This window comes from Mustela nivalis (assembly GCF_964662115.1).
Source record: "Mustela nivalis genome assembly, chromosome: 7".
Classification (NCBI taxonomy): domain Eukaryota; kingdom Metazoa; phylum Chordata; class Mammalia; order Carnivora; family Mustelidae; genus Mustela; species Mustela nivalis.
Window position 1 is genome coordinate 85551080 of NC_139026.1, and position 128251 is coordinate 85679330.

Below are 128251 nucleotides of genomic sequence, written 5' to 3' on the forward strand. Positions count from 1 at the left end.
ATTCGTACGACTCCAATTCAACGTTTTACTATTGTTTTAATATAGTGAATCAATGGGCACCTGGGTGGCTCAGTGGGTTAAGCCGCTGCCTTCGGCTCGGGTCATGATCTCAGGGTCCTGGGATCGAGTCCCACATTGGGCTCTCTGCTCAGCAGGGAGCCTGCTTCCTCCTCTCTCTCTCTGCCTGCCTCTCTGCCTACTTGTGATCTCTCTCTGTCAAATAAATAAATAAATAAAATATTTTAAAAAAATATATAGTGAATCAATGAACACATTACATCATGGATTTCACAATGCACGACTATATTATATATGCCCGCTCATGGGAGAGGGAGGTAAAAGATTTCACATCCCAGTCCAAAACAAAAAGCACACTGCCATCCTCTGGATCAAAGTTAATAATGCAGCTCTTTTAAAAATGAGCATAATATATAGCTCTAGCTAAGTAAGCATATCTACAAAAAGTAATTATACATGAAAATGAGACTCTGCTTTCCTTCTAACAAACATTATGGGCAATGTCATTAAAATCAGTATTGATTAGGCGCCTGTGTGGCTCAGTCAGTTAGGCACCTGCCTTTGGCTCAGGTCAGAATCCCAGGGTCCTGGGATCGAGTCCTCGTCTGGTTCCCTACTCAGTGGGGAATCTGCTTCTCCCACTTCCTCTGCCTCTTCCCCTGGCTTCCGCTCTCTCTCTCAAATAAATAAAATCTTTCTTAAAATATCAATACTGAGGGGCACCTGGGTGGCTCAGTTGGTTAGGTGTCTGCCTTCTGCTCAGGTCATGGTCTTGGGTCCTGGGATTGAGTCCATGTTGGGCTCCCTGCTCAGTGGAGAGTCTGCTTTTCTCTCTCCCCCGGCCCCTCCACCCTGCTTGTGCTCTCTCTCACTCTCTCTCAAATAAGTAAATAAAATCTTTTTTTAAAAAAATCATTAATTGATCACTATAGTAATGAGATCTTAGTGCTGAATTCAGATCATTTACAGCTAGTTAAGTTGACCTGTTAACCTGATCTTCCAAGTTCATTTAAGAGCCTCACTCCCTTATATCATTTATTCTTTTCCTTAATTTCTACCAGGTCTGGATTCAAAACGCTCTTGTGGTTGATGATGCCGTGTGTTCACTAAGTACCCTATGTAAGATACAAAACTAAAAAAAATTAAAAAATAAAGACAACAGCCAACATCTGGGGGGAAATACAAGCAGTCTCTGAATCCTGTGTATACTGGATATCCCTCCCCCCCGCCCCGCCCTTTGGGAAGGTTCTCCTACTGCTCTGAGAAAGACAGCTGGTGTTTTGGTCAAGCAGATCTAAGGTTAGGTGCCTGCGCACTTCTCCTGGGAAGTCCTGAAAGCAGGCATGGTCCAAGTGCAGGGGCAGAGGCTGCAGACTGAGAGGCTGAGCCTGCAAATGGAAAAGCCACCTCTGAGAAGGGAACCTGTGCAGAGACTATTAGAAGAGGGTACCTGTTCTTGGCTTCATCTGGCTTAGGCCAGCTGAGAGAGAATTCTGGCTGGAGGAAGGGTACTGTGCAAGGAAGCAGTGGTCTCCAGGAGCAGGGATGCCTGCTTTCATGTTCTCTCTCCTGTATGGCTCTGATGACATCCCCAAGTGTTCAGTGAAGTCTTGTTTAACTTTGCCCTCTAGTACCATCTAAATGTTTGGGAGGCTAACATCTCTGTGCCCACACTTGGGGTTGAACAGGCTTTGGGAGGAACAGAAGCCAGAAGAAGCTGCAAAGGCCACGGCAGGAAATCCTGCAGCAGCTGTCCACTAAAGAACCAAGGAAGAGAGGACAGGATGGGTTTGTGCATGTGTGTACCCTCCCTGGGGTGGGGGCTGCTGGGAACCACTGGAAGATGGTGTCTTCTAGGGGCACAAGTAGGAGGCTCAGGCTATGTTTAGGGGAAATCAAAGAAATGGATGACCCACTAGAGCTGGAACCCTTGGAGATATCATGATGACAGGTACCCAAGTCTATTTGAATCCATTCTCAGTGTGAGGGCTTCAGATGGCCTTGTTCTTTGGTTTACAATAGGGCTGAAGGCAGATGGGGGCCACTTACAGTACCCCACTGAACCTTACCTTCCACTAACCTCAATCTAGTTATTACTGGGGTAACAGAGTACTTAATATTCAACCGACTCAGGAGAATGCTCACCCTGGAGACCCATTATACTTACATCAAGGTTGGGAGCCCAGGACCCCAGCGTCCCAAGGCCCCAGGGAAAACTGTGAGCCTAGGGGAGGTGGACAGCAAGCATGTGCCTTCCTCTTTTTCCCTAGTTAGGTCACTCTTCACTTCCAGATTACTCGGAACTCCACCTGAACTTTGGCATCCCAAGCCTCACTTTGGATTCCTTCATCCTCTCCAAGGCCTGAGAGTAGTATGGATTTTACCAGATTAAATCATCTCTGCTAAGGGACCAATTAGCTCTTTCAAATGACAATGCTTGGGACAAGGTAAAACTGTTTCCATGACGTCCAGAATAGGTTTCTCAGGCACCACAGCAAGCCACTGTGGGGATGTATTTGGCAAAAGGGGCCCTTTGGTGCCTGTTGGTAGCCGTCTAATCCAGGCCCAGGACTGAGGACATGATCAAGCCTATACCCAAGCAAAGTTTATACCACTGTTAGACTCTAGGGAGAATAATGCCCTGGGTCCCAAGTCAGAGGCTCTTGGGGCTAAAATCGGGTCAGTAGCAACTTCAGCTAGAGAAACAGACTGGCACATCACTTTGGTGCTAGGCAATAAATGGATGAGTCCTTCCCTTTGGTCCTCTTGCCATCCTAATAAGCTAATTCCTGCCCAATGAGCAGTGACTAATCACAAAGAATTCAAGGATGTTCAGCACTCGGAAAAGGCTTGATACAAAGTGTAGAAAAGAGGGCTGTACATGGTAGTCTTCAGGATATTGAACCAAGCACCACAGAACTACGACAACTTCTCAACTTGGCTTTCTCCTATGGCAAATGCACCACTTTACCATAACGCAGGATCGGCCTTGACTTAGTAGTGATCACAGCTTTTGCTTGATGTTTTAGAACACACATATACCAGTGACAAATTATCCAGTGAGAAATACTCAAATCACCATATATTATTTACTCAAATGGACTCCTTAAAGCAAAAATCAAAACAATTTATTGATGATGGAAAATGGGAGGCAAGGAAATTAGAAGAGAAACAGACCCGAGTATCCTACAAAGTCCTTTAGCCATATCCCAAATGTACACACACACACACACACACACATACACACACACAGGAACACACATGCATGCACACATACACACCTCCCCCTTCACTGCCTCAGGGAAGAACAGACATATCTACACATTCCCTTCTGATTGCATTTTGTGACATCTCTTCCCTTCAAAGTCTAGTCTGTTCTATTTTTTAGTTCCAGTTCCTATGCACTCGAGTTCTGAAGGGAAGAATACCTGCCCCCACCCCTTCCCAGTCAACAGAAAGACTTTGTGACACTAGAAAAAGGGACTCTGCTTGGTATAGGAAGATTGGAGCTTCTGATGTGGCCAGAGCTGGACACTGACTATGATGGATGCTCCCTGGCTCAACATTTGCCTAGGGACTTCACAGAACTCCTTGCATGACCACACCCAGAGATGCCAGACATATGGCCAGGACAGTGAGTCCAATGGCTTATAATGGGGGCTAAGTAAACACTAACATCCTTTCCTGTGTGCTAACTACCCAAGCCAACCACCATGGTGCCCAGCACAGAGGAGGTCTGGTCTGCAGGACCTATGTGTTAGTCAAGAGAATTAACTGAAGAACACATGCAAGACCAGACTCAACAAACTGTTGGCCACACTCCATTCTTTCACCCTATCCTCCTCTCAGGTTCCAGTACTGGGCAAAACCATCAAAGCTTAGACCTTCACTTTTGCTAGAAGTACGAGGAGACTTCTACAGACACTAAAGAGTCAATGTCTTGCTAAGAAATCAAAATTCACTCTCATTCGGATTCCTATCAGCATACTATGTCAAGTTTATGCTATTTAAAGGTACAGTGGGTGGCAGTGATACCAAAGAAAGGCCAGCTGCCAGCCTGCTTCTCCAGCCACCCTACTTTTGTGTTATCATCAAGGTTCCTTGGCCATGATTGAAGTGTACAAGTGTCTCAGTCAGACTAACCTCCATGTGACTCCCAGCTTTGCAGAACCACCTCTTTCCAAGCCTGTTTCTAGGACTGAGATAATACGTGCAAAGCCCCCGGTACAGTGCCTAGCACACAGGAGTGCATATAAATGGCAGGTAATATCACCAGTAAGCCTGTTGGAACTGTGATGAATAAGAGAGTTCCCCATGAGAAACAAAATTCCTATTCCCTTTCCACACTCATTTAGAATTCAAAGAACATGGGGGTGGGGTGGAGCTCTCTGAACATAATCCTATGAAATAGAATTAAAATAATCCCCACTGATGATGAAAAGGTCTTTAATGTTCCAGCAATACTTTGAGCCAAAGTTAAAAGGCTATTCACTGGGGGTGCCTGGGTGGCTCAGTGGGTTAAGCCGCTGCCTTCGGCTCAGGTCATGATCCTCAGGGTCCTGGGATCGAGTCCCACATTGGGCTCTCTGCTCGGCAGGGAGCCTGCTTCCTCCTCTCTCTCTGCCTGCCTCTCTGCCTACTTGTGATCTCTGTCAAATAAATAAATAAAATCTTAAAAAAAAAAAAAAAAGGGCTATTCACCTGGCTACTTCATCTCATTCCACAGTGCTTCAATTCATTCATTCATTTACTCAGCAGATACTTATTAACCTCATATAATGTGCCAAGTAATGTGCTATGAAAACACATTGCATGTCTATAATCCCACTGATATGCAGACTGAATCTAGTTCTCAGAGTCCACACTCAATGGTTTATAGTGCTAAAAGTTGAGTCATAATATCACTACTGGATTCCATGAGAGGGGACTTGATAGAAATTTCTAGAACCACCACAAAGTTTTGAGTTATGTTGCTATTCTCATGACTTTGGGCAAGTAATTTAACCTAAGAGCTCCCCTATGTATAGTTTCAAGCGTCACAGAGGATAACTGAATGTCAAGAAGACTATGCTGCACCAGAACCCGTTGTGATTAAAAAAACAAAAACCTCTTACCTTCTACCATGGCCCTGATCCTTTGGGACAGAGATCCAGATGTATTCTAAATGGTGTTACAAATTCCATTCTGGTACATGGTCAGCAGAATGACTGTGAGTCATCTACCCTTGTGTGTTTCCCCCACTCTGGCCATCTAAGGATTGCCGTCTTAAAAATTCTCCTCTTGTAAGATCAAATTAATTTGGATTCACTTCTGCCAGCTGTTGATAGACAAGATAAGCAACAACTGTCTGGAGCTTTGCTCACCTCTCATTCAGTGGATGGTCACTGAGTGCCTACTCTGTGCTCTGCTCCATGCAAACCAGTTTTCTTCCTGAGGGAGGAAGCAGGCTCGTGTAGTCAGAGACTTGTTACTAAGAGAGCCAGACCAGGTCAGAAAAGCATTTGATATACTTCAGGAACTTCAGCTGAGAAATCGTTGATCATTGTGGACATTTTTATATGTTTTTCACTACTTCTTACTGTCTCTACCCAACCTTTATTAATCTTCTCATTCTACCCTGTTCGCCCATCCCACAATATCCCCAAAGGATGCCCCCATTTTATAAAACTACTTTTCCCCCACCAGCAACCTCAAGGTCATCACCAATGTCAGTCAGTAAGGCAAGCAGTAGGAGTAGATTAAAACAGAACTCAGACACTTCTTCCTCATTTATGCTATTCCCTGAAGAGATAATAAACCAAAAGGAGGATTCTAATGAGGCCTAAATGTATAGTTTTATCCATGTCGATTGCATGACTGTCTGCTTCCTTTGATTTTTCTCTTTGACCCCTCAGGCTGGTACTTCAAAAGTGTGAAGTTTAAATGCTACAGCATCATCAGAGAAAATACAGGAACTTCCAGAAGACACACCCGCTGACAACTCTATTACTTACTGTTCTCCCCAAGCCACCTCTGGAGGGACAGGACTGGGCCTTGCTGTGCCACTGGCGATATGTCATTCCCCAGAACTTCCATTCTGCTACTTTGCTGTCCACCTCACCCCCTTTCACCTAACCAGACACTCCGTGCCCTGCCCAGCCGCTCAGACCAGCCCCTCTACCCAGTCTTTCCTGCCTACCCCCGTACCTCCAGAATCATCAGTCCAGTCCCTCCACTGCGTCTTTCATCACACCCAGCCCTGCTTGCTCTGCCCCCAGCAACGTGGCAGCGGTCCCTGCAAGAGCACAGTCCTGAGTCCATGAGCCTCAGAGGATCCACTGTCCCTCCCCTCCATTTGACTGGCTGGTTGCATTCAGAGAGGTCACAAAAACTGAAGTGTCTTCTTAGATATGCCACCCACAGCCCTGTGTCCTGGGAGACACACAGAGACCAAGCCCTGCGCCCCGCGCCCCACAATCCCCTGCAGGGCTGCATCCAGTGATGTAGTCTCCCAGGGCATGGCTGTGCACACACACAGGCTTTACCATGTTATCGGCAGGGTGTGGGCATGTATCTTTTTGTCTGTTATTAAATATGGATATTCTAAGAGAAATACAGACTAATAACACTGATTGAATAAAATCATCCAGAGGTCTTTTTCAAACTGCACAGAAAGCATCAGCCACTGAAGGTTTCCAGATACTTGAGGTGCTCCTACTTTAGAAGCAGCTATTTTCAGAAGAGGGATGGCGAATTCGGACCCCTCACGAGCAGGTTAGAATCAGGAGTGCACATGGCCTGCTAGATAAACGTAAAAGAAGTGATCCATCTTGTTAAGTCTGGCTAGACAGCCTGCCGTTAGGGCAAATTCAAAGCGAGGCTTTCCATCCTCGTGCCTCAGGGGGAAATAAGTGAATTTTTAAACTTACATAAAATTCAAAACAATCATGTTAAAAAGGATTGCTAATCAAGTTCTTTTGTTGCCCCAAATTATTATTTGACAAAATATAATCAAACTGATTTGGGAATAACCTGTACCATGGATAGCTTCATTTTTCTTTTCAAGTGATTACTCTGAAAAGATTGCAAATAGTGTCATTCACCAAGAAATTAGAAATTTTGCTCTATTTTTTTAATGTCCCCTGCTTTATAACTCACTTCAGGAGAACAACGGAATCTCTCACATCTTTTTCAAAAGGCAAAAGCTCCTGAAAGCCAACTTTCCACACCATTTCAGATGTTTAAAAGCATGAAAAGTTCTATTTAACTACCTCCGTAAAGATTAGCTGTTACAAAGTACCTGCTGGCCAAGCCACATCAGTAGCAGCCCCAGAAGAAAGGAGGAGACGGTATACAATAAACTAGACCCAGAGTTTCTTCATGGAGTTGTTTCAGTGTCACTGAATCTTACTAAGAAGAAACCCACTACTTAGCAAATGGTGTGACACATCTGTAGCTCCCCAGGACCAGGACTGTGCGACTTGAGCGTCCTGCATTAAACAATCACAGTGAGAGAAGAACACACCAATAACAGTAATAATGCAGATCCATCACCAATAAACATTAACTCAGCCTCTGTCTTAAGGCCAATGCTAGCAACAACAATATACAAGACAATATCGGGACCTTTACATAGCTTAAAATCTACTATGAAGTCAGGATATGCTTGTATGAAAAATGAGTAAAAAATGGAAGGAAAATGTAGGCAATCAACTCAGACTCTCCCTGACTTGCCACCTCCCCTGATGTATGGAACTCCCAGGGCAACCCCAGGCAAATCAAGATGCTCAGGACTTGGGGCGCCTGGGTGGCTCAGTGGGTTAAGCCGCTGCTTTCGGCTCAGGTCATGATCTCAGGGTCCTGGGATCGAGTCCCGCGTCGGGCTCTCTGCTCAGCAGGGAGCCTGCTTCCTCCCCTCTCTCTGCCTGCCTCTCTGCCTACTTGTGATCTCTGTCAAATAAATAAATAAAAATCTTAAAAAAAAAAAAAAAAAGATGCTCAGGACCATGTCATAGGAGTCTTCAGCTATGCTGATCCTTCTGCCTGGACACTTTCCCTCCCTTTTGTGCACCTGGACCATAGCGCTCTTCTCTCAGGTCTCCTATCACCCTCTGCCTCCTCCTGCCCCGTCCCATCCCATCTGATTCAGAGCTGCCCTCCCGTGCCCCCTCAGGGTTTTCTTCAAGCCTTTCCCAGGGCACCAGAAACACTGCACTGTAGCTACTGCTTAATGACTCCCTAGCTAAGCTGGGAGTTACCTGAGGGTAGAAGCTCTGTCTAGTCTTCCCCAGTGCTTAGTCCCCTGTGTCACCCTCTGTGGTCTCTATTTCAGTGAATGAAACCACCACCCTTTGGGGGAAAAATCTGGGAAAGTGCTTTCCCAGATTTTATTTATTTGGCAGAAAGAGACACACAGAGAGAGGGAACACAAGCAGGGGGAGTGGGAGAGTGGGAGAGGGAGAAGTACGCTTCCTGCTGAGCAGGGAGCCCAATGTGGGGCTCGATCCCAGGACTGAGACCACCACCCGACCCAAAGACAGACGCTTAGCGACTGAGCCACCCAGGTGCCCCTCTAGGCATGGTCTTCAATACTTCCTCCTGCTTCTCAACTTGTCTCTCATCCGAATACCCAGCCCACACAGGATCAAGAGGTTACACAAATCAGGAAGCATTCACATGGTCTCCAGAGGGGCCATTCCCTAGACAGCGTGAACAGGTGCTCTTCAGCATTAAGCCCTGAATATGGTGGCCCTGACTCCACTGCCAAGTCTCACCTATTCTACTTCCTAAATATTTCTCCATTCTTATTACTTCTCTCCCTCCCTATGGCTAGTTCAGACTACTCTCATTCAGAATACCATAATCGTTTGCTTTAATTACCTAAAAAGTCTTCCAACAAGTGTCCCTGACTGCAGTGTCCCCATGCAACTGTTCTTCCAACAGCAGCCAAAGTAAACTAGTCACAAAATACAAACCTGACGGTAACTGCTCTCTATCGATCATCACTAGCTCCCCAGCTACCTCGTGATAAATGCCCAATGTCTCCTATGATCTTGGCCCTGCTTTCTTCTCTAGCTTCATTTCTTACCATTATCTGGCTCCCACTCCATCCTCCAAATTCATTTGCCAAACACGTCTTACATTTCGCATCTACTATTTCCCATGACCCCCGGTATTACCTGTCATGGTATTTATCATACTGTTTATTTGTACGTATCCTCCATGCCACTTTTCAGCTTTGTAGAGGCAAAATCCATTTTTAGTGCTTGGCATTATATGCACACTCAATAAATACTTGTTAAATTAATAAATGAATGAATGAATCAAACCAATGTTTCATTAGCATTAAATTTTTTTAACTTTAAACAGAATTCTCTGATAAAGGTCAAATATTAAGAAATTGTAAAAAGGTAATCTGAGGTTTGGTACTGTGTTCAGACATGCCTTCTGTTAACACAGATAACAGATTTATAGGTCAGGAGTAAAATCTTTCTCAAATGAATAAGCACAAATTACTGAAATAGGATTTGTGTAACTCTACTCATTCGCTGAAATTAGTGCAAATAAAAAAGACTGGGAGAAGCCAACAAATGGTAGGCATGGTATTTCTATCAATAATCCTAGACTATGATTTAATTGATGCTATCAAGTAAGAAGATACTATTAACAGTGAAGAAATACATTTTTAGAAAGAAATCACTTGGGAAACTTCTTTTTTTTTTTTTTAACTTTTTATTTTTTATAAACATATATTTTTATCCCCAGGGGTACAGGTCTGTGAATCACCAGGTTTACACACTTCACAGCACTCACGAAAGCACATACCCTCCCCAATGTCCATAATCCCACCCCCTTCTCCCAAACCCCCTCCCCCCAGCAACCCTCAGTTTGTTTTGTGAGATTAAGAGTCACTTATGGTTTGTCTCCCTCCCAATCCCATCTTGTTTCATTTATTCTTCTCCTACCCACTAAAGACCCCATGTTGCATCACCACTTCCTCATATCAGGGAGATTATATGATAGTTGTCTTTCTCTGCTTTACTTATTTCGCTAAGCATGATACGCTCTAGTTCCATCCATGTTGTCGCAAATGGCAAGATTTCATTTCTTTTGATGGCTGCATAGTATTCCATTGTGTATATATACCACATCTTCTTGATCCATTCATCTGTTGATGGACATCTAGGTTCTTTCCATAGTTTGGCTATTGTGGACATTGCTGCTATAAACATTCGGGTGCATGTGCCCCTTTGGATCACTACATTTGTATCTTTAGGGTAAATACCCAATAGTGCAATTGCTGGGTCATAGGGCAGTTCTATTTTCAACATTCTGAGGAACCTCCATGCTGTTTTCCAGAGTGGCTGCACCAGCTTGCATTCCCACCAACAGTGTAGGAGGGTTCCCCTTTCTCCACATCCTCGCCAGCATCTGTCATTTCCTGACTTGTTGATTTTAGCCATTCTGACTGGTGTGAGGTGATATCTCATTGTGGTTTTGATTTGTATTTCCCTGATGCCGAGTGATATGGAGCACTTTTTCATGTGTCTGTTGGCCATCTGGATGTCTTCTTTGCAGAAATGTCTGTTCATGTCCTCTGCCCATTTCTTGATTAGATTATTTGTTCTTTGGGTGTTGAGTTTGCTAAGTTCTTTATAGATTCTGGACACTAGTCCTTTATCTGATATGTCGTTTGCAAATATCTTCTCCCATTCTGTCAGTTGTCTTTTGATTTTGTTAACTGTTTCCTTTGCTGTGCAAAAGCTTTTGATCTTGATGAAATCCCAATAGTTCATTTTTTCCCTTGCTTCCCTTGCCTTTTACGTTGTTCCTAGGAAGATGTTGCTGCGGCAGAGGTCGAAGAGGTTGCTGCCTGTGTTCTCCTCAAGGATTTTGATGGATTCCTTTCGCACATTGAGGTCCTTCATCCATTTTGAGTCTATTTTTGTGTGTGGAGTAAGGAAATGGTCCAATTTCATTTTTCTGCATGTGGCTGTCCAATTTTCCCAGCACCATTTATTGAAGAGGCTGTCTTTTTTCCATTGGACATTCTTTCCTGCTTTGTCGAAGATGAGTTGACCATAGATTTGAGGGTCTATTTCTGGGCTCTCTATTCTGTTCCATTGATCTATGTGTCTGTTTTTGTGCCAGTACCATGCTGTCTTGATGATGACAGCTTTGTAATAGAGCTTGAAGTCCGGAATTGTGATGCCACCAACGTTGGCTTTCTTTTTCAATATCTCCTTGGCTATTCGAGGTCTTTTCTGGTTCCATATAAATTTTAGCATTATTTGTTCCATTTCTTTGAAAAAGATGGATGGTACTTTGATAGGAATTGCATTAAATGTGTAGATTGCTTTAGGTAGCATAGACATTTTCACAATATTTATTCTTCCAATCCAGGAGCATGGAACATTTTTCCATTTCTTTGTGTCTTCCTCAATTTCTTTCATGAGTACTTTATAGTTTTCTGAGTATAGATTCTGTGTCTCTTTGGTTAGGTTTATTCCTAGGTATCTTATGGTTTTGGATGCAATTGTAAATGGGATTGACTCCTTAATATCTCTTTCTTCTGTCTTGCTGTTGGTGTAGAGAAATGCAACTGATTTCTGTGCATTGATTTTATATCCTGACACTTTACTGAATTCCTGTATAAGTTCTAGCAGTTTTGGAGTGGAGTCTTTTGGGTTTTCCACATATAGTATCATATCATCTGCGAAGAGTGATAATTTGACTTCTTCTTTGCCGATTTGGATGCCTTTAATTTCCTTTTGTTGTCTGATTGCTGAGGCTAGGACCTCTAGTACTATGTTGAATAGCAGTGGTGATAATGGACATCCCTGCCGTGTTCCTGACCTTAGTGGAAAAGCTTTCAGTTTTTCTCCATTGAGAATGATATTTGCGGTGGGTTTTTCATAGATGGCTTTGATGATATTGAGGTATGTGCCCTCTATCCCTACACTTTGAAGAGTTTTGATCAGGAAGGGATGCTGTACTTTGTCAAATGCTTTTTCAGCATCTATTGAGAGTATCATATGGTTCTTGTTCTTTCTTTTATTGATGTGTTGTATCACATTGACTGATTTGCGGATGTTGAACCAACCTTGCAGCCCTGGAATAAATCCCACTTGGTCGTGGTGAATAATCTTTTTAATGTACTGTTGAATCCTATTGGCTAGTATTTTGTTGAGTATTTTCGCATCTGTGTTCATCAAGGATATCAATCTATAGCTCTCTTTTTTGGTGGGATCCTTGTCTGGTTTTGGGATCAAGGTGATGCTGGCCTCATAAAATGAGTTTGGAAGTTTTCCTTCCATTTCTATTTTTTGGAACAGTTTCAGGAGAATAGGAATTAGTTCTTCTTTAAATGTTTGGTAGAATTCCCCCGGGAAGCCGTCTGGCCCTGGGCTTTTGTTTGTTTGGAGATTTTTAATGACTGTTTCAATCTCCTTACTGGTTATGGGTCTGTTCAGGCTTTCTATTTCTTTCTGGTTCAGTTGTGGTAGTTTATATGTTTCTAGGAATGCATCCATTTCTTCCAGATTGTCAAATTTATTGCCGTAGAGTTGCTCATAGTATGTTCTTATAATAGTTTGTATTTCTTTGGTGTTAGTTGTGATCTCTCCTCTTTCATTCATGATTTTATTTATTTGGGTCCTTTCTCTTTTCTTTTTGATAAGTCGGGCCAGGGGTTTATCAATTTTATTAATTCTTTCAAAGAACCAGCTCCTACTTTCGTTGATTTGTTCTATTGTTTTTTTGGTTTCTATTTCATTGATTTCTGCTCTGATCTTTATGATTTCTCTTCTCCTGCTGGGCTTAGGGTTTCTTTCTTGTTCTTTCTCCAGCTCCTTTAGGTGTAGGGTTAGGTTGTGTACCTGAGACCTTTCTTGTTTCTTGAGAAAGGCTTGTACCGCTATATATTTTCCTCTCAGGACTGCCTTTATTGTGTCCCACAGATTTTGAACCGTTGTATTTTCATTATCATTTGTTTCCATGATTTTTTTCAATTCTTCTTTAATTTCCCGGTTGACCCATTCATTCTTTAGAAGGATACTGTTTAGTCTCCATGTATTTGGGTTCTTTCCAAACTTCCTTTTGGGGTTGAGTTCTAGCTTTAGAGCATTGTGGTCTGAAAATATGCAGGGAATGATCCCAATCTTTTGATACCGGTTGAGTCCTGATTTAGGACCGAGGATGTGATCTATTCTGGAGAATGTTCCATGTGCACTAGAGAAGAATGTGTATTCTGTTGCTTTGGGATGAAATGTTCTGAATATATCTATGATGTCCATCTGGTCCAGTGTGTCGTTTAAGGCCTTTATTTCCTTGCTGATCTTTTGCTTGGATGACCTGTCCATTTCAGTGAGGGGAGTGTTAAAGTCCCCTACTATTATTGTATTGTTGTTGATGTGTTTCTTTGATTTTGTTATTAATTGGTTTATATAGTTGGCTGCTCCCACGTTGGGGGCATAGATATTTAAAATTGTTAAATCTTCTTGTTGGACAGACCCTTTGAGTATGATATAGTGTCCTTCCTCATCTCTTATTATAGTCTTTGGCTTAAAATCTAATTGATCTGATATAAGGATTGCCACTCCTGCTTTCTTCTGATGTCCATTAGCATGGTAAATTCTTTTCCACCCCCTCACTTTAAATCTGGAGGTGTCTTCGGGCTTAAAATGAGTTTCTTGGAGGCAACATATAGATGGGTTTTGTTTTTTTATCCATTCTGATACCCTGTGTCTTTTGACAGGGGCATTTAGCCCATTCACATTCAGGGTAACTATTGAGAGATATGAATTTAGTGCCATTGTATTGCCTGTAAGGTGACTGTTATTGTATATGGTCTCTGTTCCTTTCTGATCTACCACTTGTAGGCTCTCTCTTTGCTTAGAGGACCCCTTTCAATATTTCCTGTAGAGCTGGTTTGGTATTTGCAAATTCTTTCAGTTGTTGTTTGTCCTGGAAGCTTTTAATCTCTCCTTCTATTTTCAATGATAGCCTAGCTGGATATAGTATTCTGGGCTGCATGTTTTTCTCGTTTAGTGCTCTAAAAATATCATGCCAGCTCTTTCTGGCCTGCCAGGTCTCTGTGGATAAGTCAGCTGCCAATCTAATATTTTTACCATTGTATGTTACAGACTTCTTTTCCCGGGCTGCTTTCAGGATTTTCTCTTTGTCACTGAGACTTGTAAATTTTACTATTAGGTGACGGGGTGTGGGCCTATTCTTATTGATTTTGAGGGGCGTTCTCTGAACCTCCTGAATTTTGATGCTCGTTCCCTTTGCCATATTGGGGAAATTTTCCCCAATAATTCTCTCCAGTATACCTTCTGCTCCCCTCTCTCTTTCTTCTTCTTCTGGAATCCCAATTATTCTAATGTTGTTTCGTCTTATGGTGTCACTTAATTCTCGAATTCTCCCCTCGTGGTCCAGTAGCTGTTTGTCCCTCTTTTGCTCAGCTTCTTTATTCTCTGTCATTTGGTCTTCTATATCACTAATTCTTTCTTCTGCCTCATTTATCCTAGCAGTGAGAGCCTCCATTTTTTATTGCACCTCATTAATAGCTTTTTTGATTTCAACTTGGTTAGATTTTAGTTCTTTTATTTCTCCAGAAAGGGCTTTTATATCTCTCGAGAGGGTTTCTCTAATATCTTCCATGCCTTTTTCGAGCCCAGCTAGAACCTTGAGAATTGTCATTCTGAACTCTAGATCTGACATATTACCGATGTCTGTATTGATTAGGTCCCTAGCCTTCGGTACTGCCTCTTGTTCTTTTTTTTGCGTTGAATTTTTACGTCTTGTCATTTTGGCCAGATAAGAGTAAATGAACGGGCAAGTAAAATACTAAAAGGGTGGCAACAACCCCAGGAAAATATGCTTTAACTAAATTAGAAGAAATCCAAAATCGTGAGTGGGGAGAAAGGGGATAAAAAGAGGTTCAAAAAGAAAGAAAGAAAAAAAAAAAAAGAAAAAAAAATTTTTTTAAAAAAAGAAAACACCTGAGAAAAATGTAAAAAAGAAAATATATATATATTAGATAAACTAGTAAAAAATCATTAAAAAAGAAAAAGGTAACAGTTAAAAAAAAAAAATTTTACCCGAAGGCGAGAAGAAAAAGAAAAAAAAAAATGAAAAAGAAAAAATTAAATTAACTGCAAGACTAAAAAAAAAAATCACAGGAAAAAAGCCATGAGTTCCGTGCTTGGCTTTCTCCTCCTCTGGAATTCTGCTGCTCTCCTTGGTATTGAAACCGCACTCCTTGGTAGGTGAACTTGGTCTCGGCTGGATTTCTTGTTGATCTTCTGGGGGAGGGGCCTGTTGTAGTGATTCTCAAGTGTCTTTGCCCCAGGCGGAATTACACCTCCCTTACCCGGGGCCGGGGTGAGTAATCCGCTCAGGTTTGCTTTCAGGAGCTTTTGTTCCCTGAGCGCTTTCCGTAGAGTTCCGGAGGACGGGAACACAAATGGCGGCCTCCTGGTCTCCGGCCCGGAGGAGCCGAGAGCCCAGGGCCCCACTCCTCAGTGCGCCCTCAGAGAACAGTGCCCAGTTACTCCCGTCTGCCTGACCTCCGGCCGCGCTCCGAGCTCACCGAGCCTGCGACTGGTTCAAGGTCACCCCGAGCTGCGAGCTTACTGTCGGCTCTGTCTCTGTAGCCGGCTTTCCCGTTCCAATACCCGCAAGCTCTGCGACACTCAGACACCCCCGATCCTTCTGTGACCCTGCGGGACCTGAGGCCACGCTGACCCCGCGTGGGCTTCGCCCCGGTTTAGCCTCTGGAGCGATGTCCCTCAGCGGAACAGACTTTTAAAAGTCCTGATTTTGTGCGCGGTTGCTCCGCCGCTTGCCGGGAGCCGGCCCCTCCCCCCGGGGTCTATCTTCCCGTCGCTTTGGATTCACTTCTCCGCCGGTCCTACCTTTCAGAAAGTGGTTGTTTTTCTGTTTCCAGAATTGCTGTTCTTCTTCTCTTCGATCTGCCGATGGATTTTTAGGTGTTCGCAATCTTTAGATAAGCTATCTAGCTGATCTCCGGCTAGCTGAAGCAGTCTCAGCTTGCTACTTCTCCGCCATCTTGACTCCCGTCTGTCCACTTGGGAAACTTCTGCTTTTGTGTCTTTATGTCAATTAATGATATTACTATTATTAACAAAAATAATTCAGCACTACATGGCAGGCACTGTATTAAATGCTTATATGTATTAGCACATTTGATAATGTCCAAGAATGTTTGAAGTAGGCACTTATTATTTTTCTAATTTTATGTAATAGGAAACTGAGCTTAAGGAGGTTCAGCAATGAGTTGAAAGTCACAAGCTAGTTAAGTGCAACCAGGATGTCCACTCAGGTCATGTGACTATACAAAATGCCTCTATTTACCACCATGCTATTTTGCAGTAAGGTGACAATTTGACATTCCCTAAAGACTATACTTTATTCCAACAGCTTTTAGGACAGGAGGGTAATTCCAGTAATAATAACACCAGTAACTCAGTAACACCAGATACTCAGTGTATCTGGGCACTGCTGCAAACACAAACGTGTCCATTCCTTTAATCCTAGCAATTGCCCAATGAGGTAGAAACTATCAGGATGCCCACCCACCGCTTAGGAAACCAAAGCACAGAAAAGTGACTGGTCCAAGGCCCAAAAGCCAGATGAAGCCAGAATTCAAATATGAGAAGTCTGATTCCAAAGCCTTTTTGTCTTAACCACTATGTGAAATGGTCTCTGGGGAAAAAACAGGTTAAAATTAAATAATAATAATTAATGCAAATTCTAAAGTAAATTTTAGGATCTATACCTCTTCAACCCAGTCTCTACAGAAGTAATGCAACATAAATACTGCAGCAGGGAGTAGTTTAAGAGCTGTAGATTATAAGCAGAAGACAGCAGATTCTGAACCTGTTCTGCTATTTTTTAACCTCTGTAATCATGAAACCATTATACTCTCTGAATCTCCTACTCTTATGTTAAAAGGGCAATCAGGGGCACATGGGTGATTCAGGTCATGATTCCAGGGTACTGGATTGAGAACCACATCAGGGTCCTTGCTCAGCAGGAAGCCTACTTCTCCCTCTCCCACTCCCCCCGTCTCTCTCGTTGTGTCAAATAAATAAGAAAAATCTTTAATAAAAAAAAAAGAGAGAGAGAGAGAGAAAGAAAGAAAAGGCAATCAACCAGCAACAGATGAACAGATAACAAAGAAGTGGTATATGTATACAATGGAATATTACTCAGCCATCAAAAAGAATGAAATCTTGCCATTTGCAATGACATGGATGGAGCAAGAGAGCATTGTGCTAATAAGCAAGGAAGTCAGAGAAAGACATATGTCCTATGATCTCATTCATGTGTGGAATTTAAGAAACTAAATAAATAAGCAAAGGCAAAAAGAGAGAGAGACAAACCAAGAATTAACTATAGAGAACAAACTGATGGTTACCAGAGGGGAGGAGGATTGGAGGATGGGTGAAGGGGATTAAGAGTACACCTATCATGATGAGCACTGAGTAATATATGGAAGAGCTGAATTACTACATTGTACACTTGAAACTAATATAATGCTGTACGTTGACCATACTGGAATTAAAATAAAAAACTTTTTAAAAAATGGCAATCATACTACATGCCCTGATTACTTTGTAAGTTTCTTCTAAGGATCACATAAGAAAATATATGAAAGAACATTTTTGCCTTTGGTAGGTTTTTCTGTATATCAAAATCAACTTATTTAATGTCTTGAGAAAAATTCAAGTCATTCAAAATTCAATACTTATAGCTTATGTAAAAGCTATACATAAAAGGCTCAATTTCATTACCTTTCCATATGCCACATTACAATACATCTAGCAATGTATAACACTAACAAACTCTATCCTAAGTGTACTATAAAATACTGAGGCTATACAAGTTATGAGCATTTCAGTAATTTATACCGTGAACTGGGGAAATTATCTCTGTAAACAGATTATGATTATTACTCAATTTTAAGCATATGTATGATACAACAGAAATAACAGTATGAAAGTCTTAAATTGGTCAGTCTTACTGATGCTGATAACAGCTAGAGGATAGTGACTTAATATTTTAACAACCTGGTAGCCTCTAAAATTCACTTGGTTTTAACAATGTTTACAGCACACCCACATTTTGCTAGGGTGCTATTTTAGACATTTGCTAAAGTTGGTCCCTATGGTTAAAATTCAACTAAGCTGTATAAACATCAGCTGAGCATTCTAACTATGTGCAAAGGACTGTGCCAGGTACTATGCAAAACCATGAAGAATACCAGCCCTGCTTTCAAAACATACAGATACCACACTCATACACAACACATATACACAAGATACATGCTAATTACTACTTTAGACATTCCTAGTTTTTTAAATTTTTACACTTTGCTTTAGCTTATCATCTGCCTTTAGATGGTATATAATGTGGATATCATGAGGGAAAAAAACTGCAGCATGAAAATTTAAGGATGTTGTAACTCTTCAAGTAACCTACTTAAAGAATCTAGTTAGAGTCTCCTTTCACTGTAAATACTAAAAATACACATCCTGTAAATAAGTATTTTTGTTAGTGAACTGGCACAATATTAAAACTATAAAGAAACAATCTATTTATCTACTTAACACCCTCTATACAACCATAACTTTATTTGTATGCTAATGAAGCAACCTTAGCACGTGGCTATACAAAAACTTATGAAAATGTAATGCTAAAATTATGGGGCACTGAAGAATGCATCTAGACTTAGAATTTCAAATGACATAAAATACCAATCTTTACAAGTGTACATCATTATATTTTTATTTTTGGAAAATGTCTTATAAATAGCTCACCTGAATACATTCTCATTCCTTAAGTCACAATTCACTATATAGTCAATTAACTTATGTCTAAAGATAATCTGTTCTTGTATGATTTCATTTTCTTAAAAAGCAAAATACTTTATTTTCAATAAAAAAATTTACATATGAAAGTCAAAGACAGTAATTTCAGTAAAAATGAAAATCAACCACCATATCTTTTCTTGAGTTCTTCAACAGACTTATCCTTCAATCCTGATTTGTCTATGTGATTGAACAATACATGTGCAACTGAAAAAAGAAAAAAAAATCATTTTAATCTCCATTTTTTAAAAACTAAGTGAGACAAAATTACAGAGAGTAATCTGATTTATCAAATAAAACTTCTCATATTTTAAAGCAATAACCATTATATTTGTAAATTCTAATCCAGATATTTAAAAAGCTAATCTGAGAAAGTTATACAGGAATCTAATAATGTTTCTTACCAGAATATTTTGTAAAAAATATTAAACTTAACTCATTCTGTCCTACTTTAAACATTTTGCCCCCTGTAACGAGCACAATTTATTTACTTAATATTTCAATTAACTTTTTCAAAGTGAAACTATTTTAAAAGAAAATTTTGTATCCACTACTGTAAATTGAAACTTAGCAGTAACATCTAAAAAATGTTGGCCATACCTTTTTATAATATGCAATAAAATATGTAACTATTAAAAATTAAAACAAAACTTGCCTATAAATCATATAAAATCATCTTTTATACCACTGAATGGTCCACACTCAACACTTTGGAAAACTCTGTATAATGCAACATTAACACTGGCTACTGGTTCTTACTGATAAAAAAAAAAGGTAACACCAGCTAATACTGATCAAATGCTTATTAGGTACACTCTAGGAACCTTTCCAGGAGCTCCCCGTGTTTAGCTTAGCTGACAATGGTGACTCAACCAAGACAGTACTATTGGTAGGCCAGTGTAAAGAACCAACTCACATTCTTTGAGTACACTTCTACTTATCACATTACAGTATCAAGAAATTCACTTCCTCAATGCATTTATACAGACAGGCTGCTACGCTCTAAGCACTGTTCTATGCCCCAAGGCCTAGAGAACAAGGTATACACAGTTCCTGCTGTCGTGGAGCTTTCACTCTATTAGGAAAGAGACATCATAAACAAATACATGAAATATTTTCAGCTAGTTACATATTATGAAGAAAAATAAAGGAGGGTAAGAAGCCAGAGGATGATAAAGGGAGACAGGCAGTTACTTTGAGTAGGTCTGCTGAGGAAAGGGGTCTCTGAAGTAGTAACTCTGGTGGAAAATGAATGAAGTGAAGAAGCTGGCAAGGGGGAGATATTCTGGGCTGCGGAAATGGCCAACTGCGAAGAGTCCAAGGCCAAAATACGTTTACCAGCCTGGTATACCAAAAAATATAAAGTTAGTATGGTGGAGCAGAGTAATCAAAAAAAGTAGTGGAAGAGGTTATAACAGTCAGTAGTAAGAGAAGTTAGTATTTTTCAGGGAACTTTAGGGGCTGTTTTTGAGTAAAGATAAAAGAAATGGGGGTGCCTGGGTGGCTCAGCAGGTTAAAGCCTCTGCCTTCGGCTCAGGTCATCCCAGGGTCCTGGGATCGAGCCCTGCATCGGGCTCTCTGCTCAGCAAGGAGCCTGCTTCCTCCTCCCTCTCTCTCTGCCTGCCTCTCTGCCTACTTGTGATCTCTATCGGTCAAATAAAATAAATAAAATCTTAAAAAAAAAAAAAAAAGAAATCTTTTAGCTTAAACCCTATTTAAAAATCATACGTAAAATGATATGTCCACTTCTTTAAGTACAATACAAAGAGTATTTTTCTTAGTGATTCAGACTCATTCAGTGTTGCTGCTAGAAACATAAAGAAACAAGAAAAGGAGCCCAAGGTATATTTAATCCAGAAGATATATGAAAAAAAAACTGTGGAAAGAACTAAGATGCCCTTCAACGGACGAATGGATAAGAAGATGTGGTCCATATACACTATGGAGTATTATGCCTCCATCAGAAAGGATGAATACCCAACTTTTGTAGCAACATGGACGGGACTGGAAGAGATTATGCTGAGTGAATAAGTCAAGCAGAGAGAGTCAATTATCATATGGTTTCACTTATTTGTGGAGCATAACAAATAGCATGGAAGACATGGGGAGTTAGAGAGGAGAAGGGAGTTGGGGGAAATGGGAAGGGGAGGTGAACCATGAGAGACTAAGAACTCTGAAAAACAATCTGAGGGTTTTGAAGGGGTGGGGAGTGGGAGTTCGGGGTACAGGTGGTGGGTATTATAGAGGGCACGGATTGCATGGAGCACTGGGTATGGTGCAAAAATAATGAATACTGTTATGCTGAAAATAAATAAAAAATAAAATTTTAAAAAATGGTACATAGAGTTTCTGTTATTTTTAAAACTAAAAACCTGATACTGCTGCATTCTAATAATTTTTCTTTTTCTGAAAACTTGAGGAAAGCCCAAAACTCTTACCTAACTGAAGTTCCTGCACAGTCTGATTTTACTTAAGGTTTCCCTAAACTGACACTTCATGGGAAGAACACAGATGTAAAAATAAATAAGGAATAGAATTCTACAGGTTCATCACCTGCCAACTGTCCCCCGACTCTACAGTCTGCATTGTACTTCTTTTAATTTTGTGAAGACAATTTGCTCTTTCCTGCCTCAGAACTTCCACATACATCATTCTCTGGGTCTAACACGCTTCCCCAGCCCTTTCATCTAATTGACTCCCGCACGTCTTTGAGGATTCAGGTTCCAACAAACAAACACAAAGAAACTGGCTCTCACAGAAGGGACTGGACCTCCCTTGCACCCACGCCCGGTGACATGCATCTGTGGTAGGAACCCTTAACGAGTCCCACCAAAGCAAGCTCTCAACCATTACGCTTTACTGAGTTTTCAAGTAGAAGAGTCCAGACATAAAGTCAGACTGCCTAACTTTAAATCCTGGGTCTGAAAAAAAAATAAAATAAAAATCAATGAATAAAAATCAATCAATCCTAGGTCCAGCTTCCTACCTAGATGACCTTGGTCAGGTGCCTTACCTCTCTATGCCTCAGTTTCTATTTCTGTAAAAAGGAATTAATAATCACACTTAAAGTTCACAATGCTGTTTTTTGGGGGTTAAAAGATTTTATTCTACTTAACTGTAATTCAATTTAACTTGTGATTAATTTAAATTTAACTATATGTATCTTAGAGTAAGTATTTAACAAATGTCCAATATATTTGTTGAATAAATGAAGGAACATGTCAGAATAAAGATCTGGAAAAGCTTTCCTCATAGACTTACTTTTTTTCTCAGGTTCTGACATAAACATCACTGCCATATCAAACCTTTTTAGTTCAGAAAGTTTTTGCAAGATTTCAAAGATGAGTGATGGCTCTTCTTTCCTGAAACAATCCAAATATAAAACAAATGATTAATTAAAAGTAGCTCATGTAATTCTGTTTTTCTAACACAGTATTTCTAATTATACATAAATAAGGTCTCCATTTATCTTTTTTCCCTGGATGTGGTCTACATTTTAAGTGCCCAAATGAAGAGATTTATCAAGTAACTGAAGAAATTATAATTTTCTTAAATGTGAGGCTTAGCACAGACTTTTTAAAAATTTATTTTTTTATTTAAATTCAGTTAATTAACATAGTATATTAACAGTTTCAGGGGTAGAGTTCAGTGATTCATCAGTTGCATGTAACACCTAGTGCTCATAACATCTCATAGCACAGACTTTATTAATTTGCTATCACATTTATCACTTCCACACCTCCCCTTCTTTAAAAAAAAGTTTTAAAGTCCATTTTCCTCCTACCTAAACATTTCCCATATTATTGCTTGCACTTGTCATCCCTTCACAACTTCTGCAATGGTGAAATTTACCAGAGAGCTAATTTTGCTATACAGAAGGCAGTAAGTAATATGACATCAAGGAGAATGACTTTCCCAAACCACTACAAATAGCCTAACATTACAATATGTAGGTATAATGAAAATAAATTCCACTTACTCAATATAAAAGTCATGCAGAATTTTAATGATCTGGTTGAATACATCAGGATCCAGATTTTTCTGAAACAACTTAGGATACATGGATGGTTCAATTTGCTTGGAAAAAATATAAAGAGAAAATTATATCACAGTAACATTTATATATCACAAATTATGTATATAACAACTGCTTAGGTGAATATAGGGAAGAATACTGTTTACGCACTAGTGCTGACTGAGTAATAATGGGGTCACAGCGCAATGTAACTATGAGTGAAGAACAAAAGTCGGAGGAAATGTTAGATAAATCACTTTGTTCGAGGCAAAGAAAAATCTATGAACAGAGAGATGTTCCCAAAGACAGGAAACTTGGAAGACAGCTCTCAAGGAGCAATAAAAATGATTAGTTTAAAAAACAGAATTACATCAGATAATGCATTTAGAAGCAACTGTATACCAGAAAACTGTAAGGGATTATTACTATAACCACACTTGTAAAGACAATGCTAAAATCCATTATTTGGTGAACATCCTAAGATCTGATGATCCTTTTTCTTGGAGCAAATAAGAGCTCACTTAAGAAAATGATTGTCTAAATATTGCAAGCAGTGCTTGGGGCACATGGAAGGCACTCAATGTGTTTTATCTTCTTTCCCCATCTTGAAGAATGAAGAATTAAATTTAAGTTAGGATTTCTGAAATAAGATCAAGCTATTTTAAACCACAGAACTTAACACAGAACCTATTTCCAAAGGTTTCCCAGTCGCAAACATTTAAAACAGTCTGGCTGAGGTAATACGCGCAGGCAAAGAAGGATTCTACAAACATATTCTACAAAAAGCAGATACAGTACTATTGTACAGTACTAGCGACAAAATAAGTCCTATGACCTTCTACTTAAACTACAACTACTAGCTTCCTTTCTTACCTTCAAATAGCGATACAACATATCCGGAGAATTTTTTAGTTGTCTGAAATCAGATTCAAGCTGGAATGAGTTTGCAGGAACTGGAGGAAGAACGGTTGTGACAAACTGTGCAGGTGTCTTATCTATCTCTACAGAAATCTTTTCACTGAAAGACTGACATACATCCTGTTTCAAGTTGACTGAAGGCCTGAAATATTTCAGAGGCATCAAACAATTAGAAAAGAACCACAAATAGTTACAGCTTATACAAGGAAATGTCAATGGAGATTTTCAATTCCTGACTTTATTAATATAGTATTGTAACTATTTATATTCCACACGTAGTGAACTCTTCCAGCTAATAAAAATACACCTATATTTTTGGCAAGGCAGATAATGCTTTTGCCAATTTTTTAAAATATTTATTTATTTATGTTCCGTTAGCCACTGTGTAGTACATAATTAGTCCCTGATGCAGTGTTCAATGATTCATTAGTTAAGTATAATACTCAGTGCTCATCACAGCACATGCCCTCCTCAATACCCAACACCCTGTTATCCCCCCACCCCCTTTCCTTTGCCAATTTTCACATGCTAGCTATGTAATGACTATTCTCATCTGTTGCGCTAATCTAGCCTGGCCACTTTTTGAAGCACACCGTTTCTATATACTGCATCACTACATCACATATACTCGCAACTGTGCCTTTCAGAAAATCCAAATTATGACAGTTTCAGGAAAGATAGTCCCAGACACCAAGAAATGCTTCCTCCTTTTAAAAAAATCTGTCTGGGGCTGCCTGGGTGGCTCAGTCAGTGGGTTAAAACCTCTGCCTTTGGCTTGGGTCATGATCCTAGGATCCTGGGATCGAGCCCGCATCGGGCTCTCTGCTCAGCAGGGAGCCTGCCTCTCCCTCTCTTTCTGCCCGCCTCTCTGCTTACTTGTGATCTCTGTCAAATAAATAAATAAAATCTTAAAAAAAAAAAAATCTGTCTGTTCAATGTTTTCCCCAAATCACTAAATAATCACTGTCACTTTAAATAAAACCACTAAAATTCAACATTTAAAAAAAAAAAAACTTGGGGCGCCTGGGTGGCTCAGTGGGTTAAGCTGCTGCCTTCGGCTCAGGTCATGATTTCAGGGTCCTGGGATCGAGTCCCGCATCGGGCTCTCTGCTCAGCAGGGAGCCTGCTTCCTCCTCTCTCTCTCTGCCTGCCTCTCTGCCTACTTGTGATCTCTCTCTGTCAAATAAATAAATAAAATCTTAAAAAAAAAAACAAAAAACTTCTTTTTTTTTTTAAAGATTTTATTTATTTGACACACAGAGATCACAAGCAGGCAGAGAGGCAGGCAGAGAGAGAGAGGAAGGGAAGCAGACTTCCTGTTGAGCAGAGAGCCCGATGCGGGGCTCGATCCCAGGACCCTGGGATCATGACCTGAGCCGAAGGCAGAGGCTTAACCCACTGTGCCACTCAGGCGCCCCCCTAAAAAATAAAAACTTTTAATAGGATTGCTGAGTGGCAATACAAGAATGTATGAATAAAGTTTCAATATCCCCTGGAGTGACTGGGTGGGTCAGTCTTTAAATGTCTGCCTTCAGCTCAGGTCATGGTCCCAGGGTCCTGGGATCGAGCCCCATAACAAGGCTCCCCGCTTAGCGAGAAGCCTGCTTCTCCCTCTCTCACTTCCCCTGCTTATATTCCCTCTCTTACTGTATCTCTTTCTGTCAAATAAATTAAAAATCTTAAAAAAAAAAAAAAGTTTCAACATCCCCAAATAAACCTAATTAATCTAGATCTTTTATATTCTCACCATTAAGCAAATGCATGACTATTTTTTTAAATTCCACTTTCTTTCTTTCTTTCTTTCTTTCTTTTTTTATTTATTTTAAAGATTTTATTTATTTATTTGACAGAGAGAGATCAACTAGGCAGAGAGGCAGGCAGAGAGAGAGGAGGAAGCAGGCTCCCTGCTGAGCAGAGAGCCCGACGCAGAACTCGATCCCAGGACCCTGAGATCAAGACCCGAGATCAAGACCCGAGCCGAAGGCAGCGGCTTAACCCACTGAGCCACCCAGGCGCCCCTCCACTCATAATTTAAAAAGCTCACAAATAATCTTAGATATTAATGGCTAGAATAATGATGACTAATTTCTACATTTTTTATGAAGCTTCCTTTTAAAAATTTTTTTGACAGACAGAGATCACCAGTAGGCAGAGAGGCAGGGAGAGAGGGAGGGGGAAGCAGGCTCCCCACTGAGCAGAGAGCCCGGGGCTCAATTCCAGGACCCTGGGATCATGACCTGAGCTGAAGGCAGAGGCTTTAACCCACTGAGCCACCCAGGCGCCCCTGAAGCTTCCTTTTAAAACCATTTTTGCTGAATTACAAAGTGAAATACAAATACTAAAGTCCTAGAATAAAAATGCAGAGAATCAATTTGTTAAGATACTTTCTTACCTCTGAATTTCCCACTATGGTACAGGAATAGTGATCACACCTTAAGCAAAACCTCTCTTACGATTTAAGTACAAATAAAAATCTAGAATGTAAAGTTGGGCAGTTCAAAGCACTATGGTGGTAAGCACACACCAGAAGTCTCATCAGTAATACCAATTTTCTAGCGCATTATTACCACTCTAGATGAGTATCAAGTAAGAGTATTTCTTCTGGGAAGCCTGGGTGGTGCCGTCAGTTAAGCATCCAACTCTCATTTCAGCTCAGGTCATGATCTCAGGGTCATGAGACCAAGCTCCACGTGAGGCTTATCCTCTGTGCAGAGTCTACATAAGACTCCCTCTCTCCCCCCTCGCTCTCACTTCCTCTCCCTCTCTCAAAATAATTTTTTTTTTAAAGAGTATTTCTTCTACTCACGGCAGGACCGAAGTATCACTGATTTCTTCTATTTTCAATACTTTTGCTTTCGGAATATCACTGGTGGGCAAAAGGTCATCTTGGCTTGAATTCTTTTTACTCGCAGCGCCTGCACTTGCTATTCTGTCTGCCAGGTGACTAGGGTTGTTCTGTGGAGCAGCAGTACTGCTACCCGGCACGTCAATGGTCTGGATCAAATTACCGGTCTCTTCAATAGGAACTTTCTTGAGTGGTTTCTACAACGATTAAAATCAATTCTTTAAATCAACATTAAAGGTTTCCTACTTCAGGGTCACCAATTAAAAGGCTGCAGTGTTCTTATAACTAGTATCGGCTCCCTATTTAGAGAACGTACTTAGATTTTAAGTTCACAGACTAACAGTGTTAAGTCAGTTCACTCTGATGGCAAGACAGACAGGGGTCATACTCTGAGAATACAAAGAATAAAAAAAGATGCACAGCACCTAGAAGTATGTAAGTCTGAATGGGAGAAAGAAGAGCTGTACTTCTACATAATTCCAAGGCAATAGGACGCATGCTGTGAAAGGGGAAAGCACCACATGCTAAGAGAACACAGGGAAGGAAGACAAACAGTGGCACCAGGGGAGTCATCACAGAAAAGTACACATGAATGGCAATGTGGAAGGGCACAGCATGGTCAGTGGAAAGATGAGAAGTCCATAAGGGCTAGAGCAAGGGGAGGAGTTGGGGGGAACAAAGCCTGAAAGGCTGTTTAAAGACAGCTTATAAAGGAATTGTGTGCCATGTCCAGGAGTTTGGACTTGACTCGAGAGGCAACAAAGCCAAGAAAAAGTATGGCCAAATCTACAGTGAACTAAGTGAAGGCAAGCAGAACAAGGTCAGACAACAACCAGCACTCTGTATGAAACAGACTAACATTAAAATCTAAGTAGATTTTAAAAATAAATAAGTAAAAAATAAAAAGCACCTAAGTAGATTTTCTAAACATGCAGCCGCTGGATAAAACCAGCCCAGGATTAAAGATCTGCCAAATATGTTCACAAAGTTGGTAAGACTTGACCATAATTAGTTTCTAATGTAACAAAATAAGTAGGATTCACTGTTTATTTCAATCATTACAAATGTTAAACATGTTCAATTTCTTCTTAAGTTTACATATAATACTCTGTTATTTTTAATTTTAAAAACCCTCAATTTATTCTAAGTGTTCATTTCAACTGTATGGGTGAATTTTAAATCAGTAAGTTTTAAATATAAAAACTGTAGACACACATATTAAACTTAGTATTAAACCCAGACATTCTATTAACATAGCCAAGATAAGAAGACCTAACAGTTACAACTGAGTGTTCCTGGATGAACAAACATAAATTTTAAAAGCGATTAGCAAAACTGTTAACAGAATCCCAGTAGCCGTTCTATTTAAAGTACGATCATGTTAAGCTGAAGTCTGCCTTGCTGAGAACTCTGAACAGCAATAGTTTTCTCTGAAGATACTAACCAAGAATGGGCACGTGTCAGTGCTGCACAAGGGACTATGATTTCTGACAGGTAATAAATCACTGGACTAAACCAATACAGTCCCATTTAAAACAAAATCCTTTCAAAACTAACAACAGATGTGTAAACATGATCCTAATTTTAAAATTCCTTAATCAGTAGTCTCTGTGAAGTGTAGACCTATGAGTGGGTACTAGGAGCTACTAGTGCTGAGGGCTACTGATGGTTGGGAGCAATAGGGGGGATGACAGTATGCTGATTAACAGGAGTGAAACACAAAAGATATCACTACAGAAAGATTTAAGAAAATACGAAAGGTTCAACTAACACTTTCTCAAAACGAAGATTTAGATGCATTTTATTTAGCTCTATGCTATGGCCATTTCAAGAAAAGGAAGAGAAAAATAAAAATAAAGAGAAAGGGAGAAAGAGAAGGGGAAGGGCCAAGTAGAAAGATGAAATTTTGCTATAGAAAAATGAAAATAAAACAAAATAAAGTATTTCAGCACAGACTATGAGATCAGGAGACCCTTCATTTACTACCACCTACCCTGGGTCCCGGGAAGAACTACATCACTGCTCTCCTAGATGCTCTCTGGAGATGATTCGCCAAAAGTACCGTGAAACGCAGACTTCCCTGGCCTAGGCTCTCATTTGACTCAAGTAATGCTAGGACTCTTCCTCCAATTCCTGGACCTTCCTCTCTTCCCTGACCTTTTTCCCAGTGGTATGGTTCTCTCATAAATTTGTGACTGAGAAGGAAATTAATATTCATTTCACCTAAAACTGCCTTAGCATTAATGGATATTATTTCCTTCGATCGAAACTAACTTGTGATTTAGCCTCAAGGGGAAAAAGTAAGGATCACACAGGGATTAGGTAACTTGCCCAAGGGGGCTCAAATCAACTCTTGAAAACAGTATACCAAATGGCATCTTCTATCTTTTAGATAATGCCCACATTTTTATTATGAAGACCAACTACAAAAATAAACACAATTTTTCCCCTTCCTGCTAAGATACTGGTTTATTTTGTTTGGGAACATTTACAGAATAGTCCACCCCAGATCTTTCATTTCACAGAGGTGTTTTAAGATCTTGCCACAAAAGACTTAAATGCATGTTGCATTTTCAAACTATTAACATAAACTGGTTTTTAAAGTGAGGGAGAAGAGAACCCCACAAATGTATAAAAGTCCTTATATACTGGCCATGGGACATTTGATCTACCACACGCCTTTGTTTTTATAATTATGGACAACAAAGTCTGACAAATGGTTTTTTAAACCTTATCAATTTTTTGTGAAAATGTCTTATAAAGATGTAAAAGTTTAAAACACTTTTTTAAAACTTTTCATTAAACATTTGATCACCTTAATTGAAAAGAATAACAGCACATTAACATAATGTATGAAAATGAATACAATGTATAGAAGCAACTAGATTTATGCCTGTCCCGAAACAAGTATTGTCTCAGAACAAAGTCACAATAAGAACACTGGGAGTGGGGTGGGAGTGCACCTGGCTGGCTCTCAGCAGAGCACACGACTCCAGATAACAGGGTCACAAGGTGGAATGCCTACACTGGGTGTGGAGCCTACTTAATTAAAAAAAAAGAAAAAGAAAAAGAAAGAAAAGGGGGAAAAAAAAAAAAGAACACTTGAAAAGCATTTAACTGAAATTCACTGTTACTAACCTGAAATATGACCTTGACAATACAAACTTTCTTTGCTTCATTTTCTTCCTTTGTAAAAGGAAAATAAAAATACCTGCTCTGACTTCCTTATAAAATTAAGGCTCTCAAAGCATCCACCATGCAGAAGAGTTACTTCCAGGAGGCAGCAAAAGGATCATGGCCAGTGAAGGGGGGCACACAGGGGAATTCTGGAGGCTGACACCTTTCAACTTCTGACTTAGTTGGTGATTTCATGGGTGTTCACTTTATAATTATTTTTAAAATCTTAGTCTTGTGGACTCTTCTGCATGTATTAGGTAAATGTTAGAAATTGTCATAGTCATTATATATATATATATATATATATATATATATATATATATATATATATATATATATAACTTACAGATAATAACCAAAGATTCAGCACAAAATAAATTGCTAAATTCATGCCAGCTACTCTTTCTGTTATAATACTACAGAGGAAAAAAAACTGGCTTTGTTGGACTTAATGAAAAATAGTACGGTATACCAAAAACAATGTGCAATATATATATTTTTAAAGACAATTTGCTTATACTAGAGCTCTGCCTTAGGTAAATTTTTTTTTTTTTAAAGATGTAGCCAAGGTACTGAGGGTCTTGCAATGTAAGGGTAAACCTGGCTGAGGACACTGTACCCATCTTCAGGTTTCTCAGGATACCCCTATGATGGCTATGTCACTTCCGCCCACTGAGCTGGAGAGCAGGGGTCTCTAGCAGAGAAAAAATGAGGCTGTTTAAACAAAGGCAGACATACACCACTTCTGAGGATGTGCACTGTACCAAGATCCCATGCTGGGTTCTCTGAGCCATGAAGCATACCTCTTTCTTTCCAGCTGATCTGAGCCCCAAGCTGTCCACAATTATTTCATGAGTTATGAAAATACCTGAACCAGGCAGGGCCCTGTCGTGTACAGGTACAGGGTACAGGGTACAGGGCTCCCCCTTATCCTTGGGGATCACCTAAGCATGTGGGAAATCCTCTGCCAATCAGGGACCAGAGAGTAGGGAAGAGTTCAAGGTGGTGGAGAAATGAGTGGAGGGTTTGTTTTAATTCTGCACAGTCTATGCATATCAAAATAAACCTCCCTTCCTCCCAGAGCTTTCATGAGATCCAGAAGCTGGTGCCGCTCCCCCTGAGAAACAGCAGCTCTGATCTACCAAGGACACAAAGAAGGGCAAGGTAAATGCTGTGGCCATTTTCAGCAGTACCTCTTTTGGGAAGCCTTTTTATACAGCACTCTCCCTGGCCTTACCTCTGTTTTATGTGTGGTACGAGATATCTGCTGTGTTACTTATTTTCAAAGTGCAAACTCTCAACCCAAGAGCCTATAGGCTTCTCTATTTTCACTGTGTCATCTTGGCTGTGCCTCCAGAAGCCAAAGTACTTAAAGGCTGAGGACCCTTAGGGCTGTGACTGTATATTTCTGGGAATAACATGGAGAGGATGACACCACACCCCACGCTGAAGCCTCTTGGCCTGGCTGACTCCTTCCAGAACACCTCTAGGTGGAATCATTGTTGTTTCCTCCTTTCCTGTTTCCATTTAGGCAACTAACCTATTCATAATGTCTACAATAATCCTCTCAACTGGAAAATGTGAAATGCCATCCCTCCAACTTTGCATTGTGTGCTTTGTGCAATTTTGAATGGTCTTAGGAGAAGGTCAACTTCCTAACTCATCACTGCTCCATCTCTGTTGATAAATATGCTATATGCAGAGTCCCTCCAGTTGTACCCTGGGTAAAAATATTCTGAATTATCGGAGGTGACAGATTTGTAGTAGAAAATGTACACTAGCAGTGAAATCATGAAGAGAGAAAAATCAGTTCTACTGCAGAGCCAGTTCCACACAAAGTCCTTCTGCTGTGTTCTTACGAGCGGGTTCTGCTGTGTCCTGAGTCACTGTTAGAACTGATCCTGAGGGGCGCCTGTGTGGCTCAGTGGTTGGGCCGCTGCCTTCGGCTCAGGTCATGATCTCAGGGTCCTGGGATCAGGTCCCGCATCGGGCTCTCTGCTCAGCGGGGAGCTTGCTTCCCTCTCTCTCTCTCTCTGGCTGCCTCTCTGTCTACTTGTGATTTCTCTCTGTCAAATAAATAAATCTTTAAAAAAAAAAAAAAGAACTGATCCTGCCTCTCATGATACATCATGGGAATTCTATAGCACACATCCAAACACATTCGTGTTCATTATTATTTACAATTTTTGCCTTTTTCCATACAACATAATTACTATGTGTCTCACAGTGTACTTATATCAGAACTACCTATGAATTGATAAGATAAACAGAGCTGAGCTTAGTTAATGTTTATAAGTAATAAGTTCCTCCCAGAAAACACCCTCTAAGTTCCTCTCCAAGACTCCAGAGGTCCCCACCTCCAAGAGGTCCCTGAGGCCACTGACAGAACTTCCAGAGAGAAGACCCCTTTTGTCAGGGAGGGAAGCAAAGGAAGAAGGTTGTGCACTGGCAAGCAGAATTTTTCCACAGGAGTGGCTATGATTCCGTGTGTGGAATGGGCTTTTTAATCTCACTCATTCTCTCTGTTCTCAGTGCACAAAAAACCATCACCTGTAGCCACAGAGGAGGGACGCAGGGTTACCCTGGACACAGATGCCTGCCCGATTAGAGTACATGACTTGTTAGTTTGAAATTACTTCTGGTAATCCTCTAGGATGGAACCCCAGCTGTTCCACACTGGCAGACATGGGCAGTGACATGTGGTGACAGTAATTTAACCTCCTGGCCTCTTTTCCCCCAAGCTGCAGGCAGCACCCAGTGGGGGGACAGAGTTTTCTGGCACTGATGCTGCTCTCTGGGAACCTGGCAGTAGGAGAGATGGCAGGTGCAGACGCCTATTTTTCTGGGGTTCAGCTGTTGTTGATATTGGCTCTTTTGTCTGTCATATCAACACAGCTTTCACTTCTGCTCTGCAAGTCAGTATGGTGACCAGAGGACCCCCCCTTTACCAGGACCATCCTGCACGTGCTACTCCATGGGCCCCCCCCCTTCATCACCATCCATGGGCTCTGAACCACCTCCACCCCCTGCACCTCAGTGGCCCTGGGAACCACCCACACCACCCCACTCGCACCACCTGATAAATGATCTGAGCAGTGTGAGTGGACTTAAAAAGCACGTTCATCTTACTTTTGTTGTTGAGCTTAAGTGCTAACTTTAGATCTAACCCTCCAGAAGATGCAAGGTTATTATTATAATAATATCACAGGGGGGCCTGGGTAGCTCAGTGGGTTAAAACCTCTGCCTTCAGCTCAGGTCATGATCTTGGAGTCTGGGATTGAGCCCCACATCGGGCTCTCTGCTCAGTGGGGAGCCTGCTTTCCCCCCCTCTCTCTGCCTACTTGTGATCTCTGTCAAATAAATAAATATCTTTAAAAAATTTTAAAAAAGAAAATATGTAGAAATATTTAAATTTGTAGTGTTAAGTCAACGAAAAAGTTATCCCACAATTCTAAACAGCTGAATTTTCCCCATTTTTATTGATATCAATAATCCTGAGTGCTTTTTAAAGATTCTAAAGAGTTTATTTATTCAACACTTTGTCTCCAACTCTTATTATTATAACACTGATATTTAAAAAGGAAGGAAAAAATGAAAGAAAAGTGTTTCACTTACATTTGACCCAAGATGAGATGGATTATCAATAGGTTTTATCACATTTTGCCTTTGTGTAGAATCAAGAAAAACATCATCCCAATGTCCTTTCTCAATTAAGTCCTTGAAAATAAATTTGTAAGCATGACTACCAAAATATATATTCTCAAGTTAGTTATATAATAGTAATGTGTTTCTGTTTGAGAAAACTAGACCATATTTTGGTGAAAAGAATATATTACCTTTTTAATTTTGGAAAGTTCAGTAACTGCTTGCTTATTCCCAGGTTCCAAAAGCAAAACAGTTTCAAAATCTAAAGTGAATTTTCAAGAAACAGAATAAATTAGTGAAAATATTTACAGAGTTCAAGACATGATACATTTAGTTAGTAACCCAGGCTTCTCTCTAGAAGTTTTACTTAGTGTGCAAGGAAACAGGCTGAGCAATAATAAGAGCTAAACATTGACCAGGTGCTCTTCTAGTTACTTTGTGTGAATTCTTGTGTGACCCCCATAACAACCCCACTTTTCAGATGATACAACTGAGGTCTAGAGATCATCTAACTTATCAAAGCTCACATTATTAAAAAATGACAGGGTTACTCACTAAATATTAAGACAGAATCTAAGAGAATTCCATATAATGGAATATTATTTGGCCTTAAACCTTGGAAGACATTAGCTAAGTTAAAGAAGCCAGACACAAAGGGACAAATACTGCATGATTCTACTTATATGGGGTACCTAGAACAATCAAATTCATAGAGACAGAAAGTAAAATGATAGCTACCAGGGGCTAATGGAGGAAGGAATGGGGATGTCTGATGGTGATGGTGATGGCTGCTCAACAGTGTGAATGTACTTAATGCCACTGAATTGTACACTTAAAAATAATTAAGATGGTAAATTTTATGTTATGTATATTTTACTACCATTTTTTAAATGCATGACCTACAGCTGAAGCCAGGTTTAAAGAGAAACTCTCAGATTTAAATGCACATATCAGGGATGCCTGGGTGGCTCAGTTGGTTAAGCAGCTGCCTTCGGCTCAGATCATGATCCCAGCGTCCTTGGATCGAGTCCCACATCGGGCTCCTTGCTCGGCGGGGAGCCTGCTTCTCCCTCTGCCTCTGCCTGCCATTCTGTCTGCCTGTGCTCGCTCTCTCCCCCTCTCTCTGATAAATAAATTTTAATAAATAAATAAATAAATAAATAAATAAATGCACATATCAGAAAAGAAGGCAGGTTGAAAATCAATAAGTATTGATGTCAAGATATTAGAAAAACAGCAAATGAAACCTAAACAAAATAGGGGCACCTGGGTGGCTCAGTCTGTTAAGTGTCTGCCTTCAGCTCAGGTCATGATCCTGGGATCCCTGGATCCCAGGACCCTGGGATCAAGCCTGCATCAGGCTCCCTGAGCAGCAGGGGGCCTGCTTCTCCCTCTCCTTCTGTCCTTTCCCCACTCAAGCAAGCCCGCCCTCTCTCAAGTAAATAAAATCTTTAAAATAAAATAACATAAGCCTAAACAAAACTGAAGGAAAGAATGAGCAGAAATATGTGAAACAGAAAACATATGCTATAAAACCAAGTAAGTTCTTCAAGAAGGCTAATAGACTGAATACTTAAAAGATCCTTGAAAAACAAAATAACTAGTACCAAGAATAAAAAGGAGCATCACTGCAGATCTCACATTATCCTCTAACCTTTAACAGCTGATTATCTTTCTTTTTGCCTTTTCCTTCTCACCTATAATTCAAATTATTAATTAACTGTGATTGGCAATTAGCCAGATCAGACTGGACACTATTAAAGATAATCTGGCCCACTATGAAAGCTTCATCCCTTCAAATCTGCAAACTATTCACGATCTGAACTGTGAAAGAAAATTTACTTCTGTAAGTTCTGTACCCTTGAACAATGGAAAAGTTACACAAATCTCTGCTTCTATAACATGGGAGTCTCAAAAGAATGAGTGAGTGATAGTTGTTAGAAAGATAGTCGTACCTTGTTTTGCCTCATTTAACTTTCCCAAAAATGTTCTTGCTGTTCCTCTTCTGGCAAAAGCTTTAGAGTATGAGCCATCTAATAAAATAGCTTGTGTGCAGTCTTTTTCGGCTTCTTCATATCTATTTAATATGACAAAATTACCAACTGGAAAATGCAGCTTATAGGTAAAACTTAACATAAACTGACTTTCTAATGTAAATAAAACTTCCAAATCTGTCTTTGAGAGGAAAGACTATTTTTTTTTTAAATTGTTCACTCTCACCGAATCTTGGAAACATCTAGGAAGGAGGGAAAAGGTACAAGGTTAAAGGAAAGTCAGGATAGAAAGTGCCAGAAGAATGTAAAAAAATGCTGGTAAAATACAAGCCAAGCAGACAAAAGAATACCACTGGCTGGAATCCACCCTGCACCTCGCCAACACTCAATACACACGGGTACTACACTGACAATTAAAACTGGCATTCATTTTCTAATAAAACTTAGTATTTACCCACCTAAGGATCACCTAAGTTACACACCACCTAAGGAAAACCAATCTACGCAAAACTCAGGACCTGTTACATGTGTGATGGCTTATCATCTAACACCTTTCCTAAATTCTACTCAACCATGCAACTGGCCATCAATTCAGTCAGACTGGATAGTGCTCTAAAAAACAAAAAGTTAAGGAGAGCTAAAAACAAAACAAAACAAAAAAGAACAGAAAAACTGAAGACTTCGTATATATCAAAATGACATTAATGAATTACTGTGAATTTATTTGGCATGATAATGGCATTGCAATTATGTACAAAAGATCCTTTAGGGATAAGACGTCATAATGTTTTATAATAATTCAGAGGGGAAAAAAGCTACTAAATATAATGACGAACATATGGCTTGTTAACCCTAGATGATTTGGTACATGGGGTTTATTATATTACTTACATGAAAGCTATAAAAGTTTCATAATAAAAAATTCCAAAAAAAGAAAATCTCCTGCAATGACATTCTCCCCAAAGCCTAAAATGAATACCATCCTACCCTTGAAACAAAACCTCAAAAGAACAAAATCAAAATTTTGAATGAACTTAAACATCTTCTAGTTCTTTACTTCACTTTTCAATGGAAGAAAGACTATGTCTGTGTCTATGCAAGTGCATGTGCCCACGGCCCACTAATATATTCTGTACTTTGCTGATTGTATCATTCTCTCATTCAGACACATGCATGCCCCCCTGTTCCCCCTACCCCAGTTTTCAGGTAAGGTACTTTAAAGAGCAAAGTCAAAGGCCTGCCTGACTCTCCAGCTATGTTAACAGCCATAATATGGACCACTTGCCCTTTCTGGAAGTTACATTAACTTTTTCACTCTCATGCCTTTAAACCTGTACTGGGGGGCACCTGGGTGGCTCAGTGGGTTAAAGCCTCTGCCTTCGGCTCAGGTCGTGATCCCAGGGTTCTGGGATCGAGCCCCGCATCAGGCTATCTGCTCAGCAGTAAGCCTGCTTCCCCCCTCTCTCCTTCTGTCTGCCTCTCTGCCTACTCGTGATCTCTGTCAAATAAATAAATAAAATCTTTAATTAAAAAAAAAAACAAAAAACCTGTACTGGGACACTCAACCTGTTTTTCACCTTACTTACTCTAACCAAAATAATGTATCTCTAATTGTGTCTATTGGTTTAAATGACAATAAATATACAAACAAAATTTACTTCTATGACAGGAATTTCCTAACCTGAGGTCCTTTGAGAGATGTGAAAAGTGGGATGGGAAAAATATTTTTCCCATCTTTATTTTCACTAACTTTTATATGGGATTTGGCTTTTCTTTCAATTATGACTATAAACAAGAAACCATAATAGCAAAAGCAGTAGCTGTAACTTTGCCCCAATAAATATCATAGATACTTTCATATCACATTACAACTATTACAGATATCTCAAAGTATTACTTATGTTCACCACTATTTCAGAATTGTAATAGTAATTAAACCTATTTGTATGTGACCACAGCATCCTGGTCTATAAATGCTCCTAGGATCTAAGTGGCCAACTAATAGGCAACTAAGAACTCTGCCCTTAGTAGTCATCAGATACCAAAGAGCAAAGTCTCATGTTACCACACTGGTAACATAGTCATTTGTGTTACTTTTTTATTTCCTATTCACACTTATTAGTTCATCAGTATGTGGAAGAAGATGTCACAGATCAGCCCAAACTTAAATTTTCATATTATGTCTTCAAAACAAATTTTTGCTTTATATCTGCCTGTATTTTTAATATAGTTTCTTATTTCGTTGTGTCAATAAAAAAGTATATATACCAACTATGTAAAAAATCGCAATATTTTAAAAACTATATTTCAATATAATTGGTTGCCTTTGTAGCCTCAAATGTATAATTATGCATTCAAAAATATTCTAAGAAAGGTTCCCCATGCAGCCAAATGGGTCCACGGTACCAAAAAAACCTTCAGAATCCCTATTTTAAGTACTCACAGGTTTTTTCTTAAATTCTGTCACTAAAGTATAAAAGGTGATTACAACAGATATAAAGAATTATGAGAAACAGTTTCTACCAGCAGATATTATCCTCCTGATTGTTCAACTTGGAACACCTGAGTGCATCCAGAAATAACTGTTAGTATCACAAGACCAAGTTTTTGCCATATATATAATCAATCAGATGATCTCAATGGCAACAATTCTCTTATGTATAAAACACTGCCAGATAAGAACTTGCCCAAAAGGTTCTGAGGTTAAAAATAATTTTTAAATCACTAATTCAGAATAACATGCATAAAACATGCATAAAACAAATATGCATAAAACAAATATGCATAAAACAGAATAACATGCATTTTAACATGCAAAGGTTAAATTGTGTAATGCCACACTATTACAAGCGGGAAAATAATAAGAGCAAACATTTACTGAATATGTACTGATACATATTGTACATATTGAATATGTACTGATACACTCAATCTCTCTCATTTAAATTTAAAGCTCAAGAACAAATAAATTTTATTTTATTACTATTTATCTAATGTGCCAATTTATGGTAAACTTATTTCTCATCCTGAAAAGTATTAAGTATAACCAATCCTTACTTCTGAATCTTCAGAAAGGCCATTGCTCTGTTAGCTGGAAGAAGGGCATTAGTGCCATCTGCTGCTATTCCCCGAGTATAGCATTCAATTGCTCTTTCATATTTTCCTTCTTTGAAAAATCCATTCCCCTATCATTTTGGAGAGAAGTATAAAGAAGAATTAAAAAAAAAAAAAGCAAAATATGCAAAAAGAATAAAAATTTAGCTGAATTCAAATCTTAAGTAAACACTATGAGAATACTCATCAATACTCTATCAGTTATTAAAGTGTATGTTAATGTTAAATATCCAATCCATGATACATGTTCTAGAATCAGTTAGTTTAGGTTATGTTTTGTAGTGGCATTATTCTCTTTTCAGTACTAAAAAGAAAAAAAGTGTACTACTATACTACTTTACACCATTAACCATTATTCTACTAGTTAAATATTACACAAAACTTAAATCTGAAAAAACACTTTAATAAATATAGACCCAAATATTATACTCCTCAGTATTAGAAGCTGTACAATAGAATTTCATTAACTCAAATAATTTTTGTGAAAGAACAGAGTACCAGAATTGTATACCCCATTCTTTGGTAACACTAACATGTCTAAACATAGGATAAATTTTGTCTAAACATAGGATAAATTAAACCATACTGGAATGTATATACCAGACTTCACTATAAGCACACTTATTTATAATCAGTCAGGTTTCTCACAGTATCATTCCATATGTATTTATCATTCCATAAGTATTTTTCCAAGAAAAGCTACAAATATGTTAAACTAATCTCAGCTCAAGATTCTAAAGGAATTTTGATCAGAAACAGTCCAGTATGAATAAATGAAAAAAAATTCTATCTAAGAATGAATTGTAACTTATTTCTATGTTAAATTTATAACCACCTATACGTAAGTATGTCAAAATCCTCAAAAGTAGTTTGCTCCCTAAACTATGTTATATTTTTAATTATGTACTAAGTCATCAATTACTCAAATTCTGAATTAGTAAGCTCCAGGGGTTTTTTTAGTATAATTTTCAGCTCTTATTGAAGAATTTTAACATTAGAGAAGACAGAAACAAATACACAAGAAACGAAGAGTAAACTCAGCAAAACATATGTATGTTAAAATCCCTCTGGATTACCAGATCTTTCTCTGAAATGGCCTGCTGCTTATTCTGTTGCTCTTCAATTTGTTTCTTCTCTCCTTCAGATGATTTAATCATTGTATCAGCTCCCTTTGGATGTGAATTTTCTTTGGATGTTAAAGCCTAGGAGACACAGTAGTCAGCTAAAATAAAACAAGTAACGCAAGATACATATCTATTTGACTTTAAAATAGTAAATCACTCAAATGTATTAGAATTTTTGACACATTTCAAATTAATATTGAAATAATAGTTTTTACTCTAATCCAAAGTCTAATTCAAATTAAAAAACAAAATAGTGAATTTAATATACATCTTATTCCAATGAAAATAAGCCATATCCACTAATAGTAGTTGTTCATTTATTTATTCAAGAAATATTTACTGAATTTCTACACAGGCCAGGCACCATTCTAGGAACTATTTTCAAAAATAAAATAGATAATTAAGACCACACATCCAAATTTCTCAAATTTAATATTCAGTCATTAACCTCAGACAAAATACAAAAATATATAACATAATTCACAATTATAAGCAAGTTGATATATTTATCAGCAGATTATGAGCAATAAGTAATAGCAGTATTTAAAAGCAGATCTTTGGGGCGCCTGGGTGGCTCAGTCGTTAAGCATCTGCCTTTGGCTCAGGTCGTTTTCCGGGGTCCTGGGATCAAGCCCTATATCAGGCTCCCTGCTTGGCAGTAAGCCTGCTTCTCCTTCTCCCACTCCCCCTACTTGTGTTCCCCCTCTTGCTGTGTCTCACTCTGTCAAATAAATAAAATCTTTAAAAATAAATTAAAAATAAAAAATAAATAAAAGCAGATTTTCCCCATTGTCACTTTTTCCTCCAAGTTTTAACAGATGGCACAATAACTATAACTGACTGAACAGCAAAATGAAAGGAATACATAACTATACAGTATCATTTGACAGCAAAATTTTTAGCTAAGTAATAACTATTTTCTCACTGTTAAAAAACTAGTATTGTTTTTGCTAAAATATAAGCGACAAGGACGGAGCCTGTATCAAAAAAATATGCAGAAGTTTAATACAGAAGTCAAAGCTCAAGCCAATAAAGAAAAATTAGTGGGATAAGGAGAAGTAATTCTATCGTCTGGGAAAGAAAAAAGCAGCGGTGGTTCACAGACATCAGGTAACTTTTTTTTTTAAGATTTTAAGTAATCGCCACACCCAATATGGGGCTCAAACTCACAACCCCGAGATCAAGAGTCACGTGCTCTACTGACTAAGCCAGCCAGGTGCCCCTCAGACAGCTTTTTAAGATGATGACTCCTACGGATCTTTAAATATCATTCATTCTACTTCCTCTAGCTTACAAATCTGTTTAGTAAAACTATACAGTACAAAGAACTAAAATCAGAAAGTTTATATTAGGTAATCTACAGTACAAAGACTTTGCCAAAACCTTTACACTTCATCAAATAAAGGTAAGTAATGCACTTAATTTAAGTAACTAGGATTTACCTGATTAATTTTCCTGAGTTCATTCGTTGCTTCAAAGTTATTTGGTTCCAGTTCTAATACTTTCTCATAATCTAGGTAAATTAGAAGATTAATATTTCAAAGATAGAATATTTTAAAAATTCTACAAAACAATAATCATTTGCTACATGTGACAAACAGGCAAGTGTTCTGCAGCAAAATTAAGAGGAGTAAGAAATATTAACAACAGCAGGCTAACTAGACTCTCTCCATTCTCCCTCCCCCAAGACAAAACCCTGACAGAATCCCGTAACAAATCACCTTCTTCCACCAGCCCCAGAAAGGATACTTGCTATCATTAAGTTGTATATCATAAAACCAAGGAGCAGCAGAATTATCAGATTATCAACTTTATTCAGATTTTGTTATTTATAGTACATAAACCTATTTTATGGACTAATACAAGCCCTAGAATTTACAAATAAAGAAAAATGTGTTAAGAATTTTATATGCAGTGCCTCTGCCTCAAATTATCCAACAAGATGTTTTAATCCTTACTTTACAAATAAACTGATAATCACAGGAAATCCATCCATAACCTTCCCTTTTGTCACACACCTAATCGCATCAGTGTTTCATTCCACATTAGTGGAATGAGAATTTGAACCAAAGACTAATTGGAGGCAAATAATGCATTCTTTCCCAAGTATCAGGATTCTTTTAAAAAGCAAAAATGAGCTTTATTCAAATACAGAATGCTCTCCAAAAGTAAGAACTGTGACTGTCTAGTATTCTTTGTACAGCATCTGTTCAATTAAATCATTAAAGAATTTTTTAGATATTAAGGAACTGAAATACATTAATACCTTTTTTGGCATCCTCTAATTTTTGCAAAGCAACTCGAGCAGCACCTCGCCTTGCATAAGCCTTTGTATAACTTCTATTCAAGGCAATTGCTAAATTACAATCAGACTCAGCAACAGCAAATCTGCAATTAAAAAAAATTAAGGTTAATAAAATTCATTTGTTAACCCAAACTTCAAAATTTGTTTCTGAAATCCCCAAGAAGGGGATTTAGTTCACAATTAAAGGTGTGTTTCCGGGACGCCTGGGTGGCTCAGTTGGTTAAGCAGCTGCCTTCGGCTCAGGTCATGATCCCAGCATCCTGGGATCGAGTCCCACATCGGGCTCCTTGCTCCGCGGGGAGCCTGCTTCTCCTTCTGACTCTGCCTTCCACTCTGTCTGCCTGTGCTCGCTCTCACTCTCTCTTACAAATAAATAAATAAAATCTTTAAAAAAAAAAAAAAAAAGGTGTGTTTCCCACCTTCTTTTATTTACTTAACGCTACTGAAAAGCATTAATTCGTGATGGTGAGATGTAATGTTCCCTTTAAAGCAAGGAACAAGAATGCCCACTATCACCACTTTTTGTCATTATTGTACTAGAGGTCCTAACTAACACAGTTTCATAAGGAAGAAAAATAGATAAAAAGACTGGAAAATAAACGAATAAAACTGACATTCTCACATGATATGATGGTCTACCTAAATCACTCAAAACAAACTAGAGACACTGTTAGAAATAATCAAAGTTTGCAAGGTGCCTACTTTACTATAGATAAGCAACAAAAAACAGAAATAAATCTAACAAAAGATATTTAAAGACCCATATGCAGAAAATTTGAAGACTGTCTTGAAAAACATTAAAGAAGAATTAAGTAGAGATATAGCACACTCATGATCTATAATAAGTCACAAACACATGGCAATATAATTCTCTCCAAACTGAGCTCTAAATCCAAAGCAATTATAATCAAAACCCCAACATAATTTTTCAAGGAATTTGACAAGATGATTCTAATACTCAAACTGGTAAGCGAAAGTCCAAGAATACCCGACATTCCTCAAAAATAAGGTAAGAAAACACGCCCAATGCCATATACCAACACTTATAATACTACAGCAATTAAAGATGGTATGGAATGGGGAGAAGGATAAGCAGCAGATCAACTGGAAAATACAGTGACATAAAAGAGATCAGTACAAACTTAACACAGAATAATGGTGGCATTGCAGATCCATAGGAAAAGCATGGATAGTCAATAAATAAGACTAAATGATTGAAATATTCATATGAAAAGATATGAAATTGGAATTCTACCTTCAGCATATATTAAGACTTAAACGTGAAAAGCAGAACATAAAACCTTTTGAAAGAAAATACAGAAAACTGTATGAGCTCAGGGAAGGAAACTACTTTTTTTTTAACAAATAATATTTTTAGAAGTGCTAACCTTTAAAAAAAAGTCAAACTGAAATATACTAAAATTAAGAATTTCTGTTCACTGAGACTTCATAGAGAAAGAAAAAAAGCAAATTGGGAGAAAATTTAAAAAGCAAATTAGGAGAAAATAGTTATAAAAAAACACTGAAGGATTAGTATCCAAAATAAAGAATTTTTAAAAATCAATAGAAAAACAGCCTAACAGAAAAGTGGCCAAAAGACAAAACAGGCATTTCACAGGGGGAAAAAAAAATACAAGTGGTAAATAAATATGTAAGACAATGTTCCACGTTACTAGCAACTGTGGAAATGCAAATTAAGACCACAGTGAATTATCATTTTACATCCACTAGATTGAAAACAATTAAGAGGCCCGATTCTACCAGTGCTGGTAAAGATAATGGACCAAGCATTTTTACATGCTCCTAACGGGAATACAAATTCATACAACCATCTTTGTACTACTTATACAATTGGTCATCACCATATAAAGTTGAACATATATACATCCTGTGACCCAGCCCCAAGAAACACTGCATGCATGTGGGTTTATGTAAAATTATTTTCCATAACTTACACATACTAAATTATAATTATAAAATGTAAATATTATAATTTGACAGGCTATAACAAGTTTCAGAGATCTAAGTATGCCATTTAAGCTATTAAAAAACTCAGATACCCATATAATTTATATTTCCAAATAATTATTTAACAGTTAAAATTTTTAATATTCAAGAAATATCTTGATGGTATTTGTCTTCTTTTAAATTCTTACAGTAAGTCCATTCTCTGCTTATGATAAAACTCTAATACATTCATGTTCTTCAACATAAATATGTATTTTTAAAGGGTCAGTATGACTTAAAGATTAGAACATATTTTAAGTTTTCCATAATGAAAGGTCTCTAGGTTAAAGAGTAAATAAATAATTTTTCAAAATAAGGGTATTAATTTCTATACAATATTTACCCAGCTAATTTTCTTTTGTGAATTGGGTAAAGATGTCATTACTCAAATTTTTATTGGAGGAACACCTTGGTAAGGTGAACTACAGAAGCATGGTCTGAACATCTGAAACCATTTAAACCATTTAAAATGGTTTGAATAAAATAACTCAATAAAATGAAGCGAGCCATAAGAATTTACAGCTGAAAAGAAATGTAGTATGGGCTTCATCTCTTCACAGACACTTTATCACGAAAGTTTTTTTATTCTAATTTTTTTTATTAAGACAAATTTTCTAGAGCAGTTTTAGGCTCACAGCGGTACCGAGGGGAAGGTACAGACACTTCTCATCTGTATACTCCCTGCCTCCACACGTGCAGGGTCATCATTATCAGTATCCCACATCAGAGTGGTACATCTGGACAAGGGATGAACCCACACTGGCACACCAAGGTCCACAGTTTACATTATAGTTATTCTCAGTGCTGAACATTCTATGGTTTTGAAAAAATATAAAATGGCATGTATCTATCACTACATTATTACAGAGTATTTTCACTGCCCTAAAAATCTCCTGTGCGCTGCCAATTCATTCCTCCACCCCTGATAACCACTTACATTTTTATGGTCTCTATCGTTTTGCCTTTTCCAGAATGTCACAGAGTTGAAAAGTATGAAATCATACAGCATATAGATTTTTCAGATTAGTTTCTTTCACACAGAAATATGCATCTTAAAGGGGAGCTAAGATGGTGGTGTAGCAGGAAGACTGTAGGCTTGCCTCATTCCTCCAACTCAGCTAGATAAATATCAAGTATCAAATCATTCTAAATAGCCAAGTACTTGACCTGAGGACTGACAAAACAAACTGTACAACTCGAGGGAGAGGAGACGAGGAGACCCTATCAAGGAAGGTAGAGAGTGCAGAAATGTGGTTTGGGAGAGAAATGGATCTCAGGTGCTGTGGAGTGGAGGGAGCCCTGATCCTGATCGAGGAGAACGGTGATAGAGTAGAGTGCTCAGGGACAGGCACAGAGACAGCAAGTCCCCAAAGTCACTGGCTTGGAAAATGAGAGCAGCTGATTTTCAGGAGTTCTTCCAGCCAGGAGGGCTTGACAACTGGTTTTAGAGGTCGAGCTTGGCTGGAATAGAGCCCTGAGGCCGCTGCCCTGCTCCTGGGGAGAAGGCAGGCAAGCTACCTGGGGGCAGAAGTGATCTGAGGTTCGTCTATGGCACACGGGAAGACTGTTGACTCTTCTTGGAGCACTCTTCTTGGAGAGGTGGCATCCACAAAGACACCTCTTGAGTGACAAAAAAGCCAGAGGGTGCCATTTCCCTCCCCTGCCCCCCAGCAGAGATGCCAGAGATGCAGAAACACCTGCTAAGGGCAGCTAACCCAGCTAGTCCAGATATACTGGCTGTTTAGCTGACTTTGCTGCAAATCCCACACGCCTGCACAGCAAGAGCGTCCCCCAGAAGACCAGCTCAGGTCCTTGCCCCAGCATGCCTCTAAAGTTTTGAGTTTTAGAAGTCAGCAGGCTTGGCTGGGACAGAATGCAAAGTACACTGCACTGTTTCCAGCAGGAAAACAACCGGGAGACACACAGACTGGAAACAGCAACCCGAACACCTGGGAAACTGCTCTTCTGGGAGTAACTCCCTCAGAGCAGCAAGTGGAGACCCCTCTCCGGGTACAAAGAAACCATCCTTCCAACCCCCTTAGCATAAACCAACTTCAGTTTGTTAACTGAAGCACAGCACCAATACTGGCTGCCTAACGTGCTTATTAGACCAAGTCCCAGCCTCCTGCGCCCCACTGGTATGGCTTTTCTCAGGCAAGTGTGCCTAAGTCCCAGCGCAGCAGGCCCTTTCCCCAGACCACCAGCAGAAACCCCCACACGCACCACATCTACTGACCAGAGAGTTTTCTGCAAGGTTTCAGTTCTAATGGTAGTAGCAACAGCAGGTCTCATTTAACAAGCAGACCAGAGCACACCTAGTTAAAGCTTGCCATACTCTGGCCAAGGTTCAAACACTGCCCACAGGAGAACCTCTCCTGATGGAGAACCTCTGCTGATGCCTGACCTGAGGGACAGAACAGCCAAACACGGCAGCATACACCGGACACTCCCGGAGCACCATGCCCTGGACATTATATGACCTCCTCTCCATAAAGCTAGGAAACGTCACAGGCTTTTCTAAAATACAGAAGACAGACAGAGACTCAGACAAAATGCCAACACAAAGGAATTCATCCCAAAAGAGAATGAGAAAAGGTCATGGCCAGAGATCTCATCGAAACAGGTAAGTAATATGCCTGACGGAGAATATAAAGCAACAATCAAGGATACTCACTGGGCTTGAGAAAAGTATAGAAGACATCAGGGAGACCCTTGCCACAGAGATAAGAGTTAAAAAACAATCAGAATAAAAAACGTAGTAACTAAGATTTGAAACAGACTGGAGGTAATGACCCCAGAGAAGGAAGATGCAGAGGAACAAGTAAGTGATAGAGAAGATAGAATAATGGAAAATAAAGAAGCTGAACAAAAAAAAAGAATTATGGATCACAAGAATAGACTTAGGGAACTCAGTGACTCCATCACACATAACATTCATACCATAGGAGTCCCAGATGAAGAAAAGAGAGAAAAGGAGGCAGATTTACTTGAGTAAATAATCACTGAAAACTTTCCTAATCTGGGGAAGGAAACAGACATCAGAACCCAGAAGGCACAAAGAACTCCCACAAAAATCAAATGAAATAGGCCAACACCAAGACATATTGCAGTTAAATGTGCAAAATCTAGAGAGAAAGAAAAAATCCTAAAAGCAGGCAAAACAAAAGAAGCACCTAACTTACACAGGAGACCCATAAGGTTAAGTGGAGATCTCACCACAAAAACCTGGCAAGCCAAAAGGGAATGGAATGATAGATACATTCAACATGCTGAACGGGAAAAATACGCAACCAAGAATATTCTATACAGCAAGGCCATCATTCAGAATTGAAGGAGAGATTAAAAAGAGTTCCCCACACAAACAAAAACTAAAGGAGCTCATGACCACTAGACCAGCCTTGCAGGAGATAGTAAGTGGACCTCTGAGTGGGGAAAAAAGACCAAAAGTGACAAAGACTAAAAAGTAACAGAGAAAATCTCCAGAAACAACAACAGAAGTAATAAAATGACACTAAATTCATATCTATCTGTAAGTACTCTGAATGTAAATGGACTAAATGCTCCAATCAAAAGACACAGGGTATCAGAATACATTTAAAAAAAAAAAAAAGACCCATCTATATGCGGCTTACAAGATTCATTTTAGACCTAAAGACGCCTGCAGATTGGAAGTGAGGGGATAGACAACCATCTATCACGCAAACAGAAGTCAAAAGAAAGCTGGAATAGCAACACTTATATCAGACAAACTACATTTTATACCAAAGACTGCAAAAAGAGATGAAGAAGGGCACTGTATCATAATAAAGTGAACTGTCCAAAAAGGAGATCTAACAACTATTAAATATTTATGGCCCCAATGTGGGAGCACCCAAAAATATAAAATAATTAATAACATAAAGGAACTCAATAATAATACAATAATAGTAGGGGACTTTAACACAGCACTTACAGCAATGGACAGATCACCTAAGCAGAAAATCAACAAGGAAACAATGGCTTTGAAAGACACACAGAACCAGATGGACTTAATAGATACATGCAGAACATTTCATCCTAAAGCAGCAGAATACACGTTCTTTACAAGGGCACAGGGGACGTTCTCCAGAACAGATCACATACTACGTCACAAATCAGGCCTCAGCAAGTACAAAAAGACTGAGATCATATCATACATATTTTCTGACCACAACACTATTAACCTTGAAGTCAACCACAAGAAAACATTTGGAAGGAGCACAAATACATGGATGTTATAAACAAACACCCTAGTAAAGAATGAATGGATCAACCAGGATATCACTGAAGAAATAAGAGAATACAAGGAAACAAATGAAAATGAAAACATGATTCAAAAGCTTTGGGATACAGCAAAAGCAATCCTAAAAGGGAATTATTCAGCTGTGCAGGCCTACCTTAAAAAGCAAGAAAAATCTCAACTACACAACCTAACCTTACACCTAGAAAGGAGCTAGAAAAAGAACAACAAACAAAGCTTAAAGCCAGCAGAAGAAGAGAAATAATAAAGATCAGAGAAGGAATAAATGATACAGAAACAACAACAAAAACAGCAGAACAGATCAATGAAACCAGGACCTGGTTCTTTGAAAGAATTAATAAAATCAATAAACCCCTGGCCAGACTTATCAAAAAAGAAAAGAGAAAGGACCCAAATAAATAAAATCACAAAACAACAAGGAGACATCAACAACCAAGACCACAGAAATACAAGTATAAGAGAACATTATGAAAACTTACATGCCAACAAACTGGACAACCGGGAAGAAATGGGTAAATTTCACAGAAACATATAAACTACCAAAACTGAAACAGGAAGAAACAAAAAACTTGAACAGACTGATAACCAGCAAAGAAATAGAATCAATTATAAAAAATCTCCCAACAAAAATCCAGGACCAGATAGCTTTCCAGGGGAATTCTACCAAACATATAAAGAAGAGTTAATACCTACTCTTCTCAAACTCTTCCAAAAAATAGCAATAGAAGGAAAACTTCCAAACTCATTCTACAAACCCAGCATTACCCTGATTCCAAAACCAAACAGTCCAATAAAAAAGAGAACTATAGGCCAATAACCCTGAAGAATATGGATGCAAAAATTCTCAACAAAATACTAGCAAATCAAATATAACAGTACATTAAAAGAGTCACTCACCACAACCAAATGGATTTATTCCTAGGCTGCAAATGTTTCCATATTTGCAAATCAATCAACATGATATACCACATTAATAAAAGAATTAATAGAAGAAAGGATAAGAAAGATATGATCCTCTCAATAGATGCAGAAAAACATTTGACAAAGCACAACATCCATTCATGATAAAATCCCTCAACAAAGTGGGAATAGAAGAAACATACCTCAATATCACAAAGGCCATCTATGAAAAACATCCTCCATGGGAAAACACTGAGAGCTTTTCCTCTAAAGTCAGGAAGAAGTCAGGGATGTTCACGCTCACCAGTTATGTAACATAGTACTAGAAATCCTGGCCTCAACAATCAAGATTACAAAAAGAAATAAACAGGATCCAAATCAGCAAGGAAGGAGTCAAACATTCCTTACGCATATGACATGATATACTATATAGAAAACCTAAACAACTCTACCAAAAAATTGCTAGAACTGACACTCAAATTCAGTAATGTTACAGGATACAAAATCAATGTACAGAATACTGTTGGATTTCTATACATCAATAATGAAGCAGCAGAAAGAGAGAGAAATCAAGGAATTAATCGCATTTACAATTGCACCAAAAACCATAAGATACCTGGGAATAAACCTAACCAAAGAGGTGAAAGATCTGTACTCTGAAAACTGCTGAACACTTAAGAAAGAAACTGAAGAGTACACAAAGAAGGGAAAAACATTCTACACTCATGGATTGGAAAAACAAATATTGTTAAAATGTCTACACCACCCAAAGCAAGTCACACATTTAACACAATCCCTATCAAAATACCAACAGCATTTTTCACAGAGCTAAAACAAACAATCCTAAAATCTGTGTGGAATCACAGAAGACCCCAAACAGCCAAGGAAATCAAGAACAATAAGGCTGGAGGCATCAGAATTCCAGACTTCAAGCTATATTTCAAAGCTATAGTCTTCCAGACTGTATGACACTGGCATAAAAACAGTCATAGAGATCAATGTAATAGAATAGAAAACCCAGAAATGGATCCACAACTCTATGGTCAATTAATCTCTGACAAACCAGGAAAGAATATCCAATGGAAAAAGATAAGTCTCTTCAACAAATGGTGTTGGGAAAACTGGACAGTAACATGAAAAAAAAAAAAAGAAGAAGAAAAGAAACTGGACCACTTTCTTACATCATACACAAAAATAAAGTCAAAATGGACAAAAGAATTAAATGTGAGACAGGAAACCATCAAATTCCTAGAAGAGAACACACGCAGTAACCTGACACTGGCTGTAGCAACTTCTCACTAGAAATGTCTCCAGAGGCAAGCAAAACAAAAGCAAAACTAAACTACAGGGACTTCATCAAAATAAAAAGCTTCTGCACAGCAAAGGAGGCCATCAACAAAACTAAAAGGCAACTAAAAGAATGGGAGAAGATATTTGCAAATGACACATCTGATAAAGGACTGGTATCCAAAAATCTATAAAGAACTTATAAAACTCATAAAGCACATAATCCAGTTAAGAAATGGGCAGAAGATGAGTAGACATTTCTCCAAAGAAGACATACAAATGACCAATAGACACATGACAAGATGCTCAACATCACTCATCATCACACATTAAAACTACAATGAGATATCACCTCACACCTGTCAGAATGGCTAAAATTAACAACACAGGAAATAACAGGTATTGGTTGAGGATGGGCAGAAAAGGGAACCCTCTTACTCTGATGGTGGGAATGCAAACTGGTGCAGCTACTCTGGAAAAAACCGTATGGAGGGTCCTCAAAAAGTTAAAAACAGAACTACCCTACATTCCAGCAACTGCAGTATTAGCTAGTTACCTAAAGGTTACAAAAATACTGATTCAAAGGGCACATGCACCCCGATGCTTACAGCATACCAACAATAGCCAAATTATGTTAAGAGTCCAAAAGTCCACCGTAAAATGGGTAAAGAAGATGTCGTATATACACAACAGAATATTACTCAGCCATCAAGAATGAAACCTTGCCATTTGCAATGATGCGAATGGAGCTAGAGTGTATTATGCTAAACAAAATCAGTCAGAGAAAGACAAATACCACAGGATTTCACTCATGTGGAATTCAAGAAACCATACAAATGAACATGGGCCGGGGGGCGGGGGGGAACATACCAAGAAGCAGACTCTTAACTATAGACACAAACTGAGGTTTACTGGAGAGGAGGTAGGCGAAGGAATGGGTTAAGTGATGGGTATTAAGGAGGGCACTTGTGATAAGCACTGAGTCTTGCATGTAAGCAATGAATCACTAAATTTTATACCTGAAAACTAATATTACACCGTGTGTTAACTGGAATTTAAATAACAATTTGGAGGGGGAAAAAATGAAGATTCTACCTCCATTTTCAAGGAAAGAAGAAATAATCTTTTTATGATTTATGATTCCCAAATGCTAGTCTGCAGGCAAGTTCCAGAATTTGGGACAAGTTTTTACTACATTATGATGAAAACTGGGAAAAGACAGGCCATACAGTAAATTCTTAAAATGTCAAATGATTTCATTAAAAGACCTTTCCAGGGGCGCCTGGATGGCTCAGTCATTAAACATTTGCCTTCAGCTTAGGTCATGATCCCAGGGTCCTGGGATCGAGCCCCACATTGGGCTGCCTGCGTGGCGGGAAGCCTGCTTCTTCCTCTTCCACTCTCCCTGCTATTGTTCCCTCTCTCGCTGTATCTCTCTCTGTCAAATAAATAAATAAAATCTTTTTAAAAAATAAAAATAAAAAATAATACTGCCAAATAGCCTTTTGTTCAAGAAATTATAATGACAGCAAATGACCATATGTTTGTTTTACTAGGCTTAGTTATGAGAATAAAAAGTAACACTAAAAAAAGAGAAGAAATATGCATCTAAGGTTCCTTCATTACTGTTCACAGCTTAGTAACTCAGGCCTTTTTATCGCTTGGTATTACGTCTAAAAGATTTTTTTTTTTTAGAAAATCAGCCTCCATACACAGTTAAAATAGTCACACATTATGGGAATCCCTTACTTTTTCAACCTAAAGTATGCTGACGCTCTGTTTGTTGGCAACACAGGATTATACGGATCAGCATCCATGCCTTTGGTGTAGCATTCAATTGCTTCATCGTATTTTCCTTGCTTGAAGTATTTATTGCCCTGAAAAAGCATATGGGATCAGATATATACCGGCAGAGAATTGCAGAACCATTTTCTTTCAATATTATGCATCTCTTTCTAACTCATTAGCTCTGTGTTCAAGGTTAATAGGAAAGAAGAGAAAATTAAGCAGAATGGTCTTTCAACAAATGTTGAAATTCACTAGTCACTGTATAAGCAGAAGCCAAAAAGGTCGTGGCAGAAAAATGAGTAACATACCTAGCATTATGCACTTTTGATTTGACAATAACCCACAGAAATGTAACAAAAGAAAGACATCAAGATGAAGTTTAATCTGTAAAGAATTCTACCTTCTTGAAAAGCAATATAGTTTTATAATGAGGCTTTCTAAAGAGGGATGTTTAACATTTCTAAAAAGTAACCAAAGATGACCTGTGATATGGAGGAGTGGAATTTAATATTCATGTCAGATTCACACTCTGATTTTAAGTTACTTTAGTCTACTACCAAAAAAAAAAACCTAAAAGGACTCTGTACAGTCCATGCAATTTACATATAAAAATTGATTTAACATTCATAACAATCCATTGAAGTTTAGTATTGCTATTAATCTTATTTTTATAGTAAAGAAAACTGAAGTACAGGTAATTAAAGAACTTGTCACAGGATCTGAACCCATACAATCTGGTTTCAGAGCATATACTCATAACCAACAAGTTATACTGCCTCTTGATATGGATACAGCCAGTAACAAGTTTGAACTCCCCCTAAACTACATTGAAGAGATATTGAGATCCACATAATTTTCTACATATCCTGCTTACACGAAGGAAACTAATGCTAGCCTAAAGAATACCTTTTCTTTTAGAGCAAGAGCCTTTTGTGAATCTACGTGAATCCCATCTTCTTCTGACTCTGATTCTTGAGACACAGAATCATGGGTATTTTCTTCTTTATCAAGCTCATCAAGGATACTGTCCTGAAATTATAAGTAGAACAGTGCTCATAATTATATGACCATTAATAAAAGAAAAAGTACACTCAACAGAACTTAGTTGTAATAATCTAAGGACCTGAAGGCCTACAGTAGCTTTCAATCCAAGTAGCCTCTAATTGTTAGGATTATCTCCAGAGAAAAATGTACCCTTGTTTAGAAAACCAAGATCCAAACCACCTGAAGAATCTAGCTGAAGTAATATCTAAGTCAACAGAGTCTATACCACCCCTAAATTACAAACTACTGGTAGTGAGGTATTTATGGCTTGACATACACAAAGTTTGGAAATAAACCCAAACTAATGTAATAAAGAACCAATAGGCAAGAAATGGTTTTTACTAAAAACCTTTTTTCTTCCTTATTCTCAAAACGTGAAACACTGCCTGTAAAGTACATTAACTCCTAATCGTCACAAAAACCTACGAGATAAGTATAATTCCCCATGTTTTTTTTTACTGAAAGGAACCGAGACACAGAGAGGTTTGTTAACTCAAGAACACTCGGCTAATGAGAGGCCAAGTCAGGATTTGAATCGAGGCAAATCTGCATCCTCTGAAGAGCTCTCAGTGACTGTGTTATATTGTCTCTCAATGAATTCCAAAATTCCAGCTGACTCTATCAAAGAAAATACATAATATACTAATCCAACAATTCCCAATCTCTTTTGGATCACATATTCTTCTCATGGTAATAAATCATCTCATAAACCCCATCAGGATCTTTAAATCATGTTTATCATATATGATAAAAGAATGGTTTTTAGTAAGAGACTTTAAAACCAGTAAGTGTTAAAAAGTTCATTAAAACTCATTTAAACAAAAACCTTGATTATATAAACAAAACTTCTTGCATTTAATACCATACTATTTCATGTCAAAAAACCCCAAATCATTGGTAAACTGAAAAATAAAATAAAATCTATGCTCAGTTTCACTGAATGAACATTAAGAGACTGAAACTCAGCTAAGTGTTTTAGCATGAAGATTCTACAAATCCCACCAGCCTCCCGACATTAAAGAGCCAAGGTTATCCAACGCTGCTGTGCTTGCATGTGTAGACCACTAGCAGCAGCAGCACACTAAAACAGCTGCTCAGATCTCAACTCGAGTGGAAAGGTAAGTAAACATCTACATCTTGTACAGATAAACGAAAATAACGTCAAGCAATGCAGTACATCATGGCGGTACTGGCCACACAAAGGAGTTCAATCGATATCTGTTGAATGAGTAAATGACTGTGTAGAAAGCACCTCTCTAAGAAAAGATCTAAGGACGATGGTTCTCAGGAAAAAGCACTATAGGAAGATACCACCTTAAGAAAAGGAAAAAGCTATATAATGAGGGATAAGGTCACAAAAAAATAAAGGTAGACTACATAATACTCAGCAGAAAAAATATGTTCAGAAAGTATCATTTCCCACAGCAATAAATCCAAGACTAAAATCACAATTTTCTTACATCGCAACAATACTGAAGCAGATGGTTAGTAATCCCAGCTCTAACTTAAGTCAATTAGCCTTAGCTTCATTAAGAAAAATACAACTCATCTGGAAAACTTTGAGCAGTGTCTTCTAAAACTAAATGTATATATAAACTATGACCAGGCAAATTCCCTCCCAGGTGCTTATATCCATCAAAAGACAAAGAATGTTCATAGCAAGTTTATTCATAATAGCCCCAAACTGGAAACAACCCAAATGTATGTTAATAGGAGAATGAATACACAAATTGTGATATATTCACACAATGGAATTCTGATCAGCAAGGAAAAAAAACAAATTATTGCTACTTAATAATATGGATCAATCTCAGACAATGCTAGCAAACAAAACCAAACACAAAAGAGTGCATACTGTACAATACATTTATATGAAATTCCAAAACTGACAAAACTGATCTATAATATGAGAGATCACAATAGTGGCTACCTTTGGGAGGTAATCAAATGAAAAGAAAGGCTTCTGGGATGCTGGAAATGTCTTCTATCTTGATGCGGATGGTGGATTCTCAGGTATATACAGGAGAAAAAAATTGAGGAAGCTATACACTTAAGATTTTTGCACTTTACTGTATGTGTTTAAGAACCTCAAATAAAAATTTTAAAACAGAAAAGTCCAAATAAACATAAAAATCAAAAGAGTGGTTAGCTATGGGAGTAGAAGGAAGAAAAGATGGGATGGGGATGCAGTATTTTTGAACTCTGTATGCAATGGTGGTTGCCCAAATCTACATATTAAAAAATGGCATCGAACTCTACATATACTGTACCATTACCAATTTCCTGGTTTTGACACTATACTATAATTAAGGAAGATATAACCACTGGGGTAAACTGGGCGGGGAGTATGCTGGACCTCCACGTACTATTTTTGCAAAAACAAAAAAGAAAGAAAAAATCGGAAAAAAAAAAAAAAAAAAAAGGAATCCTGGCTGTTTTAGCCAACTCATTGTAAAAGGGCTTCAGGAGAAAAAATAATCTAGTTAACTGAAAAGCATTGTAATTAAATTTGGATTCATATAAAATAATCTTTAAGTGAAAGACACAAAGGTAAGAACTTTTTCATTTAACCCATCACTCTTAGCTAACTCAAAGACAATTTTATTCAAATACTAAGAAGCACATAAGGCGATTAACTCACCACATCAAGTTTTGCCCATGCCTCATAATCATAAGATTTTATCCTGTTTTTTGTGTTTTCATCTTTGGTTTTTTTAGAAGACTCTTTTGGCTTGCCTTTCTTCTTTTTCCTAAAATTCCCATTTCGAATAGGAGGTAAATTCTAGGGATGGGGAAAAAAAATAAACACACAATGTTTGAGCACTGCTTTACTATTACTTTTCTGTATAACAACCAATGTTTAAAATTCTCACTAAATTATATTTTCAAGAAGTACTTTTATTTTTTACGGGCTTAAATATACCAATTTACCATCTTTACTTAATTCATGCTTGAAAAGTTTAATTCATTCTTTGACAAATATTGAATATTGTTTAGTCACAAGGAAAGTATTATCTAGAAATTTTAATTATACATTTAATTTGCAAACCTAAATTCACACTTCCAAAATTGCCTGATTTTCAGCCTTGCTACAAGGAACTAGCAGCAGTGCAACAGCAAATTGAACTGCTTATACATCATCAGTATGAAAAAATTATCCATATTTAAATGCAGTCTTAAGAAAAACGTTTGGTTGAAAATATGTAAGTAATCTACATGTTATGCTAATACTGTATGTTAAGATATCATTAAATATATAACTATACATGATCTGTATAATATACATATACTTAAATATCAAATTAAGAATTATCACATAGACTTCCTTTCTCTAAATATTGGCTAAGCCTTAAAATGTCTTAATAGAGTTAATACAATTATTACAAACACTTAAGAGGCAGAATTTTTCAAAATGTTGAGAGCTGGCAAATCACTTCAGTTTCAGTATTTTCAGAACATTTTAAAAGGTTGGGCTTTATTTTAAATTGAATAGTTTTGCTGGATTCTGAAGTAGGACTTGATTAAGAAACTTACCTCTTCAGGAACACCATTCTGTCTTCTTAGTTCCATATCCTTCTGTTTAATATCTTTTTCCCAGTTTTCTAAATCCCTCATAAAGTCCTGTAATTCTTCTGCATTTTGTTTCACTTGTAGCTGTAATTCAATTGCTTTATTTGTCGAAGTCATTGTGGCCTGCAGAGTTTTGGCCAACCAATCTCTGACATGAATGAAAAGAATTATTTGTTTTTGAAGCATAGCTAATTAATGAGTTTTTAACCACTTCATAAATGGCAAAAACACATGCATGGGGGGGGAGCCTAAAGTGATGATGAAGAAAGAAAACATCAGTTTATTATTTAAATGAGTCAATGTTTGCTAAATGAACAAATGAAAAATAGACAAGTCTGGGCATCACGGCAATGCAGTCTCAATGAAAGGCAATGAGGGGGAAATCCCTGAAATTTGCAAGTAGCCTATGGTAGCAGACTCTGCTCATCTCCAGTTTATGAATTAATCCGAATTATCTCCTTTACTCCTTTTCAAAATTTACTGAACTTCTGCTATGTGACAGGCCACGTAAAAGCAAGTAAGAGGGGGAGACAACCATAAGAGACTCTCAATCTGGGGGTGGCTGGAGGGGTGGGGGTGAGAGGGAAGGGGTGGCTGGGTGATGGACAATAGGGAGGGTATGTGCTATGGTGAGTGCTGTGAACTGTGTAGGACTGATGAAACAAATAATACTTATATGTTTAAAACACACACACACACACACACACACACACACAAGTAAGACAAGGTCCCAGGTCTAGTGGAGAAGGAAACAAAATAATCAAGTACTGAGCCACAAAATATTATGCTAGACAGGGTTTTTCAGCCTTTGGGCTATTGACATTTTGGGCCAGATTAATTCTTTGTGGTAGAGGGTCTGTCCTATGCACTGTAAGACAGTTGGCAACACCCCTGGCGTGTTCCAACTACGTGGTAGTATTCTTCCTCCCCTCCAGACTGCGACCATCAAAAATGTCTCCAGACATTGTCAAATGTGACCTAGAAGGCATATTAACTCCTGGTTGAGAACAAATGTGCTAGAGGCACATACAGATGCTGTGGGGCTGACCACAAATGACAGGCATAAATCAGATGGTGCAAAGGGTGGTGGATTCCAGGAAAAAGTCTCCCGAGGTGCTCTAACTAGCCAAGTTTCAAAGTGGCCAGCCAAAGTGATTAACCATGGAGGAGTGGGCAGGCAGACCAAAGGACTAAGAAAGAGATGATGGAAGAGATGGCTGAGGTGGCTATGGCACAGATCTCAAGATGCCAGGCCATGAAAAGTATTCTGGAGGTAAAATAAAAAGTACCTGATGACTGATTCAGTTGAGGAGCGGGGGACCAGAGAAGGACCTAACCAGTCTTAGATGCCCACCTTGGAAGCCTGGAGAAATTAGTAGTACTATCTGAGTCAGGATCACAATTTTAAGAAGAAAAGAGGGGAGCACCTGGCCAGCTCAGTCAGTCAGGTGAAAGTGCTACTCTTAATCTGGGGTTATGAGTTCAAGCCCCAGATTAAGCGTAGAAATTACTTTAAAAAAATTTTTTTTTTATTTTATTATTATTATTTTTTTTTTTGAAAAGGAAAGAAAAAGAGGTTTCAGAATTGGAGGACAAGAAGAAAGACAAATATTGCAGTTTGGGATATGCTGAACTGGGTACTTAGGGGACATGAGGATGACATATCCAGTAGGTAGTTACACAGGATAGAGATATAAATTTATAAATTTGGGTGTCAGCAGCATAAAGATGGAAGTTACAATCAGGGATATGGACCTGCCTAATCACTGTGACTACTGGGTTGGGTGGGGAGGGGGTGGAGCCTGCAAAACACTACCATTTAGTGAACCAACTGAGGAGGCGATGCCAATACAGGAAAACTAGGCAGCAACATCTAGAGAGCTTAGAGGAAAACTTGCAGAGTACTGTCACAGAAAAGAACTTCCAAAAAAGAGTTCTCACTTTGAACAAAGGCTGGCAGTGCCTAATGACACATAGGTAGCATAAGGGGAAAGAAGGTGCATGGTACTTAGACATATAAAGATTTACTGAGAGTTTCAATGAGATTTAAGAAAAGGATGGACAGGGACGCCTGGGTGGCTCAGTGGGTTAAGCCGCTGCCTTCGGCTCGGGTCATGATCTCAGGGTCCTGGGATCGAGTCCCGCGTCGGCTCTCTGCTCAGCAGGGAGCCTGCCTCTCTCTCTCTCTCTCTCTCTCTCTCTCTGCCTGCCTCTCTACCTACCTGTGATCTCTCTGTCAAATAAATAAATAAATAAAATCTTTAAAAAAAAAAAAGATGGACATAAAATGAGCTAAGGAGTAAATGAGATTATATGGGGATCAGCATAATGCTGTCTTTAATAATCTAAAATTACTCACAAGTAGAGTCTGGCGGAAGAGGACGAAGAGAATCAAGGTAAAAGAAGATCGAGGAAAAGGGATGACTGATCGCAAAAAGGTGGGAAGGGACTCAACGCTTAAGAAGAGTGGGGCAGTAGCACGGGAGAGAGAGCGGAAATTAGAAACATCACTTTCCTAATGGTTGCAAATGCAGATAGGCCTTCTGAACCCTTGCTTTGACTTACTACCTAACGTTAACCTTCTTTTCAGACAGTGCCCAAGTGTGATCACACATGTGTATCTTAATAAACGGAATGAGTGAAGTACTTTGCTGGGGACTCAAAAATAGGAATAAACGCAGCAAGCCCCTGAGATGCTGCAAAGGGTCGAACCCCTTTTCCATTTCACTCATCACCTCTTCTGCTCCCAAAGGTACGACTGGTCCCACGGAACCTACGCCGGGGATGGAGTCCGAGCAGGGAACCAGAAACTTCCAGTGCCGGGGCGTATCGCTTTCACCCTCGGTATCCGCGCGAACACAGCAGCCCCACGCCGAAAGGGGGCGGGCGCCCCGCAGTTCTCCAAGGAGGGTGGATCTGCGATCGAATCACCGCCAATCGGCCCAATTCCCCGCGCGGCCGGGATGGAGGGACGGTCGGCGGAGCAGATCCTCCATACCTGGGCACGCAGGGCGAGCCCCTTCCGGAACGGAACGCTCACCCGGGACGCCGCTACCCTGGACACCGCCGTGCCGCCGCGTCCTCGCCTCCCCGCTCACGCCTTCCTGCCCTCGCCTCCCCCGCGGCCCACGGCCGCGCGCCCTCTTTGTGCCAGGCCACCCCGCAAAGCCTCGACGGCTACTGCAGCCAGCGATAAAGGTAAAGCCGGCTCACCTCACTAGGCCGTTACTGCCCGCAGACCGGACCCCAAGCCCGCAGCGTCTCACGCCGAGCCCCGCCTTCCCGAGCTTTCCCACAAGTCCCCGCGTGCCCTCGCCCCGCCCCTTGGCGTCGGGGCGGAGCGTGCGCAGAAGGGCAGATAAGGTGCGCCTCTTTTCTTGGGGAACAATTAGAGAATTGACAGGTGTGTTAAAGCCAGATCTGACGCCTTGCCTGCTTCCAATATGGCTAAACTTCACAGGAGACAACCGAAAGCTGCAGAGTCATTCTGACTCGTTTTGGTTCCCAAAATAGTAACTGGGAATCCCCTCAGAACAATTTTGGCCCGAATATTTTCCTTGCGGGTCGTTTCTCTAGGTCACGACCTTTGTAAGCATGATGACCATCTCAGAAAGGAACTGTTTCAAACAGACTGTGTAATCTTGGAACTCTGACAATTATGAAGGTGTTTTTTTTTTTTCTTTTCCTTTAAGTACCTGTATTTGGCAAATCAGTTCTTCAGTCTCTTTTCCCCTTTGCAAGTAAACTCTCCTTTTTCTAAGTGTATCTATATCTGAGTCTTTTTTGGACGTGTGTCAGTATTAAGGTCTGTCTTTAGAAATGCCCTGGCTTACAAACAAGAAAGAGGGGCGCCTGGGTGGCTCAGTGGGTTAAAGCCTCTGCCTTCGGCTCTGGTCACGATCCCAGGGTCCTGGGATGAAGCCCCACATTGGGCTCTCTGCTCAGCAGGGAGCCTGCTTCCCTCTCTCTCTGCCTGCCTCTCTGCCTACTTCTGATCTCTGTCTTTCAATAAAAAGAAAGCATGTTTTAAACAAAAAAGAAAGAATGTGAAGGTTTTAGTGCTTCTTACTTCTGCTTACCGTATGAGTGCGCTTTCTTTCCTTTTCATGACAACGCTAAAATTGTAAAATAGGGCGCCTGGGCGGCTCAGTTAGTTAAGCAACTGCCTCTGGCTCAGATCATGATCCTGGAGTCCTGGGATCCTGTCACATCAGGCTCCCTGCTTGGAGGGGAATCTGCTTCTTCCTCTGATCTCTCCCCTCTCATGCTCTCTCTCTCTCTCAAATAAATAAATAAGATCTTTATTAAAAAAAAAAAAACTGTAAAACAAAAATTATGTCAACAGTCCTTGAAAACAAACAGAAGCAAACAAACCTGTCAGTTTGAAACAACTCAATGATCTCAAACATTAGCCCCAAAATCCAGTTCAGTGACTCTCAGTCTTGGCTGAACTTTGGAATCATCTATGTGACATGGAAAAAAATAAAATAGGAGCACCTGGGCGACTCAGTCCATTAAGGCTCCTGCCTCTGTTTTCAATTCAGGTCATGACCTTCGGGTCCTGGGATGGAGCCACAGTTAGGTCCCATGCTCAGCAGGGAGTCTGCTTGGGATTCTCTCTCTCTCCCTCTGCCTTTCCCCTCCTGCATGCTTTCCTTCTCTCTCTCTCTCTCTCCAAGATAAATAAATAAATCTTTTTTTAAAAATACTGATGTCTAGTTTTTGTCCCTAAAGATTCTGATTTCATTAGTGCAGCCTAGGCATCATCAGTTTTAAAACACAAAGATACAACTGTGCCTTTGAAGCTGGGAATCACTAATCCAGCTAATGGTCAATGAAAAAACACCCGGGGTCCTCTCTTACTAGGGCATATTATTAGCTCATCTTTCCAACTATAAAATTATTCGGTGTCTTTGTATTTTAACATCATAGTAGTCAAATCATTAAGTATATGAGGCATTGAAATGCCTTTTTTGGTTTTGTGTTGGAAAACTGAATTTTCAGAGTTATTTTGTGTTTTAAAATTAATAATAATTTTAAAACAGATATTTATGGATGTTCTTAACAAAAGCAACTGTATTTTTTTTAAAGATTTTATTTATTTATTTGAGGGAGAATGAGTGAGAGAGCACATGAGAGAGGAGAAGGTCAGAGGGAAAAGCAGACTCCCCAGGGAGCTGGGAGGCCAATGTGGGACTCGATCCTGGAAGTCCGGGATCATGACCTGAGCCGAAGGCAGTTGCTCAACCAACTGAGCTACCCAGGTGCCTGCAACTGTATTTTTTTTTTTTTTTTAAATGAATTCTGTCAGAGTCAGCTGAGATGAGAGAGAAGGGGGCAGCCGGCTGCTCTGGTAAGACCTCATAGATGCTTGGGTGAATCCTCCCTTCTGTTTCCCTCTTAAGTCACAAAGTTTCTTAGTGAGTTAGTTTCTTAGTGAATTCAGAATCAAAGTGAAAGGACTTAGTTGAATGGTCTTTATGGCAATTGTTACTTAATTCTGAGACTTTCATTGTTCTAAAAAAAAAAACAAAACAAAACAAAAAAAAAACTATGCTTCAATGATAGCTTTCACTCTTGTGAGTTAAGACACAGGCCGTTCTTTTCTGGATTACAGACCTTCCCACTTCTGTTGACACATCTTCAAATAGTTCTCACCAAGATTGATAAATTGTGCCTTTCTTTCATGTCTCCTTTATTAATTTCTTCTCTTAGTGTGAATAAACTCCAGTCATCTCATTTGCATTTGTTGTTAGTATTTCTACAGTCACTGTTCAAAATATATGTCTTCTCAGAGTGGAAATATATATGCATGATATCACCGCAAGAGTAAAATGCTGCAATTAATGATTCTGAATGATGTTAATTTTGTGTTAATGTCCCAAACAATTACTGAGATTTTTCAAGCAGCTAAATAAGGGAACATTCTGGCGGTTAATATGAATCTTAAGAAAGGGAATATGAGCTAAGTAGCTTTATTTAGCAAGAACATTTATGTACCTTGGGACTTCCTGTTACAAACTGTGTGAAATTTGATTGCATGTAAGATAAACCCCAGTAAAAGAGTGGCTTCAACGTGAAAGAATAATATTTCTCTTTCAAGTAAAAGAAGACTGATTATAAGCAGTCCAGGGTTGGTATGATCATTCCAGGGTCAGACCCAGGCCCCTTCTACCTTGCTGTTCCCACCATCTTCAGCACCCGGCTTCCCTGGTGGCTGGATGCTCGAGCTCCCACCAATCTTGTCTTCAATCCAGGCAGCAGGAGGGGGCAGAATAGGATGTAAGTTGTCTGTAATGTACCCCCTGGCCTTTAAGAACTCCCTTTTGCCTGCCACTGGCCAGGACTTAGACACATGGCCACTCCTGGGTACAGGGGAGGTTTTTACTCTTGGAAGTCATGGTGCTTATCCGAAAACTAAGAATTCAATGATTAAGGGAAAACAAGAGGAGAGCAGGTATTGAAGGGAAACCAGTCACTTCGACCACAGGCCTTCGTAAGTATTCTTTGGACGTTTCCTTCTGTTCTTATGTTTACTGAGTTTTTATTATGAATGGGTGTTGGACTTTTGTCAAATGCTTTTTCTTCATTTATTTATATGATTGTGCAATTTCTTGTTTTTAGTCTGTTGATGTGCTAGATTACATTAATTGATTTTTGCATAGCAAGCCAGCTTTGCAGACCTAGCATAAGTCCCACTTGGCTGGGGTACACGATTCTTTTTATACCTTTTTGGATGCTATTTACCAAAATTTTGTTGAGGATTTTTACATCTATATTCATGAGATCTATTGGTCTGTAGTTTTCTTTTCTTGTAATGCCTTTGTCTAGTTTCGGTATTAGCATAATGCTGACCTAATAAAATTAGTTACAAAGCATTCCCTCTTTTTCTATCCTCTGAAAGAGATTGTAGAAAATTGGTTAAATTTCTTCCTAACTATTTGGTAGAATTTATCAGGGAACCCATCTGGGACTGGTGTTTTCTCTTTTAGAAGGTTATTATATTACTTATTTCTTTAATAGATATAGGCCTAACCAGATCATCTATTTCCTCTTGTGTCCTTCAAGGAATTCATTCATCTAGGTTATCAAGTTTATGAGCATAGAGTTGTTCACAGTATTCTTTTATTATCCCGTTAACTGTCATAGAGTCTGCAGTGCTGTTCTTCTTTCATTTTGATGTAAGTGATTTGTGTCCTCTCCTGTTTTCTTAGCTAGCTTGACTAGAGGCATATCAACTTTATTTATCTTTTCAAAGAACTAGTTTTTACTTTCCTTGATTTTCTCTATTGATTTCCTATTTTTAACTTCATTCATTTCTGCTCTAATTCTTATTATTTCTTTTCTTCTACTTAGGTTTTATTTTTCTCCACTTTTTCTAGTTTCCTAAGGTAGAAACTTAGATGATTGATTTTAGATTCTTCTCCTTTTCTAATATATACATTCAGTGCTATAAATTTTCCTCTAAACAATGTATATCACAAATTTTGATAAGTTATATTTTAATTTTCATTTAGTTCAAAATATGTTAAAATTTGTCTTGAGGTTTTTTTTTCCTTGACTCATGTTATTTAGAAGTGTGTTGTTTAATGTCCATGTATTTTATGGTTTTCCAATTATCTTTTGTTACTGATGTCTAGTTTAACTCCATTGTGAGCTGAGAGCAGACATTATAGGGTTCTATTCTTTGGAATTTGTTAAGGGGTATTTTGTGGCCCAGAATGTAGTCTATCTTGGTGAATGATCCATATGACTTTGAGAAAAATGTGCAATCTATCTTATTCGATGAAATAGTCTACAGATGTCAATTATATTCAGTTGATTGATGATGTGGCTGAGTTTAACTGTATCCTTACTGATTTTCTGCCTACCAGATCTATTTATGAGAAAAGGATATTGGCATCTCCAACTATGATAGTGGATTCATCTATTTCTTCTTTCTGTTTTATCAGTTTTTGCCTCATGTAGTTTCATGCTGTGTTGTTAGATACATACACATTAAGAATTGTTACATCTTTTTGGACAGTTGACCCATTTAACTTTATGTAATGCCCTTATTCTTCCCTGATAACTTTCCTTACTTTGAAGTCTGGTCTGTCTGAAATTGAAACTATACCTGCTTTCTTTTGATTAGTGCTAGCATGGTGTGTTTTTCTCTGTCCACTTACTTTTCATCTTTGGGTGTCTTTATATTTAAAGTGTGTTTCTTGTAGACAACATATAGTTGGTTCTTGGTTTTGATCCACTATTACAATCTCTTTTTCATTTTTTGCATTTAGACCACTGACATTCAAAGTAACTATTGAGATAGTTGAATTAATATCTGCCATACTCATTACTGTTTTCTATTTGTTGCCCTAGGTCTTTGTTCCTATTTTTGTCTTCCATTCTTTTTCTGGCTTTTCTGTTTTTAATTGAGGATTTCATATGATTCCCTTTTTTTCTCCTTTCTTAGCAAATCCATTATACTTTTTACTTTTTTTAGCCATTGCCCTAGAGTTTGCAATATACATTTACAACATCAGTCCATGTCCACTTTCAAATAACACTCTACAACATCAAGGGTAATGTGAGTGCCTTATAATAACAAAATAATCCTAATTCCTCTCTCATCCCTTGTACCTGCTATTCATTTCACTTATATATGAGAATAAATATATATGTATATGTCCATAATAAATATTAGTATACAACTCTGTGCTTAGCACAGAGCCTGATGCAGGGTTCAATCTCATGACCCCAAGATCATGACCTGAGCTGAAATCAAGAGTTGGACACTCAACTAACTGAGCCACCCAGGGGCCCTCTTTTAACACTTTAAATATTTCATGCCATTCTCTTCTTGCTTGAATGGTTTATGAGGAGAGGTCAGATGTATTTCTTTTCTTTGCTCCTCTGTAGGTAAGATTCTCTCCACCCCCAACTCTGGTATCTTTCACAATTATTCTTTATCTTTGATTTTCAGTAATTTGAAAATGATACATCAAAATATAGTGGGGTTTTTTGACATTTATTCTGCTTGGTGTTTTCCGAGCTTCCTGGCTCTCTGGTTTGATGTCTGACATTAATTTGGGGAAATTCTCAGTCATCATCGTTTCAAATATTTCTTCTGTTCCTTTCTCCCTTTCTTCTTCTGGCATTCTCATTATGTGTATATTATACCTTTTGTAGTTGTCCCACAGTCTTTGGCTATTCTGTTTCATTGTTTTTGTGGTCTTTATTCTCTTTGATTTTTGTTTTTTGAGGATTCTAATGAGATATCCTTAAGCTCAGAGATTCTCTCCTCAAATGTGTCCAGTCTACTAATAAGCCCATCGAAGTATTCTTCATTTCTGTTACAGTGTTTTCATCCCTAGCATTTCTTTTTGGTTCTTCTTAGGATTTCCATCTCTCTGCTTACATTGCCCATCAGTTCTTACATGCTATCTACTTTACTCATTATAGCCCTTAACATATTGATAATAGTTGCTTTAATTTCCTATCTGAAAATTACAATATCCCTGCCATGTCTGTTTCTGATGTTTGCTCTAGCTCTTGAAATTATCTTATTTTACCTTTTGATATGCTTTGTAATTTTTTCTCGATTGCCAGGCATGGTAAATCGGCCTTTGGTAATGTTGGGGGTGGGGGGCGGAAGCATTCTACAGTCCTGTGATTGGGTCACAGTGTTTTAGTGAGCCTATACCTCTGGATTGGGAACTTCACAAGCATTTCTCAGGTTTGTGCCCCCTTTGTGTGGAAGAGGATGGCTAACGTGGGTGGAGTTGGGTTTTTCCCTTCCCCTGGTAAGTTAAACTCTGGTAATATTCTAGCAGGTCAGCCAACAGCTAACAAGTCTCCCCCAAAGGCAGGCTTTGTTAACAAGGACAGAGCGCTCTTGCTATTTCAAAATGGTTCCTCTTCTCCTCCCTGTGCCAGAAGCCCAGGAGGGTTTTTCTCTGGTACACACTAGGGGAACCTGGCGGAGCTCCCAGAAGTAAATCTCACAATCCTGTGGCATTCCCCTAACCCTGGCTTGCCTGGAGTTTTGAACTCAGAGTAGTCTGCACTGCCTCTCCTTCAGACAATTCATCTATTCCCTTTCACATTTTCCTGTCCTGGCACTGGTTTCTGCAATGCCTTTCTGCAGGAGAGTCTCTGCTCCAGTAAGCTTATCTTTCCAAGCTTATTCCAATCTATATTTGCCTGACTTTCTAATCTTGAGGGCCCTGGTTTGCTTGAGTCATCTCTTCTACAGATCCAAGAAGAGTTGTTGATTTTTTAGTCTGTTCAGTTTTTCACTTGTTGTTAGGATGGAATAGTGACTTCCAAGCTCCTGATATGTGGAACCAGAAGTCATAAGTGCTTTCCCTCCTTCTACTCTTCACGTTACAAATCAGCCAGGAGGCTTCTCTTCCTCTCTTGGCTAGAGAGACTTGATGAGTCAGTCCTCTTGGATTTGAGATACCACATTCTCCACACCATCCTGAAGAGCCACAGAACCCAGCAACATCACTCCGGGGAAAAGAAAGGGAGGGGGACAGACAGTTGAGGGGGGTCATATACAAAGAGGAGACTGATTTCAACTTTCCTTAATGACTTTAATTGGAGACTCGAACCCTGTAAACCATAGTTCAAGCCTAGTTCTTGGGACAGTGTCTGGTTCTCCGTAAGGCCACAGGAGGAGAAATGCATAATTGAGGTTGGAACAGGGAGCTCCACTCTCCCTGGTCTTTAAATCTGGAGTAATTCCAGCAAATTACGGCTCCTGGATAAGCCTTAAAATAATTGTTAATGTCACCAAGCTCCAAGTTCCTTTCTTCCTCCTATTTGGGGAACTCTTTCACAAACTATGTGGGATCGAAATACACCTCTGTACCCACACTAGCATCTACGAGTAGAAAGCTTCTTGATGCAGTTGTTGAGCTAGCCTGGAGAAGTTCACTCCCTCCCAAGCTCACTCACTGCATCAACCCACTCTCCTCTCCATCAAGCATCAGAGTTCTCCCAGACCCTGTCCTGAGATGCTATAACCCAAAAAAAGACCAACTACCCACTGCTTGATTTCCATGGTCAGAGTTCTTTGAGGCCCCAACATAGGGCTGAATTGCAGTTTGCAAAGCTGTGTATGATAACAGCCATTATAGTGACCTTGAATTCTTATGTGCTGTTCTTTTTAAGAACAATTGAGAACACCTTCACAGTAATGATATCATCAGGTTTGCCCTCTCACCAACTCCAAAAAGAAGAAAGGGGGCAAACCCCTTCCCTTTACAGTCAAAAGAAACATGAGGCCTAGAGAGGTCAAGGACTTGTCTATGGTTTTACCCCCCATCAGGGCCAAGGGCCACAGAGGGCTCCCATCTTCTCTGTCTGGACTCTCTTTCCAAAATGCTGGAGCACAAAGATTTTACTGTTCCTCTCCATTTTTCTTATTTGTACTTTTCTCTTTTAACCATAAGGGCATTTCTAGACTTGGGAATCCCTCTCAGTCTCCTCTAGCCTCCTGCAGCCCAGAGCAGATAGCCCCTGCATCCTGCAGAAACTCTCACTGCTCTCATGCCCCATAGGGCTCCAAGCTCTATCGAGTAGAAGATACCACATAGGCCGTGGCGATGTATTTCTTGCCATTTCCATAGGTGGACTTGTCCCAGGGATAGGTCTGGATGGCCAAGGGATAGCCACCCAGGCTTAACTGGCATCTGTGGAGGAAAGATGGCCAAGTCATAGGGGCCCATCACATCTCCCCATGCCCATCCCCTCACTAGGGAGATCAAGCCCAACCCATGCAGAGAACTGCCCCAGCTTTCTTCAGCCATTACCTTCTGAAGGCACCCCTTAAGAAGGACTCCTTTTTCCCAGAGCAGTAATCTAAAATCTCAGATTCTAGAGCTGAACCCCCAGAAATTAAATGTCTGCTTAGGGTTTCAGACATAGTAGGACCCAAAGTCCTCAAACGTTAGAAGAGATGAAGCCCAGTGGTTTCAAGCTATACTCTCTGGGGCTCCGGGGTTCCCCCAGCAGCCTTGGGGACCGAAGAGAGAGGCCTGGAGCACCAGGGCAAGTGCATCTCTAACTGTTTGACCTATGATGGTTCTGCATAATATTTCAGGTGGTGGTTCTGCCACTGAGGTGAAGGTTGGCAACCACCAGCCTTATCTAACAACCTCATTTCCCAAGTGAGAAAACTTGAGGTGCCGAAGGGTGGTCTGTCCAAGCCACAGAGTTGCAGAATCCAGCTCTCCTGATTGTCCTGTCTGAGGACAGCCTGTGGCTCCAGCCTGCTCCCCAGGCCTGGCTGGCCCAGTACTTACACTTTGCCTGGCCTCGCAATGAAGCACAGGGAGTAGAGCGCAAACTCAAATTCAGGGCTGCTGCCGATGAAAGCTGAGCCCACCTCCTTATAGTAGCCGTCCCAGTTGAACTGCATGGCTAACACGTCAGGGTAAGACTCCCACTGCAGAGAGTAATAAAGGAGGCCTGGTGAATGCCATGAGTGGAGTCTGCCAGACAGGTGGTACATGGCAGCAGCCCCCAGGAGGGGCCTGCATGAGTTTTCTGGGGAGGCTGGATTCTTTACATCGACCAAGGAAACGGTCTGCCCAGCTAAAGGGTCTGAGCCCTACTTGGACCCACTGTCTGGAGCTGCCAGCATGAGTCTCCCAAAGAGGCCAGCCAGAGCCTGCTTTCCTGTGACTGACACCAGGATAGCGGGGACCATAATGCTTCCTTTGTAGCTATGACATGTGGAGGAGAAAGACAATTTATTGTCCCCCAATTATTTCCTGGCACAGGGCAGCAAAGGTTTCTTTTCTCTAAAATGTAAGGAGTTGAACTCAGACTCGCCAGGCTGAAATTTCCAGCCAAGGCCACATTCTAAAGAAGTTCAGGTAGGAGGTCATTACATACCTTTGCAACTTGTTCCCCTCTGAAGATCTTCCCGGCCCCCAGCCTCCCATCCAGGGATAGTGCTCTCTGTCTCCTGCCTCTGCAGGTCTGGAGGCTTCACTGTTTGGAAGGGAATCTCAGGGTCCTCGCTGCCTAAACCCACTGGCCACCAGATCGGGAAGTCATCTTCACCATCCCTGCTAGGCAGCCAACGAGAGGCAGGGCGAGAGGCCTGTCTGGCTGCTGGGAGTGCAGAGTGAGGGCAGAAAGTCTGGGTACTAATAAACTTCTCCAGCCCACGGGTCAGCACCCAGTACTCACCGGGCCGTCGTAGATGTGACTGTAATAGTCAACCAGGCCCTCCTTCTCCTGCATATAGAAGCGGATCCAGTTATGGAAGCCAGTGACCTTGCCTTTTTTGATTTCACCTATAATGAAGAGTTCAAGGTGGGTGATCTGGGCCTCCCCTCCGACTTCTTGCACCCCTTCCCTGCCAAGGCTGTCCCCCTTCTTGAGACTTTGGCTCATAGAATGCACACCTGCTTAGCCCCTTGCCCACACTCCCCAGCATGCCACACATCCCTAACTCTCACCCAGGAAAGCCCTCCCTGCCCCCTTTCAGCTCAAGCCCTTGGGAGAATTCCTCCTGGTTGGCCAGGGCGACCAGTCTCCTCTCAGCCATTTCTCCACTAGCAAGCCAAACTTGGTGGGAGCTTTATGGGGTGGGACAGTGGGGAGAAAGACCATGGGCCTCTTGGAAAGCAGAGGACCATTCAGAAGTAGCCAGCCCTGCTCCGAAACCCAGCTCCCTTCCTACGTGTGACCTTTGGGAGCCCTAGTGTCTGGTCTCCTTCCCCCTTTAGATATTCCACAGGAGACTATCCCTCAAAAACAACTCCTCAGACCCCTTCTTCTTGGCTTGGGGGTGGACAGGCCCGTCCCTGCTAACAGGCTTGGCTGCAAGTTCTTCAGTGCCTGATGCCGCCCTCCTCCTCAGGGAAGCAGTCTCCCTTCGTTCCTCCAACTCTTTCTTTCCAGCCATAATGATCCCACCTGAGAAAACGTGCTCAAAGCCACTCGAGTCCTCCTCTTCATTGCCTCTTGAATAGAGCCCAAACCACATGTTTTTCAAGTCATCGACAAACTCTTGTTCGGAGCCGTAGCGGTCTGCGGGGAGGAACACAGAGGACCTAAGAGAGGGGAAGGAGGGACTAGGTCCTGGGAAGCAGGGAAGAACCACCTGCTCCAGCACATTAAGAGACACAGAGGTTCAACCAACAAAGATAGTTCTCCATTCTGTAACTACCCACAGTGCACCTGTTCTGCAGGCTGAGGAGTCAGCAGGGAATAGCAAGGACAAGATCCCTGCTTTCACAGTTTCATTCCAGCGGAAAAGACAAATAATATACAATATGATTGCGGTTAAGTGCTATGAAGAAAATAAAGCAGAGTGTCCCATGACGGCTGAAGATGGGGTTGGGATGGGGTTGGGCTCTTCTAGAAAGGAAGATCAGAAAGACCTCTCTGAGAAGGTAGCACTAATCAGAGACCTGCAGGATAAGGAGTCAGCCACACAAAACCTGGGGGAAGTGGTCTTCCATGTGGAAGGGACAACAGGAGCAAGGCTCTAAGTCAACCTGGGCTCCGTATTCAATGATCTAAGGGAAAGGCAGGGTGGCTGGAGCACAGTGAGTGTAGTGGGGAGGGGTCGGACAGGAGGTCGGAGAAGTAGGCAGCCACCAGGCCTCACAAGCCATGGCCAGAGAGTTGGGCATCAGTCAAAAAGTAACAATACAAAAGTATTTCAATTTACTGTCTACATTCTATGGACCTCAACTGTTTTTAAGTGCTTTCAGTCCTCACATTGAATCTTCACATAGGGTTGATACCAATTATGCCCAGTTTAGAAACAAGGCAGTTGGGCCCCAATGGGAAGGTCGGGGCTGGAGCTCTAATTTAGGGAGCCATCAAATACCAACTGCTGCTCAGAAATGTGTGTGGAGGATACCAAAGAGACACAGACATATGCTAGCCTTTCTAGGACTTAAAACACAGTCAGAAAATGAGACAAAATGTACACACAATAACAGAGAATGGGTTCGCAGCCTGAATGGTTCATACCACTTCCCCAGTGCTAGGCTCTCCGCCCAGTGCTTCACGTGCACTAATCCACAAAGATCCCATTTCACAGATCAGGCTCTGACAGGTAAGGTCATTTGCCCAGTATTACACCACTAACAAGTGGCCCCCTCGGGCCCAAAGCTATTTTGGGCTACCCACCCCCCCAACCCTTGACCTCTGATGACACGCTGCGGAGATGCCAAAAGGCAGCGGGAGCTGAGGCAGGTGTAGACCCAGCCTTGTGGGATGTGAGCTGCAACTTGAAGGACAATCTGGGTTTGGACAGGGAGAGACGTGATGGAACAGCCCGGCCTCAGTATGGGATCCCTGGGTCCCAAACCGGGCTCTGCTCACGACTTCGCAGGGCTCAGACAAGTCATCAGCCTGTTGTGGGCGCCCCCACCTCCCCGCTTCTCTCTGGAAAGCTGGAGGACTGCCCCGACTGCCAAGACTCTCGCTCGTGTTTGCGGCAGAGGACCGCCAGGGGGCGGTGCGGGATCGCGCCCTCTTCACCCGGGTGCTCGGGCGTCACCCTCTTCACCTCAAAGCAGCCGGTGACTCACAAGTAAAGGAAGGCGGGCGATGGAAGGCAGCCGCTGTGGGTAGAGGGGAGACCCGGACAGAGCTGCCCATGAGGCCCAGCCCGGCTGCCTGGAGTTCAGGAGAGGAATCTGCAGGACGCGAACCGACACAGCCCCCTGCCAAGAACTCCTGCGGCTCAAACCTTTTTTGGTCTGATTCAAATGCGTCCCTATCGGGGGACTAGGCTAGCCGTGCTAGCCAGAACCCCTCCCGGTAGAAGCTTTTGGTGATTTTCTGTTGCTGTTTCCCCAGCAAAAATGTGGGACAAGCCAACAAGCCTTCCTGGACCTGGAGCAGGAGGAAGGAGAATCAGGGACCCGACGTGGGATCAGCTGAGTTGGGGGAGGTGCAGGGATGACTCCCGGGCTTGCAGAGAGCCTGAGACTGGAACAGTGAGTGCGTGGCAGGCATCCACAGGCCTCTCACAGTAAATCAGAGCAGAGGTGACTTGCGAGCCAGACAGTGATTGCTTCCACTGCTTAGGTCCAGGGTCCCTCCTAGTCCTCCCAGAGGCCTGCTGCCACCAAACCCTGCCCCTGCTCGCTTCACCTCCCCACCATGGAGGCCCAGGGCGGCCAGGCTCTCCTGTCCTGAGCACTGCCTTGTGGGGCTTGGGGTCGCTCACTCACTCTGGTGACGGAGGAAGCCATAGAGTTCTTTCATGACCGCCGTCCTCATGACCTCTCTGAGGAAGGCGTCCTGCTCAGCCAGCTGCTGGGCACTGAAGTGCTCCCCACGGCCCGTGGCCCGCTGGTAGTTGTTGAGGAGGTTAATGAAGGCCGAGTAGGTGGGCTTGGAGAACAGCTTCTCGTTGACGTAGGTGAAGAGCCTGCGGGAGGTGGAGGGAGGTGCAAGGGAGGCCTGAACATGGGGCAGGACCACCCCCACCCGGCCCCTGCAGGGGCAGCCAGACAGGTCAGGGCAGGCATGCAAAGGTGGAGGTCAGGAGCCGAGTCAGGACCTCAGCTCCTCTGAAGGGTGTGCATGAGGCAGCTCTTTTCTCCCACTCCAGCTCTTGGAAGCTCAGCTCTCTTCTCGGCCCAGTCAGTCACAGAAACCCTCCCAACTGGATACCCACAGCCCCTCAAGATGGTGTTCTTTGTCCCTGGAGACCTATTTCCTTCTCTCCCTTCCATCCCGCCTGAGGAGAAAAGAGCTGAGGCAGGCAAAGAAGCGAAGCCAGGGGTGGGGGGACACTGTGCAGGGAGAGTGAAAGGGACTCACGGCTCTGGGCAGCGGTCCACTTGGTCTCTGGTCTCTGAGGGCGAAATGCGGTTTTGGCTGTTGAGAATGATGTCTGCCTTCTGGGCTTTGTTGACATCCGCCCTGTAGATCTTCTCAGAGATGCTCTGTAGCTCCTCCTTGGTTATAGCATCACTGCTGTAGGAGAAGCCCTCTAGGAGGAGTGGGGAGGGGGGTTCTCAGCCCAAGGAAGGCCGGGGGAGGGAGCCCCCCTCCCCTGGGTGCCTTCCAGAAGCAGACAGCCAGAGAAGGAGGCTGCAGTCCATCACCCTAGTGGTTGGGTGAAGGCAGGGACCTCAGGCCCAAAGGCTCCTTAAAATAGGCACATGGCATTGCCTGCAAAATGCCCACACTGCTCCCACCTCCGGGAAGTTCTCCAATGTGGATATGCCCCAGAATCACCTGGAGGGCTTGTTAAAACAGTTTGGGGGGCCCTGCCCCCAGAGTGTCCAATCAGTGGGTCCGGGGGGAATTCCTAGAGTCTCCCCTTCTAATCTATGCCCAGAGGATACTGATACGCTGCTCCAGCGAGCGCACCTGCAGAACTATCGCTCTGGAGAGTTCCTCCATCTCTGGGGCTGTGCTAAAGGGAGCAGGAGACTGACCGTGGCCACAAAGGCTCTCGAAATCCGTGCAGCAGTTCCCAAACTCTGGGCAGCGGGCATCGCAGTGGCATGGTTGGTGCCGGTCGAAGGCCTCGTGGCAGCGGTCGCGGCAGGAGCTGGGTGCCGAGTACAGGTCTGAGAGCACAGGGAGAGGTGTGTGGGGGGCAGACCCCTAGAGGTCGCTCTGGGCCAGCCCGCCGGGTCCCCCCTTCCCCTCCCCCTCCAGCCTCGCCCTCCGCGCTCCTATTGAAGATCTCCAGGGAAGGAAAACAAACAGGCTGAATTGGTACACACCCTCCACGGTCCGGAAGCCCTTGCCTTGTGGAGAGGCCAAACTCTACTTTCTGGCCTGTTGTTTTTATAATCTTCCCACCCTAAAAATAAAATCTCTTCCACTTCCCTCCATAGGCCTCAGGCTCCCTTTCCTGCCTACACCCCAGGCTGCAGAAGCCAGCCCTCATACTGGGTTTGGGGTCCCTCTAGCTCAGGACTGTGCCTGCTGCGGCTGGGATGGCTGCTTCCTCCTTGTCACCTCTCGTGTCCCTCCGCCTTTAGCCTGCAGGCCCCCCCTTTAGAAAGGCCGACTCACGGCCAGCTGGGGCCTCCACCGGCTCTTCCTCCAGCTCCAGGAATGGCTCTGGTTCTTCGGGGCCCTCTTCTCCTGTAGGTGAGAGAAGTAGAGTCACCAGCCACCCCCAAGGGCTCCCTTCCCCTATGTCCGATTCCCAGTTCCCCCAGCCTCCAGGACAAGCCGTGCAATGGAAGAAAATAGGAAACAGGGGCTGAGGCACAATGAACAAGGAGACAAACTAAAAACGGAAGACAGTTTGATTAATATGGAAATAAATGCAGTGCTTTTAAAGTGCCCTAAATAAATAAATAAAAACGGAATACAGAAGGGGATAGATGACTGGAAACTATTCTAAAAAGTGAAAAATATTTCCCCAGGTGACAACGCTCCTTGCCACTTCAGCATTCTGGCGCTCAGTGTGTTCATCTGTACACAGAGGAGGGGAGGCAGGAAGGGGTGCCCTCTGGATTGAAAACCCTGATTCGGGTATGGCTTTTCTTCAAGATCTGTTGATAGAGGACAGGCTTGCTCCTCTCCAGATGGCAAGGCCTTGCTTAGGAACATCCCTTACTATAATAACTCCCAGTCACAGTCAAGGGTGAACTCCACCCAGGCCCTCTGGGACTAAGAACTCTAAGAACTGTTTCCTGAGATACCAACTTCCCTTCTTTCTTTACAACACTTGGCAATGGCCACAGAGAAGGGGGTGGGGGAGGTGAGTTCAGAAAAGGACGTTAGTATTGCCGCCTTGTTCCCTTGGCCTGCAGGCTGGGTGGAGTGGGGGTGGGGAGGAAGAGGAAGGATACTCCTGGGGACTCTGAGCTCCTCTCCGGTACATGGTGGGAGTAATTTCCCCCAGAGAAGCAACACAGTTACAAAGTGATTGGGAATCCATTAGTGAGCTTACTGGATGGTGTTGTGTTATCAGAAGCACAGGCCAGACTATGTGTTCAGCCAACACCCTGTGTTCTGATCACTTCCTTGGTGACAGGCTGTGTTCTAAGTCCTGACCATCCACCGGTTCTTAACTCCGCCAAAGTTATACTGAACAGACTTTCAAGGGCTGATTTAGGGTCTCAAGCGTCATCCATATTTTTTCTTTGGGAAAAGGATTCTGAGGTGCAAATCAGAGTCTTGGAGATGGACTGGCTCCCAAGCTAAGTCTTGTCTGTGCTGTGAAATGCCAGCCCGATGGTCCAAGCTGAACAGGCTCTCCTGTGTCTGCTGAATAGGGCACAAGGCGAGGGGAAAGGGACAGGCTCTGATTCTGACACCGAGCTCTGGACCTGTGTTTCCCTCCCTGGGCTTGATCAACAGAACTCCTGCTGGTATAGATGGTGTTTTCATGTAAATGGAATGAGGGTTCCTTCTGGTGCAAGCAGCTCAGTGGGCACACGGCTGGGTCAGCAGATATCTCCTTTGGGAAAATTAGAAAAAGGTACTCCTTTCTCTCAGTAGACACATCTCTTCACCAAGCGAGGCATATGGGTTAGCAAGAATGGACTCAATTTTGGTCAACTTGGCTTCTCAGCCAGGTACCTTTGTGCAGTGTACAACCTGCACAACCGTATGCCGTGGTCTTGCTAGCCATTACCTACCATGGCTCTAGCGATCATGTTTTTCAAACTGAGTCGGGGCACCTGGTTTGACAGTGAACTTAATGAGGCTTCATGTCCTAAAGCAGAAGACCATTTATCTGGCGGTCTAAAACACTGGAAGCATCCAAACAAGAGGATTATTCAAAATAATTTTTCAAATGACCTTTAAACTATGTTAGAGTAACAGAGAAACAATTGGCCTCTGAGAGTAGTGCGTGTCCCATTTAATCACTGGACAGGGAATGACAGATTGAAGGTGTTCCAGCCACTCGGTCCACTCATTACCAGGAGAGTGGTGTGTGTGAATCACAACAGTCACAGTGACACCACGCAGGCTCCCTGGGGGCACAGAGGTTGGAGAGTTCGACTCCCTTTTTACACTTTGGTGATGTAAAGTGTTGAATTACAGTTGGTCATGAGATACATGCTATGTTAATGTTTGTTATTATTCTGCTGCATTTGGAATTACTTGAACTTCCAAAATAGTATTGCTTATCCTGATAGTTCAGATAGATATTCCAGATAAATAATATCTATTAAGTTGCAGTTTTAGACTGGGGACAGCCTAGAATAGCTGGACAAGCAGTTGACAAATCCTGACTTTTGCACTGCTCGTCAGTGTCCTCATTTGGACTCCTGGAGCCCTGTCATCCATCACGGAACCCAGTTCTGCACTGCCAGACACCTGAGCCAGCACCCCTGCAGGCAGTCTTGGCGTGGGCATGGCCTGGCCCACTGTGCCTCCCAGACCCTTCCCCCACAAGGAGCCTCACCAGTACACACGTGCTCATAGTCTTCACAGCAGTCCCCATGCCGGGGACACTGGCGGTCACACTGGCAGGCAGCGTCCCGGTGAAATTTCTCATCACAGCGAGATGCACAGGACTCTAATTTTCCTACGGGCAGTAAAGGTCACAAACTCAGCTCTGTGAGGGTCATATTCTCCCTCTCAAGGTGCCCCCTGTGGTAGGGTTTGCAGACAGGGGCATGGGGCCCACCTAGCAGGGAAGATCATTGCCATCTGCTGCAGAGAAATACATGGGCAGCCTCCCACGCACCGGCAAAAGCCTCATCCCCATCCCACTCCCACCCAACCTGTATTGCAGGACTCCTAATATACTTGAGGATCACAGACTTGAATGCTGAGCGAGGCTAGACCTCTAAGAGAAGTCAGTAAAGAAGCAAGGAGGCAGTAGGAATTGGTGGGGACTGTAACAAACTTGGAACTGATGCTTGGCCTGAAATTGATAGCCACTCCCAGCTCCAGCCCCTTCTGCTGGAGTGCAGGCTCAGTGCTGCCAGAACCTCTAGTTTTTTAAGAGAATCCTTCCTTTTCATATGAAGTTTTCCAATTTTTTAAAAATTTCTGCAGACCAAAGAAAGAGGTCTGTGGACTGGTCGTGACCCACAGGTCATCACTCACCTGTCACATAGGTGAAGGTGGTCACTACTGTTCCAGTGATCCCACCTGCCCTCTCCCCAGGCACCCCCTTCCTCTCATCCTGCCCCTTTTATGTCTTCTGCTCCTTTGTTCTTTGCTCCCCTTCACCTGGTCCCCCCTGCACCCTGTTTCTCCCAGGTCCCATCTTTCGGTTTCTTCTAGTCTTTGGAAAGGTTTGAATTAGTTTATGCTCATGTGGGGAACAAGTATACGTGAGAATTGGATTCTGGAACAGGATCCGCTGTGTAACCACAGACCACATCCCTTACTCCAGCCACATGGCCTGCAGAAGCAAATTTTTGGTCACAAGGGGCATAGACAAAAAATTTTGAAAGAAATGGTACAAGCCCACTACCACTCTTAAAAACACAACCCCCGCCATGCCCACCCCAGCAAAGACAGAGTCGGAAGGTGTCTTTGGTGACAGCTGGCTTCGGGGGCCCTTTCCTTCCATTCTGAGACTTAAGGGTAATTACAGGGACTTTGTTTCCACTTGAGGTTCCTGAGGTTTGGGTTTCGTGAATGCTGGGTTTAGGGACCCGGCTATGGGTGAGGAAGGATGTCAAGATCAGGGTCAGAGTCGCCATTAGCATCGGAATTTGTATGAATGTGGAAACTGAAACCTAACTTGCACCAGAGTTACAGTGCATTAGGTTCGAATTAAAAGCTACGGTCAGGATTTGGGCTGGAGTTAAATTTATCGATGAAGTAAAAGTTCTGCATTGCTGTTTGGCCGAGGAATAAGGGGATAGGTTTAATGCCACTCCAGGGTTGAAGAGTGTGTCAAGACTGGGAGAAGAGAAATTACCCCACTTTTGCCTTATTTTAGATTTGGAGTTTGGTTCTAGTGGTGACTCCACACAGGTACCGTATCTCGATTTAAGCCTGGATTGGGGGGGTGCCTGGATGGCTCAGTGGGTTAAGGCCTCTGCTTTCCGCTCAGGTCATGATCCCAGGGTCCTGGGATAGAGCCTCACATCGGGCTCTCTGCTCAGCGAGGAGCCTGCTTCTCTCTCTCTCTGCCTGCCTCTCTGCCTACTTGTGATCTCTCTCTGTCAAATAAATAAATAAAGTCTTTAAAAAAAAAAAAAAAAAGCCTGGATTGGGTGGGAGGTGAATATGAAGGTTGTGGATTTAGTTACTACTTTGGATTCTGGGATTAGGGTTTATATGGTGTTCATGAGGGTGGCAGAGCAAAGAACTTGACCTGGACTCTGGGGCCAAAACTTCATGGGGTTGGAATTCTGGTTTGGCTGCTTTCGAGCTATAAGCTCTTGGGCAAGTTATTTGACCTTCTGTGCCTCGGTTTCCTTATCTGTGAAAGTGTCATGACAATGGAGTCCGTCTCATAGAATATTTATAAGCATTAAATGAGTTGATATTTGTGAAGCACTTAGTACAGTACATTATCCTTACTAGCAACATGGGCTGCTTAGATAAATAAACAGCGATAATATTCCACACCCAGCTCCAATGTGGCAAGTGCTCAGACTGGCTAGAGCAGTCTTCCCTGTGGACGCACTTTATCCGGCTGATTCCCTCCCTGGCTTCCAGCAGGGCCAGCCCTTAGACCAGGGTGTCGGTGCATGGTGCATTTATGTCGCTGACAGTTTCTTAGCTGACGTCATTGCTGTGAGCCTGTATTCTCTACATCAAAGAGGTGTCAGGTCAAGGTTAACCACGTCCTGAGGCAGCCTCAAGTTGGATCCAGGGCCTCCCATGTGGCAGGCCTTTGATCCAGTGGGTTGTCCTTGAAAACAACCAGGCCCAAGGCCACTTGTCCTTTCAGGCTCAATGGAACTCTTTCTGAATCTTAAATGTTGCTCCCTTGGAACCTAAATGCAAAAACCTTAAGGAGAAATTTTTAGGCAGGAGGAAGGCTCAGTCAGCTGCCTGCCCAGTCAGCCTGGCAGAACACCCAGAATCCAAAGGGAGAAAATTCAGACAAATCAAGGCAACATTCACAATGGGCCCGATCAGCAGAGTCCCAGGAAAGAATTCACTTCATTCCAGCAGCTGGCACAGACTGAGAAGGGCTCCACGTGACTAGTCAGCTCTCTGGAGCTCAGGAGAATACCCCCCACGGCCCTGGCTGAGTGGACCTTGTCATCTCTGTTCGAGAACTTTGTCCCCAGTGAGAACTCCCTTCCCCATAAACTTGGTCTGCTTTGAGATGACCTTGGGATTTGAAGGTGGGGAGGAGAGGTAGCAGGGACTTCTTTTCCTCGTAGGTACCTCGCTGGGCTGTCCTGGGGACACTCAATGAACCGAGTCACTCTGAATCCTCACTCCAGTGTCCCCACCCTGTGCCTGTGGGCCACACAGGGCCCTGTGCAAGCCTCGCTCCCTGGCCAGGCACTGAGTCACTGCTTCAGCAGCTATCTGCCCCTTGCCCTTCTGCCTCATCTCTCTGAGCCATGGCCTTCTTCACATTGGCCTTGTCTGTCTCAGACCCAGGCTTTTCCTCCATTCCCCTACAAGGGCTTAGGGCCTCCCCTGTCTCATGAGATGCTAAATTTCTCTGCAGTCTCCAAAACTTCAATATGCCAGAAGGTCCACTCGCTACCCACGCTGCCTGCCCAGAGAGTCTGGTCCCAAACCTGGGTGTCGCTATTACACCAGCACTTAGCTGCTCTGAGGGTCGGGACATCATCCTCCATCCGTGCCTGTCCTGGAGCCCCAGAGGCGGTTTCCCTGGAGACCTAGCCAACCAAGAAGATTCGTTTCCAGGACCAGCTTCCTGCCCCAGTTCTCCCGAAACAACCAGGCTCCTAAGGCTGATGGTGACTCCTCCATATGATTCATTGTCTTGCATCTAAGTTCTGAGATGTAGGAACTAGGAAGGACAAGAGCCGAGCCCCTTCCTGCCCACCTTAGGAAAGAAGGCAGCAAGGATAGACTCGCACCTCCTCGTCCACCCCACATCCAGATCAGATTGCCCTCCTCCCCCAGGAGCAAAGGCTCCACTTGCGTTTCTAAAGCCACTGTTGCCTCTGTTCTCGAGGATGGCTGCTCAGAGACCCAATGTCTAAAGTTGCTCTCCTCTCCTGAGACTGGGATGGGCTAACCGAGCGGCCACTGGCTCACACTAAGCTAGAAGCTCTCATGCCCTCCCCATTGGCTGCCCACCACCCAGGGCCCCCGACAGAGCTGATTCCCAGCTGCTCTGCCACGGGTGCCGGAGTAGAGGTCCCCCATCCCTCCCAGTGCAGGGAATTCCGTTTGGGAATCCCATCATGGGTCTCCATATATAACCTGACTGGAAACGAGGGTTTCTGCCAGGAATAGGCATATACATACGCATAACCCAAACCTCAGCTGGTTGAGCTCTCACTCGACGTAAGGTGCTTTTTATACAGTATCTTAATTCATCCTTACGACAGTCCGATTTAAGAACCACCTGGGTTGGGTGGGGTGGGCATCAAGCTCTGATTCTTTCTCCTCTGGGCAGAGGAGGGTTCTCCCCACACCTCTCAGCTCAGGCCCCTCCCTTGGCCGCCGTTCCTCCGCACCCATTAACCAACTACCAGTGAACACATCAGCACCAGCACTCTGCCCAGCTACCAAGGAAAGCATTGCTGTCCTTCTGCTGGTCCCATTCCCTGCACCGCTAGTAAATATAGGCCAGTTCCGTGCTCTAGTTCTTCGGTCACTGGGTCGGAGGCCCATTCCATTGACTATTTGTATAGCCTAGAGAGCACATGGCCCACCTTTGGACCAGGGCCTTTTCCAGTTTCCCGCTGAGCCTGCCCAGCTCCTGAGGTTTTACCCAGAGCAGGGTCCTACCCCAAACAACCTCACCCACCCACAGGCAGTGGAGAGAGTTTCCAAGGGCAGCCAGGCCACTCAAACCCAGCAAGCTTTACATCACACAATGGTCCCACAGACAAACCTTGGTGAGATCAAAAGTCAGACTGGAGCAAGGGATGTCTGGGTCTGGTCTTCCAAGGACTTATGAAGGGGGTCCCATGACATTAGTCCCTCAGCCCTGCTCCTCAGTCCCCTCCACCCCAAAGACAACTCCTACACTCAAAGGGATGGATTCTAAGGTGCTCCATGGCTCTAGGACAGAGCTGAAGTTTCCTTGTCCCACTCTGCTCATACCTCTACCAAGTTCCCCAACTCTCTGCTTCTTTACACAGGACTATTACACCCCCACCAGATAATGACTTACCAGCCCAGGCCAGGCTGAAGAGTATGGCCACTATCAGGGGCACACAGGCCCTCATGATGCCCAGTTGGAAGCCAAAAGGGGATGGGCTGTTGGACTTTCACTAGAGTCAAGGTGAATGTCACAGCTCTCAAATGAGCCTTATTGCCCAGGCTGATCCTTTTAAAGACATCAGAACTTGTGGATCTGGTACCTCCAGATCCTTCCAGGAAGAAAAAAGGGAGGGAGGGACCCTAGATGGATAAGAGGTGGAGAGGGGGTGGGGCCCAACAGCTGTTTGAAGCCAGAGGGAAGGTGACTAAGCAGGCAGGTAATTCCAGATGTTTAGAACAGGTAATACTAGCTGTGGCCAGAAAATAGGTCATGTAAGCAGACACAGCAAGATGGGCTGTTTGGGGGAAGGGAGGGTGCGGTTCTCCATCCCAAGTGGGAGACTAATGGCCTGGTCTGTGGCTGATGCCCTCCAAACACCCACCTACTGGCAAGCCACTGTCCTGGCCTTCCAAGGAGCTATAGGCTGGCTTCATCTTTGAGTTCCTGATGCTAATATGAGAAACCTAGTGAGATGATTGTTCCAAATTTGACCGGCAGTAAAGCTCAAGCATTAGGGTCAGTCCAAGGAGAGATACAGGAGGTGTGGGTCAGAAATAAGGGCTGCTCTTATTAGCGTCAAACCACACATAGCCCAAGGACCCCAGAAATAATATGCAAATAGTATCTAATTCTGACTGAGTCAGCATCTCAACTTCTCACAGTTCAGTTTCTCACAGGTTCCAGCTTTACGAGGTCAGCGGTGGGCTAGAGGTTCAGAGACAGCCAGAGGACCCATCCTTCCTCTCCTGGGGGCCCAGGAGCCCACTCCTTTCATCCCCCTACTTACACTCGTCTTCCCGTGGGCCCTCCCCAGGGAGGTGAGGCTTCTCCAAGTCCTTCCTCCCCAAGTCCCAGGAGCGGCAATGGGGGACTGCCAAGTTCCCCCTCCTATTAAAGGCAAAATCTGTTAAGTAAATTGTTCTTTCCAGAAAGAGTGCTGCATGGAGATTCTGCCCTCTCAATAAAAGAAAAGCCTCATATAAGAAGGCAAAACTGATGAACCATTCAGACTATTCTATAGTGACTTTTCTCCAGGGGTGAAGTAAGGGGACACATCCTTCTCTGCCAGCATGCTTGAAATATGGGATGCTTCCTCCCTCTGACCTCAGTTTCCCCATCTCTGGAATGACAGGGTTGAACCTGATGAGCCCTGCCAAGTTCATTTCGGGGCTTCCCTCCCACACCCAGGGTGGGCTGCCGCGGTGGAGTGGGGAGAATCCTCCCCCTACTCTCAGTGCGGAGATGAGACCCCACGTGGCGCTCCGGGGTGCACAGGACAGCCTGTGACAAGCTGCCTTGCAAGAGACTCACAGCAGAAGCCCAGCTGACACATCAGCCTGGCCCTTTCATGGAGCAGGGAGGGTGGTTGAGGGAGTAGAAGCAGAAAGTCTGCCTGGACTGCTCCAGTGGTCAAGTCCAAGTAGAGAGCGGGCTGCGACCATGGCCAGTGGGCTGGCGACACAAACCTGGATTTCAGACTCTGGTTAGTTTAGGGAATAAAGGAGATGCTCACTGGATGGGCCAGGAGAACAACCCCTCAGAATTTGGGGTGGACGGTGCCTTCCAGGGGCCCGGCTGGAGGCACCCCACTGAGACTGACGGTGTGGAGTCCATCCGGGCCCCGGGCGGCCCTACCATCCAGCTGAGCAGCCTGTCGGAAGGAACTTCCGGGCAAGAGCACCTCCTCCCTCCAACAGGGGAATTTTAGGGTAGGAGCAAGGCTGGGAGCTTAGGGATGGTTGACACTGACCCCATAGAGCCAGAGGGCCCATCTGAGGACCCAGGTCTGAAACAAGAACCATAATGCCTGCTTTAAGGACAGTAGCCAACACTGACGGAGCACGTGCCGGAGAGTACCATGCCAGAACCTCCTACGCACTCCCTCCTTCCCTCTTGTACAACCCTTCAGAGTATTATTGTTATCCTCATTCACAGGGGAGGAAACTGAGGCACAGAAATGTTGGCAGGTACCCCCAGGAGCACATCGGTAAGTTATGCGGCAGGACTTCCAACCAGACGCCGTCCTAATGAGCACTGATACCACATTGTCCCACAGAATGCATCAACACCACTTAACCACGTCTGGGTTACAAAGCACCGTGGTCTGCACTCAGATTACGTGGAATGAAAGGGACCTCAGCAGCCATGTGGCTCCACTCCTCCTATGAAGTTGCAAGCCTGGCACGATCCTAAAAGGCTGTCCTGCCTCCACTCGGATGCCTCTGTGCCTCTCGGGGCAACCCGGGGACTGTATAAGCCAAGGCATGCTGACGTGGAGGAAAGTAGATAGGACAGTTGGGAACAGTCCAGCAAGCCAGTGTCTGAACACACCTCTGTACACTCCTGCAAAGATGCCTCATAGATAGATTCAATTCGTCTATGCGTATGTAGAGATGCGCATATCAGATTACATATGTTACATATGCGTATATAGAGATTAATGCAGGGAAGGGTGTTCCAGGCAGCTGGCTGGCCTGGCTGGCTTTCCAAGTTCTCCCCCAGTTAGGTTCTCATGTGGGCTTTCCACCTCCATTAAAAGCCCTTCCCAGGGGGCCAGCCAGCAAGTGAGAGTCATAGGAGGTGGGGTCCTGGAGACACGGGCCTGGAGGGGATGGCGACAGGTGAATGGTGGATGGTAGTCCCATGGCCAGAACACGCACAGAGATGCCTTATCAGGAAGTGAGGACAGGTGCAAAGGGTGAAGGCAGGTGAGCAAGGATCCCAGAGGCAGTCAGGTCAGGCGGTCAGCAGTGTAGGGAATGGGGATTCCATGAGCAAATATTTGCTGAGCACTCACTAGGGTGCCTGTGCTGTGCTGTTCCTGGGCCAGCAGGATTCAGCCTGGCCTGAGCCAGGCTGGAAAACGGGCTCTTAGAACCTATTGGTTTCCCATGGGACAGAGCACAGAGAAGCCTCAGCATTAGATGGCTGTTGGAAGTAGATCCCACATATCTCTGGGCTACCGGGGTGGTGAGGGGTCATCAGGACCCAGAGGCTGTGGCCCAGGGGACATACACCAAGGTCAACCTTGTCCTCTATGAAACCAAGGCTCAGTCACTTCAGCACAAGACCAGAACTGGATAGGTCCTGCAGTTAGCCCAGCTCAGGGAAGGCCTAGAATCCCCTCCCAAGCAGGCCCCTGGCTCCTGAAGATGCTAAACCTCCAGGCTCCATCCCACTGTGGCTTGGGAAGTACCCCAGGATAGAGACCCGGACAGTCACCCACATCTGGTCACTTGTGACCCAGCTCAGTCTGAAGTCCCCTCTCGCTGAACATGTTCTAGAATAGCTCCACGTGGGGTTTGCTTTCACACTGACTTGTAGGTTGTGTCCCACCGTTGGGTTTCCAGGCCTTTCTTTTTAAGTTTGTGGGCAGCCCTGATACTCAGCATCACACTCACCACCCCCCAAGTCCCATGGATGCATGAGTCAGATAGACGTGTGCCACCGAGGGCACTCACCAGAGTCCTGGGCTGTGCTTCTGGTTCTGCTGGCCAAACCACAGGCCAGTCCTCTGCCTGCATTGCCTTCACCTGGGCTTTCCACCTCCTACTCTCCTCCAGGCCCAGGGCAAACCCACCCTCCCGCGAACCAACCCTCTGCCCTCCAACCAGAGGAATCGCTCCTGCCTGTGGACTCAGTTCTTGATATTTGTCCTGGGCGCCATTGACATATCCCGGCCCCTTGGGTGATGTGGCCAGCATGGCATCCGTTAACCCTCGCACTGCCATTTAACTTTTCATCCATACAGGCTGCTTCTTCACCTCTGCTTCCTGGGTCCCCTCTACTTTCTCGTATTTTCATTGAAGGTTGTTAAATAACCACCAACACGGACAAGGAGCCAAGAATGAATGAAGGAGCAAACTGAGCCTTTCAGCCCCACTTGTTACGAAGTCTTGACGGAAGATGGTGAGCCAGAGAGAGCAGACAGGGCCCTCTTTGAGATCTGGAAGCTTCTGTGGGGGCCTTATGGGCAGTGGGTGGAAATGGGGTCTAGGGACTCATTGTGTACTTATGTTTTCATAGCAAACACACCGTTTGTGGCAATATTGCAGGTTTGCTTGGAACTCATAGAAATCTAATGCCCCTCCTCCCAAGCACTCCCTTGGCATCACCATGGCTAGGGGCAGCCAACACAGGGATCAGACAGGACCTAGGACTCCAGCAGCTTCTGAATCAGATGTAACAGATAACTTAACCTTATCCCGCTTTTTAGGTTCCCAAAGTTACCACCTGCCTACACTTTTCCCCCCTTTGGCTGCTGTGCTAATGTTTGTTTTACGCTACCCAATGATGTTTTTCAAATAAAGATTCTGTCTCGTGTCCTCAAACCCCAGTAGTTTTAGGGGAGGCTCTGGAGGCACAGCTGGGAACAAAGAGAAGCAGATAGGACAGGCAGACCAAGATAAGGAGGTTCGGAGAGACAGCGAGGGAGTGAGCAAGGGCAAGGTCAGGAGGGAGGGCGGGGAGCCGCCGCCAAGCAGGAGCCTGGCACTGGCACCAGGCACCCCACCAGCCTCTTGCCCCAGGTGTGTCGGCACAGCTGTGGCCGCTCTGGCCTCCCAAAGACAATAGTGGAACTGGCAGGAGCAGTTCCTACCCAGGGTGTGAAGATCTACCATCTTTCAAAACTGTCATAATTAGTGTCTAAGGTAGTTGGCTTATGGCCAATTTCCCTCTTTCTCAGCCTTTATTCATTCGCCTGACTTTGCTAAGCAGAATGGATGCGAGGACGAGAAGTTCAGCCTCCAAAGGGGGAGGGAGACAATGGACAAAGCATAAGGAGAGCTGGGATTGGGGGAGCAGAACCCAATGCTGAGACTATTGAGTTCGAATCCCAATTCTACCACTCCCCAGCTATACAACCCCGGGCAGGTTTTCTGATCTCTCTGGGCCTTGGTTTCCCCCATCACTGTAAAATAGAGCAAGTAAAAGTACCTGACGAGGCTCTTGTGAAAATTGAATGAGTTAATACTTGTGAAGCTCTTAGAATAGTTCCCGGCACATAACAAGAACAGAACAGAATAGTGTGTGTTTAAAAAAAAAAAAAAAAAAAAAAAACAGGGCCAGCCAAGACAATCTTGAGAAAGAAGATCAAAGCTGGAGGTACCACACTCCCAGATTTCAAGATATACTACAAAGCTGTGGTAATCAAAATAGACACATAATGGAAGGGAACAGAGAACCAGAAATCTATGGTCAGTTAATCTGCGACAAAGGAGCTACGAATATACAATGGGGAATAGACCATCTCTTCAATAAATGGTATTGGGACAAACGGGTCAGATACATGCAAGAATGAAACAGGACTTCTTACACCATACACAAAAATAAATTCAAAATGGGTTAAGGACCTAAATGTGAGACCTGAAACCATAAAATTCTTAGAAGAAAACACAGGCAGTGATCTCTTTGACATCAGCCATAGGAACATTTTTCCAGACCTTGGCAAGGATTCAAAAGCAAAATTACACTGTTGGGACTACACCAAAATAAAAAGATTTTGCAGAGCAAAGGAAACCACTGGAGAAGACATGTGCAAGTGATATGTCTGATAAAGGGTTAACATCCAAACTATATAAAGAACTTCTACAACTCAATACTGTAAAAAAAAAAAAAAAAAAAATCCAACTGAAAAAATGGGCAGAGCCCGAATAGACATATTTCCAAAGAAGACGTAAAAATGGCCAACTAGCACATGAAAAGACGTTTAGCTAACATCCCTCATCATCAAGAAAGTGCATACTGAAATCACAATGACATATCACCTCATACTTGTCAGAATGTCTGAACTCAAAATGACCAGAAATAAGTGTTGGTGAAGATCGTGGAGAAAAAGGAACCTTCGTACACTGTTGGTAGGAATGCAATCTGGGGCAGTTGCTATGGAAAACAATGTGGAGTGTTTTCAGAATTTTTAAAATAAAATTACCACGTGCTCTAGTAGCTCCACTACTGGAGGTACCTACCCAAAGAAAACAAAAACTAACCCAAAAAGATATATGCACCCTTATGCTTATTGGAGCATTGTTTTTAATAGTCAACATATGGAAGCGACCTAAGTGTCCATTGAGAGATGAATGCATAAAGAAAGAAGCAGCGCTAATATATATACACAGTACTCACATATATACATATATAAACATACACATATGTTTGTAGTGGACTATTACTCAGCCATAAAAGAAAAAAGAATGAAATCCTGCCATGTGCAACAACATGGATAGATCTAGAGGCTCTAATGTTAAGTGAAATAAGTCAGAGAAAGACAAATACCATATGATTTCACTCATGGGTGGAATTTAAGAAACAAAGCAAAGGAACAAACAAAAGAAAAAGAGACAAACAAAAAAACCCAGACTCTTAAATACAGAGAACAAACTGATGGTTACCAGAGGGGAGGTGGGTGGGGCTAAGGGGAGAGTGGGGGATGGGGACTCAAGAGCACATTTGCCATCATGAGCACTGAGTAATGTATAGAACTGCTGAATCATACTGTGCACTTGAAACTAATATAACCCTCTACGTTAATTATACTTCAATTAAAAATAAAAAGGCAGGGCCACAAAAGACCTAATTTGGATAGGATGGTTAAGGAAGCCTCTGTGAGAAAATGACATTTAAGACAAACACAAAGCATGAGAAAGTGGCAGTTTCTCTAAACTCTTCATAATGTGATTCCTTTTTATAATTGCAAAACCAAATCTGTATTTTAAGAATATAATGTGCTTCTGAGTATGTTCAAGCATTTCAGTTTTGAGTATTTCCCAGTTTGGGGGGATGACTCTCAGTCACACTGTCTGGCTCACTGGGTTTGGTTGCCAAAGGGGACCACTTATTTTCGGGGGGTGGGGCCACCACCTAGAGGACTAAGCCAGATCTAGAGGGGAGCTAGGAGCCTCAGTGAGGAACAAAATTCCCCTAATGCATTGCTTCGAGCTTTTCCTTTCCTTTTTCTCCCTTAAAGTGGCCATTAGGAGGATGAGGATCTTGGCCAATGAGACCACTAGCATCTTCCCAAGGTACGTACTTACATAACAGGACTGCGTAGAGACAACCAGAATTCAGGGAGGCTGCAGGCTGTAATATTTAGGGGCAGGGGACTCTCTGGAAATCCTTCTAATAAAATGGCTTACAGCTGGCACTCCCTCCCTCAGGCAGTCCTGGCTGGAGGCCACCCCTGGGAAGATGCTCCGAGGGTCTGCAGCTTTATGACCGAGAGAGGTCGGGGACCCTTCCTCTCTTTGGTTGACTTGAGCAGCTTAAGCCAAGACACTGAGAGTGGGAGAACACCCCAAACCCTTGAGGAAGAGGCTTGCCCAAGGTCGAGGCCATGTGACCGCTGAGGCCCAGGCTCCTGGGGGCTCGACCCACTGCCCCTCACGGAGGACGGCCCTGACCCACACCTGCACACCTCCCACTCGGCTTGATGGGGCGCTTTTCTGGGAGGCCGAGTAAGCTAAAAATGCCTTGCCATCATGACCCCAGCAAAAGTCACCCTCTTTCCACCCCCTGCTGGCTACAGTCCCCCTCGGTGCCAGGAAAGCCTGCATTCTCCTCCCCTCGGCAACCCAGAGAAGGCTCTGTCTGCCCACGACTCACACCCCAGCAAGAAAACCGAGGCCCTGAGTTCTCCCCAAGGGCCAAAAATGTGTCAGGCAGAGTCAGACGAGGCCGTAAGCATAGGGCTCTTCACCCAGGGTCCACATGGGTCAAAGGCTGAACAACTGAATGAACAACTGAAATTCCACACTTTCCAAATGAAAGTGGATCTGGGCTCTGAGCCCAGACTTCCTCTTCCTCCGGGGGTCACTGGGTCCATGCCTCTTCCCCAGTGTGCCACCTACCACCAGCAACAGCAGTCCTTCTGGCCCTGGCAAGGCCACCTGCTCCAGGAAGGCCCCCGGAATGGCCAAGAAGATACTCTCAAAGCACAGCTGAGTCAGACTCTGCTTCTCAGAGGATCAGCTTTCATCACTGGGAGGAACAGATAGTCACTCATCACCGGGGCTGCAAGCCCCTTTGTCCTCAGGTGCCCTGTCCAGCAGGGCTTGGGGTTTGGAGAGTTCAGAATCTCAGAGAGGGGTGCCTGGAATGGGTGGAGCGAAGGTACAGGACACCTGGACAGGTGGGTCCAGCCCCCCAGCCCTGGCCGCTGTGTGTGAAGCCTAGCACTCCTGTATGCGGCAGGGTACCAGGATACATTTTGGAAATGCATTTATGCTCTGGCCTATCCGTCCATGGAAGGGAAGGGGGAGCCAACTGCCCGGTCAGAGTCTGCCCAACCGCCGGCCACGCTAGCTGTCTGATACTCTCAGGATCCTCGGGGGCTTGTACCCCTGCTGAGGGGAGAGCAGTCCCAACACCGGGAGGCAGAGCGATGCCTAAATGCTTAGGGGCGAGCAGTAAGACCCTGTGGGGATCCACTCCTCCCTGGGCTTGCGCTCTGCGGCATCCGCTCCCTCTGACAGCCTGGCTCCGGATCTGTCTGCGAGGCGAGGCGGGGAGGTCTGCTCCAGGAAGGCCAGGACCGCCTGTCCCATTCACAGAGCCCCTACTACATAAGATTTTGAGAATGAAGCTGTGGGGGTGTGCAGGGAACATACATGCCTGGACCTATTTCTCTAAGAGAAGAAAATGCCTGGGTTCAGGCACCTGGGGCGCCGGGGGCACGAGGAGAGGGCAGGGGTGAGCAAGGGTCCACAGCACGGGGCCAGCGGATACACACCCCAGTCCTCACCAGTCCACCTGCTTATTAGCCAGCTACGCCACCTCAGGCAAATCATTCTGGGCCTCAGTTTGACTATAAAATGGGGGCGGGGGTAAAAATATGTGCGCTACTCTCCATATAAAAATAATAGAGGCTGAAGCATGCTGGAAAGGATGGAAACTATTCACATCTAAGCCTATCAGCATGATAAGTACTATGAATAACAGCAATATTAAAAAGACTAATCTTTGCAGCTTGGGAAGCCTGGCGGCCAGAAGCCAAGGGCTGGTGGGGGAGGCTGGCTCCCAGGGAGGAGAGAGCTGAGGCAGCCAGAGGGTCAGATAGTCGGGTTCCCAGGCTTGCCCTCCCTTCTCACCAGATCCTGCTCAGTCTGCTGGAGACGCATGACCCTCCCTGGTGTCTACCCCACAATTAGCGTCCTGGCCTTCCCAGAGAAGCTAAGGACAAGGGGTATGGGAGGAGGGAGAGGTGAGTATGTGTGTGTATCTGAGTGGAGGAATCACCTGCTCCGTTCTGTTCTCCCTTGTGCGTGGGGCACAGGTGCCCGTGCACACTCACGCACATTCACGCACACACACACATACTTTCTTCCCTGTGTTCCCCCCTTTTAGGTAAGAGACTTATTTAAGGCCTCATCTTACACTTTCTTCTCCCAGCAGTGCCATGAGTTCCTTCTCCTGTCACAGCTGTCCTGAAGCTGGGACACTATCTGGGAGTCCCCTACAGGCATCCTGGGCTGCTGGGACATGGCACGGGAAGATGCCTCCCACCCACCCCATGCCTCGGCAGTCAGGCAGACAGAAGGTGACATGGCCCTCAGAGCAAGAAGCCACCATGACCCAGAACCTTTCCCTCCTCTGTGGTGACCCAGCCCAGTCAGTAGCATCTACAGTGCCCAACCTGCCCGTCCTGGGCACTGTTTTCCTGGCCAGGCCTCTCCCAGTAGGCTCAAAAGGTATACCCCAGAGACTGAGGCAGCTGGGAAGTTGTAGGGCGGTCCAAGGCACAAGGAAGGTGTGTGTGCTGCCAAAGTTTCTTCAGGACATAGGTGTGACCACAGAGAAGGAAAATGGAAATGCTGACGGAGGATACCAGTCCTGACCATGCTTGGCTTCCATTTTATTGTTGGAAGGCATGTCTCACTCTGGAGTCTGAAACGATGGTGAAGGGCTATGGCCAGCGGGCTTGTCTGCTCTTGGCCAAAACCTCATCAGACAATGGGTTTCAGACGGAAGAGAACCCCTGGGAGTCCTGACTCACCAAGGCTTGGGCCTCATGTCATGATTGCTCAGCTCTGGAAGCTTCCGTGCCCCGTGGTCCTGCATCCCCACCCATAGGCAAGGGAACTGGCTTGGTTACCCTGTCATCTGCTCTACTCAGGCTCTCCCTGGAGGAGTGGGTTCTGCCCAGCTTCACTCAAGGCCGGGTTTGGGTGCTCTCTACCCACCCCTACAGGCCGAGGACACCAGACTGCCAAGGCTGTCTCCGTGGCTCTGGAGGCCGAGCTATGGTTCATCTTGTCACTAAGGGCTGGACTGAGATCATCATACCCATTTTACAGATAGAGAAATGGAGGCAGGGAACTGTTCCTTAACTTGCTGGGATTCTCTCAGAAACCTGAGGTGTAATCCCAGCTGTGCTGCTTCCTGAAAAAGGCTCGAATTCCCTCTGGAAACAGTTTGCATGTGTGTCCCTGACCACTGGGATAAGAGGTCTGGCAAAGCAGGGGTTAGAGGAGGTGGACTTGAGGCAGTACGGGGTCACACCAGCTGCCTCCTCAGCCTCCAGGAAGGGGCCCACTTCCTCCAGAAGCCCTCAGGCCCTGCCGCTCAATGCCTACTCTGAGGTCATTCCCCAAGACCAAGAGGTCTCCCTCTCTCTAGACCAGACAGTGCACCTCCCCCTACCAGGTTCAGGGCCATAGGAAGCTGAGAGAGGAGGGAAGCTCTGTCTGGGACTTGTCAGAGCTGCTCCCTGGGTGGGACAGGAGTGCTGAAGGGGCAGGGGAGGGAGGACTGAATGTGGGCAGAGCTGGCTGGGACATTCTCAAGAAACTGGACTTCCTGGGAGACTGCTAGGCCTCAGAAAGGGATGGCTCCCCTCAGAGGCCTCCGCCTCAGTGCTCTTTCTCTCACCGGCCACAAAGTGGCCATTTCTTAGAGGACTTGGGTTTGTGGAGAGGACCACCCACCCGGCTGAGGCGTGCTGCAGGCAGAGGGACAGCAAGTGCAGCCAGGAGGGGAGGGTGGAAGGAGCCAGTGGCGGCTGGTCTGTAATGGAGCTCTCAGGCCACAGTGGAGAACCGAGGGTCACCCCTGCTGGCCACTGACGGGGGCTCCAGGCCCCAGCAGCTGCTGAGGCCAGGGGCCGGCATCATCGGTCTTGGCGCTCCGCCTGGTTCCCAGAGACCCCTACAGCAGTGGGAACGCTTGTCAGCCTCCCTGGGTCCACTCCAGAGACAACACCTCCTCCCCAGCTCTTGGGGTTGGGAGGGTTTCGGCCTTCACCGACACACCCCACAGGGCTGGCCTGGGAACACAGCATCCCCGGTCATTTCTGTTAACGGTCATTTCTGTTAACGGTAAGGCTCCTCAGGGGCCACCCCTCCCTTACAAACAGGCCCTGCCACACCCGACTGTTTATCTCCTGTTCCTGAGCGCTGGGAAGACCAGCAGAGGCCCTCCTCCCTCACCCCTCCCCCGGCCACACCAGCCCTGCCCCCGCCTGCACACCCGCCACACAGATGGGACCTGCTCCCTCTGTCCACCATGAAAACAAAGCGCCTGGAGATGGCCTGAGGACAAAGCCACAGACGCACAGAATCTGGGAAAAACGTGGTGTGGAGAGCTTTCTATTGAACCGAGTTCCAGCGCCTGCTCCGCTCTCCTGCCCACTCCAGGGCCTCTCTGCCCCCCATTCCTTAGCCTTGGGCCCCGGCTCATTCCACTCCGAGGTCCTCCTTGGCCGTCTGTCATCACAGGGGACAGCCGCCTCCATGCCGCCCACTCCAGGGCCGTGAGTCCACTCGGGAGAGCCCTGCCCAGCTGCCGCCGGCCTGCGGGCCTCCTGGCCCCGGGCGGGCCCTGGCTTTCCTGACGGGAAGTGCCTGCTCCAGCCCCAGCTGCCTCACGGCTCCAGCTCCCGGGAGAGGCGGGACAGTTCCCGCTGGTTGTCGATGACCTTCAGCTGCTGGACATAAGCCCAGGGGCTGGCCGGAGTGCGGGTGCTCAGGGACTGCTCGGAGCCTGCCGGAGAGGTGGGAGGGAGAGTGGTCAGGGGAGGACAGCCGCAGCTTTGTAGGGCCCATGCCTGCCCACCCCACCCCCCCACCACCCAGGCAAAAAGGAGCAGATGAGCCTTGCCGACCTCCGCCCCCCACCCTGCCAGTTCCCACAGCCCAGCGAGTGGCCAGTCTGCCCTCCAGTCTGGAGCAGAGGTGGTGTGGGGAAGGGCTCAGACTCTGAAACACAGGTCCCCATGGTTTCGTACTGCATAACACCCCTTTCACTGAATTCAAAAGCAATGGCAACTGAAGAATTCTGTGGTCATCATAAATATATGAAGCATTTTAAAAGCTCTAGGTGTATGTGTGTCTGTCCATATAAATTTAGCTGTGTCACTGTATTATGGCGGCCCCCGAGGACGGAGGAGTACGCAGGGAGAGGGAGCTCTCGTCAGTGTGCTCACGCTTGGCATGGGTCCAGCAGTGTTCGTTGTATGATCCCAATAGATACATACGTAAAATAAAGGGCCAACAATGACAGCGCTGGATAAACCGTGGACTCTGATTAATCCCACTTCACACGACTGAAGGCCAATTAAAAAAAAATCGGGTCTGGGGTAAGCGGACCCCTGGTCTGGGGCCCCGCTCTATCACTCTGCCCCAGCCTTCTACAGGTGACTTCAGGGCTCAAGCCTGTTTGCGTGGCATTAAGTTGGGAGAAGGTTCCAGCTTCCTCGGAGCGGTGGGGTGAAGAGTTCACAGCATCCTACACGCCAGCCGAGAAACGCCAGCCGAGGCTGCCCTGGCAGCGCCCAGCCTTGCCCCACTTACACGTGGACATCCTCGCCACCTGGCTGTCCTCGTGGAGGTGGGATACGCGGCTTCTGAGTGGCGACAGTGGCACTAGGCGGGGCGAGAAGCAGGAGTCAGGGAGACAGGGCCCAACCAGAGCCTGGAGGGGCAGAGGTGGGGGTGGGGGTGGGGGTAGGAATGTGGATTCCAGAGGGGTGGGGGCAGGGAACCAGCCCCTCACCATTGCTGTGGCTTCGGCAGTGTTGCAACATCCGCACGGCTCTGGCCATCATTCTCTGTAGGCAAAGGACACAAGACCAGGCCTGAGGGGCAGGACCCTGGCAAGGCCTGCGGGGCAGCTGCAAACCAAGACCCCTTTGAGTGGGGGTGTTCCTAGGGACTAGATGGGCCTGTATCTGCTCTGCCCTGACCCTAACCCTAACTGTCAGGTGACCAGGCAGTGGGAGAAAGAACAGAGATCAGGGAGGGCTTCGGGCTCTGTTTGCTGGGTGAGGTCATTAAGGCTGTCTTCCCCAGCACGCAAGGGAGTGAATAGGTTAAAAGAAGTATTCATCTTTGTATTATTAATAACGGCTTTAGGTCAGCTCCCACCCCCCCCCCACTCCCTTCCAAGGACACAGCCATATCTCAAACCCACTCTAGGGGCAGATGCCCACTCTCCTTGAACTCACCATCTTTTCAAAGTTGATGAGATTCTCTACCAGTGTGTGGTTTCCTTCATGGATGAAGGTCATGTCTGCAGAGAGATGGGTTTTGCTTCAAGATGCCCAAAGTCTTCCCCCCTCCTACAGCCCAGGAAAGGTGACAGGCCAATCATGGGAGCCTCGGGCCTGTCCCAGCCCCACACTGCTCTCTTCCTCTGACCCCTCGGAGCAATTTCCTTGTCTCTCTCAGGCCTCGTATCAGAGGCCATCTGATGTCACCAGCACTTGTCTCAACACTGCTTCTAGCCTGAGAACTCCTGATTCATCTGTGTCCCCCGAGGCGAGCACCCCAAGGGTCAGGTGGACATACAGACAGACGCAGACAGACGCGGGAACGGATGGGTGGAGGTGAGAAGGTAAGCACTGGTCCAATTACCTTTGAGAAGAAGAGGCATGAAGGGGATGAGGGGAGGGGAGAGCTTGGTGAGGGCCACGCGATAGACTCGGTGGTTCCACGAAGGGTCCTGAGAGGGGAGAAGCCTCTGTGAGGGAGGGACCTGACCCCCACGCACCATGACACAAGCAAACACCACCAGCTCGGAGCTCAGCTTCCTCTGGGCCCCAGGTCTCCCCGAGGCGGGCTCCGCAGCAGGCAGGAGGGAACCTGAAGCACCGCCGGTCATCTGTGTGTGAGGCTTCAGGGTCTTGGCCCCCCAAACATGCTTCCGGGGCCCAGGGGTTTCATGGAAAACCCTCTCTCTCTCTCTCTCTCTCTCTGTCCCTCCTCTTGTTTTGTCTCTGTCTGTCCCTCTCTAGTGGGTAAATTCCTCTGAATCTCTTGAGACCGCAAGGTACATTTTTTTCTCGAGAGCTCATAGCCAGGCTGATAAAAACCCTTTGTGCAAGCTCTCTTGAACACTCCCAAGACCTCTTAACCGTCAACAATTCCTGGCAGGGGGGTGGGAAGGGCAGCCAGCTCCTCAGCTCTTCCCTTGTCTCTGGCGTCCTCTAGCATCTCCTGAGGAGCCACTGACAGACTCTGGCCCACCATGGGTCTGGTGCCAGGACCTGCTTCCTTGGCCTGGGGCAGGTCAGCAGGAGACCCCTGTTCCCCAGATGTTCCCCTGGTGCTTCGGAGCCCAAGGCCAGACACCAAATGTGTCCTATCCTGGTCCTCACACAGGACCTCACGGCCACAGCCAAGGTTCTCCCACCCCTGCCACACGGGATACAATATGCTCTGTGCCCCCCTCTTTCTGCTAACACTTCATGCCGCAGCTAGCTCCCCAAACACACAGCCCAGAAGGAACCCGACTCTGGCCCAGGGCTGGGAACTCTGGAATTGGCCAGGGAAAGGTAGAGGGACTGCTGGGAAGCCCAGAATCAGGGTTTCTGGAAAGAGGAGCCAAGGCCCAGCACTCACCAGCAACCTCTCGAGGGCCGAGTACAGCTTCCGGACTTTGTGGGGCAGCCGCTGTAGAGGAGAGGCAGATGGAGCTCTCACTGCTCCTAGCCCCAACCCACACTCCAAGGATGGGCACGGGGCCCTCCAGATCACACCTACCTCCCAGGTGTGGGCCAGGCGGCTGATGGCCGAGTTGCTGAGGCCAAACATGACGGCAAAGAAGGAATTGAGATTCTTTTGCTCCTTGAGGCTATGGGTAGAAGATCCAGAGAATCTCAGGGGAAACAGCCACGCCCACAGAGTTCCTACCCAGACAACAGCAGGCCTAGGGCCCAGGATCAGGCCCGGCCTCTGCCTCTGTGGGGCCTGGGGCCAAACGGGGTAGGGAGGCAAAGACTCTAGGAGACCCAGGGAAGCAAGGGGATGGCAGATTAGGCAACTGGGGACAGAGACGCCTCAGGACTCAGCCACACACACACACCCCCTTCCAGCCCACAGACACTCACTGGGCAGCCAGCTTGATGAACTTCCTGAGCAGCTGGGCCCGCAGGCCTGGCACAGGGCAGAGACACAGCTCCGTGGCCACCCAATACTGGAGCTCATTGAAGCGGCGCATGAAACGCTCCAGGTTGGCCGTGGTGACGTCCCGCAGGTGCTGGGGGCCCAGCACATAGTGGATCAGCTCTACCTGGGGAGGAGAGAGCAGGAGAGATGAGCCCACACAAGGTGGGGTGCCCCTGCCAGCCGGCTGCACGCCTCCCCTCAGCTCTGCTCCCCGCACCTGGTGGATACTGTTGAAGAGGCTCCAGTCATGGTCTGTCAGCTGGCCCGCCAGGTCCTTGGCACTCACCAGGTCCAGCCCTTCCGCAGAGCCCATAGTAGGCCCCAGCTGCTCGGGGTGTGGGGTCTGTGGGTGCAAGAGAGCTCAGGAGGGGAATCCAGGGGACAGATGCGGGGTAGAAGGAGAGAGTTTGAGGCAGAGACTCGGTGCCTATGGTCAAAGGGATGTCGGGGAGGGGATGGGTGCTACCAGGAGTAGGCCTCTGAAGGATAAGGCTGCCCAAGGAGACGTCTATCCTCCTGCCAGCTCCCCAATGCTGAGACCCCCCCTCCTTTTATGGCTCTTATCTCCTAGGGAATCTCCAGTGGGAGGAGGTCTTCTTTCTCCTTGAGAGCTCTCAACCAGCTCTCTCCCTTCCCAAGCTTCTGGAACCTTCTATCAGCTGAGGCCCACTCCTTCCATTTCATCCTTAAGACCCAGCAGCAGTCAGAGCCAGGGCCTCGTCTCCGCTCTTTGTGACCCTCCCCTGCACCCATCTCTGCCACTCCCAAAACCCAGCTCCTCCCTGGCCCCCTGCCTGTTCCTACCAGCTCGTGCACTTCCTGTGGGTTGACAACAAAGAGCCGCTCATTGAGCCCCAGGGATGTGGCCACACCACGGGCCTCTGGCTGCAGGCCAATGGCATCTGCAAAGAAAGCAGAGGCTGGGCTGGGGGTTGGGGAAGTGGTGGACAAAAAGGGAGGCCAGGGAGCCACCAAAGGCAGGGACAGGGCCCCAGTCGGGAGGCTGGGAGGACCCTTCTCCCAGTGGCCGGGCTAGAGTCCTGGGCAGGTGCTCTTGCCCACAACATCCACACTGCCCAGGTTGTGGACAGGTCAGCACACCAAGGAAGACAAGAAAGGATTGTCAGTGACACAGGCAATATTCAGGCAACACTGAAGTCTCCGACAGTTTCCTCTGTTGTCACATGGAGACAGCAAGACCAACCCTGACAACTCACAGGTCCAACAAGTTAATTTATGTAAGCAGTGGCAATAACTAGATGAGGCAGGTAGTGGCCTTTGAAAAGTGGAAAGTGCCTCACACGGGCCTTACTTTGTGTTGATTTTCGTCAGCAACTACTAAACGAGCCCGTGTTCTTAGTCATGTGGGAATCCCCACTCTCTAGGCCGGTAGCCTCCAAAGTAAGACCATCATGTGTCCAAAAAATATCAACTCTTCTCCTTATATTTATTTTTCTCATCTGTTTTGCAATTTTACTTTATGGGTAGCTTCAGAATTATATAGTGTTAGTATGGGAGTATATGTATATGACTTCTGAACAAATACACAGATAACAGTGGGTTTGTATTAAAAATAGCATTTACTGACATGGGAGGGGATCTAAACGATCTGAAGGAAGGTCAGTGCTCTGAACAGTCCCTGTCACATAGTAGGGTCTCTGGTTCCGGGGCAGCTGCAACTCTCTGAGTCGCCACCAGGGGGAGGTGCTTCCCAGAGCAGAACACAGGTGCTCGGGACTTGATCCCGAAGCCCCACTTCCTGAAGGGGGAGAAGGGTTTGCTTTTCTGGCCTCTGCTCCTTGCCATTATTCCCTGGATGCCCCTAATTCTTGTCTACTCTAGGCTCCAGCTGTCAGGCCCGGGCTGTGTCCTTCACAGAGACTGAAGAGAGGTTTCTGATGGCCCAAGGTCCCTGAAGGGATGTCTAAGTAATTCTCATGCTTCCATGTTCCAAGCACTAACTTTGTGCCAGCCCCGGGCTAAGTGTTTTCTTAATGTGACCTCGTTTAATGGCCACAGCCGTCCCGTGTGATGGGTACAGTTTTAGAGCTCATGGGACAGGTGAGGAATCAGAGGCTCAGAGAGGTTAAGCACTCTGTTCAGATCAGGATCACACAGTTCGTCGGTAGTGGGTCCTGGGGTCCCAACCCAGGCCCAGGGGTTCTGTGGATGCTCTTAACCACCAAGCTTCTCTGTCTCACCTGCCACACTGCCTCCAACTCCTAACACATTGCTGCCCGTAGCTGCCTCTCAAGTATGTGCGCCAACTGACAAAATGAATGAAGACTACCTAAATTCAAAAGCCAGACACTCTCATTGACTTGGGGAAATTGCCTCATCCCCTTGAGCTTCAGTTTCCTTGAAAGAAAATAGGATGAAAGTATGTATCTCATAAAGTGGTTATTAGAATTCAATGAATATATGAGGACGATAATAATAAAATTAATGTACGAAGTGCTGGGCCAGCCACCGTTCTAAACCCTAAAATAGATAGGCTCATTCAGTGCTCACAGTTCCTCTGTGAAGTTGGCACTCCTATCAGCCCCATTTTACAGATGCTGAAAAGAGACAGAAAGATCAAGAAGAATCCTGCCCCAGGACACACAGACAGGGAGCTAAAGGGCTGGACTCACCTGCAGACAGCCGGCCCCAAGCTCATGCTCTTAAGCATGACACACAAAGCACTTTGGAGACACAATAAACCGCCCTTAAATGCTAACCATCACTAACATTGATGAAGGCGATCAAAATGATGATCTTAATTCAGGGGCGGGAATCTGGGCATGCACGGATGGAGGGGCCCCTCCCTCAGGGCCATCCCACCCAGAGACACAACTCACCACCTGCAGAGTTGACCTTCACCAGCACCTGCCCCTTGGTCCAGCCATCCTCCTGGGCCAATGCTGCCATCACCTCTCTCACGGAGGCCGTCACAGGCAGCTTCAGGGTCAGCACGGAGTGGTCCGGTCGGCAAATGTCATAGGGGACTGGAGAGGAAGACCGGGCTGAGCTGGAGGAAGAGGCTTCTTGGTCCCCCCAGCCAGAAGTGAGCGTGCAGCAGATGCAGCAGTGGGAGGGTCCCAAAGAGGCAGGATGGGTGGTGAGGGGAAGCCTGGGTGGATATGCTGCCGGGTCGGGGGGGAGGGTTGTCCTGACTTGGGGAGGCACACCCTGTCTAGCAGCCTGGAACAGAGATCCTGAGGAGTACAGTGTACCCTCCTCAGCCAGGCATACTAAGGTCAAGGATGACGGCAGCAGGGTGCAGGCTGGCAGGGACCACCAACCTTTGTCCCCAGCTCGAATGGCACAGTTCCTGCTGGGGAGGGGCTGGTCCTGGCCGGGGAGCCAAACGGGCATGTTCCTGGTCTGAGAGGGAGAGAAAGTAAGCCCTGGGGCACAGGGGGCACAGGGGAGAACAGGTAGAGCAGAGGCTTCTGTCCCCGGGAGCGTGAGACCTGCACAGGGCACACACCACCGGCAGGCTCTGCTTGCTGCGTGGACCTGAGCTGGGTAAGCATGAGGCACCAAGACTCCCCGAGGAGAGACAAGTCAGTGCTCCTGTGCCTGCGTGTCACTCCTTTTGCCAAATGGGCCCTGAGTGGTCCTAATATGAGCACACCTCAGCCCTTGGCTCTGGTTTTCTCTTCCTCTTGCTCCTCTGGCTACTGTTTGCTAGCTGGCTGTTTGCTGCGTGCCAGGCTAAGGACAGGATTATTCTAAGTATCTAAATAGTCACAATAGCCCTTTAACAAAAATATTCATATTATTCCCATTTTATATGTGATAGAAATGAGGCTCAGAGAGATTAGTAACGGGCCCAAGGCCACACAGCTGCTTAGTAGCACAGCCAGAATCCTAACCTGCTCCTCCCCACACGCTACCGCCCCATCAGGCCCCACAGCCCTTCTTCATGCGGCCCCAGCACAGGGCAAGGAGTGGAGGCCTCCACCACACAGTGCCTCCACCCACCCGACTGTTCCTCTCACTCCTGTACTGACTCTTCCCCTCCCAGCTCTGAATGGGGCCAATCCTCCGAGCTCAGACCCTGACCCACGGGTCTTCTCTATGTTTCATGTCTCAAAGCTCTCCCCAGAGTTCCACACAGTCTCACACCACCTGCATGGGGAGGTCGCAGCCTCTAGCATCACCCTCTCTTTCAAACACCTCCTGGATCCTTCCATATCTGTGCTCCATCCCCCCAGACGCTCTCATCCTGCCTCCCAACCTTTCTCCAGCCCCTGACCACCCCCCCCCCACTCTGGTTTCCCTAAAGCTTATCATCTTGTTCTGGGAGTTCCTCTGAGCCCCTCCTCCCAGCCCAGGCCAACCCTCAGATCCACCTGCTCAGTTGCCTCCCTCTTCAGTGGCCGGACTATTCTCCTCCATCAGCCCTTGGGTGCCTCCTACCCCTCCCCCCACATCCCCCAACACCCCCCACCCGTCTACCTGACCAGAGCCAGATCAAGCTCCCTAATGTAGCTTCAAGGCCATCACTGTCTGCTGGATAAATCACCAGCTCTTTAGCTGACCTACTCAAAACACACACTTGACCTTGTCAACCCATGGTTCCCACACCTCCAAGGCATGACACTGTTCAGAGGACAAGGACCAAACCCCTCAGCACGGCCTCCTCTGGTGGCTCCCTCTCACACTCCCTCCTGCAGGGTCCCGAACAGGTGGATTTCCCTCCCGATCGAACCGGACTGTGGGCCCCTTCTGCCTTGACCCTCCTGCCCTGTAGCTCTCAGCTCCTGTGGTCACACTCCCCGATTCTGACCCCGAGTCAGCTGCCTCTTCTCCATCTTCAGAGACTCCTGCCTTTGCCGTTAGGCATCACGACACTGTCCAGCCGCTCTGTCCCTCGCCTGTCTGTGATGTGAGCCCCACATGGCCGGGGGTGTCTCGCCCCCACTTCTGCAGCAACAGCACCTAGCAGAGGGCCTGTGAGGGCAATTCCACACTAGTTCCTGAGCACCCGCCATGAACCAGAGTGCCTGGGAGCCCTGGGGAAGCAGAGGTCTGGGCCCCTCACTCTCGAAGCCAGCACTCCAGCTTGGACAGGCACTAACAGATGATAAAGAAGTACCCCACATGGTGCTAAGGCTTTGAGGGGAATCACAGAAGACACCTTGGCAGGGGAGAGGGTGCGGTGCTCTAGATAAGGAGATGGGGGAGCCTCTCTGAGAACCCAACACTTTCGCTGAGATCATAAAGATAAGGATCTAGGTGGGCCAAGAGCCAGAGATAGAAATTTCCAGGCCCTGAGGTAGAAACAAACTTTGCCTATAGAAGAGAAGGAGCCTGTGAGAGTCTGGGGGCAAGGGGCACACAGGCCACCGGGCACAGAGAGCCTGGTGTTTATTTTCCCAGGGCAACACTCCCTATAACCAGCCCCATCCTACCTTTCCAGCCCGTTCTCCTACTATTCCCCAAGAAATCTCGGCTCCAGCCACACGTCCTCATCCCCCTTTGCTCCCTATGGTCCCCTGCCGGGGATGGCACTGGCCACCTCTGACTCCCAGGAACCCTCACGCTTCAGAGGCTGCCTTCAGGCACCATCCCGCCATCCCCAGAACTGCTAACTGGTTCTATGAACGCGGACTACCTCCCGAATGCAACAGAAACCCCTTGGGGTGAGGTAGGGGTGGAGGGGTGACCCTAGACCTCTGTGTCTCCCCAGGCCTAGTGGGGAGTTCCTGCTCTGTGAACACCTATCCCAGCCCCAGGGGTGTGCCTGTGCGTGGGGATCCTTTGCAGGCTGAGCCCCTGGGGTGGGGCAGAGGGAAGAAGCTGGGGCCAGACAGAGGTGAGAGGAGCTGGTCCATGCAGACACCTTCATCTGAGGAGATGCATTCCCACAGCCATTTTCCAACCTGCGGAGCAAGCGAGAAGGGCACTGAGATGAGGCGAGGGACAGAGCAACAGCAATGGACCCCTGTGGGGGAGACAGGAGGGTAGGGGCAAGGAGTGGGGGAAGGGGGCCTGGCCCTGGATTCCCTCTGCCCTCAGCAGAGGCTCAGAGCTTTGCAGACTTGCTAAGTTCCAGCCAGAGGGGGCAAAGCCGGGGCTCAAAACTCAGCCCCCGCCTGCTGGGATTTTCGCAGGCCAGCATCAGAAGGAAAGAGAGTTCCAGGAAGCGCCATGCCCCAGGGGTCAGTCTGGGACCAGGACCTCACCTGGTCCTACGGGAATGTCTGGGAAGGCCAAGAGAAGCTTTAGGAAATGCAGCGGATGGGGCCGGCAGGACCGGGCACTGAGGATGCTCTGGGGTAAGTACGTGCGAGGAAGTGGGAATGGCAGGTGCCCTCAGGAGAAGGGGCAAGGGAGAAGGCGCAGGCACGGTGTAAGGGTGAACAGCAAGCGACTGGTAAGAAGGGCTGACTGTAATAAGGAGTCAAACGAGCAGTCCCAGCCGGCTCTCCCAGGGCTCACGGCACCTGCAGGTGCTGCTGAGCTAAGGCATGGGAACACGCCATCCTCAGTAGATGGGCGCTGTCCCGGTGTTAGGGACGAGAGCCTGAAGCCCTGAGAGGGGGACCATGCCTAGAACAGCAGAGCCACAGGCAGTGCAGCCTGGATGGCAAGCAGCGTGTTTGTGTCAGTGTCCAGCATCAGCGTGGGGTTCTCCATCCCCCATGCACCACCCGCCACACATGTGGGAAGTTAACTTAGAGCCTGAGCATCCATCACCTGTGGTGTCGCCGCCTCTCCGGCCACTGCTCCCGCAGCAGGAGGCAAAGCCGCGTGTCTCTGCTCACCAGGTCTGAGAGTTTCTGGGAAGAGCCAAGATGCATTGGTTCAGAGGTAGTCTCACCTCCCCCTGGCTGCCCAGTCTGGCCCTGCCTCACCCCCAGGTACCTGGAGAAAGCTGGTGGCCACCGGGTCCGCATGGAGCATGGGGCCATAGAGGGCCATCCACTGGCTGACCAGTCGCAGGATCTGCTGCCTCTTGTTACAGATGTAGGTGCTGTTCTCCTGCTCGCTGCCCCCTGAGGGCTCCGCGTGGAAGGTGGGTGCCAGTCAAGGGAACCACAACGGCCGGCCAGGCCACCCACCACAGCTCAGGCAAAGGACCGGCAAGGACGCCCGGGGCCCGCGGACAAGCCGGCCTCGGCACCAGCCTGGTCCTTCGGAGAGCTCAGCTCAGCCCTGCGGGGAGAGACCCCTTCTCCCTGTTCTGCACAACCTCCTTATCCCCCCTGGAGCTGGAAGGATATTGGTGAAGAAGGGCAGCACAGAGCTGAGCACTGGGCATGAAGACGCTGTAGGTCAGGAGGAAGTCACTGAGGAAGGTCTCTGTAGGGCAGGAACAGGGGAACAGGAGGAACCTCAGAGATCAAGTCTGCCGAGCACAGATATAGACAGAACGGGGGTTCCCTTCTCCTAGTCCCACAGCGGGCAGTGTCCCAGCAAGGCCCAGCCCCTGTGACGGTACTCCCCACCCAAGCCAAGAGCACAGGAACAAGGACTTCCTGCCAACCGGCCAAATGGGCCAACTCAGCACCCACTAACATCACACTCAGGGTGCCTGGCCCTCTCCCAGACTACGCTGACCATCCGATGAGTCACACAGTAGATGGGGCATCTCTTGCCCCTACCTGTTGGGTCATGAGTGCTGGAATCAGGTCGCATGGCCTCCAACAGTAGTTCTAGGATCTTCTCTGGGGTGCCAGACATCACAGTATACCTAGCAGAAACAGCCAATCCATAGCACTTCCCACATCTGGACAGACATCAAGAATCATATCACCCTTCCCTATCCACCAGCTCGGCCCCACCTTGGGGTTTAAGGGAAAGCTGGCTCTGGGGGTGCATCTGATCCCCGGATGCCCCGCCCCTCCTACCCCGGGGGAGGCCAGCGAGCAGGGGTAAGACATGGGGGAAGGGAGTAAAGCCTGGAAAATGGAAGGAGAGAAGGTGGGCAAGAGAGAAGGTGTGCAGAAGGAGTGTGGCAGGTGTGTTACCGGTTCCTGCCTGGGGTTGGAGGGCGAGAAGGACCAGCTCCCTGAGAGGCTCTCTCCAGGACCAACACCACTTTGCCATGTTCTTCTAGCCTCATGGTCTTCGCCTCCACATCCTGGAGAACAAGCCACACCCAGTGCTCAGTACACACGGCAGGTCCTTTCCCCTGTTCCAGGACATCTCCCTCCACCTCCCTGGGCCCCACAAGGGATGGGCTTGGAAATGTCCATCAAATTTCTGGCTCCCAACATCCTTGTCCAAAAATCCCTCTGCCCCTCCTGGCTTGTTTCCTTCCCTTGCGTTGTCTCCTGCTGAATCCCAGGCAGCTGAGCTAGCCCCATCTCTGCCCCCAGGCGCTTGTGTCCTTGAACCTAACCTTCCCGCTAACATTCAGCCCTTCTCCCACCCCATTCAATGCCCATGGCCTTGGCTCTTCCCTACTCCCAGTCCTGCCCATCATGCAGCCTGAGCCACCTCTTCCACACTTCCCTCCCCCACCTCCTTCTGTGGCTCCCACTCTCCATTACGCTGCCTCCCCTCATGCCCTAGTCTCCCACCCCTCTGTGCCCTGCCACCCCTCTGTAGCCACCCACCCCCACGGTCTCCCACACTGAGCTGGGGTTCTCCGGTTTCACTGAGCCTCCTCAGCGTGCTATGGACCTCTCCCATGCACCAGCCATCACCTCTAAGCTTCTCCAGCTCCTACCTCTCCATGCTCCTTATAGGCCTTCTCTGGTCCCTGCCCCTTACCCCCTACCACTTCTCCAGAGGAGGGTCCTTGCCATGTCCCCTGCCCTGACACCCCCAGTAACGGCACCTTGATGATACGGTTGAAGTCCTGCTTGTCCACGCGGAGAAAATGACAGTTGTCTTCTCTCAGGATGATGGTGGCTGCCCGGGGTGCGTCATTGACCAGTGCCAGCTGTCCAAAGTCATCTCCCTCGTGCAGTGTGGTCACCAGCCCCTGCAGCCAGCACCACCCCCCCAACCCTTGTCAGAGCAGATCCATGGTGGGAGAACCCCTGGGCAGGAGGAGACCTGGGAGATTGGCAATCTTGGGTCCATTCAAGGTCTTACCTCGAGGGCTAGGGCCAGGGAAGTGGATACCACCAAGGAGGATGGAGAGAGAGGGAGAACTCACCTTGCCATGGGTCACCACATTGACCGATCCTTTCCAGATAATGTACCACGAGGTGCCCTTGTCTCCCTGGCTGAACACTGAGAGAAGAACCCATTAGACACACCTGGAGTCACCCTCCTCTTCTCTATGGCCTCTGCCACGTCCAGACCCCTGGTGCCCAGTGTCCTGCACCCCTTCTGACTTACACACAGTCCCCGCTTTGCTGTGTGGTTCAAAGAGAAGAACTGCTGCTAATTCCCGCTTTACCTGTGAGGCAGGGAGAGGAGGGTCAGTGGGGCGAGTCCGGGGTAAGAAGAGCCAGGTTAGCAGGAAGGTTAGGTTCAAGGACACAAGCGCCTGGGGGCAGAGATGGGGCTAGCTCAGGTGCCCGGGATTCAGCAGGAGACAACGCAAGGGAAGGAAACAAGCCAGGAGGGGCAGAGGGATTTTTGGACAAGGATGTTGGGAGCCAGAAATTTGATGGACATTTCCAAGCCAGTGGACGAAGGGGAGGGAAGCACCTGCTGGCCCAGCTGTAGGGGCCACAGGTGTTTGCAGGGAGAGGAGGTCCTGGGGGAAGGGTGGAGGCAGGCAGACTGACCGAGTTTGAGAGGTGGGCCACAGCCTTGATGTGCAGGAGCTCCTCAAAGATGAGGTCCAGCTCCTCATCTGTGCGCTGACCCGGGCTGCAGGCACAGGATGGTAGAGAAGCAAACAATGGACTGCGGGCCTCAGGGTATGGGAGCCGCTCCGCCCACCACGCTCGGGCCCGGGGCCAGCTGGCCGCAGCGGTGGTGGTGACCGGACCAGGCTGGCCACTACTGCATGTGCACCACGTGCTGTACAAGGGGCAAGTGCTTCGCACGTGTCAATCCCACCTGCCCTCGGGACAACCCTGTGATGTGGGCGCGCTGCTCCTCCTTTGACAGAAGAGGAAGCCGGCATGGAGCCGTCCAAGGCTACCCAGAAAGTCGCCGGCAGAAATGGAACCTGAACCAGGACCTGCCTGCCCACCCCCGCCCAGCCACCACCACCCCTGAGCGCACCTGCTCCTTATAGACCCCATGCCTCCCACCCCAGCTCCAAAGGAAGAAACAGGTTCAGAGGTGGAGAAGGGGGGGCTCCAGGTCACACAGTAAGAGGAAAGGGAGCCTCTCAGAGATGAAATGGAGAGACTAGAGAGTCTTAGAGCCATGCGAGGCCAGGGGGTGCAGGCGGCAGGGCACCCGACTCACGGCTTGCGGAGTGCCACAGTGAGCAGGGCGTCAGGCCCCCGCTGGGACAGCAGGGCCACGGCCTCCACCAGCTCCTCCTCCAGCTCCCGGACACCTGTGGTCTCTGGCTCCGGCCCGGGGAAACGGTAGAATTGGGTATCTCGGTCCTGGAAGGTCCAGTCGTGTTTCACTGCAGGGCAGAGGCCCAGGTGTGAGGGAGGCAACAAACTGAGGCCGCGTGGGTACGAGGCCCGTACAGTAAGGCCCGCTGAGGCTCTGCCCCCAGATGCCTGCCCCCCAGGACTGCCCGGCCCGGGGGCCCCCACCCTAGGTTCAGGCTCACCATGGTAAAGGGCACCTTCATCCAGCAGCACCTGGCAGATTCCCACAGCTTGGCTCCGGGATTGGACCCCAAGGCCCAGGGCCAAAATGCCATCCACCAGCTCCCGGCCGGAGCAGCATTGCCTATGAGAGGTAAGAGGACAGGAAGAGGAAGAATGAAAAGGCAGGAGGGAACTAGGCTGGCAGCAGGGTGAGCCCCAGAGGCCTGAAACAGAGCAACAGGGAGAGACACGGAGGGCGGGGGGTGGGGGGTGCGGCAAGGAGGCAGCCCAGGCCTCCACTCACCGATAGAGCCGAAGGTGGTACTTCCGGTCTCGGATAAGGGTCGGGCAGGTGGCGAGGAGATGTCGATGCAGCTGCTTCCCAGCCCTGAGCACCCGCTCCGTGGATGCCTAGGACGGGGAGGGCCACAGCTGGCTCAGGCCCTGAAGCCCTGGCTTGCTGTCCCCTCCCGGCTCCACCCCCTGCGGCTGGTACCTGCTCCAGGCTCACGCTGAAATCCAGGGACTCCTCACTGTCGGTGAGTGGCGTCTAAGGGCAGGGGGGAAGGTCTGCACGTCAATGCCAGCTCATGGACCTCAGCCCTCCCCATTTCTCTCGCACCCCTTGCACCGTCCCCAGCTCCAAACACATGTACCTTAGCTACTCAGCCACCACCGTCCACCAGGCATCCACCTCTCCCCACCCTACAACCAGACCCTTGTCTTCCTTCTCGACACGAGCATTGCACCCCAAGAGATGTGATCCCTGTTCTGCTTAAGCAGGGCCCAGGTGTGCCCAGGCTCCCAGGTGAACCACACCCGTGTAGGGGACATTGCTGAGAGAGAGCGTGAGGATGGGAGGGAAGAAAGGCCCATGACAGATCAGGAAGTGAGCATCTTTGCTCCTAGCCTGGGGTCACACAAGCCTAATCCCGAGTCAGGGTTCGTCCCCAGCCGCGAGACCTGGGGACTCCTGGGTCCAAATCCCTGCTCCTCCATGTACTAGCAGTGTGACCCTAAATACATGGCTTAACTTCTCCCTGCCTCGGTTTCCTTGTCTATAAAACCTATGAAACACTCATAATAGCAATACAGAAGCTCTGGGCAGGGTTCTGTGAGTTAGTGTGGGTTGAATGTTTGAAGCCCAGCTTCGCACAGGGCTGTACGTACATGTTGGCTATTATTACTCATCTGTGAAGCAGAGGGCGGGCTGCTTGCTGGAAAGGCCCTGTGCTCTCTGAGATGCGGCTGCTAGCCCATAACCCTGCAAGAGGGAGGAAGCCTTGGCGGCGCCCCACCGGCTCTGGAAGACGGGATTTATGTAGAAACACTGGTTAACAAGGCTTCCATGCCCTTGGTATCACCTGAGCCATCCAGGAACCCAGGGCCCATAGGTCCCAGGATGTGGGCTACAACAGCCCGTTACAGCCCTTCTTTCTCTGTCAAAGGGAAAACTGAAATTTGAAGACATTCCTGGACAGGATTCCTGACCCTCTATGGGCCCTCCCAAAGGCAGAGTACTTTACAGTTTACAAAGCACGTCTTGCTTCATGATTTCCTCTGATCCTACACAGAAGAGGACCAGATGGAAAGTAGGCGGAGCAGGGATGGTCTGTCCTCTCTGACTTAGGAAGTCGGGGTGAAGAGCCGGTGTAACTCTGTCACTCAAGTATCTGACTACTTAGCCAGACAGCCGTGCATAAGCTCCAAAGTGCTTACATTTTTGGTTTCACCCCACCCACCGCACCTGCCTGGCTCCTTCCCCTTCCCCTCTTCCCCCTTCTCACCAGCTCTGTCTCCTGCCTTCCCAGATGCCCTCAGGACCCTGAAAAGGACCTGGCTAGGGAGCTGGGGAGCAAGCAGGCCCAGGGCCAGAACCCCCCGGCCTGGTCTTGGCATCTTCCCACTGTGTGCCATGCAGAGGCCCGAGGTCTGGCATGCACAGGCGCCTGGCCTGGGGCTGGGCGGAAGTCGCTAGGTGTCCCTAGGGTATCCCTGCCCGGGTCATGGGGCCCAGCCTGGTGCCAGACACAGAGCCTTGGAGACTTAGCAACAGGAAATGAGGAGGAGGAGGAGAAGGAGGAGTCGGGGAAGGAGGAAGGGCAGGAATGCTACCAAGCCACCCCCCTGTGTCGGAACAAACAGTGCCGAGTGCTAATGACTTGTTGTTGTTCAAGTCAAAATGCCCAGGTGGCCCTGTCCCTGCCCCAGCTCTCCTCTGTGCCCTCGACCCAGGCTCCAGCCTGTGCTCCCTTCCTGGTATTATTCTGACCCTGGAGGGCAGGGCACACCCCAGATCCCAGATCCCCAGGCCTTGTTGAAGCCATTTCCGGCCCAGCCCCAGGGAATAAGCACCAGGGTCAGGGGAAGGGGGCTCTGGCCCATCAGAGCTGAGGAAGGTTCCTGAAGACCTCCCTCTCAGTCTGCCAAGGACAACAAGAGCCCAGAGAGACGAGGTGATGGACCCAGAGTTTCATAGCTGCTCAGAAATTCAAGAGCTTACTGAACAGCCCACGCTGAGCCTGGAAGGAGGTGTGTCTCCTGCCTCGCAGCTGGGGAGGAGGAGGCTCAGAGGTGACACAACCTGACTTGAGAGTTGGTGAAGAGGGGCTCCGGGATTCACGCTATGCCTGTCTGGTTCCAAAGCACAGGTCCTCAGTCCCTCCACACCACCTCTACACCACCATCTCCCAGGCACCTCCACAGCCTGGGGGACGGGTAAATTCGGCCCTCAGGAATGTTCCATGGGCAAGTAAGTTTAGAAATCCTTGTGTTAAACGAAGTTGCCCGGGTTTGTTATCATAGTCCCTCTGGGTCCCTACCCTGTGCCTGTGCTCTGGATGGGGTGGGGTAGCGGCGGTACTATTCAGGAAATACGATTAAGTCTAGGGGCTCCCAATTTAGATGCCCAGGTCGAATCTCGGTTCCCCAGTACCAGCCAGTTGTGTGACCTTGGCTGCTTATTAAACTCTGTGAGCTTCGGGTTCCTCATCTGTAAGTCGAGTTTGTGATAGTAATACCCATCTTATAAGGGAATTATGAGGGTCAAATGAGTTAATAACATAAAACACTCGAAGTGATGCTTGGCTTGTGGTAACTGCTTAGTAAATGTTAAGTAACTTGATTAAACCATTATTTTACGATGGGTGCCTATTACCCGGACACAATGCAAAACATATTGTGTACCTTGGCCGACCCTGTCCCTGATATGATAACCCTGAGTGTCACCATAGGGGTTCTCAGTTGGAAAGAAGTGGCTGATCTGGGTAGGGGTGAAGGCCCTTGCCCACGGCATACCCTTCTGCCCAGACAGGAGGGACTTAGGGTAGAAGAGGAGCTTCTGGGCACCAGCACAAGCCAGCTCCACCCTCCCTCCCTGTCACTTGGTGTCAGAGCCACACTGGAGAGGCCGGCACTGAGCCAGAGAGCTCCTGGAGACCTGTCAGACCAGTTCCCTTAGGCCATGGCTAAGGTCTCAGGCCAGGGCTATGTGTGTTGGGACAGGGAGAGGATGTAAGGGGAGGGGTGATGCTTCGGGGGTCAGTGTTATCATCTGTAGCCGAAGAAAGCACGCCATGAACTCGGCCATCATAGCCAGACCACCCGGGACAGAAGCCTCACTTTGTCTCTTAGCAGAGACGAGTCCGAGCCTCCTGGATTTGTCACTTAGCCACCCCGTGCCTCTGTTTTCTCGTCTATAAAATGAGATGATGACATTAGTATCTGTCTCGCAGGGCTATTGTCAGATTATTTGATATGATAAGGGAAAGCTCTTATAATAATGCCTGGGACCCGGACACTTGGGTGGCTCAGTCGGTGAAGCATCTGTCTTCGGCTCAGGTCATGATCCCAAGGATCCTAGAATCAAGCCCCACATCGGGCTCCTGCTCAGCAGGGAGATGGCTTCTCCCTCTACCTCTCCCCCTAGCCTGTGCTTCCTCTCTCTCTCAAACAAATAAATAAAATCTTTAAAAAAAAAATGGTGCCCAGGATCTAAGTATTAAACAACTATTAGCTACTACCATTGTTTGGACAGGTTGGATGAAAGCATGTTTTCGGAGTTAGAGAACGGAGCCACCTCCCCCAAAACAACCACTCAAAGGGAAGCATCCCAGGCTTCTCTGAGCTTGTGAGACCCACCAGATGTATCCTGACCTTGCCCCTGCCTCTAGATAAATTGATCCTTCTCTGGCTCCCAGACATCGGACAAGATCTCCTCTCCCTCTCCAGGGTTCCAAAGAAGATGTCCTTCCATCCCATTCCACTTTTGCTAGGTTGGTAAGTCTGTTCTCTATCTAACCTCAGGCCGTCCTGCTGTAACTTGCTTTCATTTTCTCTTGTCCTGATTTTGTCACAACACAGAGTGCTCTCTTCAGGCCTCAGGAGGTTGATGGGTTCCCCCCCTGGTTTTCTAAGAGGCTGTCACAGCCTGAATGACGGCCAGCACTGTCCTCCTAGCCTCCACTCCTTTAAAACATCCACCCTTTACCCTCGGTGCGCAGCCCCTGGTTCCCTCAGATGAGCCCCTCCTAGGCCAAATGCATCATCCATAGGTGAGAGGTGTGGCTTCTTAAACACAGCGGCAGTGGGCTGAGACCACCATCCCCCCCCCCCCCATTGCCCAGAGGCAGTCATCAGGAGAGGGTGTAGCCCTTGCCCCTAGCCCTAAAAATCTAAGTTCCCTTTAATCACTCATTCCCACCTACCCCACACACACCGGGCAGTGAGGGGTGGGGGCTGTGTTTCAGTGACTTTCATCCCATTTCTACTCCAGCAACCCTCACACCACTCTTCTGGCCTCCCCACACACCCCAGTTCTTCAATTCTGGGGGCTGGGAGAGTCAGGAGACAGCTTGTGACCTCTTCCACTTCCCCTGCCCTCCCATTCCCCCTCCTGAGTCTTTGAGTCCCCAGGGATCCTCCAGTGACCTCACTGTCCCCGGCACCTGCCCTTTCCCCCACTCCCCATCTTGCCTCTACTAGCTGGGAAGGGGACAGGAAATGAACAAGTAATTATAGCCTGAGAAGGAAGGAGGGAGGGTTCTAGCCCTCAGGCTCCAAGCCTTAGCTACCGCCAGAGACCTGGAGGGGTGGGGAGGCGGCTTAGCCCAGAAGGGGCCGCTCCCCTCTGGAGCCCCAGCTTGACCCGGACCCAGGCCCAAGAGACAACTGATCAGGAAGACGCAGGGAGGGAGGGAGGGGTTGGGGGAGAGCTAGGGACTGGCACCTAGATTATCCTCTCAATTCCGATTTGGGGGAGGAGGTCCCATCACCTTGGCAGAGCTCATTTTGTCTCACTCAGCCTCATATTTTGATAAGGAGGAAAAGAGGTAGAAGGTGGTAGTCATCCTACTCAAAGGGACTTGCTGATAAAAGACATAGGTGACAAGCTCTCCCGATTCTGTCACCTGCTCCTGCTTTCCCCCTACCCCTTCGCCCAGGTTACCCTCCAGAGCTGTCCCCACACCCCCCCACCAAAGCTGTCCTGTGGTCCACACAATAGACACACGCGAAATCTCAGGGGAAGGAACTCTGGGGACTCTGGGTGGTCGGAGAGAGCTGGAGAGAGCTTCTCTGCTGATCTGAATCCCGACGCCCACCCTGCGCCCCACAGCTCTGCCCACTCCTGCCCTCTCCTTCATTCTCACAGCTCCAGGAGGCTCTTTGGCAAAGGCAGACTCCGGCTCCCGTCTCCAAACTTCACCAAAGCCTCCCTTGAGACCCCCAGAGACAGATGCCAGGCAATGTTCACATGACCACTTCACCCCAAGATCCAGCAGAATTGGCGCAGTTCGGCGGCTCGCCAAAGGAGAATGTTGCCGCGGTGAGAGAGCCAGAAGAGCAACGAAGCTTACCTAACCCTCCACCTTGACCTGCCCGCATCTCCCACGCGCCTCCTACCACCACCTGGAGAACACACGAGCTGCCTAACTCGGGATGCACAGAAGTGACAGGTCGATGACAAATCCCCTTCCCCCACGCCAGCAGGGGCAGGGGTGAGTACCACTCGCACACAGACACGCATGGGGCGGCTGTGTACACCACCCACAAGCACAGCAGCCCAGCTGCTCTCTGCACTGTGCAGCCCAGCAGCGGCCCCTCCACCCCCAGTGGCGTACTCTTTCTCGAAGTCCAGGCCCTCCGGTCCCACTGCCTGGCCCTAGCTCGGCAGCTGATAGGCACTCACCCAGCGGAGCCCCTGGATGCGGCTGGGACGCTGGTGCTCCAGCAGCAGCTGGTAAGAACAGCTTCGGGGCCGGTGCACCCTCTTCAGCACCATGTTGAACAGGGTCCCCTCCGGCACCACGTCCGGGAGGCCTCCCACCTGTGCCGCTCCTAGGGAGGGGGTGTCGTCCACAGCCAGGCCCACCTGCCAGCGGCTCTCACCTGGCCAGCCCACCTGTGACGCAGGGAGGAAGGCAGAGAGCCATGGGGCTGGGGCTGGGACCAGGGCAGCTGGACCAGGGCGCAATTGCCCCAGGCAGAACCACTTCCTTTGAGTCCTCTGGACTGGTCAGGCGGAGGTGCTGCAACCCTGCCAGGAGCCGGGGGAGGGACAGGAAGACCTTCACTGGGGCCTGCCGGTCTGGCGCGCTTCGGGGTCTCCAGCTGGCGGCCGGAGATCAGGCCTTTCTTCCCTGTCTCCTTTGGACTTCTGCCCCACCCCGCAGCCCATAGCCCTGAAGGGATCTCCGCCACCTCCCAGCATGAGGCTACGGACTCACTGGATCCCCCAGAAACACAGCTCTAGCTCAAACCCTTCTCCCCTTTTCCTTCACCCCTGGCCAGCCCTCTCTCTCCTGCCCAAACACCCCACGCACCCTGTCAGCTTCCTCTTCTGTTCCTCCCCACCCTGACCCCCCACCTTACCCACCTTCATGTTCCTGCTCAAGCTCGCACAGCCCTGCGGGCTCTAGCGAAAGGCTGGGGCGGGGGGAGACCCTCAGCGAGACCCCGATTGCTCCTAGAAGGGTGTGGGCTGGAAGCCCCAGGAGAAGTGACCAGGGTAATTCCTAGCTGGACCCGCCGCCAGGGCAACGGGCGGGGTGGAGAAGCTCCTTTTAGGTGCGTAGAGGGCAGGGGGCGTGGGGGGGGAGCCCCCCCTGCAGCAAGGAGTCCCAAACCTCCACCTCCGTCCCAGACAAATGAGCCAGCTGGCACCGGGCACTGAAGCGAGGCTGCAGCTGGCACTGGTCCGGGCGGGAGCTGTCACACCCCCCTGCGCTCCCCGCCCCCTTCCCCTCCCTGGGACCGCCTGAGAGGGCGGAGAGGAGGCGCCGGGCCTGACGGTGGGGGAGGGTGTAGGGAAGGGGGCGGGCATGGGCCGGGGGTGGAGTCGGGACTCGGGGGTAGTAGGGCGGGGGCCAGCTTGAGACCCGAGAAACCCCAGGGGGCAGGAGCGGCCCCGGCTTATGTGCCAGGGCCGCGGCGGCCGCGGTGTCGGGGTACGGGTCGTGAGTGGCGGCACCGGCCGCCACGTGGCCAGGAGGAGAAATGCAAACAAGGAAACCGGGGTGAAGGGGGAGGGGGGTGAGTCATTGCGGCCCCACCCGGGAGGGAAATCCGGGCTGGGGCCGCTTCCCGGCCGGGGGCGTCCTGCCTCCTGTTTCGGTTCAGGGTCTCGAACAGCTCGGGGGAGGGACTGGGCTGCTTTCCCGTGGGGAATCCCGCTGCCGAGCCTCCCCTCCCCAAGACACACACACGCACACACACGCACGGACGCGGGTGGGGAAATTGAGGCCGGAGAAGAAGAGCTGCTCTCCAGGAGGGATGGAGGCCGGAGTTGTGGCGGAGCTGTGGAAAAGAGGGGGTTTTCGAGAACCACGCCCGCAGCCCGCTCCCCGGCTGCCGGGCGGCTGGAGGCTGAGCCTCGGGATTCCAGAGTCCTCTGCAGGCTCTGGACCAAAGGCCCGTCGCCTTCCTGGGCTTCAGTGTCCACCACCGCGCAGATGGCCCAGAGCCGCCCTCTTCGCCCCACTCCAGCTTCGGAGAAGGAGGGGAGACAGTGGCCCCTCACCGCGACACCCGAAGCGCCTAGTAATTGGTCAGGACACAGATGAGGGTTTTGAAGGGAGTCGCACACCCCGCCCCCAGCCTCCTAGGACTCAGGTTTTTGGCCCAGTCGCTGTCCCTTGCATTTTGCTGCTGTGCCTGCCTGAATTGGGGACTAGCCATACCTCCTGTTTGAAACCCTGAGCCCTCATCTCCCACCCGCGATTATTTTTCGAAGACAGTTTAAAATGGTGATTAAAATCTCAATTTTAATATGTATTTTAAAATCCACCCAGGAGCTTATGAAAATGAAAGTTTTATCCTCCCCGCTCCCCCCAATTCAGATTCCGTTCTATTGGCATGAAGTGGAAAATCTGTATTTTGAGCAAATATCCCAAGGTTGTCTGCTGGGTTCCCATTTTCAGAAATGATGGTGTTTTTCAGGGGAGGGGGGAGCCTGAGAATAAATTTTGCTCCACACCGAAACCCAGCCACCAGCACCCCACTCCCCTCCACCAACAGGTTCTGGGAATTTGCTAGAAGGGAGAACAGCTTAGCTGTTGGCAGGAAAGAATAACAGGCCAGGGGCACAGGGGTGCATGCTGAAGTGAGTTGAGGGGAGTGGAAGTTTTAGGTTGCTGGGGCTAGTGACCTGATCTAGAAGGTCTTACAGAGGAGTTCCAAGGGACTGGCAGTGGGGTCAGAAAGGGGTCCCCCATTTTGTCTTTATACCTGCCCTTACATGGGCAGGTGAAAAAGGAGCTGGAAAGTGGAGCAGGACATCTGCGTAGCTGCAGACCTCTCAGGAAGCCATGAGAGCCTGTAGGTGCCTGGCAGCCTTCCAAGTGCTTCATGTATGTAATCTCTGCCGCTCCCTACCCTGTGAACCCACACTACCCTTATTCCCACTTTATATGCATGGGGAAACTGAGGCTCCGAGGTATTAAGTTACTGGCCAAGGTGACACAGCTAGCAAATGATGAGCTGGGGCTTCAGTCCAGGTTGCCAGGACCCACGTGCCCCCCATGTTATTCTGCATTGTGTATCCATCAGATTCGTTCTCCTAATCTGGACTCTATGCCTAAAAGAGAAAGCTGTGGAAAGAGAAATTGTGCATGCCTGCAGGGGTTGGGAGGTCCAAAGAAAGCCATTCAAATGGATGCAAGTGGAAGTGTCTGAGACCTACTTTCCCCTTAGCTACCTTCTCCTTCAACACTACTCTTTCCTTGCTTTTCTTTTTTCTGGGCTCTTTCTCATTTCCCCTCTCCTGGGAGACCTAGAGGTCTCCATTCTCATTACCTGAAGGCAAAGCCTCCTGCCCTCTCCTGCCCCCACCCCCAGGCAGCTGATGGGCCCAGGGTTTTCCTGGTTTTTCCTTCTCCGGATTCCTGAGTGAGGGCTGCCTGGTAGAATGACCACACAACAGATGTTTAATCAGGGCTGAGGCCTGCAGGTGGCAGGGGACAAGGGGAGTGTGTCTGAGGAAGATATCCCAAGACAGACAGTGAGACATCTTGGGAAACCATCGTGCCCCGCCCGGGGCACCCTCCACCCTCCCCTGACTGTCATCAGATGCCTGGAGTGTGTTAGGACAGATCAGTGATAACAGTTACCCTACCTCAGGCCCTGCTCTTGATCCATTATATACATGCACATTTTTAATCATTACAACAGTCCTATGAGATAGGTCTTATTGTCATCCCATTTCACAGATGAGGAAGTTGAGACACAAGAAAGTTAGATGGCCTACCCAAGCTCCCCCATAACTAGGAAAATGGAGAGCAGTGGGTTCTACCCAAGCCAGCAGGAGTCCTGTATGCTCTGTCATTCTGCAATCCTGCCTCTCAAATACATCACCAGTTCCCACAATGGGGAAAAGGCCTTTACCCAGAGTCACTCCCCACATAGCTGAGTGCATGGGCTCCAGAAGGAAGGGGAAGGAGAGGCACATGATGGAAGCTGAAGGGCAGGCCCCTTGTCCCAGTCTCCCCATATAAGGAACTCTCCCCTGGGGTCTGAGCCTCTTCCAGCTCTGCCCTGTTCCCTTCAGGAGGATGGTAGAGGACTGCAGAGGCCCCCAGGAATAATGGAGGAGGGTGCACAGGTCAGGAGAGTTTCTGGCCCCCTGGTTTGGACTTGGCTCTCTCACACCCACCGAGGTCTCTCTGCTGAGCTACTCTCCGAGCCCACAGCTTCCTGGATCTTCCTAGGTGCCTCGTGGTAGGCATGTCTGGACTCCTTCCTCCTGCTCTGCATCTCCTCCCACTGCTCCCTGCTCCAGGAGCCCCACCATTGCCTAAGCCACCAACTAGATTCCTCCCTCTCTGCTTCCACATCCAATCAGCCATGCCACAACTCTATTACATTCAGCCCTTATGCCCTGGGGCCTGCCACTAGTGCTCTGGCCCAGGATGACCTCTTCCAGCACTCACTACATGCAGGGTGCTAGGTCACTTTTCATCCCCAGAGCACTCTCTACTTGCAAGTGAGGACACTGAGGCACAGAGAGGTGCAGTAAGCTGCCTGCAGCCCCACAGTGGAGTTTGGTAGAGCCAGACCCAGGCAGCCAGATGGCCAAGTGCTCACTCCACCACTCTTGGGGACTGCCTCCCCACTGTGGCTCTCAGCCTCGCCCTCCTCACTGTCCTGTGCCAGGCTGCACGAATCCTCAGTTCATTCTGCCATATTTACCCGAGGGCCAGGAATGTTGCTCTTAAACTAGGAACCCAGAAGGGAGCAGACCCCGGGCTGCAGGGCACAAGGCCCAGGGGCTGTGGGGGCATAGGGCCAAGTGGAATTTCCTTTATCTCCTTAACACACCCATCTGGTCAGGCCTCCCTTGCCCAGCACAGTATCTGATGTAGAGATTAGTAGTGGAAATGAAATGAATGGGAACTGTGGGAGACCAGCTGGTGCCCACCAAGGGCCTGTACCCCCTCACCCCCACCCCAATCCCTGGGGCCAGGGCAGGGGGAGGGGCTGCTTTCCCCCCTGCCAGTGGTCTAGCTTCCGGGGCATCTGGTTCCATCTCCTTCCCTCCTCACTGCTTCCCTGCCACCTACTCTGTCATCGGGTCCTGTGCAGCAGACTTAGCTCACAGGCTCAGCTCTGTCATCTGAGGTTGATTGGGGGGGATGGTCAGCAGGAGGTTAGAGGAAGTTTTAACTAGTGGCCCTCCATGGGACTGCAGGAAAGGGCCAGGTTGGAAACCAGGGGATGGAAGGGCTCTGCCTGGGAACCTGGGCCTGCTGCAGCCTCCCTCCGCATCATCGCTGGGATTCTACCTGGGCCGTGGCCGATTGACAAGGGAGAGGAACTTGAGCCTAATACCCTCGTGGGGGCTCTGCCTCCTGGCCCTGGAAGGTTTCAAGTCCTCCCAGATCTGCCCAGGTACCTTGCTCTGAAGGTGGTTCCAGTTCAGTTCCCACCTCCCCTCCCTGCCCATTCCTGGGGTGGGGGGCTGAGGCCCGGAGCTGGAACACTAATGGGCATGAAGCCAAACCTTCTCAGGACCAGCAGGTTCCAGCCCGGTGCTCATGGGCCACTTTGACAGCAGTGGAGCAGGAGGAGAAGAGCAACGGGCTCCTGGCAAGTTGGGAGGGAAGGCTGGACAGGGCTGGGGACCGGGGATGACCTGATGGAGGCAGCAACAGGGACCCCATCATTTCCTGGAGGCATAGTCTCCCGGCTGGTGCTCAGGCTAGTCATGTGTGACGGGGGCAAGGAAACAATCACTGAGCAGGCCCGTGGTGGTGACGGTGGTGGCCGGAGGGTGAGGAGAGGCTGGGAGAGCAGGAGGGAAGGCAGGGACAGGTCTGGAGCTGTGTGGGAGGGAACAGACCTGCCTAGCAGGCAAATGTGCTGTTCTATGAATGTGCATGAAGTAGGAGCTGCTTTGTCTCAAGCTGCTGCTTTTCAAGGGCCGTGTGTGTGTGTGTGTGTGTGTGTGTGTGTGTGTGTGTCCCAAATACACAGGAGACCTGTATCTGACCTTGAGTCATTAGTGTAGGGAAGCAGCCACTCCAGGCCAGTTGTAGCCACGGCCCCTCAGGCTCTGATCACCTTTCCTTCCCCCTCACCCCTGCAGCTCTGTCAGAACTCCCAGCCTACACTTGCCTTTGCCCCAGCACACACCACTCCTAGCCATTCCCTGAGGCTGACCACCCACCCTACCTCCTCCCCCTTGCCTCTTCCCAGCATTCCTGCCTTCCCTAGACTCAAGCGCTCCAGTCTTCCAACCCATCCTAAGCCCATGGCCTTTGTTCTGCACCTACTTGACCCTCATGTTCTAGACCCCTGGCAGGAGCAGCTGCCGGAGCCCGAGGGGGTCTCCTGGGAGGGTCCCTGATGCTGCTCGTGAAATGCTCCATTCTCTCTGGATCTAGAACATTGGCTGAGAAGGGAAAAGGATGTGGAGAATCAGGTAAGCAGGCCAGGGAGAGAAGCCCTGTCCTCGCCTCAGAGCAGACCTCAATCCTGCCCCCAGATCCCAGTCAGGAAGAGCTGAGGCCAGGGAGGAAACTGATGAGTCCAAAGACTTCCTGGCAGCAGAACCACTACCCATTTCCTCTCTCCTGACAGGACCTGGGAGAAGCCCAGGGGAGGTTACAGGGATGGGGTCCATAGAGTGAAACAGAAAAGAGACGGGTCTACAGTTCTCACTGAGAGAGAGAGAGAGTCATAGGTCACTCCCTCCGCTCCTGATGACAGCTCCAGGATGGGGAGATAGCACCAGTGGCTCAGACCTCCCCCCCAGGCCTGGGCCTCAGGAAGTCCAGCTCCAGGATGGGGAGACAGCACCAGTGGCTCAGACCCCCCACCCCCCCCCCACAGGCCTGGGTCTCAGGAAGTCCTTCCTGCCCTTGGCCTTGGCCCCTCCTCCAGAGAAATGGAGAGTCAGTACACTCCACTTAAACACTGTGCAGGGGCCGGTAGAGAGCCCACCTCAGAGTTTCTGTTCTCATTCCACAGAGGCCTCTTGAGGCCTGAATCCTGATTTCATCTTCCCTGATGCCCTTGGTTCTCCCTACGCCCAGGTGCCTCAGGCCTCAGCTGAAAGCAGGTACTTAGTGGGGCCCTCGGAGCCGGCTGCCCCCACGGCCTGCAAGGCCACACTCCTGGCGCTCACCACAGCCAACATGAAATCTCTTCCTAGTTATGATTGTGTTTCTTCCTTCAAGGGAATGTGATCTCCCAAATGGCAGGACTGGGCTTTGCTCTGTCAAGGCCACACAGACCTCACACAGTCAGGGCCTCATGCACAGAAGATCCTCAAGGGAGGTTTCTTGAATTAAGCAGGTGAATGAACTTCCCCCTCTCCTGCACGGGTCCTTTTCATTTCCCTCATGGCCGGCCCAGATCTGTCTTCCTTCCTGGTACCTTTCCGCCCAGCTCTTGCCCACTCTCCACTCCTCCCCCTGCGGCAGGCCATCTCTAGCCCACCCTCCCTCCTCCAGGAAGCGCCCTCAGATGCGGCCACCCTCTAGGCCCCTATTCTTGGGTCCCATGCTCTCCCATGCTCTGGACCAAGCACAGGTGACAGCCTTATTTCTAGTCCCTTTACCTCCCCCAGTGTCCTTGCAGCTGGACCAGGGCAGGATCCACGTGTATTGATTAAACCTCTGGGGTAACTTTCTCATTCAATCAATCCAGTCACCAAACAGGGCAGGCTGTATACTTCCCTGAGCCAGGCTCCGTCCTGCAGCCCCCTCCCCTCCTGCCCTCAGTCCTCCCACTTCCCACAGCTCCGGGAGTAAGTCCCATGTGGAGGTGAGGGGCAGGCTCTCTCTCCCTCCCCACCCAACAACAAGCCCACAGGGAAAGGGAAAGAGAGTTGGAGTCAGTACCTGTGGTCTAGGGTTCAGGTCGGAAGGTCGAGTTCCCCAGGGTATACTAGGAGAGACGAGCAGGCCTAGGACCCAAACTGCCCTCCCAAAGGGTAAGGAGGCTGTGATCTCTCTCTCTCTCTCTCTCTCACTCACACACACACACACACACACACTCACTCCCTCCCCACCTGCTGCCTCTGGCTTTGCCTCTGATGCTCACTTAGCACTTGACTTCAAAGAGCTGTGGCCCATGCTCAGCATTCTCTCACCCAGCACCCTGCCCACTCTGTGGACTTCTAGGCCGTCAGTGGGCAGACAGAGGAAGTGGGGTCTCAGTGACAAGGCAGACTGAGCAGTTTCACTCTCGCCCTAAGAAGCAAAGCCATCCCCCTTCTAGGGGCAGAAGGCAGCCACAGCTCCTGGGAGGAGCCTGGGGTAGAGGGAGGGGGCTATGTGACATGGGGAGCCCTCAACTCAGGATGCTTTTCTACAGTCTGCACAGCTGGGTTGCTCATGATGGGCCCACACCCTCCCTTCAGTGAGCCTCCTCCTTCTGCTTTGGTCCACAGTCTGGCCTCAGGAGGAAGACAAAGCTTTAGGAAGGACATGGAGATCTTATTCAGGGCCTCAGCCTCGAACTCCACGAGAGCTGGGCGGGGGTGGGGGTGGCCAAGGGACCTATGCGGTGTCTGGGAAGAATCTTACAGAACTCACCACCTAAATTCAAGCAAGGAGATTTTTAGCCCGACTTCCAAAAGCCCGGCCTCAAGACACAAGATTGGAGAAGGCTGCCCCCTAGAGCTAGGATCAAAGAATTCTTTTTTTTTTAAAGATTTTTTATTTATTTGCCAGAGACAGAGAGAGTACACACAAGCAGGCAGAGAGGCAGGCAGAGGCAGCGAGAGAAGCAGGCTCCCTGCTGAGCAAGGAGCCCGATGCGGGACTCCATTCCAGGATCCTGGGATCATAACCTGAGCCGAAGGCAGCGGCTTAACCAACTGAGCCACCCAGGCGTCCCAGGATCAAAGAATTCTTTACGGAGAGCCATGCATTATTAAATTTATTGTACAAATGTTCACTGAGTTTCTCCCTAGGCACCTGGCCTTAGACTAGGTCCTGGGAATACAGAAGCAATCGAGACAGGCAATAGTGTGATTGTCATGGTTTGCCCTAGACTAAGGGACTTCCTGGGGTGTGGGACTTCTAGTGGTAAAACCAAGACAGCCCTGGGCAAACCAAGGGGAGTCGGACCTTATCAAATAAAGCCGCTGGAGGTCATATTCCGAAGGGGTAGGAGAAGTGGGGGCCCACAAGGGTAGACAAACACAATTTCACATAGTCTTGGGTACCATGAAAAACATAAAACAAGGTGGCAGACAGTACTCAAGAGAGGGAGCACAGCATTGCCTCTCGGAGGAAGTAGAATCTGAGCTAATGAATGGGGAGGAGGAATCAATCTTCTAGGCACTCAGAGAAGGGATTTCCAGGCCTGAAGTCCAAAAACCCTGGGGGCAGGAACAAGGTTGGTACATTCGAGAAACAGAGAGAAGGCCCGTGTGCTAGAATCAGGATGACCCGTCAGAGTAGTTGGAGCGGCAAGGCCCCACAGATCAGTTTACTCCACCAGAGATGAGAAGCCCAAGCAGGAGAGTGCCATGTTCTGCTTGTTATGCTTAAAAAATCGTGCCAGCTGCTGGCTGGAGAATGGACTGGAAGCGAGAGGACCTAGGTCTTAGGAAGATTACTGAGACGGTGATGTCCAGGCTAGATCTGACAGGGAAAGACAACTGTAGAAGAGAAAGCATTCAAGAGACTAGTTCAGTGGTATGGAGTGGGACCACTAAGGTCCTATCTGGAGAAAGGCCACGACAATAGGAAAGAATGGACGGATTTCTGTTGTGTTCTGCAAAGCACAGGAGTGTGTCCCCACATACACATCTTCCCACGTCGGCTTCTTTGCCAGTGGGCAGGTGGGGATGGTGGTGGCTGGACTAGGGTGGTGACAGGGAGAAGGTGAAGAAGGACAGGGCAGACCCCGCTGAATGACAATGTATTGGATGTGGGGAGGAAGGAAAGCGAGGACTCAGAAACGATGCTGGGGTTTGGGACTGGAGCCACAGCAAACAAGGACATGCCCAGAAGGCATGCTGAGATCCCTCTGTGTGGGGAGTAAGGAGCAGAGAGGAGGAAGCCCTGGTGAGTCCAATAAACTCGGTCAACCCAAATACAGCTCCGTGGGGTTATCCTTGACGTAGTGTTGGGGGAGATGTGTGTCTGGAATGTGCCTGCTTTGGGGCAGTGAGGAAGGAATGTCTTGGGAGGCAAGATGCCTGCAGGTGGGAGAGTCTGTCTTAATATTGGTGGGGCCCAATTTGAAAGTGACTCCCGAGGGCCAGGTAGTTCAGACAGGGTTAGCCTTTTGGGATCTGTTCACATGACCTGAAATGGCATGAGGGGGTGGTGTCTTAAGGTAATCAGGTTAGCTGTAACAAACAACCTGCAAATCTCAGTGGCTTAGCACAACACTCGCATTACAGTTCTATGGGGACAGAGTGAGTGGTTTTGTTCCATTCATTCAGGGGTCCCAAGCTCCTTCCAACATGTGGGTCCACCACCTTCATTGGCCCCCGAAATCCTGACAGAATGGAAATAGGGAAGGGGTATGTGGAAGATTTTTATGGGTCCGGCCCAGAAAAGACACACATTGCTTCCACTTTGATTCCATTGTTCAGAATTTAATCCTGTGGCATTAGTCTCACTGCAAGGACACTGGGAAGTGTCCCAAGTTCAAATTTAGTGGGTGATGTGCCAGAAGAAGGGTTCCTAATGGTGAGCATTAGTGAGCAAGGAGAGGGGCTATCTATCTCAAGGTGGGGATCGCGCTACAGTGTCTGTCTTGGGTTGGGATGGGAGTGTGTTCTCTGAAAGCACCTCGGAAAGAAAGCTGATGTGGGAAGACGTGTATGTGTGGACACACTCCTGGCTTTGCAGAACACAACAGAAATCCGTCCATTCTTTCCCATTGTCGTGGCCTTTTTCCAGATAGGACCTTAATGGTTCCACTCCGTACCACTGAACTAGTCTCATGAATGCTTTCTCTTCTACAGTTGTCTTTTCCTGTCAGATCTAACCTGGACATCACCGTCTCAGTAATCTTCCTAAGACATGGCTTATTTCCTGCTACTCCTATTCAATGAGGACAATAATAACCATCTTAAGAATAGAGAAAATAACTTGTTGGATGACAAGTTACTGCTCTAACTGCAGTATGTCTATATGTCTCAATTGTTATAACAAGCCTACTAAGTGTCATCAGCCTTCCCAATTTACACACAGAGCAACGGGGGTCCTGAGAGCTTCCTGTGCTATCGCAGCCATTAGCCACCTGTAGTTATCTAAATTAAAATTAAAAACTAAAAATTAAACATTCAGCTCCTCTGTCATGCTAGCCCGCTACCAAGTACTCCATAGCCAAACCTGTGTAGCAGGTACCATTTTGGAGAGCACAGACCTGGAGTAGTTTCTTGGCAGAAAGTTAGAAAGTTCTGTTGAGTTATGGGAACTTGCCTAGGGTCACACTGTTGAGTAAGTGGTAACCCCATCTGAGTATAAACTCTTCCAAGGGCTCCATATTACCTCCACAATCAAGAAGAAGGTTCAGCTTTCTCCTAACCTTTCTGGACAACCTGGGCCAGCTACAGTTAGGTAATTATTTCTCCTTAATGTCTTGTAAGATCTATTGCAGAGCAATGCCTTTGCTTGCTGCTCTCCAATACTCCCACTACGTACACTCAGAATATTTTCACTCCCCTCGTTTCTGTCCGCCCAGATAATTAATTCCTATATGACTATTAAGGTTCAAATAGCTTCAGTATCTATTTTTTAAAAAAGATTTTATTTATTTATTTGACAGAGAGATCACAAGATCACAAGTAGGCAGAGAGGCAGGCAGAGAGAGAGGGAGGAAGCAGGCTCCCTGCTGAGCAGGGAGCCCAATGCGGTTCGATCCCAGGACCTGAGATCGTGACCTGAGCCGAAGGCACCCCACTGAGCCACCCAGGCACCCCAGCTTCAGTATCTATTGAATCAGTTCCCTCTTTTCCCTTGTCACTCTCTCAGTGGAACCCCCTTTCAACAACCCCCATCTCTTGCCTTGGCAGCTGCAGTACAGTAGCTAATCATACTTATTGAGAACCTAGTATGTGCTAGGCACGCTTCTAAGCACCGACTCCTCGGCATAACACAGGAAGTCAAGATCCCTGCTGTGCCCATTTTACAGATGGGGTTGCTAAGGCACAGCAAGGGGAAGGACTTGTCCAAATGAGCTCTCCGCTTCTAGTCTTTTCATGTGCAGCTGGTCCTCACGCTATTACCCTGACCACATTTCTAGAACAGAGCTCTTACTTCCCTCCCCTTAGCAGAGCACAAAGGCCCTTTATGTTCAGAATATTTCTAACTTCAAAATCCACCATTCTGCCCACAGGCCACAAACCATTTTACAGTTTCCCCAAATCTGCCATGTTATTTCTTCCCTCTGGGCTGCACACGTGCCGTTCCCACCACCTGAAATGTTAGCCCAGCCCAGACAGCACTAAAGTCATCTGTGGCAAGGTACTCTGAACCATGGGGCTCACTCCCTTCTCTGGCTGCATCACCGGCTCCCAAAGAAGGGCTGAGTGATGAGCTTATCACATGAAAAGTACTTCTCATTCAAGAACACACTTCCGAGGGACCTCTGGTTAAGCATTTGCCTTCAGCTCAGGTCATGATCCCAGGGTCTGGGGATGGAGTCCGCATAAAAAATACAATTCCAAGGGGCTCCTGGGTGGCTCAGTTCGTTGAGCAACCGCCTTCGGCTCAGGTCACGGTCCCGGAGTCCGGGGATCAAGTCCCGTATTGGGCTCCCAGCTCCATGGGGAGTCTGCTTCTCCCTCTGACCTTCCCGCCTCTCATGCTCTCTCTCACTGTCTCTCTCTCAAATAAATAAATAAAAATCTTTAAAAAAAAAATACACTTCCAAGATTCAAATTTAAGAAGCCATGGATGGAGTCTGGGTTTTTTGTTGGTTTGTTTGTTTCTTTGTTTGAGAAGCTCCCAGACTATTCTGAAGTGAGGCAAGTGTGGTTCACACAGCTTTATATGACTCCCTGGGCAATTCATCTTGTCCTGCCTGGACTTCTTATAACAATCACCTTTATCATTATTTAGTGCTTACCCCATCCACTGCCTTCACCTATTCCACAATGTTCATTAAGGGGTACTAGGTGCCAGGCACTCTTCTAGGTGTCCCTGTGAATGAAAGTGGCACAGTCCTTATTCATAGAGTTTACATTCTAGAAGGTTGTGGTAGGCAGAATAATGCCTCCCTAAGATATCCATGTCCTGATCTCCAAAATTTGTGAATATGTTGCTGTAATGGTAAAAGAAATTTTGCTGATGTGATTAAGGTAAGGAAGTGGCAAAATTAGGTTGGATTATCTGGGTTCTTTTTTGTTTTTTTTTTTTAAGATTTTATTTATTTGTTTGTTTGTTTATTTGAGAGAGACTGCACTTGGCCAGGTGGGGCAGGGACAGAGGATCTCAAGCACAGAGCCCCATTTGGTACTTAATCTCAAGACCCTGACCTGAGATCATGACCTGAGCGGAAACCAAGGGTCTGACGCTTAACCAGCTGAGCCACCCAGGTGCCCCAGATCATTCAGATTCTTAGTCATAAGTGTCCTTAGGAGGGAAGTGGGAGGGAGCAGAGTCCTCAGTGGAGAAGGTGTGACAACAGTAGCGGAGGTCAGGTTAATGTAATTGTTAGCTTTGAAGATGAAGGAAGAGGGCCATGCGTCAAGGAATGAGGTGGTTATAGAAACTAGAAAAGCAAAAGAAGCTGATTCTCTCCTCCAGCCTCCAGAAGCAGGGCAGCCCTGCCATCTCTTTGGTTTTAACCCAGTGAGACCTACTGTTGGACTCCTCACCTGCAGAACTGTGGGAGAATAAATATTTGTTGCTTCAAGCCATTAGATTTGTCATGATTTGTTAGAGCCACAAAAGGAAACTAATAGGGATACTGGCTACTTATTTTGTGCAGGGATATGATGATGGGCCTCCCCAACTAGATTATATGTGCTTGAAGGCTCTGTGTTATCTTTGACTTTTCCTCCGAGCTCCCAGGAGGAAGTGGGGCTCACAGGCGAAGCTCAATATACTCCTGTTTAGATTCTGAGAGTGGGGGTGATGTTTGG

At 46.3% G+C, this 128251-nt stretch overlaps 3 protein-coding genes across 5 annotated transcripts; all 3 read right to left on the bottom strand.

Annotated features, from left to right (window-relative positions):
* Window positions 1-18787: 18787 nt before the first annotated feature.
* RPAP3 (RNA polymerase II associated protein 3) lies at window positions 18788-60206 on the bottom strand. The gene is made up of 17 exons (XM_082738875.1): window positions 60122-60206; window positions 56873-57056; window positions 55980-56120; window positions 53201-53323; window positions 52256-52383; window positions 41995-42116; window positions 41171-41241; window positions 39681-39806; window positions 38548-38675; window positions 35452-35573; window positions 33688-33758; window positions 33467-33568; window positions 26636-26871; window positions 23785-23971; window positions 22876-22973; window positions 22158-22258; window positions 18788-19103 (listed from the first exon to the last, which is right to left on the bottom strand). The coding sequence occupies exons 2-17, from the start codon at window positions 57023-57025 to the stop codon at window positions 19018-19020; spliced, it is 1995 nt and encodes a 664-aa protein (XP_082595001.1). The 5' UTR covers window positions 57026-57056; window positions 60122-60206; the 3' UTR covers window positions 18788-19017.
* Window positions 60207-67467: 7261 nt separating this feature from the next.
* On the bottom strand, window positions 67468-82164 carry ENDOU (endonuclease, poly(U) specific; the record flags this gene model as incomplete). Its single annotated transcript, XM_082738700.1, has 10 exons — window positions 67468-68589; window positions 69202-69344; window positions 70097-70203; window positions 70829-70942; window positions 73108-73307; window positions 73703-73874; window positions 74326-74460; window positions 74915-74986; window positions 77268-77390; window positions 82110-82164. 10 exons carry the CDS (start codon window positions 82162-82164, stop codon window positions 68469-68471), a joined length of 1242 nt encoding a protein of 413 aa, XP_082594826.1. The 3' UTR covers window positions 67468-68468.
* Window positions 82165-93752: 11588 nt separating this feature from the next.
* On the bottom strand, window positions 93753-115384 carry RAPGEF3 (Rap guanine nucleotide exchange factor 3). Of its 3 annotated transcripts, none has more exons than XM_082739039.1 (28): window positions 115073-115384; window positions 114386-114598; window positions 108695-108748; window positions 108503-108609; window positions 108219-108340; window positions 107897-108065; window positions 107263-107347; window positions 106868-106928; window positions 106683-106759; window positions 106359-106505; window positions 105544-105656; window positions 105178-105266; window positions 104797-104875; window positions 104438-104588; window positions 104270-104352; window positions 103413-103452; window positions 100864-100945; window positions 100420-100566; window positions 98384-98481; window positions 97797-97922; window positions 97522-97703; window positions 97175-97265; window positions 97034-97084; window positions 96047-96134; window positions 95638-95702; window positions 95187-95241; window positions 94985-95056; window positions 93753-94175 (listed from the first exon to the last, which is right to left on the bottom strand). In XM_082739039.1, the coding sequence occupies exons 1-28, from the start codon at window positions 115076-115078 to the stop codon at window positions 94057-94059; spliced, it is 2772 nt and encodes a 923-aa protein (XP_082595165.1). In that variant the 5' UTR covers window positions 115079-115384; the 3' UTR covers window positions 93753-94056. The 3 variants fall into 3 exon arrangements, with proteins under 3 accessions (XP_082595165.1, XP_082595166.1, XP_082595167.1); XM_082739040.1 differs by having other exon boundaries at window positions 114386-114733; XM_082739041.1 differs by lacking the exon at window positions 115073-115384 and having other exon boundaries at window positions 107897-108042.
* Window positions 115385-128251: the final 12867 nt, after the last annotated feature.

Coding starts and splice junctions, on each gene's coding strand:
- RPAP3 (XM_082738875.1), bottom strand. CDS start 57,025: ATGACTTCGACAAATAAAGCAATTGAATTACAGCTACAAGTGAAACAA. Junction 23,972..26,635: donor AGTGATACTTCGGTCCTGCC/GTGAGTAGAAGA, acceptor GAAATATTTCAG/GCCTTCAGTCAACTTGAAAC. Junction 22,974..23,784: donor TGTTGTATCGCTATTTGAAG/GTAAGAAAGGAA, acceptor ATTTTTTCCAAG/CAAATTGAACCATCCATGTA.
- RAPGEF3 (XM_082739039.1), bottom strand. Junction 103,453..104,269: donor GAGAGGCGGCGACACCACAG/GTGATGGATGCT, acceptor CTTGCTCCGCAG/GTTGGAAAATGGCTGTGGGA. Junction 95,242..95,637: donor TCATCAACTTTGAAAAGATG/GTGAGTTCAAGG, acceptor CTTTGCCTACAG/AGAATGATGGCCAGAGCCGT.